Below are 131,448 nucleotides of genomic sequence, written 5' to 3'. Positions count from 1 at the left end.
TCGGAGCTTTCGTTTACTCTATCGGTGCTGTCAGCTGATTCAGTGAAAAACTGCTGGCTCTCCACTTCTTCGGCGAGATGAATGTGTGCTCTCCGTGCAGCAGTGGCGGTGTGGCCTCAACGATCAGCATGCGGGTTGTTGACAAAGCTTTTCAACTCTGCCAGTAATGGGCTATAAAGGCTGTTATTTAGAGGATAGTCTGCTCCATGAAAAAAACTAGATGCTGCCATGTGCTTGAACACAGCGTAAAATATGTCACTCTAAAACGTCTTGTTGTAGTGTTGGCTGTGTTTTGCAGGATAGTTTAATGATGCATGGGGTTAAAGCACAAAACAGGTACATCCCCCTCTTACATTATATTTGGACAAGGGACGGAGTGCCCTTGTTTAAGTAGGGTAAACGTTTTGCTCCTGGTCACCCTGATCTGTTTCATCCACAGTTTACAGTAAGCAAAAATGCTGCAGTATAAAGCAAAATACAAAAGTCATGGGGTATGTCAAAGTAACTGGGCAGGGGGCTTACCTACATCCTCTAGCTGTAAACCTGAGTCACCCCCAATGTGTTATGCTTTACTGCCATGCATAATATATATATATATATATATATATATATATATATATATATATATATATATATATATATATATATATATTAATACTTCCCACTAGAGCACAGTGTTTGCATCCTTGTATTGTATTTCAGGAGCGGCTGAGTGTACAGTAACTTTATGATTCATTCAGATTGATGTTATCTCATTTGAACTTTGTGTCTTTTCTGTCGTCTCTGTTTAATAGAACTTCTTTATGCCACATGTGCACTTAAACTGTGGAAACATTAAACACACAAATAACTCCAGGACAATTCAATATAAGAAGCCGATAGCTAAATACAGTACATCAGTCTGACCTCACAGTGTGAGGTATCTTCCTTTAGAACAACAGTTTGCACTGTTTCCGCTCCCTTTTTGTGACTCTTTATGATGGCAGCAAGGCTTATTATTTACTTATTTATTTCATATTTCCTGTTTTATTTATCCCGTTTTAAGTGCATAAGTTAGTGGTTTGGCGGGCTCTACACTAATGTACTCTTGAAATATATGTTATTCTGTGTGTTATATTGTTACTGTGGCAGTATGTTTTCACATTTGTCTGCTGTGACCTGTCGGACTTGTCTCCTCTGTTATTTGTCACTGTGATCAAACTAGTTTCCGGGACTATAGTTTTTCCGGATAACTAACTGGCAAAGAGGGCAACTGCTCTGGGTCCCCAAAAAACCCAGCTTAACTGTGTAGCAATTTGATTCATTCTAATTTTGTTTGGGAATAGGAAAGCATGCACCATTGAAGAAAAATATCAACATAATAAGGGCCTTAAGTTGGGTCCTGTTTTATCACCTGATCTCGAGGCTCTGTTTAGAAGAGGTCCCCCGTGTCAAAAGCTTGTTTTAAGGTGCTACTGATACTGTGTTTACATGGTGCATATACAGTACCTACATTAATTCATTTGTGTATCATTAAATTACCACACATAAAACCAGCGGGTAATGTTACAGCAACTAAACATAATGCAGTGTGAGAGGGAGGAATGGGTAATTTTCCCTTGCAGAGTCCCCAAGCAGGTTAATGACCGTCCCCTCATGCGGTATACTCAGAAGTCAAGATCAAGCAAATTTCCATCAGCGTTTCTGTGGTCTGATGGATGTAACATTCTTCACTGACCCAGATGTCTTTCCTGTTCACCCATCTTTAAGAAAAGAGGAAAACCTTATCATAAACATGTACAAACAGCCGTTCAATTTTCTCACATTGCTCCCCCCCCCCCCATCTTTTCAATCCCCTCTTTTTCTGTTATGCACACGACAGCAACCTCTTAACCTCTCATTTTTTATTCCTCATATATTCATATATGGGAAGTAAAAAAGCTAGCTGTGTCTTTAACATTGTGATGCTGATACTTTATCCGTGACAAGTGTCTTGTTGCTGTTGCTGTGTCGTACTCAGATTGAGTCCCTAACCTCAAGTTTGCACACTTGTCATTTTGCGAAGAGATTTTTGGCAGCTTTACATAATGCAACCATTAACAGTTTTGCAGATTTTAGCAATGCAGGCGAAACTTTAACTTTGCAGAATATGAGAATGCTTTCAACACAGTGTATGTTTATGTTACTCGCTTCTACCGAATCAAAGGTCTTCTTCTTTTTCTTCTAGCTGAACATTTAAACCAATACTTACAGGATTTAGTGCTATATATGCCAATACATCTTCACACTTTACAGTAGTTGGATGTTTTTAAGCACTTTAAAGGACCATTGTTACAGGTTTTAGCTCCAACCAAATGACATATAGGCTACTTTACTTTGTTTGATTTGATTGCTGACCATTTTCCAATACAGTGGTGATGTTTTAGATTGTCCGTTTGGTCTAACTTTGAGTCACTTTGTTGAAACTTTAAAATTAGTTGTGATAGACAATCATGTCTGCATATTTTTGTCAAATATAGTGGTGCAAGGCAATGTAGTCGTTTGTACAAATTCTTTTAAAAAGTCTGCGCTGCATTGACACACAATAACATAGTTTTGACAAAAACAGAAACAGACATGATAATAATGGTGCATTCATGTTCAACTGCAAAGTCAGAATTTCGATGTTCCCAGTCGGAAATTTCAACTGGAACTTCCCTGAAGTCAGATTTCCGACTCGGAAAGTCGGGAGAACCCCCAGACATCACAATCCAACATGGCTGCTCACACAGTACTGTCCAGCTTCTGTCTGGGGACATGCTGTTAATGCATTGTTATCAATTGGTATTGCTAACAATTGCTAACCTGGCTAGAGTCTCCCCCCCACCACATTAAATATAATGGTTTTTCCGAGTTGTTACTGGAACACAGTCAACTCGGGTGACGCCATTCCGAGTTCCGACCTCCTTGTATGCTGCGTCCCATTTAACGCAACACCTGAGTTGTTACAGTATAACAAGTCGGAATAAACTATTTTTTTTCAGTGGGGTTTGCTTTAGCCAGGTTAGCCATTGTTAGCAAAACCAGTTGTTAAAAACGCATTAGGCTGTATTTTGTATGTACAAACACCATAGCAACATGTCCACAGATAGAAGATGGACAGTACCATGGATATAAAACAACAGTACTGGTTTAATTAGACACAAATAACACAAAAGTGCCAATAAACAGTATATTACTACAGAGTTCGCTCCTGTTGATGCACGGTGCAGCCATGTTGGATTTTGAGGTTTCCTAGTCGAAAATCCGACTTCAGGGGGCGTTCCAGTTGAAATTTCCGACTGGGAACTTCCGACTAACTTCCGAATTCCATGTTCAAATGGAATGCACCAGTATATCCATGCCTTTGACTTCCGAGGTAAATGGAACGCAGCATAACACTAGTATGGTACTTTATAGAACTTAATGTGAACAGTAAACAATATAATACTTGTAAAATTGTAAAACAAAGACCAAATTATTTGATGTCCAAATATTTTGCATAACATTACTCTTAAACATAAGGTTTTAAATGAATAAGTGACTTTTTCATAATGATCTGTTCTGTTTTTCTTATCCAGCATGCCCCACTGTGGGCAGCTCTGCTGTAAACACTTACAAACAACTGAGTCATCCTCCCAGTCATTTTACACTTGGACTACAAGTTGTTATATAACCGTAGGGAAAGGAAAATGCTAAATTCTAGATGTGCTGTGCATTGTTTTATACATATTTCCGTGTAATGGTATTTGATCAATGCTTGGCTGCACAGCATGAATTTGTAATGATGGAGCCATGTTGGGTTGAATAGTCTGAGATTAAATGTTCGTGAAATACAGTAGTTCTGCTTTCTACCGCAGAAACCACCAACACTTTTAGTTAGTATTAATAAATTAAACTAAACTATAAAACTAAAAGCACACAATGTTTTTCTTTCAAATTAAATGATATGGAAGAAAAGGACATCTAAATCTGTATTTGCAGTTACTTGTCTACTTTTAATGTTTGACCCGCATACATTTCTATATGATACCTTTCGATTGCAGTTCCATTTAAAGCTGATATAACCACCATACAAGGTGAACATTTTAACCTCGCTTCTGTTGACATACAGTATATAGGAGGGTGAAATGAGAGCTGGCTGGTCTCACATCTTTCCACAGTGTCATCACAGACATTTCTGAGTTTGCTCAAATACAGACAGGACACATTTAAGGTAAAGTTACGACACATGCTCAGTGAATGAAGACGGGTCATCTACGAGGTCACACACGGGGTCTAAAGCGAAGAATGTGCGATTGGAAGAAGGGGAATTTAACATCTAAATTTAGTTTTCCCAAGGGCATAATTTTGACTGGGGGATGGGATAATCCAGCCCCCTCACTTTTATTATTTCAGGTTCATTTCCTTACAAAAATCTCTCTGAACATTGTCCTCTTACTGCTCAGCCACCAAAGTCCACATGAGAGAAGAGAGGAGCTGATTAAAGTGTGAATACACTCATCTGAGTCACCTTTAGTTTTTTATTGCGCTCAAATCAATAAGCTTAATTGAGCAGTTTTGCTGTCATTGTGAAGGAATGGTTTCAAGAAACTATTTAAGGCAACTGACTACAGCTAATTATCCTATAATTATACATACACAAAAACACTCAGTATACATGCTGTAAAAGGAAATTATTTTTGCAGTCTGCATGCCAACCAGTAAACACTTTTTTGTATTTATTATGGGAGGGTTTAGATCATGTCCACATAAAATACAGTATGTTTTGGTCATACATTTGAGTTTAGCTATTTTTTTTATTACATTTTAGTTCCTCCCTGTGCCTTGTGCTTCCATTTCCTCTTTTCTTTCTGTCTCTGCATATAGTGGTGATTGGCTCTGCAGTGGGACAGTATAGTGGGAGCTGAATATACAGCACCATCACCATATCTGTGACTCTGGGTCTGATGCCAGCTCCCTCCCTCCCTCCCTCCCTTACACCTCTCTGACCTTTCCTTATTTGCATTGATTCTGTTGTTGAAGCATTTTGCTGACCTAAAACATCCTTTTATGTACATTGTACATTTTACACACCGCGAGGGCAAGATAGTTGGTGCCATATTTGTTGTCCTTGTTGTGCAACATTATATGAGCACAAGGAAATATTAGATATACCTTAAAATACTTTAAATGCAGCCATGTGTTAAATTAATGCTGTAGTAAAGGTTGTACAAAGTGTCTTTGTTCACTACACAGCCTCCAGAACAGCAATGTCTTGACGCAACAAATCCAAACATGTGTTTTGTCTTTAGTGAATCTGAATACTAAGACTGGTGATGATACATTGTGTCATTATCTGTCTCTCTTCCTCTCTCTGCTACATGGTCAAATCTCAGTTTCTCTGCATGTTATTTTAATCAGATTTATCTAATGGCACCCCCTAGAGTAGAAAGTTGCACATAGTTTTGCTTTCATGACAACTCAGTGCAACGCTTCTCATATTCTGGACCAATTTTGTCTTTTGGATCATGATTAGAAACAAAAAAGATCTTTGGAATACATTAAAAATAAATCAGATTGAAGATAACGCATATTTGTGAACTTTATACATTTGAAATCACAGGTTTTCGTGTTGCTCTGTCTATATGCGTTATTCTAAATGTCTTTATTACTGCATTTTGAGGAACATGTTTTTTTCCCTGAAGCTCCAACAACTCTTGCCTTATTGTTGATTCCATTCATTTATAAAAGTATTAAGCCAAGCTTTTAAAAAAGTTTTTAAGAGCAGCTGATGCTGTGAGATCAAACTGACTTATTACTTTCACATGGTAACTAAGAATAAGGTAACATTCATTAGACAAAGTATCATCTACGGTGAAATAAAGCCTGCTATTTGTGATTTGATTCTAATTTGTTGTTCTTATACATTCAACTATCCTGCTGCTTAATTATTTCTTTCATTTTTTATTATGTAAAACCTTTTTACTTTTGGTTTAACTTAAAAAAAAAAAAAAGTAAAGTGCTTGCCTGCTTATTTAGAATTGTCTGTAGTGCCCAGAAGGTACAACAAACAGTGGTGGAATGTTGGCTTACTTTGAAGTACTTTATCAAAGTACAAGTAGCCCACTTCAAAGTTGTATTTCTGTTTTCATCTGCTTTATACTTCTACCCCACTACAATTCAGTGGAAAAATACTGTGCTTTCTACTCTTTTTAAAATGATCTCCACCTTGACAAACTGCCAATTAAATAGTAATTTATTACTGGCACTCACAGGTCAGGTTTTCTGTACTTAATTGTTTTTACTTATAATATATTCAAGCAATATGTATAACTGCAATACTAAGTAACATTTCCAAAAGGTATTTCTAAAATGTGGTATTTCTACTTTTACTTAGGTAAACTATCAACAAGTGACAACTACTACTTTGCCTTGCTCTGCAGGATAATTTCCTTTGTTATTTATTTATTTTTTATTTATTTATAAGGAACTTAATTTACTCAAGTCACATGACTTCTTTATGCAAGTCAGTGCACGTGCACCGGTATAATGGTTGCTCCTACAAAGAAGCTGTAATTCTCTATAAAGTCAATGTAGGCTATTTTTTCTTTTTTTCCTGTTCATACCCTTTTGGAGAACGCACAGCTGCCGCACTGGTCGGACACTGAGGTGAGGTGTCCACTGTTGATAGCTGGGCTTTCATAATGCAGTGCCTGAGCCATAAACTTTCTGGTAGGATCATCGCATTGAGAAACCCCTTTGTCTTTAAAACGGTGGGCTACAGATGACGTAGGCTCTGCGTTGCTCTCTTGCTCTTGATCTGGGGTGAAAAACAGAGAAAAAGATCAGAAAAACTGGGTTCCAACATCTGTGCAGCCAGCAGCGTCAGATCATCGCCTTAACGGTCAGCTCTGCATTACCTCACTCGTGGCCGGCCTGCCACTTTACCCCTGCAGTTTAACTTTGGCGTGCATGCTCTCTCTCTCTCTCTCTCTCTCTCTCTCTCTCTCTCTCTCTCTCTCTCTCTCTCTCTCTCTCTCTCTCTCTCTCTCTCTCTCTGCCTCCCTCCCTCCCTCTCCTATCTATCTATCCCTTTCCTTTACTCTTTCCTTTCCTGCTATTACGTCCGTTGCTGGTAAAGACGCGGAGGCAGGAGGGGGGCTGAGGGGGGATGTACAATTAAGAGCACATTGTAACGTCCTTGCGTTGCCTGCCGTGGCGGAAGAAGAGTGTACCGTGAACGCGAATGACCGTCGCTGGACGAGAAAAGGATAGACAGAGAGAGAGAGAGAGAGAGAGAGAGAGAGAGAGAGAGAGAGAGAGAGAGCTAGAGAAAGAAAGAGAGGAAGAGAGAGATAGATAGAGAGAAGGGGGAATCACTCAAGATGCCTCGTTTTAGCGTAATTTGTCCTGCAGACTGTGTCCTTCCGGCGTTTTGAGGGCTGCTGTGAGCCTAGAGAGGCTGGCTGGCCGGCTACGCTATGCTGCCTGACCCTGCTGTGTTGTGATAGCGTTGCCCGATTGTTTGGATTGAGGAAGGCTCCCATCAACCCAAATCAATGAGGATTCTGAGGCCATTCCTTCAGAAAGGAGCGCATATGCTGCAGTGTTTCTGTGGACAACGATCGAAGACGACCACTATCACCAACGGTGAGAGACAAACATAGCACCATAGCTTTACAGCTACCTTCGCTTTGCATGCTTTCTTTCTTAAGTGATGAAAAAAGAGGGGGGTATATAGAGAGAGGGGGAAGGAGGAAAGGGTGTGTGTGTGTGTGTGTGTGTGTGTATGTGTGTGTTGGGGGGGGGGGGGGGTGAGGTGAGTGGTTTCATTGGCCACTCGAGTGTGTGTGTAACATCTTCCGAGTCTGCAGTGGAGAGAGCCTCGTCTCCTTGTGCTCCTTGCTTCTATCCCGAGTTTTGTGTGCGGGTAGCTGCTGGCAGTCCAGCCCGCTGCACTCCTCCAGAGAGAGAGAGCGACAAAGAGGGCTCCGGATACTTTGCAAGACCGAGCTATATTTGCAGACTAGCGTGTTCCAGTGCTGCATCTAAAGCGGGCCAAAAATGGACAATGCAGGGATCAAGTCATTAAACATCAGGAGCCTGGAGAGGCAGCTTTGTTTTTAGGGCCCCGAACAAGCAGCGCGGTTCAGCACCACGGATAGCGCCATAGCAGATGTACTCCAGGGGCACCCAAACTTTTCATATCAGGGTTTCTTTAAATAGATTTTTATCAAACCAGGATCCCACATTGGTTAGGTTTTGTCCAAAGATTCCCATTTGACAAGATATAGTTAAATATAAATGTAAAACTACCCAACTGTCTCTACTCTTAGCTTTAACTACTTGAATGCATGTTGAAAACTGGAGCAGCTGCATTTATTGTCACCAATCAAACAATACTTTTGAAAGTGACTTATTTTGCCACATGTCCACTATGAAACAGAAAGTCTCAACACGCCAATACACAGTCACCGCTCAATATTCTTTGCCAATAAGCCTGAGAGGCCTGCCATGTCCTCTACAGTCATGTCTCAGCAATTCACTGCATTGCTGCTGTTGTTTAGCCATAACTACACCTCCAAAAGTCGTTAAAAGTCATTTCCAGAGCGAGAGAAATGCAACACCTTCTCCCATCTACTCCAGTCCCTTGCAGTGCTTGGCATCCCCAGTAATTTCACTTTGGATCAGCTATCTAATTCAGGGCAGACAATTAGAAACTCCATTAAGCACAGTTGATTCCTCTGAGGAAGTTGGACCAAAAGCAGCGCGCACACTGGGATCTGTACAGCTCGGATATAAAGCACCATCAGTCCTCATCCTGCATCTCCGCTCACTGTTTGATGAACCGTATGACCTCAATCAAAACTTTATGAGTCAGCTTAAAGGTTTTGACACAAAAAGAATGCAAAGTTAAAGCTCCTTTGACATGAAGCTTTGTCGGGTGAAGACTTTGTTTAAAGAAAAACATGTACTTGACAATTCCTTTAGAATTAGATTTATCCATTAGAAATGTAATCTTTTTCTATTTGTTTCTCTGTTTTTGACACACACAAAAAAAGGAGTTCCCCTGTGTCTCCGCTGCTCATCCAAGACTGTAACATGTCATTTCAAAATAGAGCTACAAAATGATGACAGCGTGCCTTTTGGATTTTAAACAGACTGTACCCTGCTCGTGGATGATTAATCAGCCTATATTAACTCAAATCTGAACTTGTCTGTCTGTTATACGTCAGCAGTTACATATACATTATTCATCAATATGTAAATCACCCATCAGACAAAGACTTAACCTCGGCTGGTTATCTGATTGCATCACTCGCTACAAGATCATGTAGAGCAGGAAAAGCAGAAAGTGTTTCGCTCTCCAGGTTTAGGAACTGTGTCAAAATCACCTCCCAGGGATTTTAGGTAGAGGATGTTTCTGAGTAGGCTTAAATGTTTGCACCTGGCTTTTTTTTGTGTTAAAGGATTGCAGGAGACTTTGTCCTCACGAATGGTAATACTTTTGTCAGTTTCTTTGTGACTGTTTAATCAACATCAGGCCTTATTTAAAGTACTGTGGGAACAGCTTTTTTTTTCTTCTATGTAGTGACCAGAATCAAACTTTTTGCATTCTTGTCAAGCACGATTTGTGTTAATGACTAACTTAACTCAAATTAATAGTCTTAATCAGCAGTTGGTCTTCATCTCGCTTGTGTTTGTCTGGTTGTTTGGCTTTTTGCTCATGAGTAAGAACAGTAGTAAGATTAGTTACTGATTTAGTTTTTAATAGTATGTATATTATGTATCTAAAATTATCATGTTTGCAATGCAGGGCAGAATCTCTTTGTTTTTGTTTACCTATCCAACCTGGGCTTTGTTCAGTTTTAGTAGCCTATTTACTAATCAAGCTGACATTTGTGTTGTTAGTGTAAGTGTGGGTAATAAGCATTGTGAGCCACAGCATCGCACCTATCCTCACACTTATCTCTCCTCTTTGCCCCGGAGACTTGGCAAGACAGTTTAGCAGACATTACACAATGAAAACTATCTCCAGCTATTATGAGTCAACACATCTGTGAGGTATCTCAAAGACACATTGGAGTGGTTCATTCTTTTTCCACAAGGGGGCAGCAGATACAGTATAAAGAAATCATTCTGAACATCTTTGGCTTTGATTCATTTCTTTCAGTTTTCAGAGATGTTTAGTTCCTATGCTGCAGTGTACAGTGTATGCAACATTCATTCATACATAAATATCCAATAACTAGCATGGTCTGATAACATAAAAACACTGTATACTCAACATATTTAACACAACATGGCTGATATGACATATCCAGTATGTGGCACACTGAGAATTTGTTTTTAAAAAGTTGACATCACACTGTTTCTACAGATGAACTAGCAAACCTTCACAGACTCAAATTATTGTAATTGACAATAAAAATGATTGCAATATACGGTCAGCAGGGCATTTCATAGCGGGAGTGTTTTATTGCACGTGGATGTTTCTCAGCTGGAATGAAGTGAACATCAATTGTCTCTAGTAGAGATAGGAAGCCTTGCAGATCCTCATTAGGGAATCCTTTATCTTTTTCTGACAAAGATATATGTCTCATGCCTCTATAGCGCTCTACACCACAAAGTCTCCCCCATTTCTGAGAAAGCTCACTCCAACCCACCAGCTGTTTTTTTTTTTTTTCTAAGAATGCATATCACGCTCCTGCATATCCGTTAGAATGATGAATGATGTATTGAAGTTGTTATTGATTTCTTTATGCTGGAGTGACATATTATTTTTGATTTAGACTCTTACTAACTTTTCTTTTGCTGTCTGTCTGATTCCCTGGGAGAAGAGTGTAGCTGCCCTCCATCTCACTCTCTTCCTGTCTCTTTCTCTCTCTCTCTCTTTCACACGCACACACACAGGGATACACGCACATGTAGGAACACGCAAAGGTCCTAGTGCTTCACATGCAACACTTTCATCCATTATATCATAATCTTAGGTAAGGGGTGGGGATAATGGTAGTGAAAAGAAAACCGTCTCTCTCTCTTGATCTCTCTGAGGGCTGGCTGGGTTTGGAGAGAGAATGTCAAACCGAGCCCAGAAAAAGCCTCTCAAATGTTTCATGCTGTTTCATCACGGGGAAGACTCACGTGTTTATCCTCCCACAGTGCATGTGTGTGTGTGTGTGTGTGTGTGTGTGTGTGTGTGTGTGTGTGTGTATGTATGTGGCGTGTGTGTGCTCCCCAGCCCATGCAATGAGAGGCGTTTTACCAGAGACATGCTCACATGCACACAGACATGTTTACAGGACATCTTTGGGGATTTTGCATTGATTTACAGCTGATCCTTAACCATAGGTTATCATTCGCTGAATACCAATGGAAACAGAATCATTTAACATCATGCTGAAAACGATCAATTGGTTTACATTGATCGTTTTGTGTGATATATAATAGAAACACATGCAGAATAGGCTCATACATATATTCATACATGTATGCGCTCCCTCACTCCTGGCTCAAAGTGAGTTAAAGGGCAGTTTTCTAAGCTTTGCTGTTACATGTGTATGTTTCATGGTTCATGATAAGGACTGTGTGCTGTTGTTAACAATGTTCCTTGTAATGCTTGTCCACGTCATTTTCGTAAGCCCTAAATCATATTTACAGTATCCATGTGTCATTGTCTGGGTCTTCAGTGTACCATTTCTGTTTTGGGTTCATACTACTGTGTGCTGAAACCTGTTGCAGGTAATCCTTTGAGCCCCTTATGCTCTTTACGGCATGTGGCCACAGGGGTTTTAGAAAATAAAATGCGTGCTTATATATCTTAAGTATAAGCTATGAGGATAAGAATGCTGTGTATCAGCCAAAGCTGCAAGATATCTGCACAGTGCCTCCACAACTGCTCGCTGACCGAATTCAACGAGACAATGGTGAGATCACTTGCTCCCTTTTAGATGTGCACATTGTCCCAAATGAATAAAAAAAAAAAATCACACGCGCGCACCCACGTTCCCCTGCATAAACAGCCACCCAGAATTTAACCCTTTCCCTTTTTTTTTTACGTGGCCTATATTTTATATTGACAGCTTTTCTTTTCTGAAAATCCTCAGCATATCTTGTAGCCTGTACCCCCATCCGAGAATTCCTAATACGAACCTCAATCACGTATGATTGCGTTAAAAGAGTTGAAGAGAGAGAGAGAGAGAGAGAGAGAGAGAGAGAGAGAGAGAGAGAGAGAGAGAGAGAGAGACAGAGAGAGACACACACAGAGAGAGAGAGAGACACACACAGAGAGAGAGAGAGAGAGAGAGAGAGAGAGAGAGAGAGAGAGACACACACACAGAGAGAGAGAGAGAGATATACACACACAGAGAGAGAGAGTGAGAGAGAGAGAGAGAGAGAGAGAGAGAGACAGAGAGAGAGAGAGAGAGAGAGAGAGAGAGAGAGAGAGAGAGAGAGAGAGAGAGAGAGAGAGAGAGAGAGAGAGAGAGAGAGAGAGAGAGAGAGAGAGAGAGATGGACCGCGACCGTCCACTCTCGCTGTCGGCGATGTAACACATGTGACAACATCCATTCGGGGCACACTGGGAATAATGCTCTGGCTACTTTATTATTTGTGCGCTACAACTAATTGTTGCTTTTTGGACGAGAATCCCTCCCTGCATGCTTAAATTACATCTCTGCAGCATTCTTGCAGAGTAGCCTCTGCTGCCGATTCCATTTCTCCAGCTACATTTCGAGGTGCCGTCGACAGAACCGGAGACTGGGCTCTCTGGGCTCCTGCACAGCCTCCTGGACGGGCAGCGAACCGTCTCATTCATCGATGTGCATGGAGTGAATAATTAGGGGGGGAAGTTCGGATAAATACTCGCGTCTCGTGCCTGAATTTAGGTTGATGCGAATTATTAAAAGGCGTCTGGAAGCCAGCGGAGAGGCTGGTGTGCAGAAGAGGATTACTAAATCGTGCTCGTCAAACGCGGCGCTGTTCACCTGGAATACCTGAAGCTTTCCAATGACACCCAGCTGCGTCAACTTATCAACACTGTTGCATGTTTTCACTGCTGACATGTCGGCCCCTGTGGCCTAGCCCGTAGATTTATGTTTTATATCAGACCGGTCGCTGTTGATTCGAAGCCCTGAGTGTCAGAAAGTCGCGGCAGCTGAATTACGTTACTGTCCCCTCAAGAGGATCATGCTGCCTGAAGCGCAATGATGCCCGGGACTCGGAGGGTTTTCTGATCAGGATGACATTTGGTTGAATACACTCGTGGACGTCAAGAATCAACTCTCGTTTTTTTGTTTTGAGCCATAAGAAGCTGCACCAAGATCCGACCTCTGCCGAACTAGACTCTCGGTTTTCAGACTCGGTTCGGGGAGATGGCCGCAATCGCCAGCTCCCTGATCCGGCAGAAACGCCAGGCGAGGGAGTCGAACAGCGACCGGGTCTCTACTTCGAAACGTCGCCCCAGCCCCAGCAAAGACCCCCGCTCTATCTGCGAGAGGCATTTCTTGGGGGTCTTCAGCAAAGTCCGATTCTGCAGCGGCAAGAAAAGACCCGTTCGGCGGCGACCAGGTCAGTGCTGTAGATCCCCCCCACACTGATGTGTGTTACGTGTGCTTATGGAAGCGGTTTTCCACAGCCCCCCCCCTCCCACACACACACACACACACACACACACACACACACACACACACACACACACACACACACACACACACACACACACACACACACACACACACACTCCACCCGCCCCTCTTTGGAGCATTATACTGCAGTCAAACGCTCCAATCTGAACCGGAGGAGAAGGTAGATTTTCTCCGCGGTGCGAAAAATCCACCTGTTCCATTAGGTCTTCTTGTTGTCTGTCGATCCCCCGCACGACACCAACAGTCCCCCATATACCGAACAGCCGGATTATATAGGAAATATTCTTTATGCTGTGACGTTACCCCCTTTATTTATTGTGATACTGCTCGGATCTGAATAATCAATTACACTGGAACAAATGTAATGCTACTGTATCAGTCACAGCTGTTTTGTTCCAGCAGCTAGGCTGTATAATATATTTAAGCCTTCAATTTTAAATTTTTTGCAATTTGCACACTCCCTTCCCTCCAAAACACACATTCACACACACAACTTGGATACACTCAAGAAAGCTGCTTTACATCGCTTAATTCAATATTACTGCCGATCAGAGTAGGGGAGATACATTGCACCGCAGTGCACCAAGGCTCTTTTGAGATTAAATGTTTTAATGGTAAATGTTTATTGCAGAGCGTGAGCTTTACTGCAGTGAAGGGAGGTATAGCCTCAGTGATTAAGAGCTACTCCGGCTGTATTGATAGTCATAGGCTCCGTGCCTATTACACTCCCATGGTATAGCCTTCCTCTTTTTACCCCCCTGGCTTTTGTCCTGGTGCACAGATCACAAGCCGTCCCCAAATCCAGATAGTTGTGTCTGTGATGAACGACAGACAGGTCCACTCAGAGTCCTGCAGACCGACTGATGAGGAATGAGGCAGGAGGACAGACAGACATTATTTTTTAAGGCAGAAAGGGCGAACAACAGAGACAAACACCCAGACAGACAGACTACCCTTTCATCGGGCAGCCTAAATCAGACAAACAATCTCAGCACAAAAACTGCCACAAAATGCCTGAATAGAAACATAAGCAAGCAGACAGCTGGACATCAAGCCAGTCAGGCCTCCAGACATTGTTGGTCAGGTAGGTTATTGACATTGACACATACATGACCAGACAAAAAGCACAGACTGACAAACAGATGCTGCATTTTCTCTAATTGATCATCCTCATCTTTCCACTGATGCCTTGCCATATATTTGCATATAAACAGCCGATACACTGGAGAATTTATGAATTCTGCCTGTTTAAAAGACTGTTGTTTTTCCTTCTATTCCCCCCTTCATAAGATGCACCCTCGAAACCTCCACAGGTGTCCCATAAGGGCTGCAGGCTAGGTCAGTAGCTCAGCCTCCATCTGTGTGTGCTGTGTTTCTTCTCGTCTCCACCCCATCTCGCGCCCATGTCACCTCCCCCTCGGCCAGTGAGGGAGGGGAGGTGGGGAAAGGGTGGGTTGGGGAGGGACAGAGAGGGAGGGGCGGGGGGCTTCAACACCTGTCTGACAGCCGACGAACCTCTCCCTTGCTGATCTCTTCTGTTTTCTCTGTCATCCCTCCTTCTGTGTGGCTTTCTTGGATTTTTTAAGCTTAATTTATTACCTGTTTTTCCTTGTAGGTAAAGCTCTCCTATAGCCAGTCGTTTGTCGCTCATCTGTCTCTTTTCTATCTTTGTCTCTGCCTCTTCTCATTTTGTTTCTGCCTCATTCTCTTCGTCAGTCAGTGTCGGATCAGTCTTTAACCTCGCTACTTGTTCTGTGTCTGTAAATATGTGTCAAGTACTGCTGTGTAAGTGTAGTAGAGGTTCTTACCGTAGTGTATTTTGGTGTATATGGATATGTTGTGTTTCCCTCTGTCAAACACTGTATCAGAACAGGTGATCATTCACCATTTCATGGTCATGATGCCATTTGTCGACGTACCTAAATGTTTTTGTCCTTCTGTGTATTGGTATGAAGTAAATTTATTGATGTTTTAATGGCCCATGCACCCACACGCACATATAATGATTTGCTCTATGTTGCCTCTGAAAAACATTTTTCATGCACAAACATGTAAACTCTGCAGTTTGGCTTGAAGTCTGTTCATACCCACACACATAGCTAAATGATTGGAACTGATGAGCCGTCAGTCATTGCTTGGGCCCACACTGAGGCCTTAATTTACGGAAGTGTAGTTATCACATGTGATTTACTGATGTGTACCCAAACACACACACACACACACACACACACACACACACACACACACACACACACACACACACACACACACACACACACACACACACACACACACACACACAATGGATGATGAAGGGCCTGTCCCAGGAATTGATGGCCCCATCCCAGGGGTAGGTGAGTTGGGGACTGATGGTCAGGCTGATGTACAGGTGAGGTGAACCCACTCTAGTTGGGGGTCACCACTCCGCATAGTCTGTCTATGGGCTTTCTTCTCCACACACTTGTTTTCTGTCAAATATAAAGAGGGCATATGAACCAGTAATTATTGCAGTGAACAGCTTTCACGTAAAAACTTAACATCTGCTGTTACTGTTAAAGACAGATGTGGCTTTTTTTCTCTCCTGATACCAAGTTCGAAAATGTTTCGTTTTGCTAAATCATTTGGGGTTTTATGTACCCGACTGGAATGCACTGAATTGCATGACCTCCAAGTCTTGTTATGAGCTTGGGAGGACAGTCAGGCTCATTCATATTCCCGCATTGCAATCACATACATCATTTATCAGAACATGTTGTGAGCCCTGCAAAGCAAGCACTTTCAGTTACTGAATGTGTATTTAGCCACACAAGTGAAACTGAGCACCAATTCAATTGTGTTTCTTTTGTCAGGCTGAGAAAAGACAAAGAATTAATAACATCATTTCAATGGAGGTTGTCTCAAAATCTCTGCCATTGCAAAAACAAACACATTATGGTTCAGCTGTACCATTTCATTATTCACAGTAAACCCTAAGAAAAATATGAACAAATTAGTTACAAAAGCATACTTTCTATCTCTATCTGGTGAACAAACTTTACCTCTCCATCGTTTCCATGGCAAAAGCCACAACCCAAGTCTTGTTTATGCTAATGGAGTCATCTGACTCTGACAACTGCTTTTGCACAAAATTAAGACCTGCGGGACAGTAGACAGACTGCGGAGTCCGTACGTACATCTTTCCTCAGACTATTTATTTCCTGGCATTGCTTGAGGCAGAGAGTCTCTCTCTTCCCTGAGCTAATCCTCATTTCCACCTGCTCCCCTGAAGTGTGAGCTTCGAGCAGCTCCCTGGCCAGCTCCCAGATGTCATACCCTCAAAGTTAGAGGTGGATTCAGGGTTATTGCGATGGGTGGAAAAAACTCTTAGAAACTTTAGGTCAGTTTCCTTTAGGTTAAGAAAACCTGCTGGGATCATTTTTGGTGAACCTGTTGCCTGCAAAAATTCTAAATGTCTTTTATTGAATATCAGTGGTATCAACCCAAAAGTGCACAGTTGCTTCATACCAAATAAATAAACCATCGGCATGTCGGTGTACATTACAAAAGGGACTTTAAAAGGGTTTTCAAATGATGCAAAATCAGTATTTTGTCTGTACTAGATAGTGATATTATGAGAAAGTAAGAGCATTCTCATTGATTTTTTGTCATGGCGCACTCATTGTAAAAGCCTTTCCATCAAATAGCCGTTTGGGGATTATTTGGTACAACAGATAACTCATTACAAACTGCCCATCATAGTTGTGTTGATATTCAACAGCTGGTAAGAGTTAAATTAAAGGCTGAAGTGGTTCTAGTGCTGTAAGTTTAAGTTTTATTTTATTTTTTTAGCAGGCAACTCCGGAGGCTGTATTGTGCCAGATGAACAATAAGAATTTCTTAAAAAGGTTAATTAGAATTGAGTATTTAATTGATATATGTAAATAGATTCACTTCATAAAGTAATTAAATTAATTTTGGATTTGAAGTATGCAATTCAATTCATTCTAAAGGCTTTAATCTATCTGACATAAAAAAAAACACCAGTAAATGTTTTTAAATGCTTTAAGCAATTTCAGGGGTGAGGGTCTATAATTGTTCTGCTGGTACTCTCCATCTTCCACTGCCAACTTGTCTTTAATTAATTAAACAGCGTACATTTTATGTTTGTGAAACGTGTTTGTAGAACATTTTAAACTGCTTGATATGAAGAGCTGTGAGTGTGCAAACACTTTGGGTGTTTCTGTCACAGTTATAAGAATGTTGTTCTGACATATTCTTGGTGGGGATGGGGCTGCTGCTTGTCCGATGGTTTTTGTGTACGCGTGTGTATCTCGTGTGTGTGTGTGTGTGTGCGTGTTTCAGAGCCGCAGCTGAAAGGCATCGTGACACGGCTGTTCAGCCAGCAGGGCTTCTACCTGCAGATGCAGCCGGATGGAACCATCGACGGCAGCAAGGATGAGAACAGCGACAACAGTGAGTGGAGCATAACGGAAACTATAGCTTCCAGCATAAAACGTTAGATGGCGATGAGTCACTTGGTTATATAATGTATTAGCACATTTTATAAGCTGTGCTTTTATCATTTTGAATTCTTACATAAACGATGCTAAAGCCCTCCAAAATTAGTTTAAAATGCCCTTGTTGAAGTGGATTACCAACTTTCAATTTTAAAAGGAAAATATTCACCAAACAAGGCAAAAGCATTCTTTTCTGCATCTGGCTATGTAATAGTATATGCATGAGATATAAATGTAGACATAAAGTGTCAAAACCTATGCAAATGGTTTATGAATTATTATCCAGTTATCAAGTTATCGAGTATATTCAAATATTTATTCCTCAAGTAAAATTAATTCTAAAATCCATGTCCCTGTCCCTCTAAGTAAACCATTTCTGCTGTGTACACTGCATGATTGTTAAGTGCCAATCATGCAGTGTTTTACACAGCAGAATGATTCGGCTCTAAAGCGTGTGCGATTATCACAGCACAAATTCCTTCCTGGAAAAAACGATTGCCTGAAACAACTGTATCCCCACAGATTCACTTCTAGTCACAAAAATCCGTCCCTGAGCCACTTCTTTGCAATATTTCACCAGCAATCGACTTTCCCTAGTAGACTACCAGTGAATAAATAGTCTCTAGGGAATAGGCCCCTAAAGCTATCACACCCCCTTCCGCTCTCACAGGAACAGCAAAATGGAAAACCAGCAGATTCTTTAGAGAGTCTTCTTTATTAAAACATATAGGCTTTTATAACGGTTTCCTATGGGAAGCGAAGGATCAAGAAATAGATGTGTGTCAGCGGAGAGTGGTCAATTGTCAAAGTGATAATGACGACACTCCCAATCTGGAGTGAAGCCAGACAGGAAAGCAATCATGACAATTATTCTCTAAGACATCCTGCCACTCTTAAAGGAAGCCAGAGCCAAAGCTGCTGGACGGTAGCAGTCATGCGGTGAAAAGAACGTCTCTGCCCGTCACTCGTCGTTTTAGAGGAGATAGATCTTCAGTACGTATGGTGTATAGAAAGGGTCTTCAGAACAAAAAAGATTACTGCGCACAAAAAAAAAAAAAAAGGTTTTGGCTGTTTAGGGGTTTGTTGTATGTGAGGGTTTCCCCACCTCTAGGTAATCTTCTTGTTAAGCTGTGCTGCTGGCCCAGGGATGGAGGAATGCAGTGAATAATTCAGCCAGAGGAAACTAAAAATACCACCTTCCCCGTTTGTACCCAATGAATAATTCTCTATATGAGATGCCTCGGGCTCAGAGATGGTCCGAAGGAAGACACAAAAAGAGAGCAGGAGATGCAGTGAGAGGAATGTGATATGTTTTGAGTAAACAAGATGGAGACAGAAAGAATAAAGAAAAAAGTGATTTAGAGAGATAGAAATGAACAAAGAAGATTTGGTATTCAGGTCTTGCGCTGAACTATTGATTGCCCAGCTGGATTATTAGAATAATAGATTACCCCCACCCTTGAACCAACACCACCCTCTGACATGCAGCATCTTCAGCAGTGGCAGATGGAATCCAGTCATTTATTTTCTGGGGGAGGTTGAGTGAAACTGATGGGATTGAGGAGCATGATGGCGTCTGCCTACTAGGTGCGACCTGAACCCCAAGTGCGTTTCAATTCAATTTTGTTTTTTTTATTTGCTATATTTCTGTGCTGAGAGAAGGGCACAACTGAATAGCAAATAGATTTAGCTGGAGAAATGCATCAAAGATAAATGGAATTCTGCTTTAATAATATCATGATCAAGACTTGTTTGACCCAAAATATTCAGTAAATTGTGAGAACTAATAGAATAGATTACTGCAGTATGTAAAACTGCTTCAGCGGTGAGCATGACAGGCAGAGCTACAGTTAACTTACTGCAAGGGCTGTGAAACACCATTCAATTAATTAATGCCCAAATTTGAGCAGTTTTTAATTTAATTGTCATCAGTTGATTGCCTGCAGTAATTACCTGTGCACACTGCAGCTTAAGAAATATATTGCTGGCTATGAGACACCTGCCGTATCGTGTGGGACGTTCACACTCACATCTGCCTCTGATGACCCAGTCTCTAATTTCAAGCACTTTATGAACGTTGGCATGAAGGGGTGTCACCAAAATTTAAAATGACATGAATAAAGACAGTATATAAGAGCACAGACTGACACACCTGTACTGTATGTACAAGCTCTCCAATCTTTGGGTTTGCACTTCTCTCTGGATTTGGAGACATGCCCTTGGCACATGAAGTTTGGCTTTCCAGCAGGGTTTATTTCCTGCTGCGCCAGTATTCCTCACATCAAATGCACTTCCTTTAGTCTACCTGCAGGATTCGCTTGTAGTCGATTACTGCTCCACTGGAAGACTTGCCATTTCAAGGATTTCGCTTTATTGGGTAGTTTGAAGCCATTTTGCTTGGCCCTTTGACGATAGAAGATCCCTGGAAATCTCTTAACACTGTCCCTGCACCACCCCAGCCGCTCTCTTTTCTCTGCAAGAGATGGAAATTAAGTTATTAAGGAAGAGGAATCGCCTTCAGCATGGTCATCAGGTACTCAAACAGTAGTCATTTTGGAATCCATCAACCACTGGAGCTGCAAATAGAAAAGTCGGACATTTAGAAGGTAGCTGAATGCTGTCAGTTGTGTAATCCTTTGGCAGGCGAACGAGACCAAGGACGGCAGATTATAATTATAGCAAAATAGTATAAACTAGCGTGCCATATTTTATGCCTCTTTTCCTTGCACTTTTCAAGCCAAGCTATTACAGTAAGTCTTTTGACGGCCCTATTGCAAGTACTGGATGACTGCTGAGAAAAGGCTGGAGTAGGTTTTGATAGGTGCTCTGGGGTGAAACACTCCTGGGTTTTGGTGATACGTGACAGAACTGTGGACCGTGGCTCTGAGAGACACCGCCAGTCATCGGAGCGACAAAGGCAGCAGCCATGAAAGGCAAATGGATACAAGAGCGAGGGAACAGACAGAGGGGAAGGTGACTGTTATGACAGAAAAGAGATTGAGAAGGCTGAGAAAACAAAATTGAAGGTGCTAATGGACTCACATTCTGCCAGAGTACCCCCAAGCATCCAGCCCCTCAAGGGCATGCATAGCTGTAAGAGTGGCCAGTGTGTATCACCTGTACCAGTGGCCTCAGGGCAGAGTTAAAACCATTGGCAGGCACGTCAATATTTATTGAGTGAAATTGAATCTGCTTGGAGGACGGACCCTTGTTGGCAGGTCTCCTCTCGCCCCTGCCAGTTTTATCTGATAGTCCACATCGCCACCCGCAGAACAATCATCCCAACAATACAGTGTCCTCACACCTCCATCACACCAAAGCCCATGAAAGTCACAGGCTCAGATTCAATTGAACTTACCTTCATAGTTAACAGTAAGTCAAATAATATTAGACTTATTTACAGAATTATTTAAGTCTCCTCGATGATTGGCCAAAAATCCTTGAGACGAAATATGTGGTGTCATCTGCATGGTGTTATTCTACATTAAAGGCCCTGAAAAGAAATATTCTCAATCAGTTTTGGATATTTCACACAAGGAATTTCTGTCACTGCTTTAAAGTGGGCGGGGCTCATTTGGAAAAAGGTGATGTTACAAACTTCTGAGCACCAATCAGCATTCAGTAGCCTAATACAGTAATTGATCAAACCACATATACAAAAAACAAATTTTTAAATAAAATTCTAAGTGTTTTTTCTGAACTTTAACTTTCATTCAACTTTTCACTAATGCCAAATATTTCTGGTTGACCAGCAGTTACAAAGTCACATAAATATAAGTTAGTGTGGAAGTACTTTCACTGAGCAAAATCTGTTATTCTGTGCTACTTTCGTGTGTAATTTCACCCCTTTAGTTGTCTAAAAAACTATTAGTTTACCTACATTTTGAAGTAGCTTGTTGGTAGTTCAAATACATTCATATTTGCATAGTGATTAAAGTAGTTAAATGACTATTTTAGCCAGTTTTTGTTTTTGCCACATAAGGAAAGGAATGATTTTTTTTTAATAAGATTTTAATCTTTTTTGTACCAGAAACCTTTGGATTTTTGCTTTAATGTTAATGCTTTCCTGTCATAATGAGGTGTGTCAGTGTCTTCATTGTACATGTGCTGCGCTGTTCACTTGACTGCTGACAGGTAGCCAAACAACAGAGACAGAAGCTGTCGTGTAAAAGAGTAAAGTAAAAACTCAATTGTCATATTCTGTCCTTTGTGTCTCTCTTTTGTCTCTGCCTCTTTGTATCTGCCTGTCTCCCTCCCTCCCTCCCTCCCTCCCTCCATCTTTCTGTTCTGCAGCCCTGTTTAATCTTATTCCTGTGGGTCTAAGAGTGGTGGCCATCCAGGGAGTGAAGAGTGGCTTCTACATTGCCATGAATGGCGAGGGCATGCTCTACAGCTCGGTAAGATACAACCCCTTGCACCAGACGTGTTGTTAGGTTGTGCACGTGTGTGCGTTACCAGCATGCATATTTAATCATTCACACACGTTGTGTTTTGTTCTGTTTCTTGTCTTCTTTATTATCCCACTGCAGCAAAGATTCTTCCAAACCCTTTCATCTCCGCTCTATTTGAGATCTCAAGTGTGCCTTTGTGTTGCTGTGCAGCACCTTTCCCCATCCCCCTCTTTGTTGTTGAAGCAGCACACCGCATATGTTTTACAAGTTCAGTGCTCAGCCCTTTATGAAATTGACTCTTCTTCCTTTACTGGCTAGCCTACAAACGGAGTCTCGTCATGTAGCAGCTACATACAGAAATTCCCTTGAATTGCATTGCACTTTTGATGTGGATGGTGTTGCTTTGTTGAACTTTTTCATCCTGATTTCGGTTCAGGATTATTGCTGTCATGAAAGGATACTACACTGAAGGGCTGCATAATTAATTAAATATTAATTGGGATCACAATTTGGCTTCCCACAATCAAAGGGACATGATCGACTGCGATATTGACGTTAAAAATGCATACTCCTCTGCTCATAGAAAACTCTGCCTCATATCAAATCAAGCAAATCTAAACTAACAGCATGACTGGGGAAGGACTCATCCAGCCAGTGCAGCGCCAGCAGTGGCATTACGCACGTTAGGCTGTTCGTTCTGTTTACCTTCATTAAATCGCCTGAAAATGATACCAGGCTGCTAACCAGTACAGTAGAGAGTGACACAGTACAGTGTAGACATCTACACACAACAGACTGCTCAGTTAAAACTCGACTCAGCCAGACATTGTTCCGTTCAAAGCTGAGATGGACGGCATAGCGCTGCAGTGTTTGTGTTTGTGCAGTGTTTACACTGTACAAATTAGCCTAGTGGCTATCAGACTTCTGCTCAAAGCTTGATCCCAACAAAACACCACGGTTTGAAGGTTTTCAGCTTTACATTGTTGAAACAGAGCAGCTCATATTGGTACCGGCAGCAACAAGTTAGTAAACTGCAGACGTCATTGCACCCGCAAAAGTAAATGACAGCAAAACGTAGTAAAGACTGAGCTGCAATGGAAACTCTAAGCTGCAACACCTATTTTTTGGTTTCAAATAGGGTGACCAGACGTCCCCAGTTTCCGGGGACAGTCCCCGGTTTCGGTGACCTGTCCCCGGCTGGAGCTGTCCCCGGAAATGTCCCCGGTTTTCACTGTGACTGACTGAAATTGGAATGAAAGAAAGAAAACATTGACCAAACATATAGTTGCGCTGACTCGCGCACCCTACACGTGCAAACTCAAGCCAGAGCAAGCGCTGCTCAGAGCTCAGATATGTTCTAGAATGTCCATATTTTACGACGCTAAAATTACTGTTTATTTACATGGAGTCTGGTGGGTTTAGCGAACGCAATTTTGCAGACTTTTTATCTTTAAAAAAAGGATCTTACTCTTTAACAGAAAGGTCGACCTCCTTAGAAATCCTTTCCATAATGTTGTCAGACACTTAGAATGTTAATCTGAGCCTGTCAGTGGCAAAACAAGCACTTTTATGAACGTAAAAACAAGCTGGACAATTGACGTCCTATTAACTTACATTGTAGCTTGTTTCACCGTTGCCGACTGCAGCGATCTCGTTTAATACTGGACCAATGTCAAAGGAAAATATTTCCTCAATAGTTTTAACTGTATCCGATACTCAATGAGCTGTTGCAGAAACAAGCCCAGCGTGAAGCAATAAAGCAAAAGCTATCAGATAAATGTAGTGCAGTAAACATGACAACATTTCCCTCTGAGGTGTAGTGGAGTACAAGTATGAAGTAGCAGCAGGAGCAATTCTAGGATCAGACCTTTGGGGGGGCTCAGCCCCTAATGAGAACGTGACACGGATACAGTGCATGCAAAAGTGTTAATCTGCGCCATGAAATTACCAACTTCTTCACAACCGCACACCTGCTCTCCCTCTGACTCAGCCAAAGGCGTGAGTCTGGCACAACCACCTCAACCGGAATCTAAGCTTTCCAATGATATTAGTGCCAGGTTTGCGAGAAAATTAACATTGAACTTACATGAAATGATATCATATTTGCATTCTGCATAAATCTCTGCACACCATTACTCTCTGTGAAATATTTCACAAACTCTTCACTCAACACATGCATCAGTACAACAAGCGGTTCCCGGGTAATCTGGTTTTGAAATTGCAACAAAATTTCTACATGGTCTCCAGCTTTGGGCCAAAATTATAATGTATTCTCATGTCAACTATTTATGTCAGCACAGACATTTTTGTAAATTGCTTAGCCAGTGTATCCCACCATAATGTTTATTATATTGCCAGATTCCAGACAATCCCACTTACTTATATATATCCCACTTACAAATGTGAATAAATATTTATACTGGTATACTTCCTAGTGACATTAATGCAAAAATATGAAGAAAAAACTATTCAACCTGTGTGTGCATGGTTAAAATTCTGAAGAGCAAAATAGTTCAGGCTACAGCACAAATATTTCTGTCTATTTCAGTCTAACCTCTGAATTTCTTTTCAAAGTGCACCAGATTGATGCATTTAAACATTAAAATAGACTAAATGTTCTTACAGGGGAGCATGCCCATGGACCCCCCTAGGGGGGCTTGTGCCCCAGTGCAGCTCTAGTTCTTGTGACGTCCCTGGGGCAGTGTCCCCGTTTTAAGTTTTACAAAGATAACATTACCTTTTTTGGAGGTATTTATGCTTCTGAGCCAAAAATGTCCCCGGATTTTGTCTCAGAAATCTGGTCACCTTAGTTTAAAAGGCATTCATTTTTAAGGATTTTGTTAATCCTGTTAATATCCAAAATCTCCCCAATATCTCAAAATTGCACTGTGCAGTGCTCTGTTTCATTTCATTTTTTCAGGTATTATATATTAGCCAAAAATAATGCATGATTATAAAAGTCATACACTTGATTGAAAAAACAAACAAACAGAGTTACCTCACCACATAGGCAGTAAAACTCCTTTGGGTTGAAAAAACTAATTTCAATACTCAGTGGGGGAGTAAATATTGTGAAGATGGATAGTTTATTTGTAGTGTAGGATATGAGAAGCATATAGGCAAGTGTGGGTAGCTGATGCCCAGGCGGGGGTGGATCCAGTCACAGATGTCAGCTGGAGAAAACTGAAAGCTCAAGTCATAGCTGTTGCATTAAGGATGAAGACATGATTCTGGAGCACGTTTGTGGGAAAAGGGGTGGAGGCAGGCAGCGGTATAGAGACAGGAAGATATCCCTAGTTGGCAAGGTTATACAACCGCCAGTCTCATGGTTCCCAATCCAGTTGAAGACAGAAGAAAGAAGAGGATGGGGGGGGGGGGCTGCATTACCCACAAACCTCTGCTGAGGTTTGACATTGTGGTGGCTGTCTGATCGCCAGACAGCTATGATGAACGACTGTAATTCACAAACTGCCCATCAAACTTTTTCCTTTTTCAAAATACTCATAAAATCCGTGAAGGACACAGTGAAGCCAGTGTCTGCTATATTGCAACTTATATTTATTGATAAGGGAGCTGATTTACTGCGAGAAAGATCCAGGAGAACATGAAATAGACCAGATAAATGGTGTACATGCTGCATTTAAAAAAAAAGAAAAAAAGTCTAGTAAATTCAGAGCCATTATTTTAGCCGAGCGGGCATTCTCGCTCAGTACAACTTGAGCACAAATAAGCACTCACAAGTTCAGAGAAGGATGTACAATAAATGCGCAGGCTGTTATGACTCACCCAGGAAGACAGATTCATTCATAACCAAAGGCTCATGAACAAGTTCACAAATCAAAGCCCTACTATGAGGCTTATAATAACCCTCCACCCACCTATCTACATCTAATTAAAGTTTATTTCAGCCCAGACAGCAATCCCCCCGCCCCCGCCCCCTCTAAACACACACACACACACCCTTGACGAAATCATCATTTGCATCAGATTACATGATTATTATTAATTACAAGTGATTCAGGACCTCAGTGTCAAACTGCAGCTTTCAGCACGACAAACATGACTCTGTGTATCATTTGAATCACTATTTTGAACGGAGGAACATATTTTTGACCTTTCTATCACAGGGAGAAAGGGATGTTTGACAAAAGGCAAAACATTTGTTGCAGTAACAGTAGAAAGGCCATTTTAATTTAAACAATGCAGTGATTGAACTTTCTTGCCATATGGAGGAGGTTCAGTTTCTCAGATGTGAAGCATGGGAAATTAGCATGCACGAATGCGGGCGGTGGGCTGGATCACAGGTAGGCTTAGAAGCCTTGAAGAGCCACAGAGTGCTCATAAAGAGGCTGAATTAACATGCAAAGCTCAAATAGCTTGTTTCTCTCTCTCTAACTCCCATTTGCCAATTTAATTTAGCAATAGAGATTGTGTTTTTTAAGGGGCACATTTCTGTTCTTTATTCACACTTTCATAAGAGCTCTTGGTGGTGCAATCACAGCTATAAAATAAGTCCTTCACTTTCATCTTCTCATACTTACTTACATATTTAATTTTACTATTATTTGCCCAGGCCTTTATCTTTTTCCCCCATTTTCCTCACTTATTCGCTCTTCTTTATTCGTCTCCATTACACTCTTTCGCCTCTCCAAACTATAAACTTTAACACTGCTTGTTTTTTGTCGTCTTGTTTTGTCTTCCTAACATCTGAGAGTCGAGATACACGGCTCTCTCTCCATCTGCCCCCCCCAGGAGATCATTAGTGAGGGATATCCTCCTACCCGTCTAACACGCCCTTGTTTTTCTTCTTCTCTCCCTGCTGCTTTGCACTGTCTTGTTAGTGAGCGATTGCGACAAGCTCTGTCTTCTGTATGAGATGACTGAGAGGTCGTCGTGTTGCAACTTTGAGAAGCCTTAGTCTCAGTCTTTCATCTAGGTTTTCAGGTATCTAGCCAGTCGGTTTGCCGTTACTGTTAATCAATTAAGTGGTTACGTACATGTTGGTGGAAGCTGATGTAGCCATGGGTGAGCAGGGTGATAATGCTTGTGTGGAGTATTTAGCGATGAAGTGCGTGGGGGCTAAGCATCTACAATAAAGAGCTCCCTTCTATTATTTATAACACTTCTCAATATGACCTAGTTTACTGCACAGCAGTAACCACTGTTCTCTCTCTGTGCTATCCATCTCAGACTTATTTCACAAATAGACATATAATCTGTCGATAGCCGCACACACACACACACACACACACACACACACACACACACACACAACACACACACACACACACACACACACACACACACACACACACACACACACACACACACACACACACAGTCAACTCACACACAATCAACACACACACACGCACAAACGCACAAACGCATGCACGCATGCACGCACGCGTCTTGACCTTTTTCTGTCTTGAACAAAAATGGTTAGAAGGCGTTAGAAGCGTTAAATTTAAAGTCTGTGTGTATTTGGAGTGCATTAGGGCTGCAACTAATTATTAGTTTCATTATCGATTCATCTTTTAATTTATTTTTTTCAGTTTGCTACGATAAAAATGCCCATTTCCAAAGCCCAAACGGACATCTTCAGATTGTATTTGAGACACTGGTAATAACTAATGTTTGGTATTTTTGGCTATTTGCTTGATAAAAGACCTCAACAACTAATTAATTATCAAAATTTGGGGGGTTCATTTTCTGTAAATCTAGTGCACATGCACATTATAAAGTTGCATGCATGTGTTTATGGTGCTAAGTAATGACTGGTAAATAATAACAGTGCCCTCAGGAGGTAAAGAAAGAGAGAAAAAGGAAAGTAAAGAGGAACAGGATAGACAATCGGCATTAGTATGTTTGCAATTTGATTTAAGCCATTAACCATCAATGTTCTTTTCCGAAGGAAGTTAAAGGGACGACAGGACAGGTTTGAAAGTGATTGACTTTCAAAGTGAGAAAGAGAAAAAGAGCAACAGGGACAGAAACAGTGAGAAAGAGTTTTTCAGTTAAAGTAAAGTCTAGACAATGCCCGACCTGAATCTCTCCCATAATAATAATGAGCTCCCTGGGAGTTCAATGGCAGACCTGGGATTCTCACTGAGGCCAAATCTCGCAGATACACAAGTGGCTCAGGCCCATATTTAAATGCCGATCCCCCCACCCCATATCCTCCGCATCTTTACCAGAATCAAAGGATGCCTGTTGGCCACAGCAGGGCTCCTTAATGCAGAGCCAGAGAGCTCAGATGGAGCCAGTTATCTGATTTGGATTCAGGATGCGTTCATCCCAGTTCTGTTGCCAGCCCTGTTTCATATCCATTACATCTTGCTCTCTTTTTGTTTCATTTTACACTTCCTGCACCCCCCCCACCTTCCACAAGCTCCCAACACTCAAACACAAGTATCACCTCGCTCGTATCTGTTTGAACGTACTGCATCATCTGGGATTTTAGCTGTTAGCTCCAGACTTAAGTCTATTGTGAATTGAGTGTCTTTTGTGAATTTTTATATATACATTTTTATATTATCTGTCTATTCCCTGTTGTATGTTTAATGTTATTGGGCCTACTCCAAAAATCTTTGAGTAGCTTATTTGGGGTTCCCCATTTTGCGCAACCTACACGTTGTACCTACTGAAATTGTGTCTTAAAGTGCTCATATTATGCTCATTTTCAGTTTCATAATTGTATTTAGAGGTTTTACCAGAATAGGTTTACATGGTTTAATGTTCAACACTCCTGTTTTCACCCTGTGTGTTGAGCTCTCTGTTTTAGCTACAGAGTGAGACATCTCACTTCTGTTCACTTCTATTCCATGTTTGTTGGGAGTCGCACATGCGCAGTAGCTAGGTAAGGACTGCTAGCTAATCAGAAGCAGAGTATGAGGGCGTGCCACGCTAGCAGCTAGGCGAGCATTATAACGTGTGTTACAAAGTGACGCACGTTCGTCACGGAAGTAAAGGCTGGACTACAACAGAGCTGTTTGGAGCAGTTTGTGAACAGTGTTTCTGTTGGGCTTTTTCACTTTGTAAACCTATAACATGCACAAAAAAGATAAATAACATGATAAAGGAAAGGGAAAAAGCCAAAAAGCATGATATGAGCACTTTAATGATATGATGACGTGCAAATAAACTGAAACTGACATCCGCAAATCCAGAGAAACAGATCCATCCACAGTGTTTCTCTCCGACAGTTCTAGTTAATGTTGCTGAGACCTAATGAATGTCTTAAAGCAACACTAGGTAACCTTTCCCGCTTCAGTCACCCTACAGGTTGCTGTAAATACTTCATCTTCATAAAATTGTAAAGCCAATTTTTTTAAATATTCGGAAATGCATGGTTTACATCCATGTTTACATTGGCTTTGATAATTCTTGTTCTCCAGATTTTGTCACTGTATATCCCCAATTTTATCGACATGGTCATTTGTTGAACGGAATCACATCATTTGATTTGATGAACAGGTCTAGCAAGCAAATGATGTTAAGATTTCTCTTAAGGTGTTAGCCTCTCTTCTCGCCATCCTGTTTCAGCTGTTCGTCTCTTCTTCTTCGTATTTCATGACTTGCATTAACTTCTAATTTGCATTTCTGCTCTGTGCATTCAGCACACCTGCCAATTACATCACCCAGTGGTGGAAGAAGTACTCAGATATTTTACTTACGTAAAAGTATCAATACCACAGTGTAGAAATACTTTGCTACAAGGTAAAGTCATGCATTCAAAATATTGGTACTCATTATGCAGAGTGGCCCATTTCAGAATAATTGATGCATTATTGAATTATAATTATTGATGCATTAATATATTGTATTGTTGTAGCTGTTAAGATGGAGCTACATTTTTACTACTAACTATAGGTCTCAAATAAGTAGTGGAGTAAAAAGTACAATACAATATACCTATTGAAATGTAGTGAAGTATAGGCGTAAGTAACCTACAAAGTGGCATAAAATGCAAAGACACAAGTACCTCAAAATTGTAATTACGTAAGTACTTTCCACCACTGAGATCACCTACATGCTTGTGTGTGCTTGTAAAGGAGGAGATGCAACCAGTAGAAATGGTTATAAATTCAGCTGGCAATCTTTGGTAAAATTGATGTAAATTGTTGTGTGCTAAAACATTTTCATTCTGTCACGGCTTTTATGGGGTTTGTTCACGGGGTCTCAGGTGGACCTCTGTTTGTTTATCATCAGCTCGCTAATGGTGGCAAGTGAGCCGTCTTACATGACCCAGTTTAACTAACAAGTCCTTCGCCTTTCTCCTTCAGATCACCACAGAATATAAATAAGTGTCCTTGTAAATGGTTTACTATCAATAAGCACGGCCTGTTAGCGCTGAAATGTGGCACGTCTTTTTTTAAATTATTTTCCTTGTTTTGCCGCGGTAACAACTTTGGTTGATTATGTATTCCTGGCAGAGGAGGACAGCGCAAACCTGTTGGCGTGCATTTTAAATGTGCGACAGCATGCGTGCCGCATTGAGTATATGTGCGCATGTGGCCATTTGCCAGTGTGCTTTTCCTTCCCTGTGTGGTTCTTTGGTTCACGCATGTCCATTAAGGAGATCCCATTAATCACAAGATTCTCCGACCCGTCTCTTCACCTCATATTTCCACTTAGTCATCCACAAACAAGGTGCTCTGTCAAATACTTCAAAGTCACTTACATTCCACCCCTATCATTCCCAAGCCACAGCCAGGGTGCTTTCTAAACTGCTCCTAGCCTTTTCATAGACAGTAACAGAGTGCTGTCCTTGTGGATGAATTGAAGGGCAATTCTACTGTGTGTCAGCAAAGCAAAGTGGCTGATTGTGAAGGGTAGGATAGTAGAGCGCACTGATGTGTTTGTGTGGGTGGGTGGTTGTGTATGCATGTGTGTGTGTTTGGCCTGATTCTGGCTCCAAACAGATGAAGAAGGGACAAACCCTGCTGGTGTGTAATGCATCATTGTCTGCCCCCTACCCACTCAAACACATATGTTCACAGATAAACACACACACGCAGCCAGACAGGCACGATGTGACCCCCAGTGCCCCAACACCGACAGAGACGTCTGCTGTTTGACAGTGTGTCCGCAGGCCCAGATAAAGTCAGCCGCCAGCCCTCCACAGAGCTTGTCCTGCCTCCTGCTGACCAGCTAGACATTTCCACACAGACGACCTCACCTTCCCAGATTCCTTTGCACGACCTGCTATGCACTGCTGTGTCTTATAAATGAGCGGTCACACACAGTGTGACTCAATTAGCTAAACTGTGGAGCCATGCAAGCAAAGATACAGATACGCATACTCTTAACAGCAATGATTTTGATTGGGATAAGGAGTTTAAAGCTGCACTAATCATTATTTTTACATGAATTGGTCAAAATATGTATAATGGAAATTGCTTGCAGTGAAAAACCCACAGAATTACCACCTGACTGCCATTTCCCTCAACTCCACTGAGCTTTTTTTGCATCTTTCAACTCATTTTTGTGGTATTAGGGCCCACAACTGTGTTAATTCACCCTCAAAGTACTCTTCAACCCTGTTTCCAGTTGTAGAAGGCAGCTGTTTTTCAGTGAAAAAGCTCTGATAAACCGACTGTACACTACCTGCCCAGCACCAGACACCAAACAGCAGACAAAGTTAGCGGTTAGTTTGCCATAACAACTGTATAAGGTGGTAATATGTCAATGTTTTGTCTACAGCTCCCATGTGGCCTAAGAAATCAATGCGTTAAACATGTCATACATAATCAAACTCACTACGAACAGTTTTCATAGGTACCTTTTCCTCAAAAGAAAACATCCACAGCAATAACTGCATTTTTTTTTCTGGACAAAGCATCACAAGCAAAATTCTGTTCACCTCAAAATATATTAAGAGTGGACTAATATTTCAAAACCTGGGTAAATAGCATCAAAAACTGCAAAAGGTAACTGAGAATTTCTTTTTGTAATTTACACACACACACACACACACACACACACACACACACACACACACACACACACACACACACACACACACACAGCCAGCTGTTCCACAGCATCCTCATCTATTTTTGACACGTCTGACTTCCCCGCCCTTCAAACTGACTGCCGTTAAGTTTTTAATTTAGCCTCTTGCCACGAGGAAGCATTCAGATGAGTAGCTTCCACCATCCACCTTGTCAGCACACCTTAATCAGCTCACCTGCTTTAATAAGTATAGATTTAGTTTGAAAAAGTAAAGACACAGATTTTCCTGCCTATTTAAAAAAGGTCAGTGGCACCATTATCTTCATTAAATTCACAAATTAATGTATCTTAGATTTGTTAGGGGTTAGACGGTCAGGAGCATCGTTTCCATCTCCTCATGGCAATAATTTGGCACCGCACTCAGTCCCGACAGTGTACCAAATATGTGGCTCGTTCGTATGTGTCATTCCTCTCCACCTCCTGTGTGTCCCCTTGACTTTCTCCTTCACTTGCTGCTTTGATAATTAAGCAGAGAGAGATAGCAATCTTCCATTGTTCACCATTATTCTAATAGACTATCATTACTTAGATTCCAAAGATGTGTGTAGCCCGCATCTTACCCCTAAATCTTCTATTTGGTATAACAAAAAAATATTAATTGGCAAAAAATCTATTATGTGGGAGAAATGGGCAAAAGCTGGAATGAACTTGCTTTGTGACTTGCTTAGCGAAAATGGATTGAGGTCATTTGATGAAATTAAGCAAGAATATAACCTTACAAAAGAGGACTTTTGGAAATTCCTTTAAATTGGGCACTGCATTAAAGCTACTCGGGGGAAGAACCCTGACCCCGTGACCAGGATTCAGGAGTTAGTCCAGGTAACTAAATATAAAAAATGTGGAGCCTCTAAATTTCATGAGATTTTCAGGGAGGCTCGTCCACCCCACATGGAGGGGTTGAGACTGTGCTGGGAGAAAGATGTGGGCGAACAGATCTCAGCTGATAGATGGATGAAGTTGGTTGCGTCCTGGCATAACTGTTCTCGTGAAGCACAGTCTCAGCTTATTCAGTACCAATTACTTAACAGAAACAACTGGCCCCCCAGTAAAATGGCCAAACTAAAACTTAAGGACAGTAACACGTGTTGGAGGTGTGAGAAGGAAGTGGGTACTCTGATACACATGTTGTATTCTTGTGAAAAAAATGCAAATTTGTGGGATAGGGTGGTTACCTTCTTGAATGATCTATTCGGATTACAACTCACCAAGACCCCAGCTCTGTGTATTCTGGGTCTGCTGCCAGACAATAACACTGACCGGAAGACAAAGACTATGGATACGTCTGGCTACTACAACAGGATGTAGACTAATTCTGAGGCACTGGAAGTCATCTACTCTGTGCTGTTTTAGGGAATGGACTGAACAAATGACAAGAATGGCTACGTATGAGCGAGTCACTTACAGAGTAATGGGGAGAGAGGATATCTTTAATCAAGTCTGGGGCTCCTTCCTGATGGCAATAGAGGGGTTGTCTGTCTGAATATAAGGCACCTGTTCTGATCCAATCCAATATAGCGTTTGACTGGTAGAATAATGTAATGCAATGTAAGGCACATGGTGTTTTTTTTCTTTTTTTTTCTTCTTTCTGTATTCTTAAAACGGGACAGTGGATGATATAGATGTCTTGTCGGTTGTGATGGTGACATAGGTTGTACTGTCTGTCAAAAATATTAATAAAAAAGATTCCAAAGATGTGTGTGTGTGTGTGTGTGTGTGTGTGTGTGTGTGTATGCTGTGTACAGTATGTTTACTGACCTTGGCAGTGTACACATGCTAGTGATGAGAGCCAATATTGGCAGAGTGAAACAGACACAGCTTTCTTTTTTTCTGAAATGAGACTTCATTAAAATCATCCGTCTGTGCCTGCTGGTTATGTCTGCATGTGATATTTATGTGGATACAAAAAATTATTTTGTGTGTGCATGCATTGATTCATATGTACATACTGTTTGCATTCCTAAATGCAGGAGCCCACATGCACACACTGTATATATAGCCTTCAGTCTCTTTAATTTTGCAGGAGATGTTCACACCAGAGTGCAAGTTCAAGGAGTCTGTTTTCGAGAACTACTACGTGATCTACTCGTCCACTGTGTACCGGCAGCAGGAGTCGGGCCGGGCCTGGTTCCTTGGCCTCACCAAGGAGGGACAAGTCATGAAGGGCAACCGGGTCAAGAAGACTAAGCCTTCGTCACACTTTGTGCCCAGGCCCATCGAAGGTATGAGAAAACTTGTTGTTTGGAACAGCTTTGAAGTGATCTTTTTAATGTTTGGTTTGTTCCTTTGTGTGGTTATGCATGTACATCCAATTTACTTTAATTACTCTGGAAAGTGTTCCAAAAAATTTCAGATTTCCTACTCCTTACATGACAATGTGGTATGAAAACTTATTTGGTGGTGGTATTTAATCCATAGCAATAAACATTTTGTAGTGCTTGCAATGATTTTAAAAACTATACGCATCCTAAGGCACACGATATTTGGAATATGTCAAATGTAAAGCATTGTTTTCATCAAACCAACCCCAGAAAACAATCAAGAAAAATACTTAAAAATGGTTTAATTCTTGAATTTAAACTGTTTAGGTTAAAGAGATGACGATCTAGTTTCAAATATTATATTTTAACAAATTATCTTGCAATGACACTTATGTGCATTTACTTTGATCTTTTATTGTCTTGTTAAGTTCCATTATTTAAATTAGTGGAACAGTGGTTGCTCTGAAGTTAAACAAATAAACAATAAACTATTTATGCTTTTGGGTTGGCAGTAATCACGGTAATAACGGTCAGACTCAAAAAGAAGACACTCATTCATTTTGAATGAGTGTATTTTTGAATATCACCTCTAACATGTTTCTAGTGAGAGCAGTGTTTAATAGATATCATGAAAACTTGCCAAGCAATGTGATTAAAAAAAAGTGCTTACACAGCCCTGATTCCCTGCCTGGTAGACTTGTCCCTCCAGCCTCACACCTGACCTTGTCTCTGTCTGCACATCCATCTCTTCAATCTGCTCTCCATTGTCCCCTTTCTGAGCTCCTCCTCTCTTTGGCCTGTCGTCTCCTCTCCTTCCATCTCCTTTCCTCTCTTTACATCTCCACCACAGTTTGTATGTACAGGGAGCCGTCAATGCATGAGATAGAGGACAAGCACCGCTCCAGGAAGAGCTCAGGGACTCCCACCATGAACGGAGGGAAAGCTGTCAATCAGGACTCCACATAGCAGCAGGGGGAGGGGCTTCCAGCAGGGGGGAGTGATCTCATCCTGACTCAAGGGGAGGGGCCATAGGAAAACTCATGACCCCTGCCCCCCCTAAAATACGCACCACCATCCCCTCTGAAAAAAAAGAAGGCGTTGTGGCGATGAGGAGCTATTACTGTACACCCAAGACAACAAAAACAAAACTGAACTCTTGCCTGTGAAAATCTTTTAGATGAATTAATATGAAACCAGAGGATATATATATATATATATATATATGGGAAAAAAAAACATTTTCAATCAGGACTTGACCAACATTTTATGCAAAAGAGAAAAAGCTGTGATAAACAAAAGAATGGTGGTCTCTCTTCACGCAAATACAAATATATATCATTTCCAATTTATGCTGTGAAAAACAAGCTTTAATACATCTTTTCTAAATGCTACTGCACTCCCATATGCTTTATTGTGTTATTGTTGTCAGTAATAACTATACCATCATCATCCTCATCTCTAATCTGTTGAATCTTATCATCCCAGTTACTGGCTTTCTTTTGTTTTTGGGACTAGAGATTTGTTTTCCAATTTATCTCTCATACTGTAGTTTGATCCTGAATGCACTGTCACACTACCTGCTCTGTTGTGAGGGTAAGACTGAATGTATTTGATAGTTCTCTGTGTTGTACTCCAATGGAAACAGAGTGCTTAGGGTGGGATGTAATTTACTCAGGTGTGTACTGTAAGCGTGACTAAAAGGACAGATAGGGCTGTTTCAAGTACTCTAACATGAAGTCCCCTATATTGTTCTGCAATGACGGGACAAGACTGATTCAAGCAATATAACAGAAAACAGTCTAGTATGTCTCAAAACAATAGTGATGCCAAGCTGACAACACATCCCTGTGGTCGGTGTGTTTGTCAGTAGAGAAGACTGGCAAATAAAGTTGTACAAGTAGGTAAAAGTTGGTGTCAAAGTAAAACTGTCTTGATATCCGTTCAATATAGTATTTAACATTTGCAAAGATTATTAGGTTTTTAAGTAAAATGATGTCCAAACGTGTCACTAATGGCCAAGAATAGTATTCTCTCCAAAACAACCAGCATCAGCACTATGAGCCATGGCCAAAATAAAATGGCCACTTCACATATACACCTCAAGAAACACAGACCCCTCTCTCTGCTGTTAGCTAGGCTAAAGATATAACCATATAACAGTATTCATGCCTTTAAACTATATGGACAAAAGACTTCTGCTGTTTTTTTCTAAGCAAGAGAAGAATGACAGTTGTTTTTGCCGGCCCAGCAGTTGTTGACTAGTTTTAAAGACTATTTCTGTTACTTTTATTGTGAAAACATTAGAGATTTCTCAACACTGGTGGACAAGGTGCCTGACTGACTGTTTAATGACCCATTGACCTGATTTATTGATGTTTTCAATATACGGTCACAATCATTAAGACTTTCCCATCACAATGGAAGCAGAATGTCTCATTGAGGAACCAGTTCGTCTGGATTTAGCCAGGTTTGGGGAGGATGTCCTACCATCCCGGTGGGAGTATCTCACCGAACTCATACAGTCTCCATCCCACCTGGTTTTGTGACCCATGAAATGAGCCATTCGCTGCGTTGTGGAGGAAATCTACTCTTTCATAAATCAACATGCTGACAGGGCTGTTTAAACAAGGTGAATTGATTGGTACACCGCATACACCGTGTAGGCTGAATAGCTCATTCCCAATCCCCAATTAGTTTGACTAACTCAGGAAGTCCTACAATTGTTCTGCGAAAGGGGCCAGACATAAAAGGCTGGCCGCTCGTTGTCCAGCACCCGTTGCACAAAGCTCGGCCACCGGTGTGGTGTTTAAGGAGATCAGGATGGAGTCGATGGTGTTTTTTTTTCATTAAAAAAGGTAGTAAACCTAGCCAGGTAAGGAAGGTTGAAAAGGGGATTACAGGAGCCGAAACGAAGCATGAACATAGCATGAATAAGAGTTGATGTAAGCTTGGTTAAAATTTGAGGCAAGAGATTGTTTTAAATTTGGGGAGAATATGTCCTAAACTTTTTTATGCAATGTTTTGCAATGTTTTGATCAGTATTTTAGCCAGAGTTTATACAACTCTCCTATATCTGGTTGGAAATCATATGCTAAATTGATGGTATGTACAGTAAATAGCACACATTCAGTTGCACGGAGCAAACCGCAGTGGTATACTATCATGGATCTGGTGTTCTAATTGGGGCCTGGGTTAATAGCTGGTGCAAGTTACCTGTGAGAGCTAACGGTAGATTAGTTCAACTTCCACAGCACCTACAGCATAACAGTGATACATACAGTATATCAGACATGACACTGAAAGTCGAAAGGCAAGACCAGCATATAGAAGTATCTTTTTATAGAGGTTTATATTGGTGCAAATGGAATACATGTGGACTTAAAGCAATGCATGAAATTGGATGTACTTGATGTCAACTGTTGATGGCAGAACGAGAGGATTTGAGAAAGGGATGAATAAATAAAGGAGGTAAAAATAGCTGATGTGAGAAAAGAGCAGCACTTTTCGGGGGGGGGGGGGGTTATTGATGTATGAAAGGGTGAGCAAAGGCATTGGTTGTATGTGATATTAAGTATTATTTATTATTTTTATGTTTGCAGATGATTTCACTGCACTGGAACACACTCATATATGCATTATGAATTGTGAGATGAAATAATAAAAAAATATGCATTGATAATAAAAATCTGAATGAAGTTAGTGATTGTTTAAGAATAAAGACTATGTTATCAAAAACCTTTCACCTATACGTAGTGATTGATTCAATGTGTTGTTGATCACATATCTTTTCTTATTGTTAGTCACTTTACAAGTGAAGCAGCAGGATAAGCAGACAAACCAAATCCATCAAATGCGGTTCAAATTCATAAAATAATCCACTTCATCTATCAAGTCACCGGGGGTGATTTATCTTCTCACTAGCCCCTAATTCCAATGTGTCATTTTGGGATGGCGCTCCTTCGCCCTTAATTCTCCCGTTGTCATGGAAACAGACCCTCCGTGCCGTCTGCAAGGAGAATGAGGAGGAGGAAGAGGAGACAGATGAAGGCTCCCCTGCTTTCAGGATGTGGCTTGTCTTCTCTTGCGTGATGGCTGCAGCACAGAAAACAGCAGAGTTGGAGTATGGGGGTGGGGGGTGGTATGTTTCCTTTTTTCTATTTCTGCTGAAGAGAGTGTAAATGTATAGGTACTCACAATAATAAGATAGAGAAAGAAGTCTCTCTCTCTCTCTCTCTCTCTCTCTCTCTCTCTCTCTCTCTCTTCTTTGCTCCAAAAAAAATGTCATCCCTGTCTCCTCCACTTGCCTCCTTTCCTCGCGCTTGGTCCCACCCACCGAGGAGGCGAGGCGGAGGAGAGATGCATGGAAATCATCGGAGGAGAGAGGCAACAAGCAATGTGTTTTAGAGGGATGAGACGTTGTCACTACCCGATGTGAGTCGAGTGCAGATGTGAGTTGCGCATGCGTCACCGTTTCTGGGTTACTGGACTACAAAATGCAGAGGCCCTGATGGAGCTCCAGGGCCTGCAGCTAGCCGCGATCTTTACCCATAGGATTGAAGGGACAGTAGCAGCTAACGAAATCCCTAATGTTCACAAAAATGCATTAAATTGAAATCGGACACCATTGTTAGCTTTATAAGACCTGGGGGTATATGTTATATAAGTGGCGTGACGAAATTCAAACTGTAAATATACTCTAGTTATGCTGGCAGCCTATCCGCAGAGCTCCGCGGAGCCCCGAGCTCCGGTAGTCCAGTAACCAAGAAACGATGACTTTCACTGGGTATGGAGGTTGCCGTTTTCTCGTCAGACTGTGTGGAGCTCCTAAAGTCCGACACGTCTTACCAAATTTGCAATTAGCCATCAATTTTCGTAAAACGGCCCATATTTGAGCTTTATATAGTTGATTTCTCGCTTAAAAAAGTCTCAGAAGTGAATTTAATAACGAAATAGCCCAACAAACAATATATAACTTTGCAGTGTCTGAAATATGAGACCTGCTGTCTCGTCTCCAATGTGTTTCTATGGGGTTCGGTCAAACCAATCAGCGCGCAGCTCATCTAAATATTCATGAGCATACCATATTTGGAAGAAAAGCTCTTGTTTCGGGCAATTTTCAGCCCAACCAATGTTACATATCCTATTAGGAGACCTTAAGGAACAGTGTGAAATACCCTATATAATCATTCTATCACCCCTTTAAGACTGCCTTCACCGAGGAAGGCCAGAACAACATCTGGTTCAGCCGAGGACCGAGAAGTTGAGGAGCTATCAAATTAGGGGGATGAAATTCAGCACATCTCACAATGACAATTTTAACATGCTGATGTTGGCATATGGTCACCAGGTTCACCACCAGTGCAGTGTCAGAAATTACGGGGGGGCAAAAATGACAAAAATGCTTGAAGAAATCTCAGAATGCCCCTAAAAAACGATAGACATAAGTGTCATATGTATACGTGACACACACTCACACAAACAGCGCGGTTACATGTATGCATTGTAATAGCAGCAATGCACTAACTACTATTTTTTTTTTTATTATTCTTTGTAGATACCCAGATATTTTAGATAGTGGGGCAAAAGTTGCCCCCCAGATATTTTTTTTAATATTTCCACTGCACCAGTGTGTTAACATAAGATTTTAACTTGTGCTTCATCCTGAAGGAGACACAAATGTTAAAAAAAAAAAAAATCATGGCATTTTCTTGCTATCCAAATATGAGTAACAACTTGCGTTTTATCACAATCAATATGCCGTCTTGTTCACTGCATCCACCTCTGTGATTAGATTTCACTAAGGGCAGAAACAAGTCAATGTCAGCCATTTAGACACCGATAGGAGTTGGCAATCCAAACAGGGTAAAAAACATACATATATGGAGGGCAAGGGCTGCAAACTGCTTGAAGGCTGCTCCACTCTCCTCTGCTCTTCTCTCACATCCACCTGTCCTCCCCCACCTTCCCTCCTGTGTGGAAGAGGCAACCTTGGACTCAAGTTGATGGCTGTATTAAAATCTTAGATGTATTCAAATGTTCATATAATAACCATAATCATTCACAAGCATTACTGTGAAATATAACTTTAACATTTTAATTAAATGATGGCACTTAATTAGAGTAGTGAATCTACCACAATAATAACTTTAGCCTAACTTTTTCAGCTCTTCTCTTCACATCACACAGACCTTAGTAGACCATTTCGGCTTAATTTGCAAACCTCTCAGTTCATTTTCGATTTCCAAGGGGTGTTTATTAACGATACAGACCAAAATGATTCTAGGCGCAAGTAGATGGACCTACAACAACCAATCACAGCAATGAAAAGACGCAGCTCTGAGCGACACACGCAAGTTGGGGCGGTGCTTTATCCATTTTGAATGAGGAAAAGAATGGTGGCCAGGTCACAAACTCTGTCAAATAACAGCTAAACAGCAGCCTAGTAGTAGAAATAGGTAATTCATTTTTCATCAGCACTGCCTAGTTTGACAGTTTGATCTGAGTTTCGTGAGCCTGGTAAGTTGCGCTGGAAGGAGAATGCCAGTTTCGTTCAGTAACTACATTCAAACATGATGCTCCTCTGTCAGTCATCATCTTAAACCGGCCCCACATGAAATAAATGATTGTGATTGGTCCGCCCAGAGCCTGGTCGGCTGTATTTCTGTCTGAACGGGAGAGGGGCCAAACGTATCTGCCAGAGCAAATGAAACATGAGCTCGGCAGTAGGGCTGTCCCAAACGATTATTTTTTAAACGATTAATCTAGTGATTCTTTTTTTGATTAGTTGACTAATCTAACGATTCATTTTTCGATTACTCTCACGATTAATTTTTCAATTAGCGATTATTTTCCCATTGCTCAATTATTAACAATTTACACAACAAATATACAACAAATTTCAATAAGGTTCAAATCTCTATTTATTAAAATTGTTTAACACTGCACTTTACTTGAAGTAAAAATAATTTGTAGTGCAACCTGAAGCCAGATGTAGTTTATCAATCCAACAACAAAATAAAGTCACTTTCAGGAGGAATACAAAAATAAAAACTTAAAGTAAACAGAAGTAAACTCTCAACATCCAAGCTCTTCTCCCCTTTAATCTTACAGTAAAACAGATTACAGTGCAATTTTAGCAACATATGAAATCAGATGTATCAAATAAATCCAACATAAGGCAAGTTGCAGAGTGTCTAATATAACAGTCTGTAATCGATTGGGTCACTCATGATGATGGTAAACCAAATCAACGGACTAACGTACCGTTGGGCTACTACTGGGAACACATTCCGTGTCACTATGTTGATAATCACACATGCTTGGGAGTAAAGCTTAGATCGGGCACAAAAAAATCAAGCCCGACCCTACCCGAGCCCGTGCACGTTGTGTCTGAGCCCGGCCCGGCCCGACACATTAACTGGAATTATGAGCCCGAGCCCGATTTTAACCCAACAATTTTTTAATACATGGGCCGTTATAACTGATGTTATAAAGGACTCGTGAGATATCTGAAACAATCTGGCCTGGTTGCGCAATTATCGAAGACAGTGCTACAGATGGGGGGGACACGATTTAGCACAGTTTATCTCACACTCAAGTCAGTGCAGGACATATACCCAGAGCTACAGGAGAAACTGGAGAGGCATAGCTTTCTCCCCACCCAATTAGGCTAATAAAGTAATGATTAAAAAAACACAAATGCTTGATCAAGGGCCCGGCCAGGCCTGGCCTGGCCCGGGGATAGTGGCAGGAAATATTGTCCCGACCTAGCCCGTGGGTCAAATTTGGGCTCGGGCAGAGAATCTAAACTCTAGCCTACTTGGGAGGGAAACCGTACAGTACAGTACAGTTTTGTACATAAATAGACCTACTAAATCAAAACCAATAGGCTAAAAATTCAGGTGCATTATCATGTCAAGGTTACGTTATACACATGTGGAATGAGGCCCCAAAACAACAGTAAATAGTTTTTCTACAGATGTTAGACATTTGCAGCCTATATACAACTTATTTTCAATTATGAACTAGACAACCACCTTTCTAACAATTAACCAGAAAAAGGGACAACACTCTCACACAACAAACAACAAACAGCTATGGTTAACGTTACCATGCAAAGACAACAATAAACTCAACAGCAGCTAACGTTACAGCCCACAAAACACACATTAAAGCAAAAAGAGAGCCATGCAGCACAGTTTTTACCTGCTCTTTAAATAAGTCTGTTGTAACGTTACTCACCTGTCTGAACATCATTCTGTGTGTCTCCTCCACAATCTGCTTCTACTTCTCTGCTGAAAATATGCGCTCCTCAAATGCAAAAAAGTTTTGAGTTGAGTGAGGCTATCCTCTGCAATCACATCAGGGAATAGGGATTATTGTCACAAAAACGGCAGAAAGGTCTCAGAAGTTCGTTCTTACAGAAGGAAGTTCCTACGCAAATGTAGAAGACAGCGTTGGAAGAGCAACAACAATATTCACATTTAGGAGTTGCTAGACCCAGCATGCACCTGACCTACAGGTGTGTTTGTTTGATTTGGGTCACTGAGATGCACATGCTCGCCGCGTCTAATGTAGATGTGATTTTATTTCTTGTTTTGTAGGCCTACTTATATGCCGAGATACAATAATGCCTATCGTAACCATAACCCATATTGACATTATTGCATTGCACATCCTGACACTAAAACCAGTCAAAGTAAACATTCAACATTTATCTTTTACAGACTAGCAGCTGAGTGCCACCTCTCTTGATATGAAGTTCTGCTCAGTTTCATTAGTTTTGCCAGTATTTGGTCATATACCAAAATATTGGACAAATTAAAGTTTTGACATGATGGTGCTAGAGGAAAGGTTAAGGGCTCACCGATGTTATTGTAAGTCCTCCTGAGGATATTGTGAATTGCTGTACCAAATTTCAGGGCACTCCATCCTATAGTAGTCCAGATATGTCACACAACCACAAATGAGATGTTTGTCAATGTATGTCAGACATACATTGCACACAAGAAAAATTTTAATCTAAGACAACTATTGTATTCACTGAGCACCTTCATTCTCTCCCAGACCCCGGAGGATGAGCTATTTCTGCAACTTCCTCTAGTACCACCCTCAGGTCAGAATATCAGGTTTGTATCAGATTTCTCACACCTCAGTGGCAGATACAATAGCTATGAAATGTGGTCATCCCAGCAGGTCGCCTGGGAATACTGTGAAAACTCTGTGCACCTGAAATACATTGATTTGATGCTTTAATCTTTCAAATTGTTCATTCACACTCAAAAAAGGTGTTAAACTACACCAAATTAGTGACTGGATACCAAATGGTGTATTTTTCAAAATTCTCATCCCAAGGTAACACACCGTGTTATTACCTCTTCTCTTTTCTCTCAAACCATCTGTGTTAATATGCGGCAGAAGACTGACTGTTTTTTATTGCATTTTAAAGGTCATAGCTGGCACAGTTTACAACATCTCTGCAATACAAAAATCCCTTCGCCGGGGTTATGTCACATGCATCTCTTTGTAGCAAGTGTCATTACTTACATTTTCCATGTTACCAGTATCGTAAATCTTCTTTAATGCCATATGAGAGGTATAGCTAATGGAGAACTTTAAGGTTTCTGCTGGATCCACAACACAGACATCTATTTATGGCTTGTACAGTTATTTATATAGACACGTACATGACTTTATTTGTCTTTTGCAGACTTGTGAGCATACAGAGTAAAAATATTCTTGATCTTGTATCCCACGCATCTCTCTTCCCTCTCTGTCTATCCCTTTTTGTCCTGTTGTTTTGATATGGGCCTGTGTGCCACTGGGACTCCACTTGTTTCTCTTTTCTCGTCCTCGCAGGGAGAGAATAAGGGAACTCCTACTTAGAAGTGGCGCGTTCAGTTCTACTCATTAAAAATAATTGGTCTCTGTTCAATTAAGGATCAGTGATGTTCCTTTGATCTAGCTGGCTCGGTGTTTCTTATCTGCATCTTTTACATCCAAATCAACTGCTCAGAGTTGGCAAAAGTATTGGATAATTGGTTCTAATGTGTTTATTTCCAGAAGAAGTAAGCTTTGGAATGATTATAAATGTTTGAATGAAATGAGTTCTGATGGTTAAAGTGACTCAATTCAAAAACCTGCAAGCTTCTGCTGCGGCACCTTGTGAGACAGTCCGCTCCTGAGACAATACAAATCACTTTACTTTCTCTCTGCCGCTCTTTCTCTGGGATTTGCTGTTTTTGGCCTCTCCTGTTTGCAGACGAACACTGCCAGGAATACAGACTTAAGAGACATAAGACACATAAACGTGCATGCACAGTGCACACAGGCACCCACCCACACACACACACACACACACACACACACACACACACACACACACACACACACACACACACACACACACACACACACACTGTAAACCTACTTATCCAGCCGCCTGCCCACACACCCACTCCCACACTTTGTAATTGTTACTCTCACACTCTATCATTTTATTGAAGAAGCGCTCCAGTATAAGCATGTTAATGTGCTGGCAGTGGTTCCTGTTACAGGGGGAAGCTGTTCTGTTGAATCCCAATTGCCCAGGGACAGAAAGGATACTAAGCCTAGCTTTGACTGCAGTTATGTTCCAACACTGCTACTTTAATAATTTTCTCTCTGATCCCGTTGCTCATCCTCTTTGCACCTCTCCTTCCCTCCCTTCCTCTACTTTCGCACTTTCCTAATCTATATTCCCTCTCCACCTCTCTATCCTTTTTCTGCCCCCTACATTGTACTCTATTTCTTTTTGCTTTCTCTCGGTTTCACCTATAGTCTTTTTTCTTGTTTGATGTTATGGAGTTCATGTTATTTTCACCGAATCCACCTCACAGTTATACATGCATAATACATACATGGTGGAGATCAATGCATGTTTTAACATAAAGGCCTTTATGATATGCATTGCTGCTGAGCTACCTAAATGCATATATCATCAGTGCGTCAATGTGTGGTGTTACATGACATGTTTTATGCACACATGGGAATGTATCAGGAAATATGCAAATTACATATATGCATTGCTCACTTACACAGATGCATGCACAAATGCCAGACACAGACACAACTCTTTGCAGATTGCATGCCAAAGCTACAGTACACTTAAATAGGGAAAAATTTGCTTCAGTCATTGGCGTAACAATTGAAGGAACATCAAAGATATAAAAGATGAATGGATGTCTGTAAAGCTGTTGGTTTATTGTTGTGCTGGTCTACCACGAAGATCACTTTGAAACATAAAACACACTGCAGACATTTATGACATTTAAAGTCTTACTGGACAAAGAGAAGAACAGCCTCCTCTGCTGGAGAGAAAAGAATGTGGCAGAGAGAAATCTGCTAACAAAAGAGGGCCTATTTAGACGGAAATACTTTGATGTGTGATGAATGAATGAATGAATGAATGAATGTGAATGATCTTGATTTATTTGAAACATAACAGACGGTTGATCAAGATCAAGAGGGTCAAGTATTGTTCAACTAACTGCAAGTATGAGAATTGTCTAAAATGCTTTTACAAATAGGTATGAATGTTGCACCCCAGAAACAGCCAATCTGCTTAAGATTCTCCACACTAAATGGTGTAACGTTTACTGAGAATGGTGGACTAAAACATTAATGTCAAGACCTTTATGTCAAGTGAGATGGCAGGATGTTAAGAAGCAAATCCAAGAAATATGCAGAATTGTCTTTTTAATTGTTAAGTCATGCCTCAAAGAATGTAAGCTTCAGTGGCTAGGTTTATTTAAAGAAATAAAAAACTGTTCATGTAGTCATCACATACATCCACACATACTTTACAACAGTGTTCCACTATTTTATATTCACATTTAATTTGAAGGCGAGAGCTAATTAAAGCTGCCCTAACATTTTCTGAAAATTACAAAGTAATTTGATAGCCTAACAACATTTGTCAATGAACATTTATGTAAGCATGAACAGCACAAAGCTTTTTTTTCTTTCTTTTTTAATCTTAAGACATAATGCAGTTGCATGATTGTATGGGACCCTAGAGCAGCAATAAATTAGGTATACCAAGAGAAAACTACATTTTAGACATAAAAAGAGATAAAAGTGAAATATCTATTTTATGGTTTGTCTGGCACTTAAGTGAGAACAAAGTTAGCAGGCAGCCCAGGCTTTCCAGAAGAACATCCTGCAGCCAAATCTGCGAGTCGTCTTGCCCAGTGCACGCCGATTCTTCTCCTGTTCCTCAATGTCTGTGGGTTCTTGTAGGATATTTCCATTTTCAAATTTGGAGAGTTTATAAAGCAAGTCTATTAAGTTCTTTGTCGATTCCTATGGAGGAGAAATATTGACATAACGTAAATATTAAAGCATTATAAACAGTAACTGGGTCATACATGTAAGTAAATAGAAAACGTTACTGTAAATCAGTTTATCTTATGCTAAACTACTTTTGCATTTGTTGCTCATAGCCAGAAATGGACATGCAAATTTGTGGTAGTACTTTAATCTCTTATCTGCAATTTCATAGAGGTGCAGCTCTGAGGATAATCATATGACTGTAATCGGTCAGGTAGCTCTGACAGCATCCAGAATGACTCACTGATCAAGGTTAATAAAATGTTTGCATAAGTATGGACAAACTTTGTACATTGAGACGCTGTAGGCAGAGCATCCTAAAGCCTGCAGTGTAATCATAGCTGGACCCTGGGGCTTGGTTTAACCGCTGGGAGAAGGGATGGTATTTTTGTGTTGTACAAAGCATTAAGAACATTATGGAGAAGGGCATTAGGGAAAATAAAGACATCTCACCTGTTTGTCTTGTGTTTCCTCGAGCCATGGCAATGAGTCTTGCTGAAGGTGGAGGTCTTTAAATCTCTGCGCAGTCTCTGTATTTTCCACAACACACGATGCAAAACACAAAAGTGCCACAATGCAAAAGATGTGGGCCATCCTTACTCGAGATATCTTGCTTGTGTGCTTCTTGTTGAGAGAATTCTTCTTGGTAAGATACCACAACATCCACCGCTGATGTCGCTGCCAGAGTGAGATGACAGTTTTTAAAGCGCTACCTACAGTATAGGCCAAAAAGGGGAGGAGGAGTGTGCAGGTTATTTGCGTAAGGACAACTATCCTCAATTTTGTGTTTGGTCCCATCAATGCACTGAACCATGTACCCTGTAATTTACAGCAGGCATAAGGAGTGAGACAAAAGGTCTAAATAAGGACATGTTTGCCACCCTGGTCTTTCAGTTACACACTGTAATCTGGTTGTATAAGTGAAGGTCATCCTGATGCTATCATTGGCATAACTTGCAAATGTGAAAGATCCCCTCTGCCTCCTTGTTTAAAAGCAAATCCCTGTAAGTGAAGCCCAATGTGCACTCATGTAAGATAAAAAAAACAACATTAATGACACTAACATGGGGGAAACAATGACTTCATTAACCCTGCTGTGCTGTAAAAGTTCAATCAATAGGCAGAGACAATGGGATATCAAGACGTCATGAAGGTCAATTTATCCTTTGTTACACCCTTGTAAGTTTGCTCTGTTAATCCCGTTAATGAGATTTCTGCTCTGTTTAACTTAACAGTTATATTGCATCTGAGTTAAGGTGCATTTGTCAAAGGCTGTAATAATGTTCCTAATGGCATATGCTGTAAATATGCAACTGCATTACGTGGACTGAAAATTTAGCAATCCTTCTTTTTAGGATCATCCCGTTTTATTGTTTAACAGGCAAGAGGTATTAAGTTAGTGTTTTTTATTCAGATAAATGTAAAGGCAGAGTGGGTCAAAAGACTTTTTAAAATTGTAAATTCAGTTTGAAGCTGAATAAATATGCCCAAAATCTCTTTCCAGCAAGTGTCAATAAGCAATGTTCATCTCAAATGATCAGCACAAGCCAGCAACCATAGAAATGTATTCACATTATGGCAGGAGTGTTGTAACAACAAAAAACTAAACTTTATAATTCAGTCCAGGTTAAGTTAAAAAAAAAAGATTTCCAACTGGCTACATCTGCCACCAATAACTAGTATAAAAGATCACTCATAGGAAAGTATTGTGTTTAATGTCTGATACCTAATAATGATCAGCATTAGGTAATGTCTCTCTAAGGTGTAGCTCAATTCCCCATAGAATTAGGCTTAAATGTGGACGGACAACATCCTATAACAACTGCAAGTGACTGGAAGTAATGAGTTTTAACAGCTGATCCTTAAGGATTTTACCTACAGTACATACAGAATGGAGGTATTCAAATTAGTAGATACCTAGTAACCAGTGTGAGTACAGGCAATGTCTCTGTAGTTTTTATAGAACTTTCCTTGTAAACCTGTAATAAAATGATCATAATATGAATACATTGACTTCGCATAGTTATTCTGGATTGAGATCTGACCTATAAAACTATGTTATAATGGGACCTAAATGTGTTTAATAAATTTCTATAATATGAATTGAGTATTACCCTACGCAAAAATATGAACAGATGTTTATCTCGTCCATGTAAGGAACACGTTTGGAGAAAACTAAAAGGACATGTGTCCTTCTCACATGGGGGACAACCTTGAGGCACATCACCCTTTCAACAAATCACTTTTCTAACCCAATTATAAAGGTGTAGAAGCCTAATATAGCTTCCTGAACAATTATTAAGTGCACTGTCGGAAGCAGAATAATCCTGTTAAGAAGGCTACCAAGAGCACTTTATAGCAAGAGTGTTTCTATCCATGCTGATAACAACTGTCTACACCAGGCCATGTAAGACTTGTTTAATTTAATGTGGCATTCAAGGAGTGGCTGCTTGTTACGTCAGGGCTTTTTCAGATGTGTTGGAACTCTACTTTTAATGAGTTGAGATTGTGCTCCAAAAATGTCAAAAATGTATTAGATAATCAGTGTGACACTTCATCACAGGTTTTTAATTCCCATAAGAGGGTTCAGCTCCTCTTCAGTTGTTACTTATGTTAGCTGCTTCCCTTACATAAGCATATGAGGCTGCTTGTTATTTCTGACTCTGAGCAATCGATATGTTGGAATATCCGTGTGCCAGAAAGCAACAGTATTTTGAACACAGTGTTGTTTAAGGGCATTGCTGTACCTTATTTTTGCATCTAGCTATATGGGGAGTTTGCATCTATTGATCACAGTGACAGGTATGGATGAGTGAGCTTGAATGACTGCTCCTTGGGGACACATTGCTCTACTGAGTGAATAGTGCAGGGAAATAAAATGTTGAAATCACAAGAGGAATGAGGCTATTCTGGATAGTAACAATTACCGTATTACTTTTAATTACAGCTTCTTTCAAACCTCTGGTCACATATTGAATCAACAGGCAGATTAACATACCATAAAAATAATCATTATTTCTCTTCATTTGTGTTTTATTTTAATATCTTTCCCTCCAAACGACAAACCAAAACAAGAAAGATGGAATGCAAAATGAATCATTCCACAATATATCCTATCAAGATCTTAATGAGCAGTTTTTGCCCCAAAGCCAAAGAGAACGCCTCCTGCCTCATTTAGAAATGTAATGTAGAAAGTTGCAGGCTGTATGGGTCATGAGGTTTATTCTTTTCCATGCACCATTTAACATACTGAAATCTTTAGAGGGAACAAATGACTCAATATTTGCATGTGAAAACAACAACGTACCAATTCAAAAGGGAAACTGTCACATTTACAAGATACAGCCCCTCAAAATGTCATTGGCAAACACACACTACAAACAACCAAGACTGTTTTATCTCATATTTCTCACATTTTCATACTTCAAATGACATTGAAAAAGTAAAATTGGATGTTAAAAATTGTCCCCACGTCTGTCATCTGTACCAGGTTGCCATGGTTTCCTGCAGACACGACAGCGGCTGATGACACTTTGTATCGAAGGTCCCTTCACTGTCTGAGGAACAGGTGTACTACAGGAGAGAACACACACACACACACACACACACACACACACACACACACACACACACACACACACACACACACACACACACACACACACACACACACACACACACACACACACACACACACACACACACACACACACACACACACACACACACACACACACACACACACTTATTTTATATTTAAAGTAACATGGTGAAAGGGTTCATTATCAGTAAGTTACCAAATCAAACCAAAACATGTCCTTTCTAAGATAGGATACACATTTGATTCTGAAACAGCATTGTGATTGTCATAGGACATGCAAAATCAAAGAAAAACAACGCTTAAAAAATTCTTTAAAGTGCTTATATTATGCTTTTTGGCTTTTTCCCTTATCTTTATTGTCTCTGTATATCTTTTTTGTGCATGTTATAGGTTTACAAAGTGAAAAAGCCCAAAGTCCACCCCAAAGGGAGTTACCATCTCCAACAGAAAACACTGTTCACAAACTGCTCCAAACAGCTCTATTGTAGTCCAGCCTTTACTTCCGTGACGAACGTGCGTCACTTTGTAACACGTTATAATGCTCGCCTAGCTGCTAGCATGGCACTCCCTCATAATCTGCTTCTGACTGGCTTGTAGTGCTGACCTAGGTACTGTGCATGTGCGACTCCCAACAAAGATGTAGCTAAAACAGCGAGCTCAACACACAGGGTGAAAAGAGGCGCTGCAGCAATGCGCAGTACAACAAATATATGGTGTTTTCTGAAAATTAAACCATGTAAACCTATTCTGATATAACCTTTAAATACAATTATGAACCTGAAAATGAGCATAATATGAGCACTTTAACTAACCCTAATCAACCCTGTGAAAGATATGATTCAAACTGTGAAAGGGAGGCACCTCCCATGGCATGCATCCACGACTGTTTACACAGAAGGGAGCAGTTTACCTGAACATGCTGTTGGGGTCTAGGGAGGCCAGCCAGTAGCTATAGGAATCAGGGTAGTAGTTACACGTTCCCCTGCCGTGACACTCGATGAAAGGCACTTGGCGGAACTTTTCCAGACATGAGCCAGGAGAAACCAAGGGCTGGGAGGAGCCATCTGCTCCAGCACCCGTGTACTAAAAGGGATGAAGGTCAAAAGAAGAAAATTAGATGGATTATAGCATAAGAGAAGAGCCAGGAGAAAAAAACACTGACTTCTTTACCATGACAAATGAGTGTCCGGTCCATAGTGACTCCCAACCTCGGGGACACTCAGGAATCAGAGTTGTCTGGCTGTGGACTGCTATGACATTGGAGGTGGTTTCACACACTGAGCACCTAAACCACACATGCATACAGACACCCATATTAAAATTGCCCCAACTAGTTTACAACTAAATGTACATTTCAATTAACAGAAAAAGTAAAGTATTTTGTATTTGCTTATAAAAATACATGAGTCTGTGTATATGTGTGCATGTTGCTGCCCCACCTGCTGATGTAGGAAGCCAGCCTATCCCCTGAAATGGAAACCATGTTTGCAGGAATAGGAGTGTCAGTGGACAACCAGTAAGAGTAGTCGTTACGAGAAGCGTAGCGGCAGTTACTTTCTGTGTCACAGAACAGGAAGGGCATGGTGGAGAAATGAGGGAGACAGCTTCCCATGGTGCCTGAGGGACAGCGTCAGAAGTGTCAGAAAAATGACTCACGCAAAGGCACAGTTTTTGTTAAGATGCAGACTCTGCACAGTAGTTCTGTTCGTGAAGGTTTTCATGCTCTTACCAAGGTCCTGACCGTGAGCTCTCTCATTTCCGTTGATGAAGAGGAAAGAGTAACCAGAGTAAATGAGGCTGGTGCCATGAGGACAGTCAGGGACATAGGAGCTCTGACTGTGTTTAGCTATTAGGAAACTGTCAACATAACCTGTACCACCTCTGCCTGGCAACCCTTGAGGACCTTTGTTGCCTGGGTCTCCAATTCTGCCTACTGGACCTGCAGAGGAAACACATAATTCATTAAAAAATGGGAGGTAGGGAGGTGTACTACAGTCTTTGTCACTGCTAACTCTCACTGTTGGAAGGAGGAGTGTGTTTTTAATATGCAATTCATATGCCAGTAGGGACTTCATCTGGAGGATGTGACACAAGGTTCAGGTTTTCCACTAAATCCCTCACTGGCTGCACCAGTGATGGAGTACTCGAGTCCTGGACTCCAGTCGCTATTCTCTGGAGTCGTGACTCCACTGATGACCTGTACTTGGACTCGAGGATTTCTAAAATCTGACTTGAGAATTCATGAAATAGTACTTAGAAGTTGGATGAAGTTTCGGATTACTTGTATGTGTATAAGGCAGTCCTGGAATTGGACTTGAGTCTGACTCGAGTCGCTATTCTCTGGACTCGTGACTCGACTTGGACTAGACTTGATACTTGACTTGGACTCGACAGTTGGTGACTCAATTACAACACTTGTCGGTACACACAAACACACCTTTCGACCCACAGACATGCACACACCTGGCAGTCCTGCTCTTCCTTTGTCTCCTTTGCGGCCAGTAAATCCTGGCTGGCCATCCGGGCTGGCACCAGGCTGTCCTTTGACACCTGGCTCACCTAGGACAGAAATATTTATTGTCACGCAGTGTAAAGAAAACAAGCTTGGCGAAGCAAGAGATAAATCGTCCATTTAGCAAAACGACATCACAATACATATGACATTAAGTGTTAATGTATTTGTTAATGGAATAGTACAGGGTCTACTTTTTTTCCCAATCTTTGGTTCGCCTGGTCTACCTTGTGTAATAATGCTTGTATAACCTCAACCCTGTGATGCACAATCAAATTACAGACATCATTTTTTTCAGGAGAACCTGGGCTAGCAGGATATGTATGCTGCAGGGATGTCACATGAATGTATAAATTGTTATATGACTACAAATACAAAATAAAAAACTAAACAGAAATTGAACCTCACAGAAATGTATTGAAATGACACAGAGAACAATAATCCACACAAGGTTTGGCTTTTGGAAATTGTTCTCCCACATTTTGGCAATTGGGGGAAACAAAAATAAACTCTGTAACTAACACAAATGTAAAACTATTTCGATTTTATCCCAGAAAAGACCATACGCTTTTATCCAAAACGTTGTGCTCTCTCCATTGCATTTCCTGTCTGCTATGAGACATCAGTAAGCCAAATCACACTCATACACATCCAGGGCTTCCTGAGTGACCTGCAGCTCTGCCTGCAATACACACACACTATTGCAAGGCCTTCCTGCTTGTATGAGGTTAGGGTTATCTATTGGCTGAGCAGGCTGCCTGTCTCCTGACATGACATCATGTGTCATCCTGACATGTGTTGACCAATCACATGACTTCATGTGATTGGTCAACACAGTCAGCAGTCAGAAGTCAAGATGGCAGTGGCTAACAGTAAACAAAACATTTTCATATGAATAGATGACTAAATAAACGTTCAATCATGGATTTATCGCTCTGGAATTATTGTTATTAATTGTTATCAATAATTATTGAATTATTGTGCAAATGTGACTTTCAATAAAAGTCTCTGAAGTTTCAGGCCGGATTACTAAACTTCAGGAAGGGCTACAATTGCACTGAACCCCTCATTGTAAAGGTCCTGGTGTTAGCTAAAAAGAATGAGGCTAGCTTGAAGCGATGCAGACTTATTGGAGATTACTTGACTTGATCTTTGGATTCATAATTATTTATTTATTTTACAAAGACACAGTAAAGCCATGCTGGATTGAAAGGCTTCTGGATGGCCTAAAATCGCATGGAGGACCTCATTGAAACGGCACATTTCTCTGCTTTAAAAAAAGAAAAAAAAGAAAGTCTCTGCACTGTATTGATCTGGAGATATTAAATATGACATATGACATAGGGTGAGGTTGCCGGTGTCAGCCTCAGAGGGAAATGAGGTGCAGTATCCTTGGCAAAACAGCAGCACATCTTATAATCAATGCACAGACTGAGTTGAGATCAAATGCTGGACCTGGTTGGCCTATTGGTCCTGATGGTCCAGTGCTCCCTTGGGCTCCTCGATCGCCAGTGGGACCAGGTAAGCCAGGAGGTCCTGGTTCATATATCACCTTGCCAATTGTTGGTTCACCTTTGAAGCCTGTAGTAAAAGAGTAGGAGCATTTAGAAAGCTACTTCCCAAAATATATAATACCTGTGGGCTGTGGCTGATCTTGTCTAGGATTAGTAAATGCCAATCGTGTGCTAACAGTGACAGTATTGCTGGACAGGTTGGCTGACAGTGATTGGTAGAGTATTGTATTTCTGCTGATTGTCTGTTAAGATGTAGAAGTGGTTTTAGTCTGGAAGATAATAACAGGGCTCAGTATTATTCCTGGTTACTTTGAACAGTAGTAAGACAAACGTTTGCCGCACCTGGTCGTCCAGGAAAACCTTTCATCCCAGGTGGACCCGGTGGACCTGGGATGTATCCAGGGTCTCCTTTGCCACCTTAAACACACAGGTCATAACTAGATTTGAAGGGAATTAGCTTTTCATCACACCCTATTGCATACATTCCATTTTATCAGATTTCAAAGAAGAAAGTGAAATTAATCCTCATTCATCTATTGTATCTCTGTCCATGTTATTCTCCGTCCCATTTGTATTCCTCAGTTGTGGGAACATAAATCAATTGTAGAGTCTTACTCTTCTCTAGTGACAGAGCCGCCGTTGTCTGGGGAAGAATTCAACGAGAAACCCTAATCTATAGGCTAAAGTTGAAATGATTGATTACCAGGGGGCCCATGGACTCCAGGAGGACCAGAATCACCTCTTGGTCCCAGGCCTCCAGGTCTACCTCTTGGACCCTGGGGAGGCAAATGAAACAAAAGAAAGGTCAAAGGTTAGACTTGGAGTAGTGCAGCCAGATTTTGAAGACTCAACTTCAGTTGTGATGTAACTGCAGATGATGCTTAAAAGTAATCCCATCTTGGTTATTTTGTGGAAAGAAAAGACAGTGTTTAAACAGATTGTCATTTTTAAATGAGTGCTGTGTTCATTTTCAACATCTAAAAAAACCTTTGCCTGAATGGAAAATCACATCTCCCTTGTTGGACACAAATGTGAATGCAGAACATTGGACTTGAATCTTAATTCTCCTTTGTATAGACAGTTAAATAAAAATTAGGCTTGCTTACAGTTGGTCCTTGAGGGCCTGGATCTCCATAGGGTCCACTACTGCCTCTGCCTCCTGTAAGACCTGGGTTCCCTCTGTCTCCTTTTAACCCAGGAACTGTGGGACCTGGACGGCCAGGTGGGCCAGGATATCCTACATATAAAGAGAGTCATTTTAGTATATTGAATTAAGTACATATGTGACAATCGTGAAGCAAATAGGGAAAGTAAGGAACAAATATGTCAAAATATCTTTTGGACTTAAACCACTTAAAGGAACACGCCGACTTCTTGGGACTTTAGCTTATTCACTGTAACCCCCAGAGTTAGATAAGTCCATACATACCCTTCTCATCTCCGTGCGCGTTGTAGCTCTTTCCGACGGCTCCACCCGTAGCTTAGCCTAGCACGGATCCTGAAGGTAATTGGTTCCAACTAGCCTACTGCTCCGAATAAGTGACAAAATAACGCCAACATGTTCCTATTTACATGTTGTGATTTGTATAGTCACAGCATGTACAAATAACAAGGTCACATGAGACACAGCCATCTTCTAACCATTTATAAACTGGGAACTAGGGCTGGGCGTATAGATCTAAATATCAATAGTATCGATACCAAGATGAGTATTGGTACCGGATCGATACTGTCGTGATGAGATCGATACTTTTGTTGCAGTTTCTCTCCGAGTTCATGCGAGTACAGCGTCTCTCCAAGTCTGTGCGCAGTGTGCAAACAGCGCACCTCACTCTGTCTCTCTCTCTCTCTCTCTCTCTCTCTCTCTCTCTGCCCCCTCCCCCTTTCCTGCTCTGCCGGAGGCGGAGAGCGGAGAGTCAGAACAGTGAGAGAAGCCCGTGATGATGGCGGAAAGAAAGAAAAGCCCTGTGTGGAGTTTATTCACTCCAGCTGATACGGACACTGCCACATGTGATGTGTGCAAAAAAAGCAATTCACCACTGTGGTAACACCACCAATTTGCAGAAACACATTAAAGCAGTTCACCCGAGGGAGAACTCCGAGCTGCAAAAAAAGTTGAAGGAGGAGGAGGGGGGAGAACCCCAAACCAGACCCCCAACACAGAGACAGAGGTCTCTGGCAGAGGCTTTTCAGCCAAGAAATCAGGAGTATCCAGGTAATCTCCAGCAGTAAGCAATGTTGTTCGCAGTGATCAGAGAGGCAATTAGCAGATAGAACTACTATCATAAATTCAGCCAGTTGAAAAAAATCTTAATTGTTTTACTGGAACACTTATATAAAGATATATACCTCAAACCTGAAATATGAATATGGCTGAATATAATAACCCTTTGTTTTTGTTTGTGTTTTTATTGTTCTAGTTGTTCTAATTAGGTCTAATTGTTGTCCTGTGTTTTATCATAATCATAATCAACTAACTAAAGGCAAAATCACAAAATTATTCAATGATCGTGACGTTAGAAGTAAAAAGTATCTGTATCTGTATCGGTATCGGTATCAGTATCGGCGATACTAGCCCTGTATTTACTTGGTATCGGATCGATACCAAAATTCCCAGTATCGCCCACCCCTACTGGGAACTATAGTCTTCTTCTTCTTCTTCTGAGAAGGGTATGTATGGACTAACTCTGGGGGTTACGGTGAATAAGCTAAAGTCCCAATAAGTCGGCATGTTCCTTTAAGTATTATATTTGTACATTATGCAGGGAAAAAAAGCTAAACCAGAATATCAGGTTATATCGCACTGCTCATGCACCTAAGAAGTGTTCTATCATGCATAATGAGCTCATGAGTCCTGAGATTGTGGTCTGATTTAGTGTCACTTTCAGAAAAGGAATGTGAGCAGTACATCCTCACCTGGGCTACCATAGGTGCCAGGACGGCCGTAGTCTCCTTTTAATCCAGGAAGACAAGCCCCTTCACTTCCTGGTAGTCCAATCGGACCAGAGGGCCCAGGTGAACCTGGAAATCCTCTGTCACCTATTGGTCCAGGACTCCCTGTAACAGGCAAGCCAGGGGGACCAAGGTTCCCGGGGGGACCTACAGTGCACAAATATAGACGTGCACTAATGTCAACAATGCGTATTACAGATCCCACGCAACTTCTAGGCAAGTCCCGCCCTACGAAGCAGCCTGATTGGTTGGGGTTAGACATTGACCTCGAGTAGTTAAAGTTAGGATAGCCGATTGGTCAGGGGATAGGACCTGAACAAATCGTGTTCCGTTACCTTGCATAAGCATGGATGCCTGGCCAATAGTAGTGTGATTGCTATTAAAGGGTGGGTCCCTCCTAGAAGTTGCGTGGGTTCCATAATAACGCGTCAACAACAGTACCAATCAGCAGTGAACAATGTAGGTTTTTTTGGTTGGTCAAAACAGAAAACAATACAGTCTCTTTCTATATTTACACCATTTTGGAAAAGATTTAAGATATTAGATACATTTATTATTGTTTATTTGGTCAAAAATCACAATGATGCAAATAGTGATGAGCTATACATGGATAGGTGGCATTTCCTTCCAATTTTAGAAGGTTTTTATGAAGCAGTCATGAAAGAATGTACATGATATGTAAAACAAAACTCTGCAACCTCATGTATTGTTTGATATTATACATATGAACACATTAACAAACAAAGGGCCTAATCAAGCCAATATAATAAAACACAACTTTATGTGATATGTTGAACCCATCTTATTATTCGAGACTTCTAGTATGTGGGGATCATTGCTTTAATATCTGGTGAGTACAGCAGGGAGGTCAGTGTCTGTTTAAGTGCAAAACCCAGACCATAATTCTGAGGTCTATCCAAGACTGTTTTTCTAGATCAGTGCGAAAAAGTCTTTCACCAAATGCACAAAATTTTCTAAGGCAAGGCAGTCATCTTTGGTGAAAGACAAATTGCAGAACATTTTCCAAATGTGCCAAGTATGAAAATACAAATGTCTTTTTAAAATGAAGGAAACTGACACAAGTAGGATGTTTACAAAAATCTTGAAAAGGATTATGTTATTTACCTGAGACTCACCTTGTTGACCTGTTTCACCACGGCCACCAGGCATCCCTCCCATGATGTCTACAGAGAGGAGATGGAAGGAGAGGTGAGTTTTGGCTGCAACTATTACTTTGAAAGTCCCAATAGCTATGAAAGAGGCCATTTTTCTACAGGCCAGCGGTTTGGACATGAAGAAATATAAAGTATGATACTTGGAGGTTTGATATATACAGGATGTGCAGGAGCTTATAGAGCCCTACAGGACCTTTCCCCTTACAAGTGTCTCCTTTCTGCCCTGGTGGGCCAGGGATCCCATCCCGGCCCTGATTGCCTTTAGGACCTGGATAACCACTGACACCCGGCAGGCCTGGGTCACCTGAGGCAAACAGATGTGAAAAAAGTAAGGCTGGGGTCAAATTTCAAAGAAAAACAAATAAAATAGTGCAGTGAAAACACAATACAGATTCAAGTTCCTTGCTTTCAAAAGTGACTAAAGTAAAGGTAATGTAGTAGGCAGCACTTTCAGAGATTGGTGTTCATTGTTTTAGTCAAATGTAAGGTTTCCTTTTTAAGTATAGTATTTATAGCACTTCAAAGGCCTTTACCTGGCCATCCGTTTGGTCCTAGCTGTCCTTTGCTTCCTGGAGGCCCATCTGAACCTTTAAGCCCTTGATAGCCTGGTGAACCTGGAATAGCAGGGTGGGGACAGGAGAGGGGTGAGAGGTTCACCGAGTGAGAGCAAAACATACAACAATTATAAATTGCCTTATTTTTGTGATCAGTGGTAGTTACCATTTTGTCCAACAGGCCCTGGGTTTCCTTTTGCTCCATGGCGTCCTGGTAAACCCATAGCTCCAAAAGAACCACCTTCACCTTTCTGACCCTTCATCGCATTAGTATTGGTTGATCCTGGTTCACCCTGAGCACAGAAGGAACAATAAAGAGAAAAAAATGAGAATTTGTTATTATTTATAATTAACACATAGCTTTGAATCTACACACATTTTAGTATTTCACTTGATTGTACTCTGCTCTGCTGCATCAGTTACAAATCCTCTTTGCATCGGTCATTTCTGCACCTTTTGTCCTACTGGTCCAGGCAGTCCATATCCATAGTAGTTTGGCTCTCCCTTAACTCCTTTGTTACCAGTTGGACCTGATGCACCATTGCGACCTGGCCCTCCAGAGATTCCTCGCTCTCCTTTTGTTCCCGTTGGGCCTGTGAGGGTTTAAACCAAACAATTATTTTCAGTAAGATACATTAAAAGATACCTTGATATCTACAGCTGCAGTACAGGGTACAGCAGCTCTGTAGTACTCGAGATCGGTCTTGTTCTCAAGACCACTTTCTGAAGGTCTCGGTCTCGTCTCGGAATCCACCACATTTTTACTCGTCCTTGTCTAGGTCTCGGATGAAGATGACTCTGGATTTTAATTTCATGACCGGTCAAGACCACAACTGCAGGGATATCACTAAATTACCTGTGTATCGTCTAATGTATGTGTTAACATCATTACTGTGATTGGATGTAAAACTTCCTGTTTCAAATGCAAACAATTGACTCATTTCTAGTTTGAAATGTGTTAACCCCCGTTCCGCGCCCCCCTTAACACACACTCCCAAAGTAAATGTAGTTGACAGGAGAAGAAGCTCTGGCTGTCTGGGAGATGTCAGCCAAATAATCGGTAATAACGTTTTATTTATTATATATATATTAGGGCTGTCAATCGATTAAAAAATGTAATCTAATTAATTACATACTCTGTGATTAATTAATCGAAATTAATCACATACATAATTAACGGTGCCTGAACCGATACTTTTTAAGAAAGTAAAAAAAGAAAAGAAAAAAAAAGGGTACTAAACAACCATGATTTAATAATAATGTATAACAATAACAATAACTTATTTCACTAGTAAATTGCTGTTGAATGACAAAAACAACAACCAGATAGGAAAAGGACATTTACAATAAGTTCAAATGCACCACGAGGCTGTAGTTTACCAGTTTCATTGAACGCACCGGCTGTGTTGTTTCTCCGACGGCAGCTGCAGATTGTTACATCCCGGTGTTGAATCCTCTACAGTAAAACACAGTCAAACTTTACACCGTTTAGCGTTAGCTGTCAGCATTGTAACCGTGTTTAATCCAGCTACTAGCTAGCGGTAGGCTAACGTTAGCTGCTGTTGAGTATAGTGTTAACTAGCGTCACATGCAGCGGTGTTTGTGTTTCCTGTAACATCTGTTTCAGAGCAGCAGAGAGAAGCGCAGACATATCAGTGGCACCAGATTTTCGTCTGTATGCAAACGTCAATATGGAATGGATTATTTTTTCTCAGATTAATTAATCGAAATGAATGCGTTATTTTGACAGCCCTAATATATGTATATATATATATATATATATATAAGTTATATATATTTTTATATATTATTATTTGCAAAACAACATCTAAAAGAAAACACACAGCAGTGTGTAAATTCTGCAATGATACATGTTGTGTTGCTAAAATAACGACTAGTCTCAACTTTCAATGTATCAACTCACTCGTTTATTTCTGGAAACCAAAACAAAACAGCGCACAACTACGGTGGCCTTTCAGTGTCAAAATGTTCAAGGTAAAACAGGCATCCTGAATAATAGGACTAGAACTGTATATAGGTATACTGTATGTATTACGTGAACACAACAATACGCTAACTGACAGCTTCATTTTTCATCTGCACTAAGTAAGGAAGCATAAAGAAAAGTAAGATAAGTGTAAGTGATGCTAGCGAATCTAGCTAGCTAAAGTTATTAATCTGCCTCTGTACCAAAACTCTCCAGAAATTTCTTCAACCCTCACACAAAGTGATTAAGCGAATATTAGCTAAACATATTAGATAGTTGTGTATATACTGTATGTTTCAGTTGTTTGGTCTGGTCTTGGTCCTGTCTCGGTCACAATATACTCTGGTCTTGGTAATGACTTGGTCTCGCTTTAGGTGGTCTTGACTAAACACAGGGGTACAGTCCAATCATTCCATAAACAAGTCAAGTAAAAATGTGAATTTGTATGATAATATGTGTGTTTGGCCTTAAACTAAACTTTGGGACTTACCTGGAGGCCCCCTGACTCCTGGGTCCCCTGGAGATCCAGCAGGTCCTCGACTTCCTTCTGAGAGTCCATTAACACCTGGATCACCTGGGGGACCTGGACAAAGATAGGCACACAGCACAAATGCAGTTTCAAAAACAAAAATACTGACACATTTTCTTGTTTCAAATATGGAGCTTATTTCAAACCTGGTTGTCCGGGACCCCCTGGTGCTCCATCAATCCCTCTCTGCCCTTTTGGCCCAATATTTCCAGTATCTCCACGGGCACCAGGCAGACCAGGGTAACCTGAGAAAGTACAGCTAGAGTTAGAAAACTATCACCATCTCATAGGCTATACTGAACTGTATAACAGGAAGCCTTGCAAAGACTGTATTTATGACTTCACATGCACTCTCGCACTGAATGACAAAAGAATGCATTGCAAAGCTTACCCGGATTGCCAGGCTCCCCTAGGGGCCCCACTAAGTCTAATGGTTGTGATGAGGGGCCTGGAGGACCTACCAAACCTGGTTCGCCCGTCATGCCTGGTGGACCCCAGTAACCTCTGGCTCCATCTGGGCCGGGGGCACCTGTAAACAGTCACGGGGGCATCACAGTAACTAAATTATAACTGTGAACGTCCCGTACACATCCTGTCTCAAAACGATGCAGAAAAACTACAACTACAATGATTCACTAACAGTTGTTTCAGATTGGACGCCAGACTTTGTAACTTTCTTAATGTACCTTTATATGTTACTGTAAACATGTAGTTGATATACTGTACAGTGATCTCCTTGTCTGTTAAGGTGTGTGTGTGTGTGTGTGTGTGTGTGTGTATATGTGTGTGTGTGCGTGTGCGTGTGCATGTGTGTGTGTGTGTGTGTGTGTGTGTGTGTTACCTATTTCGCCTAGTGGTCCAATAATTCCAGGCAACCCATCTGGTCCATATCCTGGTAACCCGTCTGGTCCAGGGTCTCCTCTCAGTCCTGAAGAAATGCAAGTGAAACACTCTCTAGGTCTATAAATACATACAATATTCTACAATATAATGGACGTTTTCCTATATAGCCCATGATTGAGGCAGTGAATACCAAAATGTATTCTAAGTTAGTCGAAAAGTTTAATTAAACATCAGATGCCAAACCTGGTTGACCAGGCAGGCCATTTTGTCCCTTGATCCCTTTTGGTCCAGTAAGCCCAGGTGGACCTGGCATTGATGGGCCAAGGATACCAGGTTCACCAGGGACGCCAGGGCGACCAAACCCTGGCAAACCTGGGTTCCCCTTCTCACCGGGGGAACTATTATTTCCTGGGAGAGGGGAGAGACAGAATAAAAAAGAGGTAGAGAGCAAAACAAAATGCAGGTAAGGGGATAGTGAAAAATACTTTATTCCCTATAGCAAGAAACTGTCTAAATGCGTTGGACAGTGTTGAATTATGGGGAAGATTTCCACATTTCATCCTCTGCTAACTTTCACCTTCTGCATTAATTTGTCCCTCTGGAGTTGAAAGTTATATTTACATGACTTCAATATACACTGACCTGGATGTCCTGGATAACCATCTGGTCCTGGTTCTCCCCTAGGTCCAGGTAAACTACCTTTACATGAATCCTTATTACCAGGTGGTCCTGGAGGCCCTACAGAACCTTTATTTCCTGCATAACATAGAATAAAGCAGTAAATAGATGAACATGTGTTTGTATGAATATGTCTGCATGAATGCACACACGTATGTGTGTTTGAACTATACATTAGCATCTTCTTATGTATTTATGTCTGTCTGCACTATAGTGTTATTATATATTATATTTGATTCATGAGTACTGTACCCTTTTCTCCTGGAAAACCAGGATTGCCAATTAGTCCTGGTTTCCCAGGTGGGCCAGGGATCCCAGAATCTCCTGCAGGACCCTGATCTCCGTCTTCTCCTGGAGACCCTGGGACTCCTGGGGAGCCAGGGTGTCCAGGGCCACTATCACCCTAATGATCACAAATATACAGCATATTACTTATTTTCATAATTATTCATATTCACACATTTCAATGTGCTTGCAGTATGGCATTGTTCTAGTGCAGTGCTAGTTGTCTATCATGACTTTTCACTTGACAGTATAACACAGAGGGCCCTATTTTCACAATCTAAGCACATGGCGTGAAGGGCCTGGCGCAGGTGCGTTTAGGGCGTGTACGAGTCCACTTTTGCTAGTTTAATGGCGGAAAAAAGAGTCTGTGCGCCGGGCGCATGGTTCAAAAGGGTTGTACTTAGTGTCTTCATTAATTCATAGGTGTGTTTTGGGCGTAAAATGCAATAAACCAATCAGAGTGTCATCTCCCATTCCCTTTAAAAGCCAGGCGCGTTTGTACCTTAGCGCATTGCTATTATGATGGCGGAGTTGCTAAGCACGAAAGAGAGATTTTCAGGAGAAGAAACTGATCTGCTCGTGCGTGAAGTGAAAGCACACGAGCAGATCATATCATAATACTATTTGACATTGTAATATTTTTATTTTTAATCTTTGCATGTTTTTGTGCTGCTGCTCGTCCCTGTGTGTGTGTAACAAGCATAGTGTGATCACTTTCCGCTGCCTCAAGCTAGCAATACGCCAAGAATGCACCTGAACACACCTCCCTGTAAGACCAGCATGCCAAAGATGGATGCAAAGATGGGCGCAGGTGCATTTGCTATTTAAACGACGTGGCGCTGGACGGGAAATGACAACTGCATTGGTCTTACAGTAAACTAGAAAGGACACTTGCGTCGGGCTTTGCACTGTGCGCTGGGTGCAAGATATGGCCCGGAGAAACTACTATCTGCATAGAGTGGGAGCTTTCTGTGAAACAGCCGACGGTTTCTGCTGAAAAGTCCTTAACATTCAACACTCAACTTTTATGATATTCTACACAGAAGTTATGGCAGCAGAAAGTGCTTTAAGGCACAAACTCTATTTTAAAAACCCAATGAAATGATCACTTGGATGTCCTGGAAAACTCTTATTTCCTTAACAACAATGCACTGCTATATAAAAGGTACAACCTATAAAGTCTTCACAATTTGTTTTAACAATTTCACTTCTCTGCTTGTCCTCTTAAACAAAACAGATTTCTCCATAAGAGATGTCCCATTGGGTCACACTTATCACCGTCATGTCCGTATGATAAATATGAAGCAACAGCCAGCAGCTTAGCACAAAAAGCCTTTTTCCCAAATTTTTTCTATCTCCCACCCCAACGGAAACACTTTAAGACAGATACCATTTGAGGGAACCTTTAATATAACTTAATATTTCCTGTTTTTCATCTGCATCTGTATTACGCAATGGAAACCATGGAATTGGGAGTTAATACAACTGGATACCTTTCGTTCTACCCTTCACTTTGCTTTCACATAATGGCCAATAAAGTACTACAATACTAAAATACTCTCTGACCTTTTGTCCTGCAGGACCAGGAAGGCCTTGTGAACCTGGCCGACCAGGCAAGCCCCTAACTGGAAGGCCTGGGACACCTGGCTGCCCCTTGTCACCTGAACAACACACACACACACACACACACACACACACACACACACACACACACACACACACACACACACACACACACACACACACACAAAACTGAATGATACATTGATTACATATTCTTACCTTAAGGAGGTATCTGAAAACTCCCAAAGTAACTTAGCTGTATTACTGGTAATCCACATTCTGCTTTAAGAATCTTGAATCTGTTATCTATCTAGCTTTTTTTTTTCTTCTTTTAGCTTGAGCTCAATTACACATGGAATACCTTTCTGTCCTGGGATCCCCGGCCTTCCAGGAAGTGACACCTCACCGCTTTCACCTTTCTGTCCTCGAACACCTGTTATTCCTGGGGTACCCGGTGCTCCGGGGTGACCTGGATGTTTGTTTGTAAGTATGAGAGACGCTTCCATCATCTATTGTATGGTAACGTAAAGACCATCCATCCATTAATCATTCCATCAGTCATAGAGCCATGCTAACCTGGGCGTCCAGGTGAACCAGGCAGACCTTTAAATCCAGGTGGTCCAGGGTGTCCTTTGGTGTGGATGTGGCTTGGTTCGCCTTTCTGACCTATCAATGAAGGATTAAGAGAACAAAGGACACACAATGGCTGTCTGTCTTTTTTTTATCTATTTACTTGTGTTTTTATGTATAAATGTCCGTCAAATTGTATATTGTTTAGTTTGTTTCTTTACCTGGAATTCCAGGCGGCCCTGGCAGGCCAGGTACCCCAACATCTCCCAGTCCTCCTGGAAGTCCAGGAGGCCCATATCCCACTGGCCCAGGGTAGCCAGCTGGTCCCGGTCTGCCTGAAGGCCCGGGTGGACCTGGGAAACCACGGTCTCCCTCTTCTCCAGCGAAGGGATACTAGAGAGAAGATGGACAACTTATTCCAAATGACAAAGTCTCTTGGATGGGCTCTTGCACACGGCTAATAATTTAAGAAGGTTGAAACATAAACAAGGGACACCCGGTCTGTCAAAAACTTCTCACCGAAACCCCCGGAGGCCCTTGATTGCCTTTGCGACCTGGTAGCCCAGGAATCCCAGGGAGGGCATCTGCACCAGGTCTGCCAGGCTGTCCCGGATCACCTTTCTCTCCCTTTATCCCAGGAATGTTGTAGGAATATGATTCTCCTTTTTGTCCTGGAGGCCCTGGAAATCCCATTTCACCAATAGGACCCTTCAGAGAAGAACTGTTGTTTACAAGTTTTAAAAAACAACAAACTACTTTTTAAACTATGCTTTCTTACTGGTTTTCCAGGTAAGCCACTAGGTCCTGGGAAGCCTGGATCACCTTTAGCACCGGGTCCCTGATTATTTCCTGAGCAACCGAAAGATAGAGAATGTCTATTCCAGTTTCAAACATTTTATACTCTCCAGTATTACCAGTCAAACGTCAAAATGCATTTGAATGTAAAAGAAGGACGGATTTGGTAGAATCTGTGTGTTTTCATGCAGTGAATGTTTTTACCAGGAATGCCAGGTGGGCCACGGGGACCCGGTGGTCCTAGGGATCCGATACACTCAGTACAGGGCTCCCCCTTCTCTCCTGAACAAAGTGAGTCACATCTATATTACACAATATTAACGTTTTCTCTCCTCTCTCCAGTCCATTACAGGGCTGCATTACAGTAACTGCTATGTAGCAACAACTGCACATGATAGCCTACCAGTGTAGCTTGTTAGAGGGATGAATGGGAACAAGCAGGTCAGAGGAAATGTCAAACCAATTTGAAAACATTTTACAGTAATTGTGACAATTAATAAAAATAAAAAATAAACTTAGTTTCCCACCTTTCATTCCATACATCCCATCATATCCCATACGTCCAGGTGCACCCTTCGTTCCCTTCCATCCTGGGAGACCTTTGGTAGTCCTGTTAGCTACAAGCAATACCAACAACAGTCCATCAGTCTACTAGTTAGGGTTTCCCTGAATTGCCTAATTTATACGAAAAAAGGTTTTTCTTCTCACCATTGGTGCATTTTTGTTGGTCCTTGAGAAATCAAAATGATCAACTCATGACCGGCTGATCAATAATGTGCCTACCATACACCTAACTGCAGCAGTTGGAATTTGAATCCAACCTCAAACACTTTTCACCATGTAGTCTCTGATAAGTGTTGGCTCATTTGATAAACACAATGCCTGGCATTGTTTTCCCCATTACATAAAGCTAATGTTTGTGTCGTTTACTGTGAAAAGAACCGCAGAAATGGTATCTTTACATAACAGAAAAGAAGATGTCCAACGATCATGTGTAGAAACTCTTGTCTAATAAGCTTACTGTGACACTGTGGAAGCCTATAAAATAGAAGATTTCTAAAAATGATGTAAGTGAAAACATACAGTACTATCACCTATGCAACAAGACTGTTGAGTTTTTCAAGATATTTGAAATAATTACTGGTATTACTGAAAATGGAAGCAATACCAGTAATAGTAGTATCAGTTGTAGTAGAAGTAATAGTAGTGGTAAGAGTTTAGATTACTGTAAACAACCTTTTCAGAAGGAAGCCATTTACACATACTTCTGTCTTCAGGAGGTCCAGGTGGGCCATGATCTCCGGGAGGCCCTTGATCGCCATCATCCCCATCTAGACCTGGGGGTCCCCAAAAAGTACCCCCAGGCTCCCCAGGGTCCCCATTGGGGCCTGGAAAGCCTTTGGGACCATGTGGGCCAGGCACATAAATCCCAGATGAATGACCTATGTAATGTAAGTCAGAGACTGTAAGCATTATATTTAGAGAAAACCAAAAGTCATACATATTTATACTGTACATTTTACGTAAATACAGTACAGAGGGATGGATAGATAGATAGATAGATCAAGAGATAGATAAATAAAGAGATAAACAGACAGACAGACAGAGAGATAGATAGATAGATAGATAGATAGATAGATAGATAGATAGATAGATATATAGATAGATAGATAGATAGATAGATAGATAGATAGATAGATAGATAGATAGATAGATAGATAGATAGATCCACCTGGAGGTCCATCAGGTCCAGGAAATCCGTCAATACCTGGGGAAAGAATAGTAACTTGTTTTATTTCTGTATATGCAAGTCTGCTGAGAGCAAATATTGGTTTATAGAGTTCTAACCACCAGCAATAGAATAGTCGATCATCTCACTATGTCTCAATCTGCTAATTACACAGCATTATGTTCATCTACCTCGAGGCCCAGGGAGCCCAGGTGAGCCTGGGAAACCAGGATCTCCAGGGTATCCTTTGAGTGGCTCAGTCACAGGTCCAAATATCTGTAGACAAAACCACAGTGGTGGAATCATGGTGGAACAACAAGAATAGCTGGATTGACTTATGCTATAGAACACACTTTTACAACATTGTAAACGTTGAAAAAAGCACTTGGAAACTGGCTTCAAATATCACAAAGTTTAGGACTATTTGGTAGAAAATGATAAGAATAAACTCACCTCTGCAAGTGGACCAGGGGAACCCCTATCTCCCTTTTCACCCTAAAAATTAAAGCATATCAAAGGATGAGACAAAGCATATCAACCCACCAAAAGTAGGTAAGTGGGTATTGATGTTTTGGCACTAACAGACACTGACCGTCCGTCCTGGTGTTCCTGGATATCCTGGATCCCCTCTGACGCCAGGTCTTCCCTAAAGAAAACTATATTGTATTCAAAAGCCACACACATAATATCATAAATACTCTGCACACTACATGCACATCCATAGCATTGTAGAGCTTTACCCTTAATGCTTGTCCAGGATCACCATCCTTCCCTGGCTTTCCCTGTAAGGACAATTAAGGACAACAGTGAGGGACTGGCAGGTTATGCTTTCTATAAAGAAAATAGTTCACAAAGGGCCACAGGCATCCTAAATTCATTTCATTATTAAAAATGTTTTGGTTGGCATTGTGATCATGATCAGGTTCAGATTGAAAATTCTCAGTTATGTTGGGTGAATTTGATGCATTAATTCCTAAAGGAATATCCAATACATTCAGATCCAGTGAAGTCAGTTTGACCACAACTATGGACCACATTGGCCCCTTTAGGACCACTCTAAGAGTCTTCTTTCTATTCTGTTCTGTTCTTTCCTTTTCCTTTGTGGCGAATTACATTGAGTTTACAGTAATGCTGCATTACTGCCCTCTGCTGATCATCTTTTTTCTTGAGCTATTCCCAAGGTGTTACTGGGTGGCCCTTCAATGCAAAGTTAAGTGGTGGAACATCTCTGTTTGCAGGGAGAAAGATGTGGTGCAACAGTCTAATAATACAGCAAATTTATGTTTTTTGACACCACTAAATTATAATAAGAAAAGGAGGCTTAAAGGTGGGGAAAAGTGGATTAAATGGCATGTTGTATGTTACTTCTGGGCCCTCCAGTCCTCTGTCTCCCTTTGCTCCTTTGGTGTAATGGCCATTACCAGGGTCTCCCTGAGAACAGATTGAAATGGGGACAGGAATCGGAGAGATAAATACACAACACTAACAAGACAGAACAAATGTCTGTGAGGATCTTTGGAAATCAAAAAAATCAAAAAGAGCATTCATTTTAAAATGTGTAAAGTATATACTTACTGGTGCACCCATGCAGCCTTTTTCTCCTACATCTCCTCTGTTTCCCTTTTCACCCTGAATAAGATATACATCTAAGGTTATGGTTCATTAGTTGCAATGACAACAGTTGCCTGTCAGTCTGTCTGTCAAACATTTTGGTCCCGAAAAGACCCAAGAAATTTAATCTAGCCAATTTACCATAACATTTGCTGTGGACATTCCTAGTCCCTCGAGGAGGAAACCTAATATTTCCTCTAGTGTCACCATCAGGCGATCTACACAAGAGTTATCAAACTATAATGAATAGGTGACAATAAAATTTACTGAGTATGTTCATGTTGCTGAGAGGATTTCCAATTTGGACTTTCCATTTTGGACACATCATGAGCTTTTTCTCCAACGCCACTTTCAGGTCACCATGTCAATCTGTTCCTTTTCTCCCTTTTATTTCTTTCATTTACGTTTAAGTGAAATAAGCACTTTCATCCGGCCAGTATTAGAACCATGGCTAAATGGAGGTTAAGTTCAAATGCCTCCTGGTTAAACAGCCCCTGCTAAATTTGGAAACTGTTCAAGCTTGGGAAGTGTGACACCTCTGTGCTTAAAAACAAGACATTATACCATTGTTCAAACAGGAAACCCCACTCCGTGGAGTTTATAATTGCTAGAGTGATTGTCACCTCAGTCTGTTACCGTACCTTTAGGAAATTCCCAGTGAAAAACTCATTGCTCCGACCTGGTGGCCCCGGTGGCCCTCGTGGTCCTGGTCTCCCCTATATCAAACAAATTGAGATCATCCTAAAACATAACTAAGACATATTGTTTACAGATATTGTTATGGTCATGTCACAGAAATGGTGAAATGTTGTGCTATTAATGCAACATCCTCTCCTTTTTAATAAAATTTAACCTTATTAATCAGGCTGTTCTCATGAACCATTCGTACATATCACTTTGGAAAGTAATGCACTGTAATTTGTTTGTAATACACGTATTTATTGCTGTATGCAACACATTAACTGCTGATGTAAAAGACCAGGAAGCGCCATGTAGGGAGGTGGTCAGGGTGGATGGTTGGTTCATGAAACATAGGACTTTTAAGTGGGGGTGCGGAGTTCAAACACAAGACTTTTCAGGAAACGCGTGTTCGTGTTCCGGGAGTACTACTAACCAAAATCTTTTTTTTTAGTCTTAACTACTCGTTTTGGTGCCTAAAGTTAACTGACATTGCTGCATGATAAACTCAACTGCATCGGCTGCTGAAAGGGCCATCACCTCACGGTGCACTGTCCCCGGCTCACAGCCACCTTTCGTTGGCTAAACTCAACTGCATCGGCCTCTGAAACGACTGGCACCTTGATGCTTATCGCGTACCCGGGCCGGGTACGCGATAACCCGTACCCGGCTCACAGTAACCTTTTCTCGGCTAAATGTAAATTGTAAAGACCGGTTGTCACTTGACCAGCCAGCTTAGTAGGATATCATATGAATTGTTGTGCATAACATTTCATACAATATCATTCGAAACCCGTTCGAATGCATTGTATTAATATATTGTAACAGTGTATTGAAAAAAAGAAATTACCTTTGGTCCACGAGGTCCTGGGGTACTGCCTATGCCTTCTTGACCCTGTAGGATGTGAAAGCAATTGTAACTTGTTTATATAAATAACCTGGTATCCCGGGTCTTTCTCAAAAACTCTCATGTTTCTCCCAGTGTGGCTGTGGTCAGATTCCCACGTTCACCATCCTCGTTGCTGCCAACTCCCACCAATGGGTAAGACTGCCCTCTTCTAATACACTAAATCCTATCATCACTGTCAAAAAGGAGTTTCACAGGAAACCAGGAGACCGTATCACATGTAGTTCACACTACATTCCAAAATACTGCCCTATCAAGGAACAAACACTGTGGCCAAACAGTAGTAATCACCACAGCAACAGCTAAATATTTCCACTTTTCCATGTAGTGTGAACACTGGCAACTATAATAATTGAAGAACCAGGCCAAAACAAAAACCCTACAGCTGTGTTTTTTCTCTGGGCCACTGAGACACCCAGTTAATACTCACACTCGTTTTCACAGGTATACACACACACATACACACACACATCCAAAGTATTCATCCATACTTATTAGCATCACCTTAGATCCTGCAGCCCCAGCACGGCCAGGAAACCCCTGTTCATAAAGAATACAGACAGTTACATCAAATAACTTTTCCAGAGTGCTATGTTATGTACTCGAAAATGCAAACGAAAAACTACTCACGCCTGAGCCCCATGGTCCAGGGTCCCCTCGTAGTCCCTGCTCTCCAGGAATACCTGGATATCCCTAAAAAACAAGGAAAGGTTCATCTTAATATAAGTACTGTACAACTACAAATACTGCACAAACAGAACTCTATTATTATTAATGCCATCTAAATATTTACCGGCTCTCCGTCCCTCCCACGTGGCCCAGGAGGCCCTTGTGATGCATCCACTGATACCAAAGATTCCCCCTGTCAAATAGAGAAAGTAAGTTTATTTAACATTTACTGAATCTAGTGTTGTAGTTACAGATATGTAGTAATACTTCATTGTTGTATACTGTAACTGTAGTTCACAGTTGGGTTCTGCAGGCTTCATCACTCATCTTTATGTATCTGTGCACTTGACATGCATGCATGTGCTCAGATATAGAAGGAGGAGTTGTCTCTATGAAACAACTGCATAAACCTTACTTTTCATTCACCAATTTAGCAACTAGTGCTCACTGTTAGGGTTACACTTTGACAAACTATTTCCAATAGTCTTTGCCTTCTTAAGGCCTTAGTGCATAACTTTTTGATATAAATGAACGTCCGTTACATTCAAACCATTGCCAAATTGGCTATGTTCAGAAACTGGTGTCACCCAGCAACTTTTGGCGCAGAAACCCGAGTGATGATAATTACCTCTTCTGAAGAGTCCATCATTTTTTTTTTTTTAATCCTCCATGTCCTCCTTGGCTACTAGCAACTGCGTGGAGGAGGGGTGGGGGCTGTGCCCGATCACGGGAGGCTTGTTTCATGTGGACGCGCCGACAGTTTTGTTGTCATTACTTGGAATTCCTCATGAGGGCGGCAGAAACTATGCACTATAGCTTTAAGGGTTTAACAGGCTTAAAAGGACCAAGCTCGTTAAAAGTATCTACAGCCATGAAAACACAGCATTAGAAGCGTAGGTAGTGAGAAGTGGACTCTCACACAGTAATCTCTCACACTGAGATCCAAGCATGTTGCCAGTGAATATTTCAATCCTGACTCTCATTTGGAGTCTACACTGCAACTACTTTATAACAGTGAGAATGTGTGGGGTTTAGGGATTAGCCAAATACTGTAGTAACCTGCTGTACTTGTATATTATTCAATGGCAAGCAAAACAGAAGAAGTTCTAGTGCCTGGAAACAACAAATGTGGAAGATCATTTGACAAGACTAATTGATTTACTATGAGAACATGCACTTGCATATATGTTTGGCACATGGTCTCCATGAGGGGTTTTTACCCCCTAAATGTCACAGAAAGTGCCCCTCGGGTCTATCATAATAAACCAGATGAATCTAGTTTCTTTAGACTAAACGTGGAGTAGTGTTTGCATGTGTATATAGGGCAGGTTAGAGAGATGGCTCATGCGTGTTGTATTCTTTATTTTCCAGGGAGCAGGGGTGGTTGCCCTGTCAAAGCAGACTATCCATCCACCATGTTAGACCACAGCAGTATCACCACTACTGGAAGAACTCTAATAGATGGCAAACTGTGGAGCCATTGCTACCATGTGGTCATATGACTCTGTCACAGTCAGGAAGTGGAAGAGTGCAGTCTTTTGACACCCTGAGCTTAACAAGTTTTTGGCACCATCACATGAAATGTTCATGGATGGATACTATATTGATAGTTACTTTATTTTTTTTTAAAGATTATCCTAGACAGGAAATGGGGAGAGAGGGGGAATGACTTAGCAAAGGGTCGTAGGTCAGAATCGAACCCATGGCCACTGCAGCAAAGGCTGAGCCTCTGTACATGAGTCGCACGCTCAACCAGGTGAGCTAGCCAGGCTTGACAGTCACTGTATTAATTCCAACAGGGAATTGTACCATTACAGCAGCTTAGCAAAAAAAACAGACAAAGATAATGTGCAAAAAAATATACAATACTTCGACAACAGAATATTCTATAGAAATAGAGGAAACAGAAAAGGAGGATTTTTACTGTACATATATACATGATGTACAGTAAAAATACATGATGATGAATGTATTCTGTAAAATTATACTGCAGTCATGAATCATAATGCTCACAAGAAAACTTGCTTTCTGATGCAGTAGGTCTATAAGGTATACTCTAGTAACTCTGAATGAAAATTTTTTATTTGAGAATGCATTTCTCGTTACAAATAAAATTGGAAGGATGGACTTGATAGAAGGAACACAACAAAGAAACATCTTTAAACAACTTTGTGGTCTCACATGGACTAGGTACAAAATGAGCTCTGGGAGCTTGGGGAGGCAGAGAGGGGTTTTTCATGGTGCGTCAGGATCCTGCTAATAAACCTTTCAAAAGGCAGTAATTGCTGAGCAATTCTGCAGTTTCAGCCTTCCTGAACACAAAACGTACTAAACAACTGAAGGTGGGTGGCACAGCATTTATTTTATTACCTTAGGTCCAGGCCAGCCAGGTGGACCCTGTAGAGTAAAGACAGAGCTGAAGCAAATTTCGAACAGTAAACATATTCCTTGATGGTTCATTTTAAGGACAGCACTGAACAACAAAAGACTAAAAGTGCAACAATTAAAAACACTGTATCTAATTACAACATAAATAACTTACTGCAGGTCCATTAAGGCCTTGGGCCCCGGGAATACCAGGAGGTCCATCTTCTCCCTAAAAGTATGCAAAGACAAGTTCAGGTTTGTTTGAGAATAGAACAAGCGTGATTGAGCTCTCTACTTAAAGCACCATATCTATGTCTATATATCTAAAACGATTATATGGAAGACATGCTACTAATACCACTGTTAATATGTAATATTTTCTTACATCTGTTCCATTGCAGCCTGGGGCACCAGGGGGTCCTGGAGGCCCTTGTAAACCTGGGACACCCTGTAAGAGAATATCATCAGAGTAACAGGCATCTATAAACATATGCAGGAACACACACTTACGCAATACATACCTTTAGAGGATGAACAGAGTGACGGATGTATATAAGAAACTAAGATATCTCACCGGTAAACCGTGAGACCCAGCAAATCCTGCTTTGCCTTCAAGTCCCTGTAATGACAATAACAAAACCAGCATACTTTTTAAAAAGCACACAGGAGCTACAGAGTGAATACCTGGTCTACCACAGTGTTTGCATTTTGTCTATACACATACGTACTGTATTATACACAAGTCATTTCAAACATAGCTCAATTTTCACTCACTGACACATCAAATAAACACCCAACAAAGACAAGTGATATTACCGGATCGCCTTTTGGGCCCACAGGTCCATCAGGCCCAGTGTTGCCCTGTCAAAGACAGCGTATAATGAAGAAATAATTAATTATATATATATATATATTATTTGTTCTTTCATTGACGGGGATTTATGGTAAACATTCATCATCACATTTAATAACATATATGTCAGGAGACAAACAGAAGGACATGTAACAATCACAACCTGCACGGTAATATGTCGTGAGACTTACATTAACTACGGCAACACTCTGTGGTCAAAACAGTGTAACAGTACAACTGTCTACATAGTTAATCTAGGTTAGTTGGTTAGTTATCTATTAATGAGAGTGATATTGGGGTAGAAAAGGAGAAAGTGTAATTTATCAGTCCATACACAATTTCAGTCAATGTTGCCCTCAGTGACAACAGTATTGGATTTGGAGATTTACAGACTATAAGAGCGAAGGAGCCACGACAGCCAGGTTTGAAATTCTACCTTTGGTCCCGAAGGCCCAGCGTGACCATCTGATCCTGGACGGCCCTCTGACCCTGGGGGACCTGTAACGCCTGGAAAACCTTTGTCTCCCTGTGAGTGTGAGTATATAGTATGTGTGTGTGAGAGAGAGAAAGAAAGACAGGGAGAGATGAAGAAAAAAGAACAAGGAAGCAGACCGACCACAAACGACAATAAACAACAATAGAGATGATATTTCAAATGTTACAAATTTGTATTTGTAAATTAGTTTAAGTTAGGATGCAGTTGTTGAAGAATTCAGTTTCCTGGATGCTTGTTGGAATACTACTAAGAAATTGAAATTGATGCTTAATAAATAACATACCTGCTGCTGAATAAAACACTATTGCCTTCCAGCAATGATAGCCAATGCCTATGACGATTTACTATAAATTGTATTCACACATGTAATTGAAGACTTTGATTTACAGATGCTAAATCATATTGTTTTTTGTGCTTTTCAGTTGATCATGGTTACACACCACATTTACACACCACATGGTTGAAAATACAAACTTGTTTACTCCTACGTTTCCAAATATTACTAATGAAAACAGACCTGCATCCACATCAGCAAACATTAATATTATAGTTTTGTATTATTATTTTGTTATTCCCTGTATTAAAAGACCTGACAATCACTTTGTTACGCTTTTGACAGTGAGATTGATGTTTAACAAAGTGAAGAAAAAAAAAAATATTCAAGCCTACTGCTCAATCACAGTTGAAGTGTAATTATTAAATTGAATAAATATTTCATGTAGCATTAATGAATGTGTATATGCATGTATGGTATAGCTGGACACATAAAAATAGACACATTCATTTCTCCATGCATTTTGAATATACAGTCTATAGAGTCACAGGATGTTTTGCAGACCATTGCTAAGGCTGAGCTGCTGACTAAAGAGCTGTCATGTGTTCTACTCTCTCTGCTTAGAGCTCACTGCAGATTGATTTAAACTGAAACAAATGAGCTGGCACAATGGTTCATGCTACAGTACATGTACATGACCTGTTGAACCATGGGTACAAATGCAGTAATTTCGACAAGAAAAATGAAACAAATGAAGTGGTTTCATAACTGCATGAGGCAGAATTCATTCAGAGTAAAGCCACGCATTAATGAATTTGATGAGTGTTTTACACAGACGATTTATGATCCACTCACCCTGCTGCCTTTCACTCCTTCACAGTGGCACCTTGATTTCCCATTGCACACACACTGAAAAGAAAATGTAACATTGTTCAATGAGTATTGTGTAAATGGAAAACAATGTCTAATTCATTTGATAATATATCTATTTAGAAAGCAGTGGCTCTCGGTTAGGGCTGGGCAATATATTGATATTACATCAATATCGTGATATGGGACTAGATATCATCTTAGATTGTGGATATCGTAATATTGTGATATGACACAAGTGTTATCTGTCCCTGGTTTTAATGGCTGGATTACAGTAAAGTGATATAATTTTTTTAATTTAACAGACTGTTCTAGATTTTCTATTATTTGTCTTTACCCACTTAGTTATTATATACACATTAATGATGATTATTTATCAAAAATCTCATTGTGTAAATATTTTTTTTGTAAGCACCAATTGTCAACCCTACAATATCGCCGCAATATCAATATTGAGCTATTTGGTCAACAATATCGTGATATTAGATTTTTTCCATATCGCCCAGCTCTACTCTCGGTCATGCCCCCCTTTGGAAGCCAACCATGCCACTGTAAACCAATTTTATTTCTATTAAACATTACCATATTGCAAAAACTGGTAACAAAACGAGTCAAGTCGAACGCGTACTAGCCTAAATAAGTCATTTCACCTGAATCTTGACAGCATCGCTAGCGTGAAAGTCTCTGTTCAACACAGTGGCCTTTAATTTGAAGGCTGTAAACATTACTGCTCGTCAGCAGAGGAAAAGGTTTAGTGAGGCCAACAGGCTAAAAAGGTGGAGCTATAGTAGTAGACTACAATACAGTAAAATGGGCAGTGAGTTGTCTTTAGGCTAAATATTAGGTTAGGTCAGCTACAGGCTATAAACTACTGATATAATGAACCATTATCAGTTAATATGAAGTAATTTCAGATACATTAGATTTCCATCTGACCTTAGCATTGTGGAGATCCAGCAATACACCAGAGTACACTGCCTCTTGACGAAAAAGGGGGAACACTGGGTCTGATACCATTTTTCTTAAGCATCTGACACACCAAGCTGACGGCTGACCGTCGGCAGAAAAGGCAGTCGGACTGATCCCCGTTCTGCGCATGTGCGAGACGTAATACAAAAAATGTTTCTGAAAACATGTGTTAAGCGAGAAACAGGCCATACAGTTGCTGAATCTGTCTTCATTTCAGATCGACAAAGGTCAGTTCAAAAGATTTTCGTCAGATTTTCAGAGGCGTTCGTTGCTCATCCCGCTCATTTTTTCCGGGTTAGCAACTGCTCGCCCTCCGACCCAGCAAGTCAGGTAGGCCAAAATGAAAGCCGACGGCCCCTCCAACGGACGACGGCACGGAACACACCAAACAGACTCGAGTCGCGACATCGCCTGACTTTCTGACAGCTGATTATCGGGTTGGTGTGTCAGGGGCTTTATACCTTAATATTGACATTAATAGTGACCTTTTAAAGAGTTTCTGTATCTTGGGGGATACAGTCATTTAACAGGCTGTAGGGGGAGGAGCTATGGGAGGAGGGGCATTATGTGGTTGCAGTTGATAAGAAACACTGATGGAGTGATGGGTCATGTAATCAGGTCATGTGACTTTATGCCAACATTCCAAACATTTGTATCATAATCCAAAATGGAAGCATAATGTGGACAAAGACACTGGCCATGAGGTAGGTGTTATATTTTTCACGATTATGATATTTTAGAGTGATTTTGTTTTAGAAAATAGTTTTTTAAGGATAGTTTTACATGTTCTTGTGGATATTTTTAAAATTATCTTTTCACAACTTTGATAATCAGGCATTGAATGCCTATATCCTGGGGGATACATTGCCCATATCAGGGTATTTAACAGGGCTGGTCACTCACAGATATACTTACTATGTTCTGAGGCCTGTTCTCTACAGATATTGAATAGGATAAAGGTGTGCAACATTGATTACTTTTTATTTTACTCTCAAATGTGTATTATTAATGAATTCACCAGTATACACATCAGGGAATTTCTGTCATCCGTTACTACAGTACAAGAAACAGCTTCCATTGCCCATAGAATATATCTGGTGTGGGGCACCACAGGGAAGATGGTAGAATAAAAACAAACAAACAGGAAAAAGGTGTTATAAAACCGACACATGAACTATTTAAAAAGTTATGAAATGTTAAATGTATATCCTACATGGGCAATGCATCTTGGGAGATAAAGTTCTGTTTTTTCAATTTTTTTCTAAGGTTGTATGGATATCATGAAATAATGTATCTAATTAATTGTTTATGAACTGTTTTAAAAGTTGGCATATGAACTATAATAAAAAGAATACAATGCAAAATGTTACCCTAAATGGGCAATGTATCTCGGGAGATACAGAGTGTAACTTAGAAAATAAAGATAATAATTTTGAAAAAAAACATGAACATCCATCAAATTTATTTATCCTTGCCCCTTTAAGGGTTAATTACATTTCCTTGTGCATGAAATGATAATTAAGGATGAAAATAATTGGAAATTATGATATTTGTCTTATATGGTTGGATATGAGTTTTGTCATGGCTATAACAGCGGCTGGGCTATAACAACATAAAAATGTAGATTTCCTTATTTGTGTTCTTTAGCCTTAATAACTGTAATGATAGGCGACTACAGGCCACCGTAGTCGCAGTCCTGACGTCATCTGTGTTTGCCTAGTGAATGACTGAAAACCCAAACGTGTAAGCTCGTCAATAAAGAAGCTGGTAAACTCATGTTGGACTAACGGGTTCTTTTTTAATCATAACCGTTCATGACATGGTGTCAGAAGTGGCCGACTGGACGACTACAAAGCTGTAATGGCAAAGCTTGGACCACCAGAACCGTTTTACTTCACCCGCCCGGCGGACTGGCCAATGTGGCACCGTCGCTTTGATCGCTTTCGGGTGGCTTCGAAGCTAGACAGAGACAGCGGGGAAGTGCAGGTCAACACGCTTCTCTATGCCATGGGTAAAGAGGCGGAGGCAATCTATGACTCTTTTATGTTCAATGATGATAGGCACTCGGACAGCGACACTGAAAGGATTAATTCAGTGCTCGACTACATGACGGTAATAGCCAAATTTAACGACCATTTTGTGCCTAAGCGCAATGTGATACATGACAGAGCATGCTTTCACAAGCGGGTGCAAAAGCTCAGAGAAACAGTCAAAGCTTTTGTCAGAAGCTTGCATGAGCTGGCACAATAAAGAGACTGTAGATGAACAAATCCGAGACAGAATTGTTATTGGCATATCACACAATGATGTTTCTCAAAAGTTTCAACTTGAGCCAGACTGCTCGCTGGAGAGAGCTATTCAGAGAGCCCGCCAGAGCGAACAGATCAAAGAGCAGAACGTGAGACAGTGGCGATCTGTGCAGTGGACGCTGTGAGACAGCAGTTCCATGCTAAAAAGAGCGCCGGTGACGGACAATGACAGAGAAAGCAGGAACCTGCTAAGTCAAAACAAGCTGTTGCCTGTTCACGCTGCAATAGGAAACATGGAAAAACACATGCCCTGCCCAGCTAAGAACAAGAGATGCAGAAAGTGCAATAAGATGGGACATTTTGAAGCAGCTTGTCAAACTAAAATGCTAAAAGAGGTTGCAGTAGAGTCCTATTCTACAACAGACAGAGGGGACACGTTTTTCCTTGGAGCAGTGGCATATCATGATGCCAACCGGAAAACTGTGTTAAGCGCAGATGCAAGTAGCTATGGCTTAGGAGCTGCATGCCAGTGGCATTCTGCTCTTGCACACTGTCTGACTCTGAGAAGAGATACTCTCAAATAGAAAAAGAGTGTTTGGCAGGTGTGTGGGCATGTGAACGTTTTGCACGTTATGTGCAGGGCATGGACAGTTTCCGTCTACAAACAGACCACAAACCACTGGTGCCACTCATTAACACATATGACTTGGACAAAAGCCCCTCCAAGGTGCCAAAGACTCCTCATCACGTTTTAAGGTTCTATGTAGGTGCTGAACATGTTCCTGGGAAACAGCTGGTTGTCGCTGATGCTCTCTCCAGAAACCCGTTGACTAAGGTGGGTGAAGGGAGTACAGTACAGTAGTAGCTAACGCACTGGTGTCATCACAAAAACTCTGTGAACTCTGTGAAATCCGTGAAGCCACACAGCATGACGGAGAGCTGCAAACAGTCATGAGTTTCATCAGGAAAGGATGGCCAGAGCAACACTGTTCCCATATCTGCATGGATATTACTCTGCAAGGGCACAATTCTCAGAAACAGATGGGTTAGTGTTAGACCAGGACAGGCTTGTCATTCCTGCTGCACTAAGATCTGAAATGCTGAAACAGCTGCATGAGGGACACCAAGGACTGACAAAGTGTTGAGCACATGCCAGGATGTCAGTATGGTGGCCGTGCATCAGTTCAGAGATCACACGGACCGTGTCAGAATGCAAATTCTGCATTGAAAATAAGCCCACTTAGAGACGAGAACTACTCCTTGCAACGCCTTTTCCGGGTGGCCCCTAGCAGCGCATCGCTACAGATTTGTGTGAGCTAGAGAGAAAGAATGATCTCATTGTGAATGGCTACTACTCTCGGGATATTGAAATAGCTCACCTGTCTACGACATCTAGCCGTCAAGTTATTAACTGGCTTAAAGGCGTGAGATGGGGAATACAGCTGGATCTGGTGAGCGACACGGCCGTAGAGTTTCAAGACTTCAGGCAGAAGTATGGGTTCGTGCACACAACCACTAGCCCTCATTACCCCCAAGCGAATGGTGCTGTGGAGCGGACTGTTCAAACTGCTAAGCATGTTCTGAAGCAGCCTGATCCATACCTTGCTCTCATGTGCTTCAGAGCGACCCCAAGTGTTGCTACAGGAGTGAGCCCAGCTTTACTCATGGCTGAAAGAGACATCCGAACTACGCTGGAAGGAAGACTGCAAGTTACTCTGGTAGATAGGAATCAAGTCCAGGAAAAGGACATCCAGACCAAGGCAGCTTCCAAGTTCTTCTATGATCGTCGTCACTCTGCACAACCGCTTCCTGACCTATACCCTGGGCAGGACGTCAGGGTGAAACTTGATGGTGATAAAGGCTGGAAAACCTCTGCTAAGGTCGTTAGCAAGTGTAAAAAGCCACGATCTTAAAGGGATACTTCACCGATTAGCATTAAGCTTTGTATCAGTAGAAACCCGGTAGTATTTTCGAATGACCGTGCTTCCCTCCCTCATGTCCCCCTGAGGCGAGCCTTCTCTGTATTGTGGGTCTGTAAAAAAAGCCTCTGATGACGCAAAAATCATCATTTAGCATCATCGGAGGCATTTTTGCCCAGAGGCTATGGACTACAGCCAGCTAGTTCCGCATGTTTTCAACCTGGGGGTGGGACTGTCTGCTATAAGCTAAGCTAATATCAGGCCCTCTCTTTTCAGCAGCAAACTTTTAAAACAATTATGTGCATTCAAACTACCGCACATGTGTACCACCGGGAGACATTGGTACAGATCGGAGAATATGCAGGACACGTTATTACAGACAGAATACTCAACACACTACGCAAGCTTCACCTGCTATGGAGACCAGCACCTCAGCCTGCAGTGTCACCCGGTGCCGGTAGCCAGGTAAGGGGACATCAAAAGCGGAAACGCGGACCGATGGCAGGAGTTCACTACATCCAGCTTCAACGAAACTCCCAATGCGAGTTCAGAGACTGCTGTGTTTTTGTTTTTGTGGAAACATGGCTGAACAACAGTGTACCGGACTCCGCTATCTAGCTACCAGGCCTGCTAGCCTTCAGAGCAGATGCTGCTCTGTCGGTTAAGACTCGTGGATGTGGGCGGTGTTAACACAGACTGGTGCAGAAAGGGGGTGCTTTTATCCAACTACTGCTAAATGCTGGTGGACTTTGTGACTGTTAAATGCTGACCATTCTACATTCCACGAAAATTCACGGCTGTGTTTATACTCTGTGTTTACAGCCCACCAAGCGCTAATGCTACCAATATGTTAGCTGAACTTTACGGAGCCTATGTGTGTGCACTAAATGTAGCCTGTTTCGTATGTCGTTTTTATATAATGCCGTTTTTATATATTTTAAATGTGTAACACCACTTGAGCCACGGTGAAACGTTGTTTCGTGTATATGGTTGAAATGACAATAAATACACTTGAGTTGACTTGACTGCCTCTGTCTATATCATGGATGTATTAAGAGAATGTCTGTAACCGGTAGGCATGGCTTGGGAGTGGACTTGTAGGGAAGCGAAGCAAGTGCATTCTGGGAGTTGTTGTCTTTCATCCACGTGAGCCAAAAATACATGTTCTACTACATTTCTACTACATAAATGACCCAATTTAATACATATCAATATTTCCAGAGGTAAAATATCCCTTTAACTTGGTGAAGATGGACAGCAGTGATGCGACCCAACAGGAGACATCTGCAGGCTGTCCCAGAGCTGGCTAATCCAACAGACCAGTAGCAGCTGCAGTCTGCAGGACCTCCAGTGCAGCTGCCCTGCAGTACCCTACCTGTGGCTAGTCCCGGGCACAGAGACAAAGCCCCTGATCAGAGTTAAACAGAACCAGCTTCAGGGTGTGCTCCACAGCCTTCAACTCCACACAGAGCTGTGCTGGTTACATCCAGGGGGCAGGAGGTTAGGGTAGGTATAGAGACGCCTAGACACATAGTGTAGTTTCACTTCACACTTTGTTTCCTCTGTTCTATTGAGTTTGTGTGACAAAGAAAAGAAATAATGAGTACGAGACATTGACTGTTAAACCAATATGACATTCTGTTCTATGTTAAATATGTGTCATACATTACTAGTACTTATTTAGACAAGATGTGATGAATGATCGGAATGCAGAAATTTGTTTAAATATCTGAGTCCACACTCAATGTCAATATCGAGGGCAGAATAATCCCTACGTTGCTGTGGACCGAGGGCAGTCTACCCCAGAGTCCTAGAGTTAAAGACATGATGTCAAGTTCATGATATCAATGTTCATGTGATGAGATGTGTATCTCAGGGGAAGAATTTTAGTTTGTGTTCACCTAATGAATGCCTGAAAACGTGTACGCTCGACAATAAAGAAGCTGGTTAAACTCATGTCGGACTAACGGGTTCTTTCTTAATTATTACCGTTCATGACAATAACCACTGCTCCGTCATTTTATGTGTTTCAATCTAGTGATATATAGAAGGGGTTTATAGGAAAAAACTTTGTTTAGTAATACATAAATGTGTCTGCTAACCTTTCCATCTTGTGCTGGGTGCATGTTTTATTTTCATTCTACCATATCCTGTCCCTTTTCCACAATCTTCCATAAAAGGGCCCAACAACATAGCCCAGTGAAGTGAATACTGTACACAATAAAGTAAATGTGCAAACACACTGCAACAAACCCCTGCATCTCTTCAGGATACAAGATGTTTGATGTTAAGCATAGACATAAGTTACAAACAGACTACGGCATTGTATATCAAAGTTAAAGCTGTGAAGAATAATTGGCGCTAATGTACACAACAGGAAACACGCCAGGAACATACTGTTACAGAATGATGCTGTTCTCCCATAAACAGTGATTTAGTAGATTTTTGTGTGGGACCTGAGAGAGTTACAGCAAAAGAAAGGTAAAGTTATACTAAACAGCATTACCTATATTATAGCTCAGCAACTAACCCAATGCAGTCTAATATGAAAGTAATAACAAGCAACAGTATGATCAGGATTGATTATCTGACAGGATTACAGGACAGGCTTACAAATAAATCTGTGTCCCCAGTGTTTACAGTATGAAACAAAATCACAATTGAAAAAAAACAGCCAATACAGTGTTTGCATTTCAATACCTGTCCAGATAGGAGTCTGTGCTGTTAGCTAAATTAAATCAGATCAGTCTACAATGTTATGTCAGTAAGGAAAAATGAATCTTACATTTTTGGCCCAAGTGCCCATCAGCATCACAGCAAACAGGATCAGAAAAACTTCAAACACTGGCCTTCCCATGGCTCCGTTATTGCTCCAGTTACATCAAAATCTCAGGAGTAACCACACACATCCCAGAGTTGATGAATGTCTTTTTGAGCATCCTCCTCAGCAACACCCATCCACTGCTGTACTATGGGCAATGTTAGGTCATGGCTTCAGTTCAATTTGTCTGGGTTAAAGTGCCTGGATAGACAGAACAGCCCAGAGAAGTTGTTTAACTTAATCCTGAAGAGGGAGGTGGTTCTGAGCTTACTGATGCAGTCAACCCCAATCATCATCCTTCTCCTCTTCTTATCCCAAATACTTACAAACAGTGGCAGTTACTCTGTTTGGTTTTCACTGATACAGAGGCAGGAGATTAGTTTGAATCTTCTCCGAGATTATCCTGCTTAGGATGCACTGAAGCGTTCATGAAGAATAATTTGAGCTTCTGAATTCGGGTGAGTTGTGAATGGTGTTTTATGTGCATGATGGACTGCTACCTAGACTACACAGAGTGTAAACTTTAATGCTTGAAGAATATTACCTGGGTGGGAGGGCAGCACCAACTATTTCTTTATCAGTAGCATATTTAGATTTTTTCTAATCATAATTGCATGTACTACACACTACCTCACAGGAAGTTATGCTTTACTGTCAGAGGTGTCTTTGGTGTTTCATGCTTCCTTTTATCCACTACAGGGGCAGCACTGAGGCCGACACTCACCTGTTAGGCAGACTGATGAGAGATGGGATCCTCAGTTACTGTTGTAACTCTGTGCCCCCTCAGGTGAGTCCTACTGCAACAATATCAATAATGAATTATTAGCAATAAGAGCAATATGAAATGCGTATTTATTTTTTGTCTCTAGTAGCACCGATATCTCATAATTACGGTGGCCCTGAAGTGCAAATCACAACAGCAAATCATAAAACACAACGGCTAATAGGAAAACACAACAGCAAATAGGAAAACACGACAGCAAATACGAAAACACGACAGCAAAATAGGAAAACACAACAGCAAATATGAAAACACTTCAACAAATCATAAAACACAACAGCAAATAGGAAAACACAATGGCAAATAGGAAAACACGACAGCAAATATGGAAACACTTCAACAAATCATAAAACACAACGGCAAATAGGAAGACACAACAGCAAATTGGAAAATACGACAGCAAATAGGAAAACACGACAGCAAATATGAAAACACGACAGCAAATAGGAAAACACGACGGAAAATAGGAAAACACGACAGTAAATATGAAAACACGACAGCAAATATGAAAACACGACAGCATTAACTTCTACCAGAAAAGGTAGGTCCTATCTAGCAGAGGACGGAACCTCCTGACTGGACAGACGGACTGTCTTGTCTTTTAACAGGAAGGAGAGGTGAAAAACACCTACTTTTAACAGGAGGCTCCGTCCTCTGCTAGATAGGCCCTACCTTTTCCAGTAGAAGTTAATGCCGTTTTGTTTTCCTATTTGCTGTCGTGTTTTCCTATTTGCTGTCGTGTTTTCCTATTTGCTGTCGTGTTTTCATATTTGCTGTCGTGTTTTCATATTTGCTGTCGCGTTTTCCTATTTGCTGTCGTGTTTTCATATTTGCTGTCGTGTTTTCATGTTTGCTGTCGTGTTTTCCTATTTGCTGTTGTGTTTTCCTATTTGCTGTCGTGTTTTCGTATTTGCCGTTGTGTTTTATGATTTGTTGAAGTGTTTTCCTATTTGCTGTCGTGTTTTCATATTTGCTGTCGTGTTTTCATATTTGCCGTTCTGTTTTCCTATTTGCCGTTGTGTTTTATGATTTGCTGTTGTGTTTTTCTATTTGCTGTTGTGATTTGCACTTCAGGGCCACCGTACATAATATTTAATAATACCTTTTTGTGACCGAGCGGTAATGTGATATCACCACATCAGAAAATGTAGATCACTGTATCTTTTTGTCGTACAAAATTTGATTTTGTGTTAAACAAATAATGATGTAGGAACATTTTGTAAACAAATATAAGATCTGGTATCGAAAGACACATTGCTAATATAACAGCTACTACAATTAGTTTTAAAAATGTTTTCTCTTAAAAAACTGACCTTCATCTGTAGAACATCACTGAGGTCACTGAGCCCTGATACAGTAAACATAAGGAGACATGTCTCATTAAGTTTGGTGGAATCCACATCCTCTACTTTGTAAACCTAAGTACCTGAATACAAATACACTTTGTTTACTCAGATCTGCATACTTGCGTTCCAATGTGTAGACTCTATAGAAACTGACCTCCACTACACTGAGACGCACACACACACACACACACACACACACACACACACACACACACACACACACACACACACACACACACACACACACACACACACACACACACACACAAGCACTATTTGGTGTCACCAGCAGTGTGATGAGAGTTTGGATAGGAACATTCTTGTTCCTTTCCTTCTCTTCTAAGGGTGGAGCTTTAGTCCTACTGCACATAAGAGCAACACATTATAAGCTAATGTGTAATGTGTAAAAGCAAGTGGACTTTTTTCAGATTTAATTTTCATTAAATAAAAGTATTGCCTTACTTTGTAAGGTTTGTAATGTATTGGCAGCAGACCAGAATTACTGTATGAGCATTTTCGCTTTCACCGCACACAAATCGTGTCACTTTTTGTCGTACAGTTTATGCGACAGTCATAAATGGTTTTGTAAAGGCATTCAGTATCTTAAATGAGACTGCAGTTAATCTATTATCACTGTTGCATTCACAGGTGGATCCTTGTCCTGGTCATCTTGGTGCAGCAGCTCAATGCAGTAAGACTTTTCTTCATAAGTCTTTACATATACGTATTACATACACGTTAAGATTTAAACATGATATCACTACTATGACAACCTTTAAATCAAAAAACTTTGAAAAATAATATAAATAATTGTAAGTAATTTTAAGTTCCTATTGCAAACATATAGTACAATACAAACGATATTAAACATTTTTTTTATACAAAACATAACCTACTGTACAATATGACCATATTGCTGAGAATAACCATTAGGCATGTCAATTCCTCCCAAACTAAGACATCCGATACCTTGTAAGACACAGCAGACGTTTACTGTAATCAAAAACAATTAATGCTTCTTTGTTCTATATTTTGTTGTAAATAATCTGCAGCCAATTCTAAGTACAGCCACATATATGCTGATCAAGACTAGGTATGAGGAGGAGCACACAGATCAAACCTTTTGCTAGAACATATTTCCAGACAATTATTTAGTGGACTAGTGCCTCAAGTAAACATGTTTTTAAAGTACTGTACACTGGGTGAAACACCTGCACCTAATAAGCTGAAAAAAAAACTTCACATGAACACATTTTTTTTTAAATGTAGTTTTTGTTGAGACTACTTTGTGAGGATGTTACATTGGACTGCATTACATTGAAATCCATTAAGTAAAGTTTAATTACAACTTCATTTTTTTAAACACTGCTGGAATGTAGTTTAGGTCTGTCAAAAACAGCAAACCATCAACACAACGCCAAGATAGTCCTGAACCTGATGCTCCCAATATATTTTATGCCACACGGTGCACATAATGTTTATGTCTATGTGCTTCTGTTTTGTACACATCTGGATTCTCCCAAACTTAATCTGAATACCATAAGCAGATGGTTAAGTGTTTCAAAGAAAAAAGCCTTAATATACTTGAGCCACCTGGAAAAGTGTATGTATTGCTCCCTATGTGTGGAGCACAGCATCCAAACTATCCCTTTAACATTAATTGCTTTTAGCTGCTACAGTATGTAGCCAAGTAAAAATGGAGACCTGCCAGTGTTTTGAATTCTCACTATGTGTTCCCATGAATGTTCGGACCAAAAGAAAAAGTGGGATAGCAGATAGAACTTAATTCCACCAGCATGTAAACTCCTCTAAATATTTAGTAAGCTTTGAGAAAACATTACTAAATATTTGTGACACAGGCACTGTAAAACTCCCCGTACATAAAAACACACGGTAGGAATACTTGGCATCTGGAGGTGTGGTGTGGAATCACAAAGTAGCTTTTCAGCAAGATAGTGCATTATGAGAGTAGTGAAGCTGTGTTGGCTTTCTTTCTCATCAAGGTCAGAGCACTCATTATTTACCCAAGTCTGTGTGAATATTGATTTGTTTAAAGCTTTCTAATCAGGACTGTCCAGTCTGCACAGGGAAATGTGTTAATTCTCAAAGCTGTTAAATATTCAGGAATGTCAGATATGTCCAAACCACAACCTCATCTGATGTGCCTGATGTCCTCTGACCCCTAACTGTCTTCTGCTCAGCCTCAGCCAGTCTCCATCTCTCTCTCAAATACAGTAAGGATCAGTCTTCCTGGATTTATGGCCTTGGTTTCTCTCTGTTTGCTGTTTCAGGGGAGGAATGAGGGCCCATGTCAGGGCAGAGACTGCTCTGTATGTCAGTGTTTTCCCGCTAAAGGTGCACGGGTAGGCACTTTTAATTCTCATGTTGTTATTTATTGGCAAGTTATCCATAATTGCTTTCCCAATATTAAGCTTGATATTTTTAATTGTAGTAGTTTCCTCATTAGAAAGATATTTAGGACAAAGTGGGTCTTAATCTTAAAAGTGTCACACACAACAACAGTTAGAAGTTAAACAGTTTTATATACATGACTTTTCTGTTTGTAGGGAGCTCCAGGGAAGCCAGGCCAGCAAGGCCCCCGGGGACCAATGGGACCATGGGGACGTGAAGGGTCACCCGGAGAGAAAGGCAGGAGGGGAGCAGAAGGATCACATGGCCCAGAGGGGCCCAAAGGAGACCGTGTTAGTGGGCATGTTTATGTTTATGCATGTTATGTGTTGTGTTTAAAATAGAAACAGGCAGAAAGCAAAGCAGCTACTGCATGCAAGAACAGCTAATCATCACAATAAGTCTACATTATTAAACATATTCAAAATGTGTATATATGTAAATATGCATTTCCAGTGAATGAGAAAAAAAGAAGGGGTCAGGTTGGGACTGAATAATGCAATCTAACCCTGCAATGACTGAATAGTCCCTATGTTCTTTAAATTTCAGGGCAAGACTGGTGTTTCTGGTTTTTCTGGTAATGATGGCTCACCAGTGAGTAAAACCACAAATCAGAAAAAGACATACAGCTTACACTGACAATAATAATCTGGTAGAGGTGAGTAACCCTCTGAGGGGATTGCACCAACTTTCCAAACACTGTACAGCTCAACGTGGAGTTGATTGGAGCTGAAGTTTTTTTTTTTTTCTTACATAAAGAATTTAGAATTCATTCTTCATAATAACACAGTCACTTTTTTAAATTGTAAATATGCCATGCGGTATTCCCAACTGTTTAACTGCCCACTTTATACATTTTAGATACAATATTGGAGACTACACAGTAAATGGTGCAATGATTTGAAGCTTGTTACTGGTATGCCCTCTAGTGGTCACATCATGGCGTACTGTAGATAGATGGGGCCTGAATTCAAGATGCAATATGTACTGACAGCTAGCGTTTAAAATAGGTACTGTAGTCCAAGTTCAAAATACTGGAGAGAGTTGTCTCCCCCTGCCACTCCTCCCCAGACTTGAAGTTCACAGAGATTGCCAGACCTGAGAACGTATAGCATCCACAATGTTGGTCTACGCTGGTCTCACATAGCCAGACATTACTCCACAGCGCAGCGGAGTAGCTATTGTTAGATGCTGGCTATGTTGACGGTCATAAAACCCCAGCGCGGAGCTCTACCGACTGACACACACACTTTCTTGGCTTAAAATTATGGCAAGAACTGCTATAAATACCGCTACCTCGCCGTTCTCTTCAGCACGCTTTGGAGGAGGGTCTGGCAAAGCGAGACTACAGGTCATGCAACTGTTTAGAAACACTGAGGTTTTTTTAGGTCAGGTAGAATCTAGTCTCATTTAGGTAATACATTTCCGTTGATCCCGGTCGCACTGCTTCCATGGCTGTACTACAGCTGTAGCGCGCTGGGTTTGCGTTTTTACAGGTAAAGTTAAATGGCAACCCGGCCCCAGCTGTCAAAATGGGCAGCTGATACCAACACACAGGTCAAAACACAAACAGACATCCGTCACAGAATGGGAATTTCAAAGGAGAAAATACTGGCATTAACATTGTGGTCACAAAAGATAGTATTTCAACTTAGCATGTGTCCTTAATATCTGATGGCATGTAGTCATTTTTGGATTAATACAGTAAATATATTACACATTGCACCTTTAAGTGTTTGTGTTTAATAAACTCAAGTTGTTCATCTTAACCGCTGTACTTATAAGATAGCAGGCCTAAAGCTATTCATTATGTAAAGCATGTTTTCTTTATCATTCTCAACTAGATTTAGACAGGTCATTACTGTGGCTTCCAAAACTCTGCTGTCACTCACCACCCTAACTATATTGTCCAGGGCCACACTGGAGCAGGCGGCGAGCCTGGTTTGCCAGGAGTGGATGGCTGTAATGGGACAAGGGGTCGACCAGGCGTTTTTGGTATTGATGGTTTGGATGGTCTCCATGGGCCACAGGTAAGTAGAACTCCTGCTCTGATGTTTGACAAAACGTGGCTTTTACAGAGTTATGCAGCAAAGTAAAGCACATTGGATTTCTAGTCAAAAGGCAAAAACGTGAAAAATCACTAGTAGTTACATTCTTTTGTGACAGTTGTGCAGCACACGATGTAAGTCTATTGCCAGATTCAGTGACAATGCAGGAAATAATGTGACATTCAAATAGCACAGAGATAAGTAGGGTTGTGGCGGTCTGGGTGGTGGTTGGACATGTAGAATAGAGGCCTAAATTTGTGTCCTGTCTCCTGCCAGTGCCCAACAGTTAGCTTTTTAAAATGTTTTAACTTTAAGCATCTTTCTCTAAAAGGCTGTAGTTGCCTAATACAGCAGATGCAATCTGCCGATATTGTAGGAATAATCATTTGAATAAACATCGGTAGGCTACTGAATGTTCACAAACATTCTCATTGACCATGATTCAAGGTTTTGTAGAAATTATGTATAAATATAAAATACTGTATCTGTTTTTTTTTCATAATGTGTCTAATGTATACATTTACTGTGTTTGTTTTTTTTTTTTTTATAAGGGATTACGTGGACCTAAAGGAATTAAAGGAGAACCTTTTTATGGTGTTACATATCCAGGCCTTCCAGTAAGTTCCACTAGTCTGGAGAGGCTCAGATAATGATGGACGGACGATGGAATGTCAGAACCCACTTTATAATTATTTGCAATTACCAGTGTTTATAAATATTCTCATCTTCAGTTTGTCATTGTTTTCATCTTTGTTTCATTTTGTCTTGCAGGGGGAGCCTGGTAGGGATGGACAACGTGGTCGACCTGTATGTGTTCTTTTCATATTTTGGCAGTAAAGCAGTATTCCTCAGTAATATTCAGCTAATAGATGAACCAGCGATTGCATGCTTTAAATCTTACACTGTGCTTGGAGTTGAGTCGACTCAACTTCATGTTTTACTCTTTAACATTGTGTAATTATTATTATTATTTTTTTTTAACTCAGGGAAGACAAGGCGACATTGGGCCTAAAGGCCACACTGGCCCTCCTGGCCCTCTTGGACTTGAGGTGAAAAAGTCTTCACTTTTTGTACATATTTTGTCTTTTATATAGGTTATAATTAAGACCATTATATTACTGTACATGCACAGTATGCAGCAATATGTTAGACCACTTATATTCATGATCTACATTACAAGAAGAAATGCAGTGCCTTATATTGTATTTCAAAATGTGTGTGTGATTACATTTAGGGCTTGGAAGGACCTAAAGGTGTGAGAGGACTACCAGTGAGTCATCTGTACACACACACCAACACACACCAACAAACACACACACACACACACACACACACACACACACACACACACACACACACACACACACACACACACACACACACATTTTAAACTTTTGGTGGTTTGTGTAGGGCGACCCCGGAGGATCACTGCCAGGAGCTGAAGGTGACGATGTAAGAAACCATTTTGGCCTTTGACAGCTACAGTATGTGCTTGTGTGTGTGTGTGTGTGTGTGTGTGTGTGTGTGTGTGTGTGTGTGTGTGTGTGTGTGTGTGTGTGTGTGTGTGCGTGTGTGTGTGTTGTGTGTGTAAAGCAAACGTCTTCACCCCTTTAATTCCATATTCCAGGGTGAGCAAGGCCCACCTGGCCCAGAAGGACCAGAAGAAGTCATAGAATCCCCTCCAATAAGTATTGAGTCCCAAGGTTACAAGGTGAAGACAAAGATCTCATTTGTATTTATACAATATTGATTTTTTTTTACTGCATAGATTTGTATAAAAATATATATTTTTTATTTTATTTTCTGCTTCTCAGGGAGACAAAGGGCTTCCTGGACCATGTGGACCAAAGGGCATACGCGTGAGTTTCATCCCATATGTCAGCATATAGGTATGTCTGAGAGAAAGAGAAAGGTATTTTATTTGCATTTTCTTCCTTATCAGGGAGGTAGGGGAGATGTCTTCACCCAAGGACTTAAAGGAGAGCAAGGAATCCTTGGTTTTCCTGGAGTTAGGGTAGGTGTGACTTACACATCAGACTGAAATAAGCTTTTTAGACAGACACATACAATATTCACACCATTGTTTCCATCTCTAGGGTTCTCCAGGATTTCGTGGTAGAGATGGACCACCAGGACCTGAGGTATACCTGTAATGTGAGGCCTAAGCCTTCCCTTATGTTACTTTACAAAGGCAATTTCTTTAGGTTAAATCCATTCACATATTTTCAGGGTTTGCCGGGAGAGAAAGGATTTCCAGGTCTCATTGGAAGAACGGGACCAAAGGTGAGCTTTACATAAACATCAAAGGATTGTGCATCACAATTTGAACCTAATTAGAAAGCTTGTGTCAGGTGCAAACAAAAGCCAATTTTATGGCAAAATTGATCATTATATTGTACGCGTAAAGTGCTACTCTGAAGTAAAACTTAAAGGACTCAGTTTGATATTGAGGACATGGATTTATATTCTCCAGCAGGAGAGATGCTTGCTGGAATCTTGGTGATACATTTGTTCCCCTTACAATTAGTGTTGTATTTCAAATATAGGAACAAAGTAGTCTTATCTGCTGCCCTCTGGTGGTTGCAAAGTGTGATTATCACTTTTACTGGACCAATGCTCTTTGATCGCTTTTCTCATTTTTAGAAATATTCAGTGGACATCAGTGGCATTGTCTATTCATGGCTATGTTTGGGTCTCTGTCTGTGTATCCAACAGGGTTACCCAGGAGAACCAGGTCTCTCTGGTCCCCTGCACTTTCAAAATGGAAGTGATGCCAGAGGTGAGACCAGAGCAGTAGCTACACTCTGCTCATTGGTTGAGCTATGTGTGGCCACTAGTAGCACTATCCTATTATACATTTGTTATTTGATGATAGTGGCATAATCTCTTGAAAAAATGGACAATAGTTAACAACTTAGTCTTAATGTGTTGGCCAATATAACTAAAGTATACCAAGGTTTAAGGTTTCTTTATTTATACCCAAAAGTGAATTTTAGCATTCCAGATTTAGAGCAAGACATCACAGCGATACAGATTCCACTGGAAATAGCTTTACAGTATACTGGGGTGCTAAGAAACTATGTTTTAAATATTAAACACATTTCTCCCAAAACATGGTTTAATACACTGCTTTTACTTGGAATTAAATGAATGGCAATGTTATTGATTGTTTCATGGTTCTATGTCTGTATGGTTCAGGTGTTAAAGGTGACCGTGGGTATCCCGGACTGCCTGGACCCGCAGGTGACCCTGGGTACATGGGCATGCCTGGCCCACCTGGCCCACCAGGGTTAACAATACCAGGTCAGAGGTGTTCTCTGGTCTCTTACTTTCAGGATCCTCCTGACTTCATATTTATCATGGAGTATATCACTCACTCTGATCAGGATTTGACGATCAGTTAGAAACTGAGTGAGTGAGTCAGTCCCGATCCTATCATGTCGCTTCTCACACATTTCTAGAAGAGCCTAGTCTGCCTGGGCCACAAGGGTCTCCCGGTCCCAAGGGCTACAAGGGAGAGGCGGGAAGGTATGACTATGTTGAAGATCTTTTTCCGGGAACAAAGGGAACTAAAGGACTCATCGGAGATAAAGGTGTCAGAGGCCTCCCAGGTCCTCCAGGTATATTAAAACTTTCTTCCTAAAAGAGTGAGAGAGTATATGTGTTAGCCATTTACAAATGTAGTTTCATTATTTAAAATTTGAATAAGTTTAAGCTAGTGTTTTGTGCATGTTTATTTGAATGTTTACTTACTTTCTTTGTGCGTGTGTGTGGGTGTCTCTGTGTGTGTGTGTGTGTGTGTGTGTGTGTGTGTGTGTGTGTGTGTGTGTGTGTGTGTGCACATGATGTGGCATACTTGATCAGGATGTGGAGGTGAGTTTTCAAGTCCTTCTGATGAAAGAAGTCCACTAATTCATGCATTCAAACGACTTGCTGAAGTTTTTAATTCATGTTGCTCAATTTTTGTGGATGCTTATTAATCCACAGATTACTACTGTGAGCCTGGGGACCCAGGGGACCCTGGTGACAAAGGAAGCAAAGGATCTCCCGGAAAGCAAGGGTTCAAAGGGATTAAAGGTTTGTGTCCTTGTCTGTGTCAACTGACCTCAGGTGGAATCTAGATACATCCTGAGGGGATTTACTGGAACAGATTTGTGATTTAGTATTTAGTATAAGTTTATAGAGTAAAGTTTTTATAGCGTATAGCCATTCCTTTTTGTCATCTGTGTCTTCTACAGGTTGTCAAGGGGATTGTAACTGTAGAGCTGGTGATGAAAGCAAAGGGCCCCCTGGTCCACCTGGTTATCCAGGATCTCCTGGGTTACCTGGAACTCAAGGACTTAAAGGAGACCCAGGACTGAAAGGAAGTGATGGTCCAAGAGGCCCACAAGTAAGGACAGCAGGAGTCAAACTAACTATTTATTACATTTTCTAAAACATGTATAAAAGTCTGTTCTTCGTAATAGCCACAGAAACATAGTTTTGTCTTTGACTTTGTGATTTCTTGCAGGGCTTTAAAGGAATTCTGGGTTTAAAAGGTCACAAGGGTCAAAAAGGTCGCACTATTGTGGAATATGTTAAAGGTAAGCACCTGTTATCATCAAAGCTATACTATACACAGTATTATTATACAAGCAAAGTGTACAGGTATGTTAAATGCTTAGAAACATCGACTCCCGAGAGGATGGGAGAATTCAAGGTCAAGATATATTCAATTATTTATGTTTACCTAGTTTCGCATTACCAGATCTAGCTCCGCAGCGCTGTGGAGTAAGGTCTGACTACACCACACATACATTCTAGGATAGGAGAAAAAAACACTGGGTTGTTTGCATTTCTTTAAACCAATCACAATCGTCTTGGGCAGCGCTAAGCTTGACGGTGGCACTGCAAAATTAGTCTCTGGAAGGAATTTGTTTTGGTGGAATATTTGCACCCCGCAAAAGAAAACGCCACATACAATATTAAACATACAATACAGTACCACAAGCTATTTAAATTAGCTAGATACATGCTTAAAAGTAATTTGCTCTTACCAGTGTATCGCCGTGTGTACTTTGTCCACAGCAATCCCCACCAATCGGTCCCAAAACGTGCCAGTTAGAGAGTAAATGCCGTAAACATATTTTATGTAAATCTTTACAATCATTCACTGAAAGAACCAAGCAGGCCTGCCTAGTTGCCAATCCAAATGTTCTTCAAAACTTGCCATTCTCAGCATGTAGCTTGCTAGCTTGAAGTTTGTTTGTCGTTTCCCCAAACAAACACATTTTGAGAACGGTAACACACAGAGATTGCAAGGTGAGGGACATCCGGCGCGTCAGGCTTTATCCTGGAAATGTACTTCCGTTGACCAGACTAATGCTTTTTTTTTAGTCAAATAAGAAAACAAAGATCTCTGTTTTATACATGCCTTTACCAAGGGTTATTCAACATTGATAGCCTAACATCTACAGTTTATTTTGTTGTTGAAAGGTGCCAAGGGCAACCACGGAGTCCCTGGACCTCCTGGATCAAGTGGTACGCCAGGACTGAATGGACGCCCTGGCCTTGTAGGGGACCCTGGACCACCGGTGAGTGTGTACATTTTACTGTACATGTAATTTATGGAACACAATTTTTTTTCCACTTGGCTACATTCCTTTTTGGTTATGCAGTTATGGTATCAGGTAACGTTTTTGCAGGGTGCTGGATATGTAGGATTACCTGGTTCCAAAGGTGACCCTGGTGTTGCTGGACCCAAAGGGTTATCAGGGCCTATAGGCCCCCCAGGTCCTGGCTATCCAGGGGCTAAGGGGCTACCTGGACTTAAAGGTCATCAGGGAGATCCTGGCTCCTTAGGAATTCCTGGACGACCAGGCCCTAGAGGTCAGAGACTCGGTTCAACTCAGTTTCTGTTAAAACACCTGTTCCCACATTACACCAGGTGTCATGGGCTCAAGAAGCATGTTGTACTTGTGTCACCAGGTGAAACTGAGCCATGCTGTCATGATAATGCGATTGGATTACCTGGTCGCAAGGGTGAGCCCGGTTCACCGGGTAAGTCTTACATGTTACGCATATTTAATATTATATTAAAAAACCAATATGAAGCCATCATGGAAAAGAAAATAGGGTTTATGGCCCATAAAACATTGTCGGTCCATGTTGCAAGTCAACCTTAAGTTTTCTTTGGCCCCTTGTAGGGATTTCAGGCGAGCCAGGAAGAGATGGTCCTCCAGGAAGTCCGGGACACCCAGGCCCGAAAGGCATGAAAGGAGATGGCAGTGAAACTGGAGGGATTGGACTGCCAGGTAACAACTCTCTAAACTGTTGTCAAATTAAAATGATACCCACATTTTGAAAGGATCATCAAGCACTCACACTGCAGAAACATTGTCAGTTAATGGTCATTTATCCAGTTGAAAGGGTTGTTTAAACACTTATATGGTAGGTCTCTGTTATTTGTAAAAGGACCTCCAGGTTTTAATGGGGATCCAGGTGAGCCTGGTCCCAGGGGTGTCAGCCTGGATGGCCCTTCAGGCCTTCCTGGGTTACCAGGATACCCAGGCAGGAAGGGTGCCCCAGGAGATGTCACCTCTGCCAGGCCAGGTGCTATTGGCCCACCTGGTCGCCCTGGGGCTCAGGGGACAAAAGGACGCCGTGGCATTCTTGGAAACCCAGGTTCTCCAGGTAAGTTTCACTTATATTTAGGTGAACACAAACAAACCACTCAATAACTTAGGCTTCAGTTAATGTAGCCTATATAAATGTGCTACGCAAATAAAGTTATTATTATTATATATTATTATTATTATTATTATTATTATTATTATTATATCACAGGGGAAAAAGCTGATTTAGTCAGTTTACAGTGTACTTCCCATTCTTTACTGAACATTGGAATTGGTTGACCATCTGTGCTTTGTAATTACAGGTGCAGAAGGCCGATCTGGACGACCTGGTTGGAAAGGAGAGCCAGGAGCCAACGGTGACCCTGGGGCCACTGGTCCCCCAGGCCCACCCTGCACTTTGTGTGACCTGATTGGACTCCCAGGCCCTCCAGGCCCTCCAGGAAACCCCGGACACAGGGGAGTACAAGGTGAGCACACAGCAGCAGCTAGCAATGTATGCAGCAAGTATGTCTCTATATCACTCTTGGTACGGCCCCTCCCTCTGTGCACTCTGGATGTCCATCTGAATGTACCCTAAACATGTCAAGATTAATTCCAGAGTAAATTCATGAATATTTATTTGTGAGGCCAACATCTAACCATCCATGAACACATTTCTCTCATTGAACTATATAATGTTGCATAGGCTACCCTGGTCAAAAGGGTCTTAAGGGAGCTATAGGTCGACCTGGTCATGGAGAGAGGGGTCCACAAGGTTTCCCTGGCCCTCCCGGGTTGCCAGGCCCAGCTGGACCAAGAGGCCCCACAGGCCCCTCAGGAGATCCTGGCTCCGATGGCTGGCCAGGACTGAAAGGTGAACCACTGGCCTGTCTAGGAAACACTTTTGAAAAGCATTATGTTTTTACCTGAGCATTCAAAATCATGTAAAAACGTAGGTAACACTTTATAATAACCATCATCAATGGATTGTAAATTGATAGTTTATTAAACTTCAGTTAATAGTCATTCTAGTGTTAACAAACAATGAAATGATGAATATAAGTAATATAGTTTATTTCATCATTAGTTTTGTGTAATATAAAATATTTATAACATTATATATATATATATATTATTACAACATATATATATATATATATATATATATATATATATATATATATATAATATATAATATATGTATAGGTAATACTTTGTCTATGGTTGATAATTGTTTTGTAAATAAATAAATATAAAGCATCAAGTATCATTCATTTGGCACCATTAATTCTCTTTTTGGTGATCTATAAAATAGATGATTATTTCATTATTAGTGCACTGATAATAGCTCTCTAAATAATGTCTATGCTTTACAAAGTATTTATTAACCACTTACAAGTTATTATAATTATCAGTTGCAACTTTATAGTAGCCATCCAAATAATGTTTACAAATTATTTCTTAAAGGTTTACAAATAATGTGTTAATCATTAACAAATACTGCATATACTATATAAAGTTTAATGGTGTGTGTAAATAAAACTGTTAAAACGTTAATTATAGCATCACAAACGTTATTAATTATGATATCATTGTTAACAGAAAAAGAACTATTCACTTTTTAAAAGTAATTAAATAATGAATTAACTATCATTTTACCATTTATAAGTGATGGTTAGATACATGTTGTTGTAGTCAGCATCTGTTCACACGGCCTCCAGACCCTGACAGTGAACCCAACCTCTGATCGCTACATTTCCCATCACCACCACCAGCATCATACGCCAAGCTGGAGGTGTTGTGTAACTGACCAATTATTCATCCCCTACACCAGGGGTATCAAACTTAACCACACTAAGAGCCACACACTGGAAAAAGAGAATCACATCAAGGGCCGGACATGTGAAGTTTAATGACACGCTTTTGTTTCATTGAAAAGGTCAAATATCTTTGTCTTTATTACTGCATGTCTGTTTTTTTTCTACATTTTTGCAGCTTTTTTTCATAAATTTTGTTGTTTTTTTTCCGACTTTTTGTGGCTTTCTCAGAAGTTTTTGTCATTTTTTAAAGTGCCCATATTATGAAAAAATCCCTTTTTTTCTGGGATTTGGGGTGTTATTTTGTGTCTCTGGTGCTTCCACACGCATACAAACTTTGAAAAAAAAACATCCATGCTGTTTTGAGTGAGATACGGGTTTCTGAATGTGTCCTGCCTTCAGTCTCTGGGTGAGCTGTTCAAAATCTGCACGGCTTTCTACGTCAATAGCCGAAACGAGGGGCCTAGGGGGCTAACCATTAGCATGCCAGCACTAGCATGCTAGCTCGTTCTCAATGGCAAAACACTGCTACAACACACACAAATTCACCCTAATCTACAAAATAAATTGTATAGAACTACTTACATGTCCCTGTTCTGCAGGTATTCCACACAAAGTTGGAAGTGCGCCCTCGTTTAAAAGAAGTCTCCCGGCTAATCCTGCCTTGTACAGGCCGAAGTTGGAGAAACAGCTAGCTAGCTCATGATATCCTTACCTAGTGACTGCGCATGTGCGACTGACAACAAAGATGTTACAGAAGTTGAGAGGTCTCACTCTGTAGCTAAAACAGAGACCTGACACAGGGTGAACAGAGGAGCTGCAGCAATGTGCAGTACAATAAAAATACGGTGTTTTTTGAAAATTAAACCATGTAAACCTATTCTGATACAATCTCACATTACAATTATGAACCTGAAAATGAGCATAATATGGCCACTTTAAAAATGTGTCTCTTTTTACGACCTTTTTATACACATTGAGTCACATCTTTTTCGTCATCTAAATCTGCAAGGGGCCGGATTCGGCCCGCAGGCCTTGAGTTTGATGCATGTGCCCTACACTGAAACCTAGTCTACATTTGATCAACAATGCTATATATCTGTAAACTAGTCTGTCCTGTTGTGAAAGGAGACTTTCTATCAATTCATCCAGGTGAAAGGGGGTTCCCAGGCAGGCCTGGGGCCCCAGGTTTGCCAGGTCGTCCTGGACCTCCAGGACCTCCAGGAAAACAGGGAGAGAGAGGCTTTTATGGTCGCCCAGGTGACAGTGGATACCCAGGACAGCCTGGTATTAAAGGTACGTCTCTGGTTACATACACATGTGTCTGATAGCTACAGTCAGTCTTGCCAGGTGCCATGGCCTAATGTGTTTTAATAATTGTAAATATTTGTCCAACAAGCAGGAAATCATCAAAATGTGAAAATATGATGTCTCGATTTGTTGTAATATACAATCTTGATATAATATATTTTCAGTAAATATGAATGCTAGTCCACTTGGACTTGACAAGGTTGTCCACAACAGTTTGACAACAGGCTGTATACAGCTACAGTCGTGACTATGCAGCTACAACACTAGATGAGGATGACTAAGAATGATGTATTATTTAAGTTTTTGAGCATTTTATCTCAACTGTGCGCTCCATCCAGGTGAACGTGGTCCACCGGGATTAAGAGGACCAACACGTCTCGGGAATGTAAAAAAAGGCCCACCAGGAGCTCCAGGAGAGATGGGTCAACCCGGACTACGAGGACCTGAAGGCAATATTTTTTATTTAAACAAGATGATTTCTTGAATTCCCAGTCACTTCACATTCACTTTACAAAGACTTACTATAGATTGTGATGAATAGCACAGAACTACATTTGTTTCATTTTGTTTTGTCGCTTACAGGCTCAAAGGGCGCAAGGGGAGTTCCAGGTGCTTCAGGTCCTAATGGATTTCCTGGTTCGCCAGGGTTTAAAGGCAGCACTGGTGCTCCAGGCAGGCCAGGATTATCAGGACCTCCTGGATACCCTGGAAACAAAGGTTTCCCTGGTCCCAGGGGATATCCTGGACATGATGGAGATTGGGTACACAATGGATCTAATTCTTCTGTGTCTGTGCTCAGTTTTTCCAAGGCTTCCACTTGAGTCACACATTGTACCAGCATCATATCAATTCTGATAATTCCAACAGTCTGTAATGAACAGCCATTGTGTGGCAGGAGACTTTTGTCATCTTTTGTGAGGACTACGGCATGGATTAAAGTTAAAGGCTAGTCCTAGACTGCTTATGTTATAATTGTCACGTCATAATCCACCTGTTGGTTTCTATTGGCCGCCAGACTGTAGTTAAGGATTAGTCACTCAGTTGACAGTTCATTTGTAGACAATTAAGACGCGGAAAAAACATGAACACAACTTGGTGGGTTGACGTCACGACAAATCAGAAACCCAATCCTCTTCCACTGACTGTCAGTCAGTCTCTCACTAGTCTCGCATTGCCAGACCTTCCTCCACAGCGCTGCAGAGGAGGGTCTGGCTAGTCACACAGCATTCTGGGATGGTAGAAAAAAAGGTGCTCTGGTTTATTGGCATTTCTTTAAACCAATCACAATCGTCGTGGGCGGTGCTGTGCGCCAGACGGAGCCCCGGTGCCGCTGCAAAATAGCCTCGGGAAGGAACGTGGAACGTTGTACCAAAACGTTGTTTTGGTGGAACATGTACGTTTAAAGGTTGTTTTAGTCTTGCAACAGAAAACTCAGATTGGACAGATAGTCTAGCTAACTGTCTGGATTTACCCTGCAGACATCTGAGGAGCAGTTAAAGCTATATTGTGTAAGAATTACTCCATCTAGCGTTGAGATCATATATCGCAATCAACTCTCTCTCGCCACGCAGTATTGCAGCTACGGTAGCCTTCACGCTTCAAAAAGCGAAGGTGTACACAAGGCCGTCTATCAGCCATGGTTGTTGGAGTTCATGCGTTCTCTTAATACATCCATGAGTTCATGTCGGAGAGTGGCGCGGACGCACGCTTCACACCACGAGCCACCCGACGGAAAGAAGAGAGAAAGAAAAGGAGACTGCAGCGGTCCGGAGGATAATTAACTAGTTGGGATTTGGTGTGTGCCTCCAAAGCAGCTCCAGTGTTCACTCTTTTTTCTGATGACGCAGGTCTCTTCCTCTTTTCAATATCCGTTTTCTTTTTCTGGGTGAAGAAGAAGACTCCTGTTCCTGAAATTTGGATTTTGAATACGTCTGGTCCTCCATGTTTCCTTCTTCAAACTTGCCGGGGCCGGGAAGCTACGATACCCATTAGCAGCAGCTGTGAGTCGAAAACGCGAAAGGCAGAGCAGTATAGCCTGTATGTCCCTTACCGGCTAACGTATTTCAAGATGGCGCATTTTTATGGAGCGTCTACCCCACTTCATGCAAGCGCAAATGTAAAATTCCAAGCTAATAGGAATACTTGAAATTGATGGTGGTGGTCAATATTCATGAAAAAGGACAAGTTTGTGAAGGGCAATACAGATTTTGATAATGAACAACTACAAACGTTAAACACTGGGGCTTTAACAATAGTCCTCATAAATCCACCAGAGTTTGAAATGTCAACACAAAGAAAGCGGAAGGTAACGGACATCTGGCGGAATTTCCGGCGGCACCGGAGCAATCCTGGAAGTGGAGCAATATAGACTAGTCTCTCACTGAGACTGTTCCACCGCAACATGTCCAGTCTGCTTCACCTCCTCTTTTGCAGACTCTACGACGCAGGTAAGCCACACCCACCCCAGCCCAGCGGCCAATAGAAACCAACAGGTGGATTATGACGTGACATCATCTACCGATGAATACATAGATTAGTGGCTTTACGGTACATTTATTATGTGTTTGTCAGTCTCAGGAGTGATGGTAAATAGTTTTAATGTGTTGATGTCTGTTAAAGGGAGATCCAGGGCCTTGGGGAGAATCGGGTATCCCAGGGTTACTGGGAATTCCAGGAGCCAAGGGTGAGTCAGAAGAGAGAAATAATGATTGAATGATTCTGAGGTAGCTGCTGTATGAAGAACAAGTTTATGAAACAGGATGTGAATCCACAGCAGTCTGGATCATTTACAATTGTGTCTGGTTCATCAAAACAATATGGTATATTGTTATGATAAGTGCAAATGCAGTTAAGAATGTAAAACAATAAAGCCCAATGCAATCTTTCAGAATTTGACATCTGTGTCATTTAGTTGGACTAAACTAATGAAAGCTGTCCACCTCTGTTCCAGGTGAGCCAGGAGAGTCTTATGGACAACCTGGTCCACCTGGACCCAAAGGACTGCCAGGGGAGGATGGACCCCATGGTGAGTTTAGCAAACGCCACACTGAACAGAAGACCTACTTAGAAATGACTTGAAATGATGAGGAGGGACTTGAATTCTTTTTTTTAGTTAACCTTGTCTTGAAGGGGGTTTCTCAGATTTTTAGACCAGTGATTCCCAACTACATGTACCCCAAGGGGGACTTTTGCAGTTGCCAGAGGGTACGTGGAAAGATTGGGGAGTAGAATATATCCACATATTAACATTAGGTCAACTGTAACACCTGAACATGTTGCAGTTATGTAAGAGTGTGTGAAAGCTAGTTAGCATGCGAGCACAGAAGTTTAGCTAAAAATAATGAATAAATGGTAGAAATAACTAGTTAAAAGTAATAACTAAACCGATGATTAGCTAAAAGCAATGAAGAAACGTTAAAAAAGCTTAAAAAGTAACATTAATGGATATATGGTTGAAACTAGAGCCCGACCGGTACATCTGCGGGCCGATTATTATAGTTTCCAAACTATCGGTATCGGCATTTAAAATGGCAGATAAATGAATATTTAAAATATAAAATAAAAACGGACGAAACACCCTTCAACCATGTTATGAGTGTTGGCGTTGTATAGTATGTCCACCAGAGGGCACTCTACAATATCCCTGTTGGCAACACTCAAGTTAAACCCTTTAAGTTTCATATCTTAAGATTGTATTTTTATACATTTTATTTATCAGAACTTTAATATATTTTGATGTTCCTCTGTTCTGTTGTGACAATAAAACAAACAAGTTTATTTTTAAACTGCATTATCATATTATTTTAGTGAGGACTCATAAATATCTACAAATAACTAATGTTAGGGAAATCTGTTTATGTTTTGTTACGCATTTCTGGATTTTAAAAATACATATATATATCGGCCGATATATCGGAATATCGGATTTTTAAATCACCCAATATTTGTATCGATCGGTCGGGCTCTAGTTGAAACATTCAGTTTCACTCCAAGTGGTAGTAGCCTAGAAGGTTTGTAGTAGTAGGATTGCTGACCAAACTAACCTGAATATTGACAATTTCAATTAGTTTGAAACAATTACAAATATCCACTTTTATATAATGAATAGTGTACATTTGGAACATACATGGGGAATTGATGACAGGGTACGCAAGTTCATCTGACAGGGCTGTGTGGGGTACCCGAGACAAAAAAGTTTGGGAACCATTGTCTTAGACTATATACAATACTGTAAGTGGATGTATAACTGGAAATACATTTTTGTGCACAAAATAATTCCCTTTAGTGCCCAGAGGGAGTCCAGGAGATCTAGGGGACCCAGGACTCCCGGGAAGGTCAGGTCAGCCTGGACAACCAGGCATTGGCGGGGAACCAGGAAGACAAGGAGGACCAGGTGATTTCCAATGAAGATTTAAATCAGAGAACGAATGTACTGCAGCAATCATTTGAAAAGTGGATAAATGAAGGAATGTTGCGGTTGTTCACTTTTGATCTTAGGAATGTGTAACTTACAGCCAGATTCAGGAAAAGTGTAAGAACTCCATCAAACAGTTGGATATCATCAGAGAGAAACAAATTCAAAGTAAAGTGTAGGGACATTGTGGCCGTAACTGGGATAATGTGTTCTCACATAATATAAAGCTCACTTACATATGTGTATATATATATATATATATATATATATATATATATATATATATATATATAAACACACATCAATAATAAATATAAAACACACATAAATAAACACACATAAATTGTCAATCAATGGCAATAACTTGGTTTCAGTTTTCCACTATCTTCAAATTTTTTATGTTAATTTGTACAAATTCTCGTTTACTCCTCCCGCCGTTAAAACAATATGACTCAATTCTTAAATTGTGTTTATGCCCTCAAGTAGTTTCAATCTTGTGCTTTTCATGGAGTTATTTTGTGGAATGACATTTAATGGATTCCTTTTGTGTCATTATCTGCAAATAGGTATAAGAATAGACTTAGAAATTCCCTGCTGTCTAAACTATGTGATTTTGGGGGGGAAAAAGATAACTCTTAGTGAACTGTTGTTTTTACTGTAAATGGCAGTTATTTCTGTTTCTCTACATGCATTTTATTTTCATTACATTTTTATGATTTTACATAAAATGCACTTTAGATTTTGTACATCTACATTAGGGTATGTCCTTTGGTTGTGGTTTTTATATAAGCCTACCACACCCTCACATATTTTTGTATTTCTTCAATGTAATTGGTTTTTTATGTTCTGTGAAAAAAATAATAAACTAAACTGAACTTTGTGTGTACATGTTGATTTGAGCTCTTTTGTGTATGTGTGTGTGTGTGTGTGTGTGTGTGTGTGTGTGTGTGTGTGTGTGTGTGTGTGTGTGTGTGTGTGTGTGTCTGCAGGCTACCCTGGGCCTCTGGGCCCATCAGGTCGGCCAGGTCTTCCAGGTCTTCCAGGCGATCGTGGAGGTCCGGGACCACCAGGCCCCCCTGGTCCAAATGGGCCTTCAGGTACCAACCTAATCTCAGTTGTTTCTCCCATCATTGGATAGGCAGGGTACAGGTATTGTAGTGTCTACTATGTTATTTGTATTGGCTATGTAACAGCAATATACATTTGTGTTGTTTAATTAATGGTAAATTACAGGTTTGTAGTTCTGTTGCTTAAAACCTTTCACAGTTTCTGCCTTCAGCAAAAATGTATCCAAGTAGATGATGTGTTGGTGCTGCTTGACCTTGGAATTCCACAAGTTGCTATTCCCTGATAGTCAGAACACCCCCCCTCGCTTTCAGCCTTGTAGAAACTAGACTAAACTTTACCAAGACTTTTTGTTCATTCTTTCAGACCTTTCTGATGAACTAAACCTTCTTTGCGCAAAGAATAAATACTTAAAGCTTTAGTACGTAACTTTATGATATAAATGAATGTCCGTTACATTCAAGCCATTGCCAAATGAGTTGCAACAAAGCTAATTAAGACTATCAGCTCCACAAAACTCGTTGTATTTCTCAGTATGGCTATGTTCAGAAGATTATGGCATCCGGTGTCCTTCTCACGCTGAATCTCGAGTAAAGATAATTACCTCTTCTGAAGAGTCCATCATGTTTTTTTAATCCTCGTTAATCCTTTTAGTCCGTGGCTAATAGCAACTGCGTTGGGGGGGGGGATGGCTGTGCGCGCTCACGGAAGACTTGTATCATGTGGACACGCCGACAGTGTTGTTTGTCATTACTTAGAATTCCTCATGGGGGAGACAGAAACTACGCAATATAGCTTTAAAATACTTTGTTGACTGAAGCTTTATTTCAGATGTATTCGAAATTTCCACCACAGCTATCACTTGAATTCTGTGTGAAAGGGGTTCTAAGATTGCTGCCAATAACCTACTATAACAAGATTATTCTCATGTTGTACTGTGATTTTATGTTAGGGCCCCCTGGAGCACCAGGTCTGGATGGACTGAATGGGCTTAGAGGTCCAAAAGGGATCAAAGGAGCAAAGGGTAAGAGGGAGATTTTTTGTACTTTCATTATAGTTTAGCAATCATTTCTTTGCGTTTCTTTTATGGTGTGTCTGTTGGTATACATTTTTGTTGAAATGCATAACATGTTACATGCTATGACATTTTACTATTGATACTTAAATGTACTCAATCATTACTTTAAGGCATAGGTATTCCTGGACCTCCAGGACCAGATGGTTTTCCTGGAGCCAAAGGGTTTAAAGGCATGCAAGGGCCTCCAGGACCCGTTTATCCTGGGCCCAAAGGCCAGAGGGGCCCACCTGGCGTCACAGGTATCATATCTATTATTATTATTATTATTATTATTATTATTATTAACAATAGTGCATCTACTGCATCTGTCCATAATGGTGAGGGAGAAATGAACTGTTGAAGTCAAAACATTTTAAGTGATTGTCTCGTCACAGCACAGTACAGTCCAATAATAACTGTAAGTGCATATTAGTGCCCTTTGGAACAAGGATTGGTTCCTGTAAATAGGAACCAATCTTTGGTTCCTCGGGTGCAACCCGGAAGCACATACAATTTTTGACCACACGCACACACACACCAATACTACAACACTACGCAGGCATACATACAAGCAGTGAGTTGTCTGGAAACCCAACTAAGATCTCATGGAAATAACTGGAACCAATGGTTTTAACTGCGAATATGACTTGGACTTTCAACAGCACCTCAGGGGCTTGAAGCTTAGGCTTAGCCTCTACAAGAACAATAGAGTGAGTCTCTTATGGTCAATCAGATTGTATTATTTGTTTTATTATCATTGTATTGCACTCTGTTGCTGTTTTTCACTCTCCTTATGAGTGTGGTTACTGTTCCATTCCTCCATCTCTGTGTTTTTTTTCCCTCAGGTCCTCCAGGCCACCAAGGTGACCCTGGTAACCCTGGCAGAGAATGCTACACGCTTTTGCCCGGACCCCGTGGAGATGTAGGATATGAAGGACCTCCAGGACCTCCAGGTGTGTGTGTGTGTGTGTGTGTGTGTGTGTGTGTGTGTGTGTGTGTGTGTGTGCGCGGCAATTTATGTTATGTCATCTCTTTGTCTCTGTTCGTCTCCATCTTTGTGTGGCCACAGTGAGGGATGTCAATTGTGTGGATGTTCATGTTCAGTTGTGGGTTTGTGTACCTTTTTTATCTATCTGTCCACAACTGGGATTTTTGTGTTGGATTGTTAGGTCCTCGTGGAGAGCCGGGCCCTCCAGGCAGCAGCATTTTCTCCAAAGGAGACCCAGGTCCAATTGGCTTCCCTGGGGTACCAGGTTCTAAGGGGGATCAGGGCCTCCCAGGGCCTGCTGGCTCTCATGGCTACCCAGGCTTAGGAGGACCAAAAGGTACATTACAGTGCAAGACTGCTGCCCTCAGGATTTACTGTGTGGCCGTCCACTTGCATGCACTCTAAATGTTGCTGCACTTTAACAGGTGAGAGAGGTCCTAATGGTCCCAGAGGTTTTCCAGGACCCAAAGGACAGACTGGGGTCCCTGGACCTTGGGGGCGCAAGGGAGTAACTGGCCGACCTGGAGACGCAGGTGAGTGGCACCGTAGCTAAAATAATTAGAATTGATTCTCACTTATTCAACACCACTGAATTCTGTGGTACATGTTACTACAGTACATCTGGTAATCACCTCATTACGTTTTTTTCTTCTTCTTCCAGGTGTCAAAGGTGCTCCCGGGGATTCCGTCATGGAGAACCTAAGAATGGCCCCCGTTGGACTTCCTGGACCACTTGGTCTCCCAGGATCTGTGGGGTTTTCTGGCAATTCCGGTCCTCCTGGGACTCCAGGATATAAAGGCAAGAGAGTCTAATATGTTCTCTGTGTGCGTATGTACTGTATGTGTGTACACATTCTGCTCTGTGTCTGAATACATCTGTGCTGTGTGTTTTTATCCACTGTTGTCTGTATGTGGCTGTGTCTATATTTGTCATTTTTTTTATGTATGTTTGTTCCAGGACAGAAGGGTCCCATAGGGAATGTGGGTCTCCCTGGCAAACCAGGTCCTGCTGGTCCTAATGGTCCTGTTGGAGACCCAGGAGATGTTGGTCAGCTAGGATTTACTGGACCTCAAGGTAAATAATCAGACGCAGTCATGTAACAAGCCTGATCTTTGTACTTGACTGATAACTGCCACGTTAGTCTCCTTAAAAGAAACACTGAGTTTATGTAAAAATACATGTTTTGGTCTTTCTCAAGGCCACAGATAAAATGATTGACTGCCTTCAATAAATAGCTAATTTCATCCTTCAGCATTGCTTGCTACTTGTTCAACCCCTCCACCCTACAGGTATCCCAGGTCCACCCGGTGATACAGGTTTGCCAGGCCATAGGGGGGCGTTAAGGTCCGGCTTCCTTTTGGTTATCCACAGCCAGTCAGTTCAGGTGCCACGGTGCCCTGAAGACAGCAGTCAACTTTGGATGGGCTACAGTCTGGTCTATTTGGAGGGACAAGAGAAAGCTCACACTCAAGATCTGGGTAAGGGTCTGCATAAAGTGATACTTTTGTTGGAAATGAGTTCATGAACCGGTCCATGAGTTTTACAGTAAACACGAGCACATTTCCCTCGTTTTAGCCTCACTCCACTGGCTGCCCGTATATTTTAGGATCCACTTTAAAATGCTTTATTTGCTTTGAAATCCCTCAATGGTCTTGCCCCACCCTACATCTCTGAGCTGTTGCACCCTTCACCGGCCTGTTCTCTCAGGTCAGCTGAACAACTGCTCCTGGGTGTGCCAAAAACTAAGCGTAAGCTCAAAGGGGGCCATGCCTTCGCTGTTACAGCTCCTAAATTGTGGAATGACCCGCCTCTGCACATTAGACAGGCCTCTTCACTGTCCCACCTCCCACCTCTTCTCCTTGGCCTTTGACACCTAGTATGACTTGATTTTATTGTTTTTAGGGCCCGAGTACCGACAGCGGCGAAGGCCCTATTGAAACTGAAGGAATTATTATTTTTATTATTATTACGCTTTATTATTACGCACAATGAATCACCTTTTTGGGGACCTTCCCATACTCTTACTTTGCACATGCATCAGGCCTGGTGAAAATCTTTATATTTTAATGGTTTCGTAAGTAGGCGTGCAAAAATGGCTCGCTAGCGCCACCTACAATACTTAAAAAATGTAGCCCCTGCAGTATGTTTCACGTAGACTAACGAAAATTGGTACACACATGTATCATGACAAGACGTACAAAACAACTCATTGGAGCCATAGCCTTAACCCAACAGGAAGTCCACCATTTTGAATTTAATGTTCGAAAATAGTGTTTTTTTGCTCGAAAGAACTCCTCCTAGAGATTTAATTTCTTTTTATTGTTTTTATTGTAAAGCTGTTATTATTTTTAATCATGTTATTTGTATTTTATGCCTTGTGTGAGTTGTGTATTTTATGTCTTTAATTTATTCTTCTGTACAGCACTTTGGTCCACTGTGGCTGTTTTAAAGTGCTCTACAAATAAAGTTTGATGATGATAGAATTTCTTCCTCTTTTACCTCCTCTCCCTGTAGGCCAGGCTGGCTCCTGCCTCCCTGCATTCTCCTCCATGCCTTTCTCCTACTGCAACACCGCTGCCTGTCACTACTCTAGTCGTAACGACAAATCCTTTTGGCTCTCCACCACCGCTCCCATACCCATGATGCCGCTTTCTGGCCAGAAGATTAGCTCCCACATCAGCCGCTGTGTGGTGTGTGAGACAGTCTCACCTGCAGTGGCTTTTCACAGCCAGGATCCCACAGTCCCTGCATGCCCACCTGGCTGGAGGAGTCTGTGGACGGGGTACTCTTTCCTCATGGTGAGTCTGATAAAAAGCTTGGGTTTGTGTGTATGAAAGAAAAATGCTTTCAACTTACATAATGTGTACATGCTGCACTTTTCTCTTCAGCTAACAGGGGCAGGTGATGAGGGTGGTGGCCAGTCTCTGACTTCTTCTGGTAGCTGCCTTAAGAACTTCCGAACTCACCCTTTCATAGAGTGCCAGGGTGCGCGCGGTTCCTGTCACTACTTTAACAACCTCTACAGTTTTTGGCTGACTGCTATTGGTCAGACAGAGCAGTTTATCACCCAGAGGCCTGGCACCATCAAGGCAGCCAACCTACAGCGACAGAAGGCCAGTCAGTGCCATGTCTGCCACAGAGAACAATAAAGGACCTCTTGTCACTTTTTGTCACTTTAGTTATTTAGTTAGTTTAGTTGTTACATTCTTTTTTTTTTTTTTTAAAGCTATTCCATTTTCAAAATGTAATTTTGATAACCACTCAGAGTTATAGATAGATTCTATTTGATGACATTTGGGGACAAAAAAGTGTGGCTTTTTTTATGCTGTCACTGTATGATGTTGCTGTCACTGTGTTCCTTTTGTGTCATTATTTTCAATAGGGTGCTATTTCTAATAGTAAAAATGTTTGATAATTGATCTAACTGCTGTACCTTAAAATACTGTAAAATCCACCTTTCCCAATTAGTGCTTTAGGATTAATATTCTGAAGACCTTTCCTTCTTTATGTAAATTTTGCTCCTCAATTAAAACGTTAAAAAGTTTCAACATGACGAGTCATTCAGAGTTCAATAGCTTCAACAGATGGAAAAACAACCTACAGTAAGTGCAAAAATCCCAAGATGGGAAAAATGAATAATTTCATCAGGATACAGTTTTCCATAGCGGGTTTCAAGTTCATATTTATTTGTTTCTCTCAACAGAACCCAAGTGACAATCAGAATACAGTACTTTTTTCCTCAAACATGTTTTTTCCTTTTCTTTTTTATTACGCAAAACAAGAGAACACTCAAGTGCAATAAGACAGAGGACTCTGACGGTGGCGGTGCTCTCTCTAACTTTTCACAGTGCACGTTTATACACACAAAAAGATTGTACATCATCATTATTACATTTCCAACCTCCACCCACCAACATCATGGATAGGGCAAAGTGAATGTCTTAAAACAATCATTTTTAAAGATTCAACTTGCATACAGTGTAGCTTGGCACACAGACACAAACGCACACCGCTCTCTCCCTCCCTCACACATACATACATACACACACACGCACACACGCATGCACACATACACACACACACACACACAGGCACACAGGCACACACGTACACGTAGAACACAGAGGGACCTCTGTAGCATCGATTCCAGTGAGGGGGTACTGCACTTTCACTCTAAGGGCTATATCATTTGTCAAACCCATACTATTTTGGCAATGTCGACATTGCATTTTAATGTGCTAAAGAAAACCCATTTAGATGATGTAAGTAGGAGGTTGAGGTAGAGGGAGAGAGGGGCATGTATGTAATCAGCCTGATTTAATGTAATGGAAAATGATGGGTAGTGCAGATTTCTTTTACTTTCTTTTTTTACAAAGCCTCAAAGATTTGTAGGCCATTGTGCAACCCCTGACTGCTTGACTGGGTAGAGCTGTTGCCATGTTATAGGTCCTTAAATAATTTGATCTCTAAAATGGTTGCCAGCCAATTGAATTGGGAACATTGTCAAGAGACAACCAATCATAGATGACTGTGTGTCACACACAGCCAGCCTCCTGAGGCTTTACCTCCCCGCCAAGAAATTAAAAACTTACATGGCACAGCTACCTTTAACATTTTCAAAAAATATATATAAGCATAATCTTGAAAGTTCTTCTTAAGCAAGTGCATATGGCTATTATAATCTGCAGTAAAATTAAGAAAATGCTCTAAAAGCTCAGGTGTTGATTGTACGGGCGGGTCGTTGGCATCAAGTATTTACACTGTGTCATGGTGCTCGCAGTGTGCATGGCCACCAACCCCATTTCAAATAACCAACTGTCCAAAGTGCAACCACACCTTTATCTCGCTTTAACAGGCTTTGGCTGGTTTTGGAAATTATATTGTTAATAATGTATGTTCTAATTTACTACCTCCCCAACCCACCCTCATAGTGTATCTTTGACAACAGCGTTTCACACTTTCTCTACAACATGCCAGCCAACAGGTTTTCCTATAAAACGATTCAACTGCTTCAAAAGGCTTTCACTAGTGACTGCACAGCTTCTTACTGTAATATACAAACTGAAGCACACAACGTTTCCTGTTTATGTTCTAGGACCAACTGTTGTACATTCTAGAACATACTGTACTGGACCAGGCATGGAGGGCGCTGGAATCTAAAGCACTATAACTCCTCAACTTACAATACAACAGTGAAAATTGAAAGTATATATAGACAGAATTGAATAGTCCATTCAGTTTTGTGCTTTCAAGCACAGAACAAAAAGAGTTGGGCATAAGAAAATTATGCTACTACAGTACAAGTATTGATAGATTATGCTTTCAAATGTAAAATAACCAACAGAAATTACATAAAAACAAACATTAGATTGCATCTACATCTACTATACATCATTTAAGCCTCTTTTTAATCCTCCTCTCATTTAGAAAATATCTATTAATCAAATATCTATTCTACTAATTATATTACAAGAATCCAGTCACAGGAAATAGAAAAATATCAGATATCACCAGTGATGATAAGAAAACATGACAACCTGAACAAGCAGAAATATTGCTATGGTAACCACCATTGTCCTTTGACATCAGCGAGTATCATCCCCCAGTGCTCTTATTGGCTGCCCTGACGCCCCTGATGTTGCAGGGAAGAATCAGCCTAACCCAGAGGAAAGAGGGAGAGGGTAATTGGGGGTTGTGTGGCAGGGAGGTGTAAGTGTGTTGTTAACATCAGATGGCCGTGTCCCAGAATACGGTTTTCTGTGTAGGGTAAGGGGGAGGACGGATCTTTTTGGCCCCGTTGCTTTTCCCCCAGCCTGGCAGCACAGATGCACTTTCTTGCTTGCACTGACTCCGCTCCTGGTGCCTGTCCTCGTTCCTGTCCGGAGGAGGAGGAGGCCTCTCCAGAAATCTCTGCAGGTGTGGATGTTGTCTGGAGCGAATCTCCATGCAGAGGGTGCGTTTCCTCTCGATCTGTTCTAGCATGGTGGTGTCGCCACAGATCCATGGCATCTGGGGCATCTGAGGGGCAGAGTCAATGCATTAAGTGATGTGAATACAGATTGACTTTAAAGTTAGTTGCACACAAGACCACAGACCAATCAAAAGCACCCCCCCCCCCCCCCCAAAAAAACAAAAAACATAGCTCTTAAGAATTTTTCTATACCATTAAATAATTATTTATGATGAATAATTGAGCAATGATCAAAAATTGAAAAACAGCATTCCATTACTCAGAGTAAGAAACTGAAATAGGTATTCAGGGCAAAGTAAAGAAGCAAATCTGCATACCTGACTTTGATGTGTCTCTGCTGCTTTCCTTTGTGGCGTTCCCATTGGAGAGGTGTTAGCTGGAATAGAATGTGAACGACCATACTTCGGTGCTGCTTTCAGGTCTACAAAGGGAGGGGAAATGACACGTTTGGTCGTATGTAATAAGAGTGCTTTTTGCCACATACAGTATACAAAGGTTATATGATCAACTCTAGATTGTCTTTACGAATTCAAGGGTTTAAGCTTTACCATTTCCTGTTCCTACGGTCATTGGTGGGCTACCAGATGATCTCCCGTGGTGAGTAGGTGTCGTTGTGGATGAATGCTGTCCTGACACCGTGCTGCCATTCCTCTCTTGTGCTTTTGATTGGTCCGTGCTGTAATTTTCTCTTTTATCTCGTCTGGGCGTGCCATCTGATCTGTATCCTCGTTCTTTACTATCACACCTATACTCCATTGCAGAAGGGCTCTTGGTGCTTTTGATAGCGTAATGCTGCTGCTCTGAACCATTCAGACTTCTGTCTTTGCTATCCCGTCTCACTTCGAGTCCAGTTCTGCTCAGATCTTTGCTGTCCTGCCTGGGCAGAGATGGACGAGGGAGCTCTCCCCCGTTGTGGCAGCTCAGATCTCTCCCCTCATGCTTGGATTCAGAGCTGTAGCCGACCGTGTCCTTGCTTCTTTTGGACATTTCTTGTCGCGGAAGGATCTCAGGTGGCTGGTCTATTCTACCTTCATGTCTATGTTCCATGTCATTCCTTGCTCTCTCTTTAAAATCCTGTGGGGGTAACACCTCAGGACGGTGGTCTTTGCTATCATGCCTATATTCCGCTCCCGTTCTGGCTTTGTCTTTGAACTCTTGTCGGGGGAGAAGCTCAGGTGGCTTGTCTCTGCTTTCATGCTTTGAGTCCACACCATTCCTGGCTCTCTCTTTGCTATCCTGTCGTGGTACGAGCTCAGGTGGCTGATCCAGCAGTCTCTCTCTGCTTTCATGCCTAGAGTCTACACCGTTTCTTGCCCTTTCCTTGCCGTCTTGTCTTGGTAACAGCTCAGGTGGCTGATCTAGCAGTCTGTCTTTGCTGTCCTGTCTCAACAAAGACTCCATTCCATGTCCCCCGCCCCGGTCTTTGCTGTCTCTCCTTAGCATCAGGTCACCATTGCTAAGCCCTCGGTCCTTGGAGTCTCGTCTTATCAATGGGATGGGCTCCACACTGCTGCAGCCCTGGTCCCTGCTATCCCTGCGAACAGCTGGTGCATCTGCACCGCTATAAGTACGGTCTTTACTGTTGCGCCTGTGGGGAAGTGGCTCTACATTGCTGCTCCCTCTTTCTTTATCTCTGTCTCTGTCTTTGTCTCTGTCTCTGTCTTTGTCTTTGTCTCTGTCTTTGTCTTTGTCTTTGTTTTTGTCTCTGTCTTTGTCTTTGTTTTTTGTCTCTGTCTCTGTCTTTGTCTCTGTCTCTCCGGTGAGAAGACTCTTTGCTGTGGCGATCCTTGGAGTCTCGCTTGGACTCCTTGCTGTGACTGTGGCGCTCCTTGCCCTCACGCTTGGACTCGCTGTGAGACTTGCTTTTGGACTCAGCTGTAAAAGAACAGGAAAAATAATTTAGAAGACAAACACTTAAAATGATTTTAACATCAAATCTTATTCTGCTGTGAATAATGCATTGACATTATTCAAAATGAATGGTTTAACTATAAATTGTCAATAGCATATAAACACACAGAAAGAATGAATGCTGTTTTTCTGCTTCAAGTTTCTGCACTACCATAATATATCCTCTAGGTGTCACTCACTACTCACTGAGGCAGCTGCAGTCAACGACTGGAGTTAGATGAGTCAATATGTGGGCTAACAGGCATTAGAATTGTGTTCATCGTGGTATATAATAATACACACAATCATTATCTGTTCACTTTACACTATCTATCACTTTATTTTAGTTAGTTAATATTGTTTGTTTTCACTGTACGTTTCTTTCACCCTAAAATCTCTCTAATACACATGACAGTACCTTCAAAACCATAGTTACCAATACAAAACATATTCTAAAACACTGCCTTCGGATGTCTCTGTGTTTAACTTTCCAATTTCTTCATTCACAACTACATTCGGCACTCTGACTCTTCTTTAGCATAAACATAATATTCCAGCCTGTGTGCTTATAAACAGGCTGATAATAAACTGTATGTATGTCACTGATTGAAGGCTCAATAAAGACATTTTACATCATCACTGCATAGATAAAAAATATATATGTGCATGATTGATTTCCATGTAGGCTGTAGAGGCTGTGCCTCTATATGGCTTCTATATGGGCTTTGACATACAGTACCATGCACAAACGTCCCTTATCACGCCCATCCCTTGTCATGTTATGTGTCATACATGGCTTTTTAGTGTGCGCGTGTGTGTGTGTGTGTGTGAGTGTGTGTGTGCATGTGTGTGCATGCGTGCATGCATGCGTGCATGTGTATAAGAGGGAGTGTGGCGAGTAACCAGTTGGTAACTGGGTCACACTAGTTGTTGCTGCCTCTAACGCCTCAGAAAGGGAGAGAGAAAAAAAATCAACCTCTGTTCATTTTGTCAGGTTTGTGTGCTCATTACACTGTGTGTGCTAGTAGCCAGTCACAGAGCAACACACACAGCCTGTGAGTCTTTATGTGGAGCTTGTACACAGATGTTGGCCTTTTTATTTATTTTTTTTTAAAGACCTGTCAGCAGCACAGCCAACCCTTGATGTACAAAACGCATATGCAAACTGTTTACACACTATATGGGGCTAGAGAACAAAATACTGTCAAAGTGCTTATTGGTAAGACATCACTGACACTTCCTGGCACATAAATGCCCCTCTTGACAATCCAACCGTCAATTAATGTAAGCCAGTAACTCAACAGATATATCCAAGACATTGCATAGAAATCTCAGGAATAAACAGCAAATGTGCACAAATTGGCACATCCATACACCAACCGAAAGATGTGTTTATCATCAACTCAAAATAGCAAGAAATCCTTAATCGTCTCTGCTTCCACTATCACCATCTGCACAGCTGCCACAACTACCTGATTGGCTCCATCATGGGTAGAGTATGTGCTGATTGGACAGAAAACATGATCTGAAACCTTCTGATCAGGTGCAGATTTGAGTTCAGAGCCATAGCTATCCCCATCAGGAGCTCATTGCTCGGTTTTACACCGGCATGCCCTGAGCTGTGATTGGCTGCATTACCCATGGGGAGTGAATCTGCAAATAAGAAACAGGGATTTCTCCTCCTTCCTCTGTTGCTATGTTGTAGTTGCTAAGAGCATTGAGTAAGGATGGATGTGTGGACTTTTTGTAGTTCTTTGTTGATTGATGTACAAAATGTGCTTGAATAAAATTCTGTTTTTGAGTTTTAGTTCAATTTTTAAAATTCTTTCACATTGTAGAGCTCAGTTCTATGTCACCTGTTGGGTAAAATGTCATGTCAAACTTCAATCAAAATCATTAGATGTTCTATATTAATTTATTACTGACCCGTTTCAAATAAAGCATGACAGCCTCTACATGAACTTCATGCATTTTTGAAACACCCTTTTGCTAATTTAGATTGGTTTAACGTCTTTAACGTTTACATCAGATTTCAAAATATTCAAGTTTAACATGGCTTTTTTAACAAAAAAAATAATGGTTGCATTTTGCATGAGAAAGAGAATGGTCATTTGTGACTGACTGATAATGCTGTTGGCACCAGACTTGCCATATGACGCTATATGATAATGTAAGCACACGCTATTTAGAGTTTTTTACATCTTTTATGTAAACTTTAAGCATATTGTGCACTTAGATCATAATGAGCAAATAATGTTTGCCTTCACAATTGCATTCATTTTGGCAGAGTCTTGAGTGTGGCATGGCTATCTGTATTTAAGCATGATGTTTACATATTTAAAAGTAATGCTGCCTGATGGCCTAATGCCATGAGTAGGTTTGAGGGACCTGCTGTACGCTTTAGGCTCAAATCCCCTCAGATTAAATCATACCATCTGTATCACACTTGGCTCGCTGGGCCTAGATTAAACAAATGGATGGTTGCAGGGAGCGCCACAAACATTGTAAAAGGAGATGCAGTTATAAACTGTCTACACTCTTCAGGAATCAAAGAGACATAAATTAATATGAGCACATTTGTTCATGCCCTTTGCTTCACTACATTCCAAAATGAGGAGACAAAGGTGTAAAATGACTCACTTTCTCCAGGCTCTTTAGACTTCCTGCCACTGGCATTTTTCTTCAGCATGTTCCTACCAGTTGTGAACAGGTTAGTTAGTTCGTCCAGTGGGCTGGTGGGTGTCCGTGAACGCCCTGTTGACACATTCTGCATAGAGCCATGGAGTCGACCCACACCGTCTTGAGGTGGCGAGCCTTTGCCGTGAGGGGTGGCAGAGGCGCTCCGCGGCAGACCCCCAGGGAATGGCATTGGAGCTTCAAAGGGAGGTGTACGCATGAGGCTGAGAGGGGTGAGACAGCGGCCCATGCTGACTGGCGATGGGCAAGCAGAGTGGCTGCGCTGATAGGAGGATGAGGAGGAGGATTTGTAGAGGGTACAGGGTAGAGGAGGCGCAGAGGAGCGGCCAGAGACGGTGAGGGTTGGGGTTGCAGTGAGCTCCCTGCGGATGTGTGCAGAGGAGGGTGGCTCGGTGGAGGATGTTGGAGATTTGCTGTAGGATTGGTTCTCCAGCATGGGCAATTTGGCTACTTCTAGAGGGGTTAGGGGAGACTCGTCTGAGTTAGGCGAGCACTGGGCCGGCGCCGGTGGGAACACCAGCAGCGGAGGCCGATGGGTGAGTAAATTGGGAAAAGGTGCAGGAATGTCACAGAGGGGAATGTTTCGAGGTGTGGAGCAGCGACTGAGAGGTTCAGGGTCATAGGGTGCTGGCGTGGGGCATGCCGAACGACATCCCACAGGGTCAGTGCGGTACTCCATATCATCCAGAGCTGGGTACTTCATCTCCTCGTACACAGACTCTCCTGGCTCCTCATCCTCACTCTTTAGGGGTTCTCGTGCTCCGACATCAATCCCGCCCATCTCTATGTAGACAGGTTCATCTTCACAGTCGTCTGTAGGGCTCTCGTCACTCTGTGGGGGCGAGGGGTTGCGTTCGCAGGGGGAGCTGACGTAGTGGAGGGGTCTGGAGGGGCAAACCCCGCTGCCTCCGTGGCTCTTGATGTAGGACTCATCGAAGGAAACACTCAGTTGGGTGTTGGGGTTCCTCTTAGGTTTGGGTGGTGGCACCCTCCTGCAGTCCTCACTGCATCCTTGAGCTGCTAAAGATGAGAGAGAACGAAAGTCTTAACACAGATATAATATACAGTATATATAAATATAAATACATATTATTTGTTTGTTTTTTTTGTGGCATGAGACATGGCAAAATAATGTTGTCCCATTACTCTTCTGTTGCTGCTTTCTGCACAGCTATCATACACTATGCAATATTGAATTTGACAAACATTTGCAAGAATCATTTATCATTAATCAGTAAGTGAATCATTATCATTAATATAAAGCCTACAGTACTGCAGTTGTGTGGGTCAGATGTAGGTCAGCGTGTATAGCAGCAATATCTTCAGAGTCAGATATGTGGGAACAGTTGAGGCATACAGTATGCATGTTTCTGGGTCAAATATACAGCAGATGAGCAGTATGTGAATATAGTATCTGGGTCACACACACTGTGGAACTTCTTTTTGATAGTGGTGACGTAGCATTGCAGTATGAATCTCTTTAGATGTGGTGCAGTGAGGCTATGGTACAGTGTTCACGTTGACCAGATACTACTGCACAGTGTGGTCCTAATGCTAGTTTATTCACAGTAGACATTGCTATTTACTACGGAGTTGCTCAGAGTGTATTTCTAGGTCACACGCTGAAATGTTTGGATAGGAGTGTTCCTTTCTCTGATAGACGGGGGGAGAGAAGTGTAGTTAAAACAAGGACCATGTTTGAAACCCTAAAACTGCAGATTTTACACCTTTAATAATTCAGATGCCAGATGGCCCAGACACACCCATACTTCCCGTAACTGTATGACTCACTACTACCCCTACATACACGCACTGCACATGCCTACACATTCAGAGCATTCACGGCTTTGCAGAATATGTTGAGTGTGAAAGGTATTTATAGATAGATTAGAGTATTTTATTTAAATTGAAAACACAACTAGAGAGAAAGCAATGAATGAAGGCAAGAAAATCCAGTAGGCAAAACACAAATGTAATGGGTTGATGTTGATGATGCTAATTTGAACTAAGGATGAAACACAGCCTTTGGTTCCATTTTCTCCTCATTACCATTATTTAGATGATTTGGTTCTACCCAGATGTGTTCCTGGTGTGTTTCTTCTTCTTCACCCTCTCTCCCTTACTTTGGGAGTGTGTGCATACAGTGGTGTAACTATTCCTCTTTTGATTTACTTATTTTTTCCAAACATATCTTACTCCCTGTCCCTTCCATTCTCCTCTCTCTATTGCTCCCTCTTCTCCCCCTCCCCCTGCAGCGGCTGTGTTTACCCGCAAACCCCCTCCCCCTCCCTCTCCTCCTGGGGAAAACAAATCTAGGTCAATCGCTCCTCCTGAATGAATTCTACTCTGACAAGCTCCTCCTCTTCCCGCTACAGCGCCAGCTACAGAGCACGCAACCATCCCCTCAGCCAGGGACACCCCCACACTTTCACTCTGATTGGCTCCGAAGCCTCAGACTTCAGTATCTCTAGAGCCCCATTGGCTCGAGCTGCTCAGTGATTCTGTGATTGGCTGGGCTGCAGGGGGTCTTGTTTCTGTGGGATGGTTGCCGTGGTGCCCAGGAAGATCTGTGTGCACATATAGAGAGATCCCCACCAATCTGAGCCAGGCTGGGCGACTCCCCAAACATCACGTCGGCAACGAAGAATCCAAAATGAAATAGAGTCAAAGCCTCCTGCAACCTCTAAATCGTTTTGCTCTCACAGACACCAGCTACAAAGACTATCATTATACTTTAAATGGCAGTTTCATTTGTCTATGCTTGTTAAGTTTTTCATTGTGCTCAGCGCATGAACTGTTTCAAATGAAACTGTTAAGCTGTGTGCATTTGCTACAGCAGTGATTGTATCAGTGGCTTGTTGAGCAAAACATTACTTTTGCTCAATTCATTTTAATGAATGAAAGCCTTTCTTACACTGAGTTGATGTACTATAATTATGCCCTCTTTTTCATACATGACCAAACAGGCATATTGTGTTCGTTTATTTTGCTTCAGAAAACTGAGTGAAATTGCTGCAGGGTGCTTCTACTGGATCTTGATCAAGGCATCTCTAAATGTTGGCCTTGTCAGTTTTAACTGGAAGGAAAATAGTTTGGCCGAATTTGGTAATTAGCCTTGTAGAAATATATGTCATATGTAATATATAAGTCAGTCAGTTTTAAATCAGGTTATGGAACTTCTTTATGTGCACTGAGAACAGCTTTGACAACTGACTGTGTGACCAATAACCTTCCATCGCCAGCACCATATTCTAGGGTGAAGTTACTGGAGCTTCAACTTAATACACAGAAAGTGTTGCTATATTACAGTAATGATATCAGGACTATATACAGGGCTTTATTGTCCAAAGCCCAGATGTTTGAAACAATCCGAAAAATGTACCAGTTATTCATATGCATCACATTATGATACCACTCCTGGCTCAACATGTTAGTATACGATCCTGAACCTTATACTATCTGATTTATCTGTGGGGCAAGGGGTAATATGTAAACAACCTGTACATGTGTTTACCTGACAGTAACAGAAAGTAAAAGAGCACAGTGAAAAGTTACAACTTATGCATAATTTTCCAACATAGATTTCGGCATCCACGATTGCTCTAGCCTGTGTACTTAATTATTCTCTAATATGTATACATTGGTCCTCTGTCATTCAAAAATACTATCTTTTCTAACACAGTACGCAAACTGCGCCCAGACTAGTCAGTGTAGTGCTGCACAAATCTTGTCAGACTTTTTTAAGCATTCCTTCATATGCAGTTTATTGAACAGCAGGTTATTGTTGTCTAGTGCACCCCAAATGTGTAACTATGGTTTATCTCCATTGTCCTTATAGCTCTTTTTTACATCAATTTGCCACAATGGTACTTAGAGTATGCAGTGAATAGCTAGATGTCATGTAATTGTAGGAGAAACAGTGTTGAAGAGGGCACTGCAGAGAGCAGCTAAATATAGTGCAGCAGTTCGGTGTGAAACGCCACCACCACTTACCATCACATCTCTCCCCACGGCAGGTGGACGTGGGACTGTGGTCCACCGCCTCCGACGACATGCTCAGCTTGGTGGCTGGGTCCCTCCTGGGCTTGGGTGGGGGCTGCTTCCTAGAGGTCGGGCTTCCTACTTCCTCCTCTCCTCCACCCCCACTATTCCCACCGCCGACAGAGTGGAGGGACTGGGAGCGTACGGAGAAGCCTTGCCCACAGGCGAGGGCATGCGGGTGGGGCATGGGCATGCGTTCCTGGGGATCCAGCATGGTAATGGAGCCCATACGTAAGTGCTTGCCTTCAGTTGCAATGTCCTCACCTGTCCTAAATCAGAAAGCAAGGAAGAGAAAGAGAGAGAGAGGGTAGAGAGGACAGATAAAGAACAGAAATATATTTGTAAATATGAATAATAAAAAAAAAGCATTCAAGTATGATACTAAGTTTCATATTAGTTTACATTAGTGCGGCTGGAAGAAAGAGACAAAAATCTTGACCAAATTTCCCATGTCATCCCCTGGAAGCTGTTCTTGTCAGGAGACAGCAAAAATAATGCATAGCATACCCTGACAGAGTCCTCATGGCATGTCTCAATTTGAATTTGTGTGAGCATATGCGTGTGTGTGTGTGTGTGTGTGTGTGTGTGTGTGTGTGTGTGTGTGTGTGTGTGTGTGTGTGTGTGTGTGTATGTGCATTTCATTCTGTGCAAGTGAACTCAAATGATGAGAGCGCTAAGTTAACAATAACAGGCATGTAAGTGCCACTGAAAACAGGGTCTCTTTCAGGGAAAAGCATTGATTTGAGTTTAACCCAGGATATGACCGATGCTGCTCACACAACCAAACACCAAAATGAAACCATGGAAGTCTCCCCGCCTGTAAACAATCAATCCCTATTGGACCCCGTCATAACGGTTGATTGGCCTGAATGGAGCGTTAATGATGTCTGAGTGCTGTAATGGGGGAAAGGACGGCTGTGTGTGTGTGTGTGTGTGTGTGTGTGTGTGTGTGTGTGTGTGTGTGTGTGTGTGCGTGCGCGTGCGTGCGTGCGTGCGTGCATGCGTGCGTGTGTGTGTGCGTGTGCGTGTGTTGCACAGTGAATGAGCTCAAGATCTGACTTTGTTCAGGTAAAATGGTTTGTACAAAATACATGATAAATATGCAATCTACACACACTTGATCTCTGCTGTTTATTCTCATATCAAAGAGTCACAATTAAGCCTAATGTCAGATATTTAAATGTTTAAACAAATGGCATGAAACAAGATACAGGACATTTGCATGTGTGGCTTTACAAATCTTTCTATCTTGTGTGAGTGTGTGCACGCATGTGGGAGTGTATGTATGTGTGTGTTTGTGACCCGTCAGTGTGTGACTTTGCTGACTCTGACTCCGTCCTAGCCAGCTGCTGAACAGAAGGTGCTTGGTGGGGTGGCTTCATTGGTCAGGGATTTAACTGTGCCTAGCAACAGGGTACCCATAGAAACCAGACACAAAACCAGCTACCGCTGCACATAAATAATAAAGCGCACGTGTACATCATGTGTACTGTATACCATAACCACATCACATTTTGTTTAAAGACGACAGTGGTGATACAAGACAAAGGGGCCTGCTGCAACCTGTAAAGCCGCATTGCAAGTGTAATTTGAAAGAAATCAAATCACGTTTAGTGGTTATAAATGCAGATTCTGTATAAGCATCCATCTTTTTGTTTTTTATACTTAATTGCAGGAGTGCAGGAGTTAACTTAAATTTGCTTACATATGATGTTGTTCATACCTAGCATTTCTACACAGTTTAAATATTTCATAGTGAAACAATAATAATAATAGTAAAGTTGAGAAAATAAAAATAAAGAAATAAAGACAATAATAACAATAAGATAAAGAGAAGGAACAGATTGAGAAAAAAGAAAATAAAGTAGGCTAGTATGGTGGTGTGTATATGTATGTGTATACAGTATGTGTACACATGCATGCATGCATACATACATAGGCACACAACTGTACATACCTACACACATAACAAAAAAAAAGTTCATGTTTGGGCTAAATGTCTGTGAAAAAACAATTAGAAAATATTACATGGCATTCAGCCACAGCTGTCAACTATCTCTCCCTCTCATATTTTGAGTGTGTATCTGCTGTGACTGTGTGCATGCACACCCGTGGGTTGTATGCGCGTGTGTGTGGGTGGGTGGTAGGGTGAGTGTGACTGAAGTTGTGGTGACTGGATTATTTATAGGATATTTGCCCAGTGATTGGCTGGAGGACAGACAACAGGTGCTCTTGGATCAGTTGGAGTTGCAGCTCTGGTTCTCTCAGTGACACCATGCGACAGGAAAAACAATATCACAGAAACAAACAAAACACTAAAGTAGATCCTGAGGGGAAAAAAGATTGAAAGAAACAATGTCTATCTGTGAATGTGTGCATGTGTAAAAGGGTAAAGAAGGAGAAAGTAGTCGTTTGGAATTTGTAAGCATATGTAAATATAAGTAAATGGGTGTGTGGTTTTTGTGTGTGTTTGTGTGTGTGTGTGTGTGTGTGTGGGGAGTGTATGTGTGTTTATGAATATACTTGCACGTTTAAGTAAATTTGTGGGCATCTGTGTGTGTGTGTGTGTGTGTGTGTGTGTGTGTGTGTGTGTGTGTGTCTGTGTGTGTGTGTGTAACTTCTTCTGATGAAATACAATAAAACCAACCCAGTGAGATAGCAGCCGGCAGGAAGGCCCGCCTCACTTAAACCTAACGTGCTGATCTGATTGGCCCATGGCTCTTCCAGCTGTCACCAGGCAGAACACATCTCCTGCAACTAAGCTCACACTTAATCTCTCTCTAACAGGTTTCCCCCCCCCCCCTCTCCACACACACACTCTTAAACACATTTGCTCTAACAAGCTCTTTCACCCTCACACAATCACATTGCCATTTGTTCTTTCCCACCTTTCTCACACACTAATATATTCTATTTTCCTGTTGTTCATGTCCATGCATGCACATGTACACAAGCACGTGCTTGCACACACGCACATGCAAGCATGCACATGGATCCTCACACACTCTCTGTCACTCTCAGTCAGTTAATGTAAAAATGGGTCGTCTCATTGACCTACTTATAGACCTCATGAAAAATCCAGTTATTTTTTAGACACTTTCTCCAGTGACTGTGTATTAATATTTTAGCTTTGGCAACAGCTGAGAGAGAGTAGAAGGATAGCAGGACAATAGATGCCACTTTCCTCAGGCATCGCCCTGTCCCATTCAGCAAGTTACTTTACAGGCCTCTGTCAGACTCCTAATAACGTTGGAAGCAGGGACATTTTGCTGGCAAGTGATAAAAGACAGTCCAAGATAGATTTTTGAGTGTTTTTTTTAACTCTAACATAGCTGTCTTTCTGATGTCTGATGTAAAAAGTTGAACTCTCAGTTTGCTTTGGCAGTACGTATACTGTAAAATGCACTGTCGACGGATAATCACAGTGGCAGCATAGAAACAGCTTTTTTGAATCCTTTGACCGAAAAGTGACAGGGTTTAAAGTGTTCCTGAATAAATCAGTTAAGAATAAGTACATCTGGTCACATATAAATGCACATCCCTCAAACCTACATCAATGTGATCATCTGACGCACAGCTAAAAGTCCCAACAGCTGCTCAAATACTTTTTACAGTGTGAGCCAGACTGACCGAACAGAGATGATTTATAAAAACCATGAAAACATTGGACAGCATTTCCCATTACAATTTAAACTTCAAACTGATCCTCTTTGGATTCATTGTTTGATCACAAAGTGGAAAACAAGTGTTTCTCTACTAGATTATGGGTGCTTTGCAGGTAAAATGTGCATCCACTTGATTCATGTGCTCTTTAAAAATCACACAACAGTACTTCATTATGAAAAGGATTGCATTACTGTCATTTAAAATTAATAATCTTAATACTTTTGTTTCTTGACTTGAAAAAAAATACTTTTATGATGAGTTATCAATCCTGAAACTGGAAAGGAAAAGTGATGGAGCACAGAAACAACCACCGAAGTAGAATTTTGACTTATATTCATTGTTAACCACTGGAAAATGTAAAAAGAAAATCCAAACATTAGTCAACAGAGTGGTTCTTCGTGTCATTTTATACTGCTCTCAGTTTTTTTTTTTTTTTTGGGGGGGGGGGGCAAAGTAACACAGATGTCCATGTCTTCGCACAAACACAATCTAAACCACAATGTCCTGTTATTATCCCAATGACTCGGTGACTCAGTGCTCTTAGTCTAACCCACAACACAAGCACGCCATATCCAGGTGCTAGTCACGTTGTGAGTGTGTGCCTCTTATTCGCTCAAGTTTCGGGATGCCACACAGCGGTGTTGCTGCGCACAGTGGCACAGCAGCAGGAACTGCTTGCTCATCACAACATGTGAAACAGGGTGCAGCGGCACATTACAACAACATCTTGACAATGATACAACATTTTCTTCCAACAAGAAAATATATATATATATATATATATATGTGTGTATACTTAAATCACAACAGCATAACCACAAGTCTCGTAACATGTTGTATTCTTATCCTAACACACTTTTTTGTCACAGCCCACCCTGGTCCTTCCTAATTCTGAACGCTCTCCATGGAGCAGTGGCAACCTCCATCCAAGGACAAGTCCCAAATATGTCTAAAAGTGAAACATTAATTATCCTCTATAGATCACGGGGTGCACCAGTCCACACTGGCAACCCCCAAAATATAGCAAGCTGCTATTGCCACAGGGACCCTCTGGCCACTTGTCCTAATTTCCTACAACCTCTTTCTGAAGTGAACCCAGTGACATCCTTGCATTTACAGAGAAGAAAGAGCCGCAGCTATAAGCTGTTTATGTGTTGGTTGTCTTCCTACCTCCTTATGGCTTCCTCCTGTTTTCTCTTCTTGTCGTTTTTCTCCTGCAGAAATGTCCTATTTCTCTCATTCCTGGCGTGGTCTAAGTTCTGAGCTACCAGGCCGTTGTAGGCTCTCAGCCCATTCTCCTCAACGTACTGGAAAAAACGGAGAGTTTCCTCCTCTTTGGAGCTCATCATTCTTCAAGTGTTTCCACAGCATTCTGATGAAGACATATAGAAAATGTCAGTGATAATTGGTTGCCTTAAGAAGATAGATACACAAAATACTACTAGTAATATGAACTACAAGGGCATCATATACGAATATGGTCTGAATGCAAAACAAGCATGCTGTTATGTCAGTAATCATTCTCATCTCAACCCTCCTTTTACAAGGTCAGCCTAGATGAGATAAAAACCGACGAAGCAAGATTGCATCAGCATTTTAATAAAGTCACCCAATTGATTTTATGTGATGCTGGTGTTGTTTTTAATGCTCCTGACTGTTGCTGTGGAGTTCATGGCCTATGGAAGGTTCATAGACGTGCATCATGTGTCCGCAAGAGTAAATCTTTTCCCTGGAGGTTTGCAACATCTTTCTCTATTGTTCACGCACACACACACACACACACACACACACACACACACACACACACACACACACACACACACACACACAAAAGCTCACATGCACATGTAAATATGCAATCAGCCAAGGGACTCACTATCTAGCTACAAATATAGTTTCAGTTTTCGAATTGGCTGTGGATCAGTAGCGGCTGTTTATTTTCTCAGTTGTATTTGCACATTTGTTGGCTGAAATTATTGGCTGTAACCAAGTAAGTGTTTGAATGAAACTGAAAAAGGGCTTTCATCTTCTGCAATTGCAATATGTGCTGGGCGCAGATGTGAAAATATAGTACTCCTGGGACCGACCACACAGATTAAATGGACCACTCTTACTAGACGTGTGATTAACATGTGATGCATGCATATGCGGATATCATCATCAATCTTATGTTTCAGGTCTAAAATTACTCTCCTCTTGAGTTGTTCCTTGCTGCCTTTTGATTCTGCAAAAATACTATTACTGACAGCAGCTGTCATAAAAGAGAGTGTGGATGTTTCTGGGAGGAAAAGCCTACTCAACGAAACATCCACATTGGTGCAATCACACCATGATTCACTCCTTCTAAATGTGAATCATTTTAAAACCTTGTGTGTGTTTTCAACTACTTAAGATGGTTATGGAGCATGGAGCTGCTAATGATGTGATTCAGCGTGCATGTACATTATGCATTTGCTTGAAAACCCGTGCTTCTGCATGCAGTATAGTATATGCGATGTGCAACAGCCAAATGTGAATTTGTAGAGGCCAGTGGTGGAAGGGAAGAAGACGCATGCTTTTATGTAGGTCAATGTTTTCCGATCAGCCTAAGACTCATGCTTGTTTACGTGTGAAAGAAGCACTGAGTGTGAGTGTGTGTGGGGAGGGGGAGGGAGCTTTTGATAGCTGTATGTATGTTTGTGTGTAGGGAGGAAAGGGCAACACCAGGGGGAGTGTGTGTGTGTGGGGGGGGGGGTTGCCAGATGGAGATTGATGGGCTAACTGAGAGACTGGCCATTGTCTGGTCATCCTCAGCATCCCTCTAACTTGTGTCCGTCTATCAATAAGTCCAGCATGGTGCCTAAGTCCGATGGTTTATCTTCTACTCCCTACAGCATTCTCAACACTCCTTAGCATAGGTTCATAAGGGCAGGAGTAGAGGACTGATAAGAGCCAACAGAACAGATGGAATTACCATCTTGAGAGTTCAAAGTAGGGCACCGAATCCTGGTGTCAAGCGGTTTAGAGATTTTTCCCGGTCGTATCACTGGTGCACAGGCACAGCCAGATATCTGAATCTGTACAAATGAAATCAATCTTGGTTTCTGAAGGGAAACGAGAAGCACCAGGTCGATGTGTTAAGGGTGCAGCAATAGGAAGGCATAGTTCAAAGCTGAATTAAGCCTGCCTGCCTAATCCCTATGAGCCTGCAGCCGCACTCTGCACTAGAATCAGCCTGTTTATCGCACTGTTTTTACCAGCCAAGCTTTTCACATTGGATTGTCCTCCTATAACCCATCGATGTAAAATGCTATTCTTATTTGCTAATCTCTATAACAACCTGTCAATCGAGCAAACCATTTTTTCTCAACAAAGCTTGATTTTCCTCTTCACTTTTCTCTCACTCTTTCCCCTTCACTTTATGCCTTTTATGCATCTCACCTGTCTCTCTCTTCCTTTGCCCCAGTTGACATGGGCTGCAACAGTTGGAACACAGAGGTGCACTTTGCTTAAATGAAAGTGGCACACCGTTTCTGTTTCCAGGCAACCATGTCATAGGAGAAGGGCAGCATGGATATTCTAGAGACACAATGTCAAAAAGATTGCAAAGCCAATAGTCAGGTGACAACATGCGTGGGCACTCGTGCGCACACACACACACACACACACACACACACACACACACACACACACACAGCGGACCAAGTAAAGGATAACCTGTAAACCCAGGCACACACAGGTGCAACACTTGGCATTTTTTGGCTATTGGAATTGTTATGTGGATGTGAGTAAGGAAACAAGCCCTTGTTCATGCTATACACTGTGTATAGCATGAACAATTGCTGGCCTATATTTTTGTGGGTTTATGGGTTGCTCTGTAAAAAGAAAGTGTTATGATGCATACTTACAATGAGGCTGTGTCCCTGCTAGTTTGTGTTCCAACGTGTCTTCTGTCTTCCCCTGATGAGTCCAGTGCATGCTAGTGAACTCTGACCTATGCTGGAGCAACCATGCACTGTTCCACTTAAATCCACATAGACTTCCATCCATTGTATGGTCCAACTGATTGACTAGCTAGACGGATTCCCTGTGACCCAGGATGAGGTTGGTGCTAGAGGGGAGCTGGGCCATTGGGTGCCCAGCCCAATGCTCCCTCCCCTGGGCAGAAAAGGGAGATACCCCCCGCACCCCACCCCCCCCCCCCCCTCTAGTCCAGATGGTGCCAAACTCCTAGCCAGGTGCCAGCTT

The 131,448-nt window shown here is 41.3% G+C and overlaps 5 protein-coding genes across 5 annotated transcripts; 2 read left to right on the top strand and 3 right to left on the bottom strand.

Moving 5' to 3' along the window:
* Positions 1-12,493: 12,493 nt before the first annotated feature.
* Positions 12,494-35,753, top strand: fgf12a (fibroblast growth factor 12a). Its single transcript, XM_078263752.1, has 5 exons — positions 12,494-13,548; positions 17,967-18,077; positions 22,415-22,518; positions 34,550-34,748; positions 35,638-35,753. Exons 1-5 carry the CDS (start codon positions 13,353-13,355, stop codon positions 35,751-35,753), a joined length of 726 nt encoding a protein of 241 aa, XP_078119878.1. The 5' UTR covers positions 12,494-13,352.
* A 10,772-nt stretch (positions 35,754-46,525) lies between these two features.
* On the bottom strand, positions 46,526-47,820 carry LOC144526336 (uncharacterized). Its single transcript, XM_078263753.1, has 2 exons — positions 47,610-47,820; positions 46,526-47,129 (listed from the first exon to the last, which is right to left on the bottom strand). Exons 1-2 carry the CDS (start codon positions 47,817-47,819, stop codon positions 46,953-46,955), a joined length of 387 nt encoding a protein of 128 aa, XP_078119879.1. The 5' UTR covers position 47,820; the 3' UTR covers positions 46,526-46,952.
* A 2,791-nt stretch (positions 47,821-50,611) lies between these two features.
* On the bottom strand, positions 50,612-85,162 carry LOC144526684 (uncharacterized). Its single transcript, XM_078264298.1, has 51 exons — positions 85,091-85,162; positions 77,154-77,207; positions 75,965-76,054; positions 75,492-75,536; positions 75,250-75,294; positions 75,061-75,123; positions 74,851-74,904; positions 74,679-74,705; positions 72,433-72,501; positions 72,270-72,332; positions 72,144-72,179; positions 71,583-71,627; positions 70,019-70,072; positions 69,809-69,874; positions 69,184-69,225; positions 69,036-69,089; positions 68,897-68,938; positions 68,635-68,719; positions 68,447-68,482; positions 67,980-68,156; positions 67,242-67,331; positions 66,919-66,996; positions 66,698-66,768; positions 66,439-66,627; positions 66,141-66,312; positions 65,926-66,015; positions 65,711-65,818; positions 65,353-65,447; positions 63,754-63,904; positions 63,466-63,579; positions 63,067-63,231; positions 62,822-62,908; positions 62,372-62,509; positions 62,127-62,225; positions 61,942-62,034; positions 59,918-60,057; positions 59,631-59,757; positions 59,444-59,524; positions 59,116-59,214; positions 58,872-58,919; positions 57,700-57,882; positions 55,890-56,020; positions 55,487-55,559; positions 55,126-55,200; positions 54,725-54,850; positions 53,221-53,316; positions 52,487-52,696; positions 52,197-52,374; positions 51,928-52,042; positions 51,668-51,840; positions 50,612-50,729 (listed from the first exon to the last, which is right to left on the bottom strand). Exons 1-51 carry the CDS (start codon positions 85,160-85,162, stop codon positions 50,612-50,614), a joined length of 4,932 nt encoding a protein of 1,643 aa, XP_078120424.1.
* Positions 85,163-98,178: 13,016 nt separating this feature from the next.
* LOC144526683 (uncharacterized) lies at positions 98,179-112,105 on the top strand. Its single transcript, XM_078264297.1, has 21 exons — positions 98,179-98,382; positions 98,627-98,680; positions 98,747-98,828; positions 99,010-99,177; positions 101,273-101,416; positions 101,770-101,880; positions 102,014-102,192; positions 103,865-103,878; positions 104,051-104,114; positions 104,382-104,456; positions 106,862-106,942; positions 108,105-108,227; positions 108,813-108,889; positions 109,037-109,044; positions 109,137-109,292; positions 109,381-109,488; positions 109,617-109,754; positions 109,914-110,030; positions 110,246-110,434; positions 111,471-111,754; positions 111,845-112,105. The coding sequence occupies exons 1-21, from the start codon at positions 98,179-98,181 to the stop codon at positions 112,103-112,105; spliced, it is 2,637 nt and encodes an 878-aa protein (XP_078120423.1).
* A 4,378-nt stretch (positions 112,106-116,483) lies between these two features.
* On the bottom strand, positions 116,484-128,577 carry nyap2b (neuronal tyrosine-phosphorylated phosphoinositide-3-kinase adaptor 2b). Its single transcript, XM_078263788.1, has 4 exons — positions 128,392-128,577; positions 123,508-123,824; positions 119,458-120,534; positions 116,484-116,802 (listed from the first exon to the last, which is right to left on the bottom strand). The coding sequence occupies exons 1-4, from the start codon at positions 128,568-128,570 to the stop codon at positions 116,555-116,557; spliced, it is 1,821 nt and encodes a 606-aa protein (XP_078119914.1). The 5' UTR covers positions 128,571-128,577; the 3' UTR covers positions 116,484-116,554.
* Positions 128,578-131,448: the final 2,871 nt, after the last annotated feature.

Source organism: Sander vitreus, chromosome 12, assembly GCF_031162955.1.
Source record: "Sander vitreus isolate 19-12246 chromosome 12, sanVit1, whole genome shotgun sequence".
Classification (NCBI taxonomy): Eukaryota; Metazoa; Chordata; class Actinopteri; order Perciformes; family Percidae; genus Sander; species Sander vitreus.
This window is presented reverse-complemented; position numbering and strand designations above follow the sequence as displayed.

What these genes read in the sequence shown, in the direction of transcription:
- LOC144526336 (XM_078263753.1), bottom strand. Translation starts at nt 47,819, where the DNA reads ATGTTGTGGTATCTTACCAAGAAGAATTCTCTCAACAAGAAGCACACA. An exon ending in AGGAAACACAAGACAAACAG is followed by an intron (nt 47,130 to 47,609) that starts GTGAGATGTCTT and finishes TCTCCTCCATAG; the next exon opens with GAATCGACAAAGAACTTAAT.
- fgf12a (XM_078263752.1), top strand. Translation starts at nt 13,353, where the DNA reads ATGGCCGCAATCGCCAGCTCCCTGATCCGGCAGAAACGCCAGGCGAGG. An exon ending in AGGGCATGCTCTACAGCTCG is followed by an intron (nt 22,519 to 34,549) that starts GTAAGATACAAC and finishes TTAATTTTGCAG; the next exon opens with GAGATGTTCACACCAGAGTG. An exon ending in TGTGCCCAGGCCCATCGAAG is followed by an intron (nt 34,749 to 35,637) that starts GTATGAGAAAAC and finishes TCTCCACCACAG; the next exon opens with TTTGTATGTACAGGGAGCCG.
- nyap2b (XM_078263788.1), bottom strand. Translation starts at nt 128,570, where the DNA reads ATGATGAGCTCCAAAGAGGAGGAAACTCTCCGTTTTTTCCAGTACGTT. An exon ending in CAGGAGGAAGCCATAAGGAG is followed by an intron (nt 123,825 to 128,391) that starts GTAGGAAGACAA and finishes TTTCTGATTTAG; the next exon opens with GACAGGTGAGGACATTGCAA. An exon ending in CCGTGGGGAGAGATGTGATG is followed by an intron (nt 120,535 to 123,507) that starts GTAAGTGGTGGT and finishes TCTCATCTTTAG; the next exon opens with CAGCTCAAGGATGCAGTGAG.
- LOC144526683 (XM_078264297.1), top strand. Translation starts at nt 98,179, where the DNA reads ATGGGGATCCAGGTGAGCCTGGTCCCAGGGGTGTCAGCCTGGATGGCC. An exon ending in AGGACAGCCTGGTATTAAAG is followed by an intron (nt 101,417 to 101,769) that starts GTACGTCTCTGG and finishes CGCTCCATCCAG; the next exon opens with GTGAACGTGGTCCACCGGGA. An exon ending in AGGATTTACTGGACCTCAAG is followed by an intron (nt 110,031 to 110,245) that starts GTAAATAATCAG and finishes TCCACCCTACAG; the next exon opens with GTATCCCAGGTCCACCCGGT.
- LOC144526684 (XM_078264298.1), bottom strand. Translation starts at nt 85,162, where the DNA reads ATGGGAAGGCCAGTGTTTGAAGTTTTTCTGATCCTGTTTGCTGTGATG. An exon ending in TGGCCCACCTGGCATTCCTG is followed by an intron (nt 66,769 to 66,918) that starts GTAAAAACATTC and finishes TCGGTTGCTCAG; the next exon opens with GAAATAATCAGGGACCCGGT. An exon ending in TGGCCTGCCTGGTCAACCAG is followed by an intron (nt 62,909 to 63,066) that starts GTTTGGCATCTG and finishes GCATTTCTTCAG; the next exon opens with GACTGAGAGGAGACCCTGGA.